At 42.6% G+C, this 144,179-nt stretch overlaps 1 protein-coding gene across 2 annotated transcripts; it reads left to right on the top strand.

The window, feature by feature from the left end:
* Positions 1 to 49,838: 49,838 nt before the first annotated feature.
* Positions 49,839 to 127,636, top strand: LOC108920562 (ephrin type-A receptor 3-like). 2 transcript variants are annotated; one of them, XM_018729407.2, is made up of 18 exons: positions 49,839 to 50,096; positions 60,194 to 60,258; positions 66,466 to 67,126; positions 91,032 to 91,187; positions 96,117 to 96,452; positions 100,476 to 100,600; positions 104,443 to 104,605; positions 104,868 to 104,970; positions 105,390 to 105,454; positions 105,711 to 105,836; positions 107,658 to 107,843; positions 110,975 to 111,036; positions 113,185 to 113,394; positions 115,664 to 115,813; positions 116,442 to 116,635; positions 121,567 to 121,725; positions 124,257 to 124,349; positions 125,760 to 125,837. In XM_018729407.2, the coding sequence occupies exons 1-17, from the start codon at positions 50,012 to 50,014 to the stop codon at positions 124,330 to 124,332; spliced, it is 2,922 nt and encodes a 973-aa protein (XP_018584923.1). In that variant the 5' UTR covers positions 49,839 to 50,011; the 3' UTR covers positions 124,333 to 124,349; positions 125,760 to 125,837. The 2 variants fall into 2 exon arrangements, with proteins under 2 accessions (XP_018584923.1, XP_018584922.1); XM_018729406.2 differs by lacking the exon at positions 124,257 to 124,349 and having other exon boundaries at positions 125,760 to 127,636.
* The last annotated feature ends 16,543 nt before the right edge of the window (positions 127,637 to 144,179 follow it).

Here is a 144,179-nt window from a genome sequence, read left to right as displayed (position 1 = left end):
GTTTATTAGGATGTTTCTAATAGCTGTTTTGGCCATATGACTTTCACAGCAGTTGTTAAAGCTGCAATTTCTGTTCTTATGTCTCCTAAGTGTTCCATCCTTGACATTGTCACTGTGTTTAGCCTAAATGTTCAATTAAAGAAATGACAAGACAATAATGGCACCTTTTTAATATCTCGTATTGGTTGATTTACGACTCTGCCTTCCTTTAATGTACCGTAGTTCCTCCATTATTAAACATCTGATTTGCATAATGTGGGGGAATAAGCCAAGAAAAATCTTGCTCATTCTCCATGAATGGTAATGTGGGTAGAGTATTTAAGACAGGTGACTTTACACCATACTAACTAACTACTGACACATTAGATGCCTCCTTTGGTTGCAAAACCAAGACAAGCTGTTGCATGGAGGTCAAGTGTGTACCTCCTGTGTGTGTGTGATTAGAGGCTTTGCCTGAGTTCACACGCAGGGAGGCTGAAAGACCAGTCCTAAGTTCATCAAGGAGAGGTCGCTGATTCCTCTCACCCATCAAATACAGGGGAAAAACTTTTCAGTGGTTATGACTTATTACCCCTATTAAGGGCTGGACTACTGAAACACACCCGTGACTTCAGCTTCAACACCGCAGCCGTGTTAAATGAATCCAGATCTATATCCTAATGCAATCTGGTGACACAGAGAGAAACTAGCAGTCCGCAAAAAAACACAAGAAGGAAGTTTTGAGTCACTAGTTTGCTGGAATGTTGTGTTTTTGGATTAATTCCAGGTTTACTGGAATATTATGTGTCTTGCGGGATGTGTGCCCAGAAGAAACTCATGCAAGCCTGTGGAGAACACAGAAAAGTCAGCGGAGATGGATTTCTGGCCCAACTGGACAGCGCAGCAGCGGAAATGTGAGCACAACCAGCCAGCTGGCACCTTGTCCCTGTTGAGATGTTGAGACGTCACGCAGAGGGCTCTCTCAGCTCCGAGTCACACTACTTCACAAGCGCTTGTCCCTGCCTTTACCTGGGAGGAAGATACATGTAAGCACTTTGCTCCAATTTGCCCCAGAACAGAGAGTCCACCAGTAGAGGAATGAGCCAGGGGCGTGATTAATCCTTTCCCCTTCCTTCTTCATTTCTCCTGCTTATTTCAGAGCTGCTGCACCTGAAGCAAAGCTTTTTTTTTCCTCCCCGGCAGCATTATGGTGAGCGAGCGAGAACGGGAGAGCCTTACAGTAAAATGTCATTATATACATGATACATCCCTGGCAAGGATGTCCCACAAGAGTGTAAGAAAAGAAATGTAGGCAGATGTCTGAGCATAACTTTGAGTACCACATTCCACAATTTTCTTGCAATTTATCACAGTTTATTTCAGAAACTTCAGCGGAAACAAACGCTAAAGAAATAAATCTGTTCATTTGTGTCATACAGACCTAAGCCATTCTTAACATTATTCTCTATGCTCTCTGCAATATTGTATCACCCAGTGCCCAAGATATAACATAAAAAGTTATTTATTTTCAAGAGACTCTTCTCAAACAAATACTCACAAATAGGAAGGTGTTCACAGAAAAAGAATGGAAGTCTCTGTTGTATATACTACAGCATATTATACAATTCTTTAGTTGGAGACTTTCACTGTTCTTCTTCCAACTGCTAACAAGCAAGAAAAACAGACTTTTTATTCTGTTTACGCAATATTGATTTAAGAGCCGCAACATCGGTATCTTTAATGTTGGTTAATAACCTGAATTAATTTGCAAATGCCTCAACAGGTACGCTTGATTGCAGTTGCTTTATTTTTTAATTTCTCAGGTGAAGAGAGTGTTTCAGAAACCCCCACCCACCCTTTTTATTTGTAACCCTGCAGTGTTTCAATAATTTTATAATAAACTACAAAAAAATGAATAGCTGCAGAGAGAAGGTTATTTGCAATTACATGCTTGGCTATCTAAGCTTGCCAGCCGGGTCAGCAAATTCCCAGAGACCATAAGATTTACATATCTGTGATTTATTTTAATAAATCTTTGTGTTAAATGCCAAAGAATTATGACAGAAAAAGGCACGTGTGTCGAGTAAGCTGTCCGTTTTGACCTGCAACCTGCAACGTGTTACTCGTCAGTTTTCTGTTACCGTACGGTTTGGATGGGCCCACATTGGCCACAGGAGTGAGGACATTTCGGAAATGTGGCCAACAACAGCTCCGGGGGCTACTCGAGTGCAGCTTCATTTCCGGGCCCATTCACTACAAGGCTCAGATTTCAATTTCTGGATCACATCTGCAAGCGATAGTGTATGTGGTAACCTCAAGGGGTTCTGGGGTGGTGTGGGGTGTGGAGGAGGCACGGCCTGGTGAGGGTCCTGCAGAGCGGCCAGTGCGTCCCTCTAAAGAACGTGTAGGGGCTGGAAGCTGGATGGGAAAAGAGTGGGCCTCTCCCATGGAGATGTGCCACACTCTTCGCCTTATGTGGATGTGGATAACACACATTTCAAAAAAGGCTGCATGACAACATTAATATTATTTTCATGAAACACATACTCCTATTGCCATTGAATATTCCTCATTAGAGGGGGGCGTGGTGGCGCAGTGGGTTGGACCAGGTCCTGCTCTCCAGTGGGTCTGGGGTTCGAGTCCCACTTGGGGTGCCTTGCGGCGGACTGGTGTCCCATCCTGGGTGTGTCCCCTCCAGCCTTATGCCCTGAGTTGCTGGGTTAGGCTCTGGTTCCCTGTGACCCCATATGGGACAAGCGGTTCTGAAAGTGTGTGTATGTATTCCTCATTAAAACTCAGGAAAATCATAATTTCAGCAACAACAAATCAATTTTTCATCCAGTGATATCCGTTTGGTATTGGCTCCAGGTGGAATTTACAATCGAGTAGTCCATATGTTATCTTTAATCTCCCCATGTAAGTATTCACTTAAAGTAGACTCATCTCTTGAAACTATAGGATCGTGTACAATTTAAAACTGCTGCAACGGCTTTGGAAAATACATATTTTCTTGCATAAAACAGAGTTACTATTTAGTAAGCCAGCATTTTTGACCGTTATGTGGTAATTTTGCTTACACAATTGGCATCTTATTCTGCGCAGTGCCATTACTCTGTGTATCACATATTTTGGAAAAGGAATACAAACCTGATGTCCCAAATCCAAAAGGGTTTTAGCTTACAGTTATTTCATTCTGCCTTTTTTCAGGTTGGATGTTATGCGTTGGACTCCTCATTTCTAATGGAGGTAGATTATTAATACAGTTTCTTATTTCACAACAAAAAAGCTAACTTCATAGACCTCCTGCTTGCTCTCTATCCCAGTGACAACCTCAGCATTTCACAGCTATTAATTTAAAAATATATTAATCACAACCTGTGGCAACTGTACTGGTTCATCAGGTGCGAGGGCTGCAACATGTCCGTGCGTCACTGCATATCGGTTCATGACTGCATGTGTTTGGTGTGGCTGCGTGCCACACAACTGAAACAGCAACATGAATGCTTGCCTTTGGAAATAAACTATAATCGTGTAAGTATTAGCCGAATTAATTAAGTCACATAAACATACAATGAGTACTCTTACACTAGCATAAATAAAACAATCTTGCAATCAAATCAAAATCGCCTAATGTGAAACATTTGTCAGTAAATGTACTCAGCATCTCTAACACCACAGCATCAGCACATTCTGCTGAGTGAAAGACATAGGCTGAGATCATGTCACGTCTTTTTATTGATATAATAAATGTCCATGAGCCAAATGATCAGAATGTGTCGATCCAGTGTATACACACTATGTTTCCTAGATAGGTTTCAGACCTCTGTGATCCTGCACTGGTTGTCAGTGAGGAATGAATAACTCAATGAATGCCTGAATGAAAAAATAACATTAAAAGAGACGCTAGGTTTAAAAATTGTTGGTACAAAATTTATGAAACATGTTGGTGTTATTGTCAGGCAGAAAATACATTGTACTTTCATATTTTAGTGAATTTTACATGACATGTGTTTTGTTTGGAAACTCATTATGTTTTCTTCATAAAGAAGCTACTGTAATTTGATTCCTTTGCAATGGTAATTCTCCAAACAGGGTGATGTTCTGGAACAAATAAAGCCCCTTGTGTGCCTCGGGGGTGGGCGCAGCATAGAAAGTTTGCCTCATACCGAAAACTGTTGATACAACAGTATAGCGGATAAAGTGGTCCAATTACTTTATGGCAAATACAGTACATCTAAAAGTATTGTAATTTTAGCGGAAAGCACAGTGCACAATTGCCTTCAGCTGTGACAGGTAAAAACGAAGATTAAGTTTTCCATTGCTACAGGCCAGCGGGGACTGTAATATTTTGTCCGTTCTTTTCCACAATTTCACATCCTTGCAAATGATCAAACAGCTCCCTTATTGGTTTTCCCATGACCGTGAGCCCCCTGACCACCTGGGCCCCTGCCCTCAGCTGTACTCCATAATGGTACAAGGAAGCACCAAATGTACCCTTGTTGAGCCATATTTGCCTCTGTGAGCCTTCAATCACGATGCAAGTTCATGCCATTCGTAAATAATTAACATCCTATACGTAGGAGTCTCTACAGACTTAGAGTTTTTCCTGCAGGGTTTTTGTGCTCTGTGTAACCTCTGCCAAAAGCATAGCCCAGTCACCAGGGACATCATTAAGATGATTGTTCCTTCATGAGTACACATAGCCTCATATTGTCTATTGATATTGCCAGCAATTTTTTTTTTTTTTTTTGCGGGTGCTATGATTTGCAAATTTGCAATTTGCTGCGTCCTTAGATCACCTGACGGCATGAACCAAAATCAGCTGGACGTGTTTGGACTTACTTCTCTCAGCAGGCTCTTGAGTACTCAGTATGGTTCCTTGTACATTAACTGCCACTCATCTCTCCATCTCTGTGCTGGAAGCTATACTCCTTTGTGGTCCTGCAAAGTCATCTGCAAGCAATTTGTCTGTGAGCACAACTCCAAAAACCTCATATCATTCTAGGTTATTTCCAGACAGTCCAGTCATTTGTTCTGCACCTTGTTAAAAAGATTACAGTCTCTTCTGCTTTTCGCTTTATTTAGCCTACTGAGAGAAGATATCATTGTTAAGCAATACAAGAAAACATTTTTCATAAGGCTTCCCCATCTGCAAGATGTGTGCATACATATACTGATTCAAAACACAATTCATTCACACATTGATTGAAGGGTAGAGTACTGCCGACAGAATGTATTCACAACTCCCAAAATGAGTATTGACAACAAGAATACATCATCAAGAACAACTTGTCCTGAGCAGGGTAGCGGCAAACCGGAACCTTACCCGGAAACACAGGGCGCAAGGCTGGAGGGGGAGGGGACACACCCTGGACGGGACGCCAGTCCATCGCAAGGCACCCAAGCAAGGCTCAAACCCCAGACCTGCCTCACAGCAGGCACTGGCAAAATCCACCGCACCGAATACATCCACAGAATAAATGTATAATTGACTTATGACATAAAACAAGTTGACACCGCAGACTAATCCTTTTTAGTTAATTGAAATGATCACTTCCCTGTGTAGCAGAGAATTGACTTACAGTTCAGTTCTATTTATTGTTTTATCGAGCATGTCCCAGCATGTTGTCTCAGCATTCTAACAGCTGATGTCTTATGAGAGAAAACAAGCCACCAGGGCCTCACTGCTTACTCACTTCTGTTTGCATTTCTTGAAGAGGATTTTTTTTGCAGCTATGTCCAAAGCATATTCTCATTGAGAAACATTATGATGCTCTGCTGAAGAACCACTTTTTATTCTTCATGTCTCTGACTTGATCCCTGGGATTCGAATTCTATTTCTAATTCTAATTCGAATTCTAAAGATTTCATTCTAAGCAATTAATACAGATCAATTATAAATCTCTCTTTCAGTGCATACGTGTCATTAAGTTGAATACTGAGCACAAGCTGCAAGGAATCAGACATCCATCTGTTCACGTTCAGTAACTGCTTATCCAGGCTAGATTAAGGTGATTCAGAATTCATCCTGGGAGTGGGAGAGAATGAAATTGGTATAAATCCTAGGAGAATGTGTCTTGGGTAAACTAGACATGGGTAACAGTATCTGTGTTTCTGAGTGTGAAATCTATAAAGTATAACATTTTGGATTTCGTAGCTTTGATTGATATGGAATTTATATCAGAAGGTTGTCTGAAAGGAAGATGGAAGTTTATTTTCCTATTTTTTTGCTTAATTCTCATAATTGCGGTATATAGACCTTGAAAACATGAAAGAAAACTTAAAAACACTTGATAGAATTTTCAGCAGGAGATTTTTGAAATAGCCAAAACAGGCAGTCTTAATCCCTGTTAAAGAAAATGTAATTTAAAAAAAAGTGTTAGGATCCGGGGGGTGCAGTGGGTTAGACCAGGGTCTTACTCTCCAGTGGATCTGGGGTTCGAGTCCCACTTGGGGTGCCTTACAACAGACTGGTGTTCTGTCCTGGGTGTGTCCCCTCCCCCTCCGGCCTTACGCCCTGTGTTGCCAGGTAGGCTCCAGTTCCCTGTATGGGACAAGCGGTTCTGAAAGTGTGTGTGTGTGTTAGGATCCTTTGATAAAGATGTGTCACACCACACACACATTTTCAGAACCGCTTGTCCCATACAGGGTCACGGGGAACCGGAGCCTACCCGGTAACACAGGGCGTAAGGCCGGAGGGGGAGAGGACACACCCAGGACAGGACGCCAGCCCGCCGCAAGGCACCCCAAGCGGGACTCGAACCCCAGACCCACCGGAGAGCAGGACTGTGGTCCAACCCACTGCGCCACCGCACCCCCCTTTGTGTCACACCATTTCTCATTATTTTGACACCAAGCATTCTCCTCAGACAGTGGCTACAACGGAAAAAAATTCTGCCTCCCTATTATCTGCAAATTATATATGGAATGGAGGCATTCTGCTTATAATAGTTAAACAAATATAGCAACATTACGAAAATGGCATGAAACTAACAAGTTATAGCTTTATCAAGTCATTTATTAGTGTAAAAAAATCTCATGCAAACAATACATGTATTCTTGGCTTTATTTTCTGAATTGGGACATCGTGACCCAATGCAACAAAGGCAGAAGAATTTTATAGCCCTATGCGGAGACACAACATTGCTGAAACCTTCTCACCAAATCTGTAATTCTGTGGAGTGCCTGGCCTGCTGTATATGTATATTCTCTGCATAAAAGAGATTACAGAGCACAATTTCTCTTGAATAGACTGCCAATTCTCAAAACTATTTCAGTAATATGCTTTGGATTTTGAGTTATCAGTTTAATGCGTACCACGTGTGCTTTTAATAATCGTGTCTAACTTATTGGGACGAGATAATACCGCAGACTGAGCGCTCATCTGCTGGCTCCCAGAAAACACACCTGTGCGTGGGCCTCATTCAAATACTTAGAAACTGCACAAAAAGAGGCTATGAGAGGCTGGGGACATGGGAGGCTTAATTGATGGACCCGAATGGGTGGGACACAGTGAGGCGGTATGATTGTCTGGGGAAGAAATATTTCCAGCTTTTCTTATGCCTGATTGTTCCCCAGCTGGACACAACCTGATGTATCACAGAATTGTTACATCTGTTAACCTTCTCCGAAAGCTTCGCTCGGTTTTCTCTGACAACGAGTTGGAATGTCCTCATACGCAGTACTTGGGAAAACCATTTGCTGGGTACTCTTTTTATTTCTCCACATAAAAATATGACAAAATTAAATTTACAGAACTAAGGAAATAGATTTAGACCAGTTGCTAAAACAGATGTAAACCGAAATCTTTGGGCATGTTATTATCCTTTAACTAAAGTCTGACAAAGCTTTCTAACGGCAGCACTGTGTCCATTTAGTCTGCTTTTTAACAACATAATATCTCCAGTTTTTTAATGAATTAGGATAGAGGAGCTCAGACTAAATTGAGAGTAGCCTCTCTAATTTGAACTTGGACTGGTTTCAGATGCTTACAGTGGTAACCTTTATAGCTGTACACCAAGGTTTCTCTCTAAGACAAGTCTTACATAGTGTAGTTTTCCAGCCATACACATATACGCTACTTATTTTTCCACTCATTTACTGACGTTTTTCTACATGTTTGTAACAATGTTTGCAATGAACATAGGCCTGCAGTAATATAACTGATTATGTGTCTTGAGTGTCTTGACTTATTCTGTGCAAACGGGTTGTGCTTATCAAAAGGTGTACAAACAACCAGAGAAAAGAAGGGCAGAGCCTGTTACTGATTTCACTTGGCATTGAAACCGCTGCTTTGGCTCTTAGGAAATGGACTTGCGAACGTTGAAGAACGGACAGCTCAGTGTTCGCGGTGAAGGTCAGCTAAGGTACATATTATTGGATGAGAAGTTGATTTATGGATACCGATTCAGTTCTGGTTTTGTCAGACCGCTAGTTTAGCATAGCATTTGCTTTGGCGCCTAACTCTAAACCGCTGTATAACGGCGCTCATAGGTTCTCATCGCTGTGACAGAATTTGGACCCAGTACACTAGATGGGAGAGAATCCACAATGATAAGGCTGGCAACAGTCCTACTGAGCACAGCGCCAGTGGAGGACAGCAAGAATTTCCTGTGGAAAACAGTGTTCGCACTGCGCAAGTGAGTCAGAAAGAGTGATGTGTAACACAGGGGCACCGTCACCCCTGGGAGGAGGTGGGTGCTTGGCATGAGGTGGGAAGACAACTTTGGTTCTGTCTCAGAGAATGTGCATGAGGAGGCAACTGTCTGAAGAATCCAAAGAACAATGCGCAGCCGTGGTCGTGGCTTGGTTTTCCACCACATTGTTTCCTGACTGGCACTGAGATGCAAATTAAAACCCAGTGACAGCTGTGGATCACACAAACGGTGTGTGGAATCACAGAGAAATATGTGAAGCCATGTTCCCCTCAAAGGAGAACTCACCAGAACATCACGTTGGTTCTCTCTGTATTTTCAGGTCATTATTTTGGAGTGATATTGGGCTGTACTGGGGGTTGTCTTTTTCAGTTCATGCTTCATTATTATAATATAATAAAATATATTTGTACTTTTCATTGTGCTACAATTCAGCCAGAACAATTAACTTGCTGGTGCTAACTAATGGTGGTCAATAATTATCCAGTAAATCCCAACTGGAAAGGGAGCACTAGAATGGTGTACACAGCACGGTACACCAGACTGGGAACATGTATCCCTTACACACATTCGAGACATTTTTCCTTTGGAGAGCTATTGTGAGTATTGCATCATGAGTCTGAGCCATCATGAGAATTCACCTCAAGTGCATTGTGATGAGCTGTGGCAAACAGGAACAGTGAAAGAACGCAGAGAACTCTGACAGCAGAGGACAGAATGCAATGTGTGTACTGCATATATTGGTATAGAATAAATAAATTCTTTAAACTACATATAAATATGGATGTTTGGTTCAGGGGGGTTGTCTTTGCAAATTTAATATTCCGTAGAAGAGACGGATACAAGGCTTTCACCTTCTTAAGAGAATAACAAAGGTGTCTGCATTTTGTGTTTCTCAATTTCCAAATTAGAGTTATTGCAGTTCTAGATACGAAAAGTTAATCTGGTGTTTTCACTGCAGTTTTTTTCTTTAAATGGCTAAACTGTATCTTCAGATTAATGTTCTCTTAGCTGTTGTTAATGTTGTGATTTGCCATGTTTTCTAAGCTTTTCCCTTCTGACCACTGGAAAAAAGAAAGAAACTACAGAAATTGTTCAACAAGATTCAAGACTTGGAGAAGCCATTACGGCTACATTTCCAGAATCTTAGTCTTGGCCATGTTCTGTCTTAACGAAATCCCCATTGGTTCTTGAAAGGGAATTCTGTATAGAACACTTATGTTCTTTCTGGCAAATCAGATTTTTTCCTACTGAAGATAACTTAACAAGTTGGTACATTATAGGTCTTATTATAAGGTTTGTGATTATTTAGGCATCATTAATACCTCTTGAGGGGGGCGAGGTGGCATTGCAGGTTTGGCTTGTGGATCTGGGGTTTGAGTCCTGCTTGGGGTCCCATGTGATGGACTGGTGTCCCGTCCTGGGTGTGTCCCCTCCCTCTCCAGCCTTGCGCCCTGTGCCACCGGGTTAGACTCCAGCTCGCCGCGACCCCGCTTGGGATAAATGGTTTCAGACTCTGTGTGTGTTGTGTGTAATACCTCTTGATAAACCTGAACAGTTTTTCATGCCATAATGACATTCAGAAGGAGTAGCTGAGAGATCTTTTTCACCTTTCTCAGTGCAGTCACGCAATATGTACTGTTGTGTTTGGGTATCAGTTCTAGTCATTGAAATTGACACATTTATATACCTTCAAAAGAAATTTTTCTGATGAGTTAAAGGTGTCTATTCTAAAGTGCTAAAGAAAAAGTGAGAGGACATTGAACAGCATGCTGGTAGTTCTTCAGTCCATCTTTTCAATACGTTCAGGTGTGGATATAAAATTATAAAAATGTGCCTGACTCTTCATACTTGAAGGTTCTCACCTTGTTCTTTCAATTTTTCTGTTCTCTATTGATGTAGAAGGAAACCTAAGCTAATGCTCCCATCGATGTCCGTCACAGTTTAAGAGCAGTGACAACACAGAGCCGCCCTGTTCTTACTGGGTGGCTGGTTCGGTGCTGGTCCAAACCCCTTGAGTGGTATAACTAGTCGAGCCTGTCAGGTTCTAAAATTCTGCTGACAAATCTATAAAATATGTGATGGGAACATAGATATCAATAGGGTGACTTTGTATCCTTCAGTTTAATTCCAGGCAATGTCTCATTTACTGATCAATGGCTGGAGGTCCCTCTAACGCTTACATTTACAATAACGTTTATTCATTTAGCAGATGCTTTTCTCCAAAGCAATGTACCTCTATCTATCTATCTATCTATCTATCTATCTATCTATCTATCTATCTATCTATCTATCTATCTATCTGTCGAGGACCAAACTCAGGACATTCAGGTAACTATTGCAATGATTGCAAACGCAATGGTTTCTTTGTCTTCTAAATTTAATCCCTGACAGATTATTGGCTTGTGGCACTGTTCATAACACATTCAGTTAAAGTGTGTATCTGGTTCAATCTGGCACTGATCCACAGTCAAATCCCAGAACATGTGTGCTGCTTATGAGTATCCAGCAAGACATAATATTCTTCATGGGCCCAACAGCACATTACTTATATTTATTCATTTAGCTGATGCTTTTGTCCAAAGGAACTCATAATTTTAAGGTTTCAGTTATTACAAGCTTACAATTATTTACCCATTTACATAGCTGGGTAATTATTATTGGCACAATTTAAGGCAAGTACTTTGCTCAAGGGTACTAGAGCCAGAGGTGGGATTTGAACTTGAAACCTTCAGATCTAAAAGTAGCAGCACTAACCACTCCACTACCAGCTGTCCCCTACTTTAACATTACTTGTACCATGAAAGTGATGTTATGGGCAAAATGATTAATTTCATTCATATATTTATTTGAAAATACTCCATATTCTTATTCTGACTGAGGAAACCCTTTCTTAGTGAGTTAATATTTTTATAGCTGTGATGTTTGAAAACCGGTAGCACAACAAATGTAACAATATTTTATGCTTTCTATGAAAAAGCTGACGCTTCCAGTTTGTATCCTCTGCATTGCACTCACTGGAGGGCCTAAAACATAGTGTGGTGTCCTGACCGAAAGGGCGTGTGAGCAAAGCCAAGTCTGTAAGTGTGGACATCTCGCCAGGACGGCCCCTCTGAAAGCCGGCTAATTAATGGGCCCATTACCTTTCAATCTAACTTTGTTCCTCTACTCATAGGGACTGAAAGAAGACTTGTCTGTCTGAAGAATTTGGCCCGAAGACTGTTATCAATGCTTCACTGGTGCTGGAGAATGGACGTTGCCGCTAGCTGGGTCACAAACAAAGGAGAGCGGTGGAGATGGCTCATATTTAATGCCTCCTCCTGGTGGACGGCTGGCCCAGGGAGGTGCTGGAAGGCCATTATCTCTCTGTCTCCAACGCCTGCATGGTGTCTGGCCCCGCTGATGAGATGCAGGCCGATATGTATGCAAGGCACAGGGGAAATTACTGCACGCTAATGACTCCAGCGGACTGGGTGCCGAGGACGATGGAGTGTGTGTGCGTGTGCGTGTGCGCGCGCGTGTGTATTTTTCCAACTCTTTTTTTCTTTTTTTTTTTACGCTAATGATGCTTTAGACACTTTTTTCATTAACACTGGACACTGTCATTTGTTTTGGATTGTTTGTTTTTTTCACTTTTTAATTTTAAGCCCTTTAAAATTTCTTCAGCTGGAGTTATGGGGTGGCTTTGGTTTAATCAAAGACTTTGCACCTCGACCTTGCACGAAGGAACACAGAGGGGGTGTGGACAGAGTGGAAAGGGGCCATTAAGAGACTAAGGAGGAATAAGAAAATATGGAGCTTTTACAGTGAAAAAAAAGCTGCTGTAAATCCATTAACTTTCTGGATTTACAGTAAACACAAACAAGCCTAAGGCTCCATATTGATTGCAGCTTCCCAGTCAGACAAGGTCATCCTTTCTTTGATTTTGACCATCCTTCCCCTGTATAATCTTTCTATTTTCCATCATCATCTCAGATGCCCCTGAGACTAGCGAGGAGCTCATTTCAGTTGGTGTTCTTAACATGTTGCTTTTTGTACCTGACCTGTATTAAAGGATAGCTAGCTTCTGGCTTAGGAGCAATGAGTCATTGTTTGTTTTTTCAGTGAATGTTACCCTTATGGTTATTCTGAATGGATCTTCCTAACACTTATTTCCCATGTGATCATGAGTTCTGAACAGCTCTGAATGGCAATGCTTCAATGAATGTAATAAGCCAAAAATATAATAATAAACAAACACAATGAAATGGAATCAAAGAAAAGCTCAATGACACAGCCTCCATCCACAAGGAGATTGTTGTATATTACTTTGAACTGGAGGGTTTTTGGATGTGCTTGAGTGGTCACATATTTATACAGCATATCTCTGAATCTCATTTGAATTTTAATACAGCCCTCAGTCTTACCTTTTCTAATCCAACTTTCTTCATTTAATGAAAGGGTCCTTTCAGAATCACACTTCTTATTGAAATCCCATATGAAAGGCTGACAGGAGGGGAGGGGGTAATTAATTTTGAGCTGCCTGAAAGGTAATTTGTTTGTGATATTTCTGTTACGAGTTGGTAATGAGAAGGGTCGGCTGCTGGAAAAAAGTAGAGCTCTGTGTTACTGGGGCCTTTGAAGGCACATGACCCTTCCTGAAATGCTCCCAGGATGGTAAACATGGCCAAGGCAGCCCTGCCATCCCATTCTGAAGTGTTGTCTGAATGCTGTTCTGCAGCACTGGCAAGTTTCACGGCGGTGCCGAATAACAAGTTTGCCCTTGTTCTGATCTTCAGCCTACTGGGGCCAAACTGAAACACTCCTGGGTCTCTTCCATTCACCCATCTCCTTCTACCTTCTCCCATTCTGCTCTGGTGATACTGAATTGTTCACTTAAACAGCATTGACTTACAGCTGATTAGCATTTACTGGGTGATAATGCACGATGAATAGCTATTCTGTTCATGTAGCCATGTTTTCTTGGGCCTGAAGATATTTTACTCAAAACATGCCATTCCATTCTCACTTTTGCCTAAGCAGCCACTTCTATCATTATTTCATTACTTTTCTAAGGCAATCACGTTCAGCTGAAACAATAAACACAGCTAAGGAACATGGAAAGTTGCTGGGTTTCTTCTAGAACAATAAGGGTAACAAAAGAAATTCAAAATGGGAATATGCTGGACATAACCTTATAAGCAAGGTGAGTGGAACATCTCAAATCTCCAAGCTGATAAAATGGGGTTTATGTTGGTGTTATTCATACAAAGTAAAGGAGGGACTGGAGAGGAAACTGGTTGTTCTGATGACATGATCTGGACTGGTGATGATGACATGAGTCCATGCCATTGGGAGACAGTGACCCTTTTACAAGAGGTTTCGGATCTAGGTTCTGCACACCTGCCCTGATGGGCTGTGTAGGGACTGTGATGCTCAGTCCTCTCATTTCCTGTCGCATCTCATTACTTGCTTCCATTGACTGTTGATCCTCGCATTCAAGTCCTCCTGAGTAACAAGAGCCAGATCGCCACCAGCAGACAGAACCATAAGACTTTAGGTTCACTCTGACCTTTAGAACTGGAACTTTTTTAATGTTTCTGCATCTGCATTAAACTATCCAGCTTAATCCCTACGCTAAAGTCAACAAGGGCTTTGCCCGCACTTTCATTTTCAGAACTTCAAAGCACATTTAGAGACTAGATCAAGACATATATATATATATATCCCTACTCTGGTTTGAATCAATAGCTATAATATTTTAATAATAAAAAATGTAAGAGTCTAGTGAACTTGCAGTTAGTAATTCTGCTTGAAAGCCAATTACTGTGTACATATAACTCAAATCAATTGTTCTGGTGAAAATGATGAAAATCAAAGTTTTATCAAAGATTACTTCAATGAGTATAATGATAAAGCGATATTATATTTACAGACCTGAGAGGAAAGTTAGCATCTTCAGATTGCTTTTTTAGAGAAGGAAGCCCAGAGAGGGTTCTGTTTGTGCCCATGTCCTTTATACCGACCCCCTCAGTCTCATTGCCACCTCATAGACTCTCTGAAGCCAGTTTTCCCTCATTCTGGATGTGAACTAAGTGGGCCTGCAGACACTCAGCAGAGCAGCCTGTGAGTTCCTGTCAGGGGTCTGTGTGGCATCTTGAGCAGCTTCTGAGGCCAGTGGAGCTTTGATAGGTTCATGGGGGTTTACTGTGGGGTCAGGAAGTGGGCTGAGCAGTTATGTTAGTGAGGGTACTTCAGGGAAGCCCATGTACAGAGATGTTTAAAAAGCAGCAGGTCGTGAAGGATGTGGAAGTGGAAGCTTTAGTTTAAGACAACTGGAGGACAGTGTGTTGGTACACATCTTGGATGGGAAGGTGGGGGGTTTGGGATGGCTGTTGTTCAGGGGCTTGAAGACTCCAAAGGCAGATACAATGCAAATGGGATTTTACACCATGTTGTCAGCCGGAGCGGAGAACCCCAAGCTGGCCAAGGCCGCAGTGGGAACTGGAGTCTCACAATGGTTGACAGTGTTTGGCCCATAAAGACCGTTACAGTACATTCAGCCAAAAGGAGCAGAGGGATGGGTTCATGGAGTTGCTCTTAACTGGCCCAAGCACTCACTTCACAAATACTAAATAACTCCCAGCACCAAAATTACTGTTATGGTGTTCACATAGTAACTATTTCTCAAATATCAACTAATTAATATTTTTAGGTAATTATACTTTTTCCCATTAGTCATTTTTGTATTTCTGTTTTCTATTCAAGCAGGATTCGCTATTTTGACTGAAAATCATTCTAAGAAACTCTACAATATCCTTTGCACAAATATTATCACAGCCTTAGTTGGCGGCCATAGATGTGGGAGAACGTTTATTTGTGCTGAAACATCCATGACCACACACTATGAGTAAATAATACATTTGCATAGTTCCCATTGCAGGGCCGGAGGGTCTTCCACGCTGAAAACATTGCTACGGCAGAAGAATGGCTGGGGTGTGTATAGGAAATTTTCAAAAGCAATAGGATACTGTACATGCGGATCAAGAGGTCAAAAAGTATAATATATAACCACTGGGGTGAATGCAAAAACAATACTTTTGCTTGATCATACCAGAAAGTGTATTGAAGTGCCTGAACAACTGTAGTATGATCCCACTCTCTTGGCTCCTCAAACTCACATTAATATGCATCTCTCTGATCACCACGCCTCCAACAGTGAAACCTGCTAGGTACTATGACCAAACATGCCTAGATTTGTTCAGATCTCTTTGATTTACATTGATCTCCTGTCTGCTCCTGTGTGCCTGTTTCATACAGCTGTCTGGCTGCAGATGATACTGCTACCTGAAAATTTGTTGAAATTGTGCTTGAATGTCACAGACCACACAAAATCCTGTTTAAGCTTACATAATAACAATATATGGTATTAGAAATGAAGAATGAATGGTGTGTTGTAGCCTGTTATAGCAAATGGCATTAACAGGAAGATTTAAATCCAGCTTCTAGCATTGCCTAAATATGGGCATAATAATAAAGTGCTGTAGGAATATCTTAATAATGTCTTCCTCAAGCTCAAGGAAGCTGCCATCCTCAGTGCCTGGTGTAATAAGTGCTTCCAACTTATTCCAGTGTAAATGCTAGCTTTCTAGAAACTTCAAGTGATCGTAAAATGTGCAAGTATGTGTTATGTACGGAAAGCTGATGTGTCGACCTAGGATTTGCCACAGATGATGTGACTGAGATTTCCAGGGTTATAGTAACTCTGCAGATGTATTCATAACTTATTATAAGCAGAAGAGGAAATCAAGAGATTTAAAGGAATGTTTGTGCATCAGGTGTGCTCAATGATATATTATACCTTGACTCATCTATTGCATACTGAAAATCTGAGAACAAAATTTTAATTAATGATAATTAATGATAGCCTTTCATAGCCTTCTGTGTAATATTTTCAAGGTACTTTTTCATGTGATCTGCAAGAACTTGTTTGTGGAAACTGTTTTGCTACTAAAATCAAAAAAATGAACTATAATTTTGAAAAAAAAAAAACACTGCTTAAAAGTAAACAGTTTTACTAGAAAACTGAAGATCTACTGCCTACTGTATTATGTCAACTTCATAATTGTCTTTGAAATGTAACTTTGCAGATAACATTTTCTATGAAACGAAGTGTCATTCTGCACAGTAAATAGTATTTTAAACTGTCTAGGTAAAATTTTCCATCGAACTGTCCGTCTATGCAGAAAATAGTATATCTTTTTTTTCCCTTAGCAACTTTCAGTGTTGAGAATAAGTTACAAGTCTGAGAATAAATTTGTCTGTTTTCAGTCGTTAAAATACAAATTTGTGCTGTTTGCATACGTAATATTCACCTATTTGCACAAATAATTGCATAAAAATGACACAAGTAAACGTGAACATATGTATAAATTTTAAATATTTTCCCCTCTTCATGACCTGCATGCATCAATATCTAAAATATATTTTTTCATTTATTTATGTATGTGTGTTTTATTAACATAGAGATAGAAAGCTAAGGGGTATCGGATTCATTTTTGCCTACAGGGACAAAAAAACCCTGTGCCGGACCTGGTTATCCAACAACTAACCACACATTTGCATAAAATAAAAATAAGAAAAAGTACTCAGAGGACATAAAAAATTTTACCGTCCTGTTGACTGTCTAAAAGCAGAAAAAACCCTTTCACCAAGTTCTTATGATTTCTTTACACTTCTTTTATTTGTAAAAAATACATGAATACCACTTGGTCTGCACGGTGTTAAATTATCATGCCGAACCCAAGATGTGAGATGCATGCTGAAGTACTGACAGATTCAATTTATCACATTATAAGCGCATCAAGCAGGCCTCATATTGAATGCATATGGCAGAGCATTTTTTTTCCCAATAATTGGGCATTAAATTGGGGTTAAATGCCTGAATGAGAGCCACCTAAACAGACTCGCCCCTGGCAAAACTGCTGCGGTCCAGAACCTGCGCTACCAAGAAGTTACGGAGTGGGCCAGCGCATAACCCGACGGTACTCTGACCAGCGCTGAATTCCCTCCCAGCGTGGCCAATTGCCTGTTGTTGCTGTAAGGGAGGCTAAACCCAATTTCAAAAGGGTCCTATTGGAAGACTGTGAAGTATCCTGAAACAGGCACATCAAGAGCAAACATTCTTTGTAGCCTTGGCTAATGGAGATACTGGTGGAGCTGGAGAATGCTGGATTTTAGAATCTTTAATGATCATCATTCGTGAGGAATAGGAGGAGACATCTGGAGAAGAATAAGTGCTGGTTGGAGGATGGGGGGGGGGGTGTAAACAATCCAGGACCTACTGCTGAAAATGTCCCCAATAATGGCTTTGTTACAAAGGAGCTGCCACCCAGCACCTCTGAATTTATGTAAATCCCCCCGCTCGAGGCAATGGATCTATGCCTTTGCGAAACATGGGCGAGGGAGACAGAGAATCTGCCCTGTCTGGGTGACTAAGCAGGACAGTTTGCAAGGCTTGGAAACCCTCTCTGGGGAGTGGAGCTGTTTTTAAACTAAAGGCAGCACCATTTCGCATGTGGCACACAAGGAGCCCAAAGACAATTTGTTTGGACAATTAAAAGCAGACTGGACTGGGGAGAAAGGAGAGGCCAGATCACATTAGATCGCCATATAAAGGGGAAGGTGACTTGGAAAAGGGAGACTGCTGTCATGTAGAGCAGGGTGTAATGTAAGTTAGCCGATAACAAGACACGGGGGGGCTTAGGGAGCCAGGTGCGGGTGATAATGAACTGCTTAATGAAAGAACGAGAAGCACCTGGTTTCCATTTCAGCCCTGTGCTCAGCTCTGGGAAATACAAAAGGGGGTATATTATATATATAGGGGATATATATATATATATATATAAAACCCCCTCCCAGTAAGTCTTGAGGTGAAGGGACTAAGGGAAAATATGGTGACTGCTCCCTAGTGAAAGGAGGTGTGAGGCTGTTATAGATTCACTAAGCTCAGATACGGTTGCCAATAGCAAAGTCCTTTGGTTTTTGTGATGTAACTGTGAGGCCAATGCACATACGCACTGTTAGTGTATGAGTTGCCGGTGGGGGTGAGGAAAGGGGCAGCCTCATTGTGCTGGGGGCACTCCAGACTCAAGGGTCTGGCCCAGGTTCACCTGCCCTCGCCTGGGTCTGGGTCTGCAAGCAGGTGGTGTCACTCAGCAAGGTCTGGTGACAAAGCAGCACGACCCTTTGCGGGGAAGCGTTGCCGGAAGCGACTTTCCTGCAGAGGCAGAGTTCTGCAAGGTTGCAGAGCAGGGAACAGGCTTCAGGAATAATAAAAATGTTTTTCATTTCCCAGTTCTACTGATTGTGTGTGAGCTAGATAGTGGTTCCCCATAAGGACACGTCCTGCTTGCCCAGTGTATTACTTGTTGCCTGGGTCACCTGCTGTAAAATAGAAATCCTCTGCTTGCCGTCCACAACACACACACACATTTTCGGAACTGCTTGTCCCATACGGGGTCGCAGGGAACCAGAGCCTACCCGGCAACACAGGGCGTAAGGCCAGAGGGGGAGGGGACACACCCAGGACGGGACGCCAGTCCATCGCAAGGCACCCCAAGCAGGACTCGAACCCCAGACCCACTGGAGAGCAGGACCTGGTGCAACTCACTGCGCCACTGTGCCCCCCCCCCCCGTCCACAACACCTGAGCACGAAAGGGATGCTGTGCAGTACTGAGACCTTAGATGGTTGATTGTTAATGAACAAAAATCTTCTTGTGTGAAATAAACATGCTGTAATCCAGGAGGGGACAGAAAGGCCAGAACTGAGGGGGTTAGCTTTATTTTGTATTAAGTCAGATAATGGAAACTTATGAATCTTGCATACAAACCCAGCTTTCTTTATTTGTCACTTTATTTTGAACATGGATTCTGAGTTAATTCTGCTGAAAAAATGAGAAGAGTACAGAAACATTCAGTCTGATAGATTGTAGGCTCCGAAATAGATGCATTTGACTGAATTTTGTAATACCGTCAACTGAATTCAGAGAAGGTATAATCCAAAATTACTGTCTGAAATCATGTATGGGTTTGTTTATATGCATTTATCAGTGCAGGGGTCATGGTGACCTGGAGCCTATCCTGGACGGTATTATGAAAATCTAATACTAATTTAATGTGCCTTCTTTTACACTGTAAATCTGTTTTAGCTTAATGCATTTTAGATGCAGGGGGCACTGTGGTGCAGCGGGTTTGGTCTGTGCCTGCTCTCAGGTGGGTCTGAGGTTCGAGTCCTGCTTGGGGTGCCTTGCGATGGACTGGCGTCCCGTCCTGGGTGTGTCCCCTCCCCCTCCATCCTTGTGCCCTTTGTTGCCGGGTTAGGCTCCGGCTCGCTGTGACCCCGCTTGGGAGCAGCGGTTTCTGTGCGTGCGTTCGTGCATTTTACATGCTTGTGGAAATAAGTTTTTGAGAAATATATGAAACAAAAAAGTGTAAAGGACTGACAAGCCCGCACGTAAAAAATTTAAATGTAATGACTTTTTTTTTTAAATACTATTTACTTTTTTTTACATCTTAGGATGGTTAAAATTTAAACTATAACCGTTTCTTTCCTCCATAACAACCAGCAACAGAAAATTCTTGTTTTAGAGGAGTTATTAATTCTGAGATCAAAGGAGGCTGCCTCCTCAGAATATTTTCCACCACAGCATCGAGCATTAATAGTGGGTTAACGAGCATTAAGTACATGTGTGTAGATCAGTGTGAAGTCTCTTCCTCTGTGTTTAATGCATTTCAAAAGAACCGGAGAGGGGGAGCAAAAAAGCATGGCTCAACTATCTATGGCCTCTGAGCGAACGAGATAATATGCGAGACAGGGTCAAAAAGGGTTATGGATACAACTGCAACTATCTCAGCGTTCTGTTCACAAGCCTGTTGAACGCTGGGGTCACCAATTCTAAAAGTTTCTCTTCGATAACCCAGAAAACAATGCCCGCCGTTTTGTAGGTCATCCCACCGAGGCGCTTGTGCGTGCCGAACAAGCCGAGGGACACGCCCCCAACCGCGGGTTCAAGATCTGGGCAAAATCCCTCCCCTTTGAGAAACGAAACGGCTGTATCCGGCAGATTAAGCTGTCACTGTGCATCTAAATCTGTTCCTAGGTTGTCATGCTACCTTTTAAAGCGCACTTTTGTGCCACGGAGGTATTCATCAGGCTCAAAAAAACACGCAAAATGAGATGTAAATCCTTCAGTTCATCTGGCAATGCGCGTTGCAGGTCGGATTCCTGCGGCCGGGCCCGACCTGCGAGCGACATCGCTCTGATACACAGAACAAATGTGGTAACAAAGTTGTTCGCATGAGGGCATTGTGAAGCTCTGGCAGGGAGGGAAATCAATGAGGGCGTGCAGACAATGGCAGCCGTTTAACCAGGCTGCAGAAATGTCCTAAGATGCGCACAAAGGAACCTGTGATCCGAAAAGAAGGAGGAACGGGGGAGGGGGGGGGGGGGGTTGGTTTGAGAGGGAAAGGAAGGGCTTGCGAGGCCTCCTCCGCGAGTCCCCGGCTCCATTATACCGCTGAAACAATCCCCACTAAGAGGTTGGATTTGCATGCGTAATGGAGTTTGTGCTCTTGTTTGTGAAAGGCTTTCGTCGGGCCCGACCCCGGGTCTCTGCCTCGCCCCCCGGGTCCCACCGCGCACCGCAACGGTATCATGGGAAAATTCTGTGACTTAGAGGAGCTCTTGGGAGGCGGATGATGCAAGTGAAAAGCTCGAGGAAGCCACAATGGCATTTAGGAGGGTAAATTACTTGGGTGAACAATGTGGCCCACTGCTGTTAATTACTGCTAACAAGCCTCTCAAGAAACCGTGGTACAACACATGGGCCGGGAATAAAAACCAAGCTTGATGGCTGAGGGCGAAATCCGCAGTACGGACTCCCTCGCCTTCACAAATTCTTGTTTTCTCGTTTTTGGAGGGTCCGTAGTTCCTGCACGGCAGGCCAGGAGGGGCTTTGAGGCTCCCGCCAAAGAAAACAAACGCGTTCAGCTCGTTCAGCTGCCAAGTTTACTGCCCTTCTTTTACCCAAGAGCAACAATGAAATACAGCATGTATAATCATACTTCGAAGATCAGCGGACTTCATGTTCATCCTTTTAAAGAAATGGAAATGTAATCGGTTATCAGTTGTGTGCAAGATCAAAGATATTAATATCTCTAAAATGGAGGAAGCTGCTGGGCTTTGAACTGCTTCCTGCCTTAGAGCCGCTCATATCACTCCTTTATTGCAGCGCACTGATAACACGCCGCGCTGACGCAGGAGTACTTCACACTGCCATGTCCTCATGATCATAGCGTGTGAGTGTCTGTTCATTTCAGTGTTTTCGGATGGAACGTATCTGAGAGAGTCTAAGTGTTTTGTGTAATAGCATGTGGTAAAGAAACTAGGAATATGACCGCTGAAAGATTCAGAGTTTAATTTCTTTCAATGGCCTTGCAGTAAATACTCTTTTTGCAACATTGCTTGTGATGGAAGAAAGACTTGCATCAAAAAAAAAAAATTAAATGCCTTCCTATTTTGCTGTAAGTCAACTTATAATGAGCCCTCTATCGTTCTTGCTCTTTTTTCTGCATATGTACATAAAAGGTCAAGGATAGCTCTATGAAGCAGATTTTATTATCTGGCAAAACAACTTGACAATGTATTTATCTTAATGACAGATCAGTTAAGACTTTGGAAATAAAATGGGGTGTTAGCTAATATTATCTTTTTTCCACTGCCATCACACTGATAAAACTAAAAATGACAGTATGTTGCTTCAGATAAGGCTTTATCATGGGGATTAACTTCTAAATGAATGCAAATTTGTGCAATAAAAAAGGCTACATAGTAAGCAAATTACAAATTAATGTCTCACTCTGTGGTGTTTATTTGGTGGGAGGTCATTTTTTTTAGCCTATACCCTAATGATGGCATTTATGCCTGAAGAAACTGTAAAACTGGAAATTGGAGTCATGTGTATTAGGTAAAATATGATTTAACAGCTGAAAGAACACATAGGTCAGTTTACCATCAAGACCACAAAACAATGAAAAATATCAGTTTTCTTCTCTTAAATAAATGACTGCTTATGGCTTTTCAGATGTCACATCTGGAAAAAAGATAAGAACACCGCTGCTCCAGCCACACTAAAAGGTCAAATAGACACCTAGATTTTATTACACTATACCTATCTATTTACTGTAATTAGACTTTACCACTAATGTTGCAGTTTTCTCACTGAGTATGCTGTATTGAAAGCCGTACAAGAACATTACTTTAAATGTTTACAGTTTACTGTGTAAATTTGCACACGCACATTGGCTGAAGCTGATCATCCCGAGTGGGGTCGCAGCGAGCCAGAACCTAATCCAGCCACGCAGGGTGCACGGCAGAACATGGAGGGGACACACCGAGGACGGGACACCAGCCCATCCCAAGGCACCCCAAGCGGGACTCGAACCCCAGACCCACCAGAGAGCAGGACCCGACCAAGCCCACTGCGTAAAATTAAAATACAGTATTTTTCATTTTTGTAATTCCTGCCTGCTGGTTAAAAATACACACACACACACACACACACACACACACACACACACACACACATTTTCTGAACCGCTTGTCCCATACAGGGTCGCAGGGAACCAGAGCCTACCCAGCAACACAGGGCGTAAGGCCAGAGGGGGAGGGGACACACCCAGGATGGGACACCAGTCCACCACAAGGCACCCCAAGTGGGACTCAAACCCCAGACCCACCAGAGAGCAGGACTGTGGTCCAATCCACTGTGCCACTGCGCCACCGCACCCCCTGGTTAAAAATATATGCACTTAATCCGTATATAAAGTGGTGCTGTACAATTAAAGCGATCTCAACAGCTTATGGAAATTTAACATACTTGCAGATTCAGAAATTTGCCATATTTTCAGATGAGAGGCTTATGTTGCAGTGAAACAGCATCTTTCCCCATTACTTGGTCATTTTACTTCCACGACAGATCTCTCTCTGGTGTCAGTCTGCTGTATTAACCTGTATATTACTCTGGAAACAATGACCACTGGTGTGTAAGTAGGTTTTGAATAGTGATGACCACACTCCTAAAACTATATAAATAGTAACCATAATGATAACAACAACTATTATTATTATTATTATTATTATTATTATTATTATTATTAATTAGCCAATGCATTTCCCATAACAACTTAATAGGTCACTGTTTTAAAGTACTTTGAATTGTTACGCATTTATACAGGTAAGGATATTTTTACTGGAGCAACTTAGTACTTGGAAGCTTTGAATGCATAGGACCTGTACAGGCTTCAGAGGTCTGTGACCCTGCAACAGTGGGAACATCTAACAGGGTAATCTCATGGAACAAATATGAGACTACTGTGATGTATTTTAATGTAAGTATGCTCAATGTATTTTTTTTCCTCTATTATTTCATGTATTTTTGAAAACACATGCCTCATTGTTATCTGATCTAAATAATGAAGCAATTAAAACATACAGTTTACATAAATACTGTGACAGTTAATCCTACAGCACGTTAAACTGATGCCATTGGTAGTTCCAAGGATACACCCAGTAATTATAGTCTATCAAAAAGCAAAATAAAGTACAATGAAAACTATTTAAATCTGACTACAGGAAGTTTAAGGAACTGAGTCTCTTGCAAAACTATCCAAGGAATAACAAGGTATGGGACACTGCCCAAAGCTCAATGTTTCTTTACACACTACAGGTCAGGGCCCAGCCCACAACCTCAACCTCTGAAATATATTCACAATATAATTTTTTCCAGAAGTCTTACTTAATTACTTTCTGTACAATGGGTCAAGAAATTATTTTCTGAATTTTTGTTTTTGGTTCTTTGGGGAAACTCACCAGTGAAAGACTTTGTATCAGGGACAGCATTTTCATGACTGGTTAATTTTGTATTTCTCATGTGATAAGTCATGGATTTCAGCACCCTCTCCTTTCCTAGGGCTAGTGAACTTTAAGAAATGCAGGTTTATTCGCAAGCAGTTTCACACACACACACACACACACACACACACACACACACACACACACACACACACACACACACACACTCTCTCTTATGTCCCTAGTGGGTTTCCTGTCCGGAGATATGCTAATTGTTGCTGAACACTGGCTCAGTGGACTTGGAATGAGTTAGCGGGTCCAAGGTGGAAAGGTTTCCTTCCTCTCAACTGTCCCACAGCAAGGCAGGCCCTCCAACTATTATTCTAACAGCTGGCTGGACTGGGTGAGTTTCTCAGGAACCCCACGCCTGGGGAGTTGAATGAGCAATCTGGGCAGAGTGACATGTGTTTCCTATTCACCAGCTCTGCTTAGCCAGTCAAAGTCCAGATTAACATAGTGAAATAAGTGGCACTATTCTCACTTTCAAGCTCAGGGTCCTGAGGTTGAGTACAAAATAGCGCTTGCAGGTTACCTAATTTGTTATTACTGAAATGTTGTTTGCTTTCTTAAGTGTGCATTGGAGTGAGGTATTTTCCAGGACCTGCAGGGTCTCTTCTAATCGGACCCTTGGTCATGTAGCTCTTGTCCCTCTGGGAGTTCTGCCAGGCCTGCAGACCTGCTGGGGAGTTGAGGTTCACCCCACTAGCCCGGGTTCCAGACCCTGCTGCTTTTACAAAACGTTAAACAGAATATATTTGTATCTACATCACAGTCGGCCTGCAAGCTGCTTCCTGCGGCCAGTTCTGACACTAAGTCTCTTGTCTCTGTGCTGAGTGTGGTGCCCTGCTCTCCTGCAGCCGTCCAGCACTCCTGTAAAGAGAGAGCCTCTGTGCAAAGGCATTCTGGATAATTAAACACACAACCTTCACATTTTTTTAGGCTAATCCTGGAAGAAAGGTTATTTTTAAGATTCAAACACCTTGCAGATTCAGAACAATGACGCCAAATTTCTGTGTTATTTATGGTGCTCAAGAAGTCTGATTCAGCATGATGATGAAAAGCCACTTTGAGTGAAAAAAATTCAACAAAGTCTCACGCAATACAAAGCTCTTTTTGTGTCCAAACACATTCTGCTTTACTGTTCACTTTGCAGTATGCGTGACGACTGGTTAAGGTTTCTCACCTGAAGTGTTACAGAGCAAGAGCAGGCACTCCGGAGGTGGCAAAGGCTCAGTGATGACGTGAACTGAATGATGCAGGGTTTTGTCCCTTGTGCATGATGTTGCAGGTGTGAGGCGCACAGCCACACAGGGGTGTGGGTTGGGCTGCACGCTCTAACTACCCCTGCCCCCTCCTGGACTCCTCATCCTGTTGCTGTGGGGCTGTTCACCCAAATGGCGGTGGAAAAAAATTTGCCTGCTTTCACATAAACAAACTTCTTTTCAGAACACTGTTTTACACAGAAATGATCCATGTGGAAATACATGTTTTCTGTGAACTGTTTGTTTTCTATTATTGAAAGAAGTCTGCTTGGGTTGGGTTGGGTTGGGTTGGCCTCAACCATCTGCTCACTCCTTGCTACTGCACTTGACACAAAGAATGGTAAAGTGTAGCAGTAGAGATATAGGACCATGAAAAACATGTGTTTATTATGAACAATCCCCCGGCATCGGTTGTTTATTTTTTGGGCAGCTGGTAGTAGTGGTAGCAGTGGTTGGAGTCACTGCCTTTGGATCCAAAGGTCACAGATTTGGTTCCCACCTCCAGCTGTAATACACCTGAGCAAGGTACTTACCCTGAATTGCTCCAGTAAAAGTACCCAGCTGTTTAAATGGGCAAATAATTGTAAGCCGCTTTGGACAAAAGTGTCAGTTAAATGAACAAATGTAAATTTTTGTGAATTCTGTCAGGAAGAGGCTACTTTCTCACCACCAGCAGACATCAGTGCTTCATTAGTCTACTGTGTTTTGCACTTGACTTGAATGTCTCCGCTTCAGCAGTGGCCATTGTCCAAGCAACATGAAGTTGAGATTTTGTTTTATTTGTGTGATTTTTTTCATTATGAGACCATTAGCAGGTGTCACGTGGTTCCTCCTAACTGTATTTTAACTTTAACTTTTTAACTTTATAACATACAACTAGATTATGCATTATTTGGGAACTGCTTGGATCCATTGGTTTATTTCAATAAATACTTTGAGATACGCTCAATGTCATGTATTTTCAGTTGAACGTGCCACAATGTGAGTTATAACACGACTACCAATGGACAGGAGAAGACTGGTTGGAACTTACGAACAGACAATGTCAAAACACAATGAAAACCACAAAAAGCCTTACAGTGGTACAATAATGTTCATATGATATAGTTAAATAATACTATGCTCAAATTTGAGAGACCAGACTGGTGGAAAAGTTTAGCTTGTCCTCAGATCAAGATGCTTTTCAGCTTAAACAAGCCTTGCGGGACTCACCTTGGCCTTTTAAGAGCCCGATTCAGAACTTGAGAGATGTGGGGATGTGAGCACTTTCAGGTTAGTGTGTCTTTTACCTTCCTTAGCTATTTATTTTTACCTGAAAGGGACTGTTTCTTATTTTGTCTCCTGAATGGGGCTTTTTGTTCTTTAGTCTGATAGACTCTGGGGCTGCCAGCTGCTTCATGGATGTGGTCTTTGCTCAACAGCATGGCATCACGGTGCGAGAGTGTCTTGTCACCTTGAGAATTAGTGCTCTTGACAGACAGCCACAGGGCACTGGGGTGGTGGAACCACAGACCGAGTCATTATACGTGCGTGTGGGACTTGTCATACGGAAGACCTCTCGATCTGTCTGATTCGGTCCCCCGATATGCCATTGATACTAGGGTTCACCTGGCTAGCGAAACATGATCCAGTTTTTTCTTGGAGCACTGGTGAGCTAGTGGCATGGAAATTGCAGTGCACTAACAAATGCTTAGCTCTGCCATTCTGGGACACCTCAGTAGAGAGCCCAGACACTGCAGTGTTGGTAACTATTCCTGCTGAGTATCAGGACCTTGCCAAAGTCTTTAGCAAGAGTAAAGCAGCAACGTTTCCCCGCACCAACTGTGGGATTGTGCAATTGAACTGTTGCTGGGCACCACTCCTCCTCGGGCAGAATCAACCACTGTCATTACCTGAAAAACAGCCCTTGCAGGAGTACATGTCCTAGGCTTTGGCCTCCGGGATCACATGGCCCTCCATTTCCCCAGCCGCAGCCGGGTTCTTCTTCATCAAAAAGAAAGACGAAGGGTTGCATCCCTGTATTGATTATTGCCGTTTAAATGCTATAAGAGTGAAGTACCCACATCCCCTGCCACTCCTTACTGCGGCGCAAGAGCAAGTTCACAGAGCTCGGGTGTTCACGAAGCTGTGCCCGCAACCTGAACCAGATCAGGGAAGGGGATGAATGGAAGACCGCCTTTAGCACCTTCCTCGGCCATTACGAGTACACCATTATGCCATTTGGTCTTTGCAAAGCACCGTCGGTGTTTCAGGCATTCACCAACCTGGTATACCTTGATGATATTCTGATCTACTTACACACCATGACCCAGCACATGCAACTCATGCGCCAAGTACTGTAGAGGCTGCTAAAGCAACATCTATATGTCAAAGGAGAGAAATGCCTGTTCCATCAGCATCAGGTGGCCTTCTTAGGCTTCATCTTGCAGGTGGATGGAGTAGCCATGGACCCAACAAAGGTCCAAGCGGTGATGGACTGGCTCCGACACACGACCGTTAAAGGCCATCAGCGTTTCTTGGGTTTTGCAAATTTTTATCGGTGATTCATACGGGGGGTTCAGCTCAGTAGCCGCCCCTCTGACGGCCCTGCTGCGGGGAAAGGGAGTACGGTTGGCCTGGACAGACAACTCACGGCAGGATTTCCAGACCCTCAAAAACAGGTTCACGACAGCCCCGATCCTGCGACATCCGGATCCCGCGCTCCCATTTGTGGTGGAAGTAGATGCCTCAGAGGTAGGAGTCGGAGAGGTTCTGTCTCAGTGACAAGGTACCCCACCAAAGCTGCACCCATGCGCCTACTTTTCCCACAAGTTAATACCTGCCGAGTGTAGCTACGATATTGGGAACCGGGAACTGTTGGCCATTAAGCTAGCCCTAGAAGAGTGGTTGGAAGGTGCTGCACATCCGTTCCTCGTGCTCATGGACCATCAGAACCTTGAATACCTGCAACAGGCGAGACGTTTAAACCCGTGCCAGGCCTGCTGGGCTCTGTTCTTTACCTGGTTTAGATTCACAGTGTCTTACAGGCCAGGAACAAATAACACCAAGGCTGATGCCTTGTCCCGCATATATGATAAAGAAATGGGCCCAGGGTTGCCCGAACTAATCATATCTGACCAGTTGGTGGTAGCCCTTGTCCGGAGGCGGTTTGACCAAGAGCTCCAGACAGCCGAAGAGGGGGACCCAGGGCCAGCTGAGACACCAACAGGTAAGGAATATGTTCCTATTGGCGTCAGACCTTCTCTCCTGCAGTGGGCTTATGATTCTCCAGCGGCCGGACACCCAGGTCACCGATGGACCCTCTTCTTCATCCAAGGACGCTATTGGTGGCTCTCCATCCAGGAGGACGTACAGGAATATGTCGAGGCCTGCGAAACGTGTTCACAAGCTCGATCTCCTACCCAGAAACCAGTTGGTCTGCTGGAACCCCTGCCAGTCCCAACGCGGCCCTGGTCCCACATCTTGATTGACTTTATGGTGGAGCTCCCCATATCACAGGGTAATACTGTGATCTTAACCATCTTTGATCAGTTCCCAAAGGCCTGTCGCTTGGTGCCGTTACCACAACTCCAGTCAGCTCTAGAAATGGCGGATGCCCTATTCCATAGTGTCTTCCGCTTCTATGGCCTCCCAGATGACATCGTGTCTGACAGAGGCCCACAGTTCATGTCCCAATTGTGGAAAACATTCTGGCACAAACTAGGGGTAACCATCAGTCTAACATCTGGGTACCATCCACAGGCCAATGAGCAAGTGGGAAGACTACATCGGGACCTGGGCAGGTTCTTGCGCAGCTACTGTGGCCATAAACAGCACCAATGGGCTCGGTTTCTGCCCTAGGCCAAATACGCCCATAATTCGATGCCTCACACCTCCACGGGTCCCACCCCGTTTCACTGTGTTATAGGTTACCAGCCTCCCCTGTTCCCTTGGCACCCAGAGAGCATCGAAGTTCCTGCCATTGATGCCTGGTACCGGACCAGGGACGAGACATGGCAGGCGGTGACAGCAAAGCACCCGCAGGTACAAGAAACAGGCCGACCGTCGCCCCGTCTCCTTCTACCCTGGCCAGTGGGTCTGGCTGTCCAGCAGGGACCTGAAGATGCGACTCCCCTCCTGCAAGCTCAGCCTAAGGTACATTGGCCCTTACAGAATCATCTGGCAGATCAACCCGGTCACGTATCAGCTGCAAATGCTACCATCTCTCTGGGTCTGTCCTTTGTTCCATGTATCCCTCCTTAAACCATACAAAGTATCCCAACTCCAGGCTCCTTGGCAGCTGGGGCCCCCACCTCCAGTACTGGTGGACGGGGCCCCAGCGTATTCAGGATGGGAGCTCCTAGACTCCCGTCACTGTCACGGCTGCATGCAGTACCTGGTGGATTGGGAGGGGTATGGCCCGGAGGAATGTTGCTGGGTTGCATCGGACATCCTCAACCAGCCTCTGATCGAATCCTTTCACAAGGACCATCTGAATCGCCCACGCCCAGGCCGAGAGGGCATCCGCGCCGGTCCAGACGGATGGCTGGAGCTGCCTGTAGAGGGAAGGGTACTGTCACGCCCACAAGCCAAGCAGCCGCACCTGATGGTAATCAAGACCAGGGATAAAGGCAGCGCTGTCCCAGCCCAAGGTTGTGGAATCTTGCAATTCCCCAGCTTGCTGATTCAGTGATTCATCCCTTACGTCCTGTTCTTAGTTTTTGCGTTCACCTGGCTTTCGACCTCTGCTTGCTTTCTTGTGTACTGAGTATTGTCTTGCCCCAGAAATGATGTTTGCACCCCTGAAGACCCATGCTTGTCCCTGACCATCGATTTTGTCTGCCTCTGTGTTTTCGGATCCGCACTTGGGTCCAGAACAAGTACCTCCTGTCTCCCGTCCCTGATTGTGACACTGCAACCACTTTCAATTATTTCATTTACATTATCAGAGCTAAATATAGCTGTATAATGCATTCAACGTGTTTCCAGCAGAATTCTAAGGGAAGTTTCATTATGCAAATGACAGGTGTATTTTTAACTCAGGTAAAATTTAATTTGCAAATTTGTAGCATTTGATTGGAAAAATGCTAGAAAAATCTCTTCTAAAACCCGGCCATGCAAAACAAATTTAGTTTATTTTAATAATGAATTATTTCCATTTTTTTTTAATTTGGTGTAATAGGTGTACTGGGCTTTTAAAGCATGTTACTTCTTATTTTCCATAAATAAATAGTTAATACATAAATAGCGGTTCCTTGGTATTAATTATCACACAACAAAACAGTTCACTAGTAAAAGGGATTATATGAAGTAATAGCAAATTCTTGCAGTTCAGTTCCTACTGGAAAGTGTGTCTTTTCGCCCTAGGAGGGAAATATAAACTGTACTGCAGATTGGCTATGTGTGATTTTACTATTTTTCTTAAATCACCATATAACTGTTTTGTATTCACACAAGAAAATGAACAGAAAATGTGATCAAACTGGAAGAAATGAAAGCATCTCCCCACCAGAGTGTATGTGGCAGGATTCCCTAAAATAATCCAGCCAGAGAACGATGCCTCAAGGCCCAGCTGCATGGAGACTGTCTGTGTTGTGTGTGATGTTACACATAAGCTCCTTGAGCTGTGAAATGCGAAGGCCAGAGAGGATTCCACACATCATGCATGGTGTCTCCATAATGACAGAAACAATATGCGAGGTACTAGGGTCCATCTGTTATCTCTCCTTATGCACAAGCAATTCATGTATGATAGTCCAAAATCCTTGTCAGGGAGAAAGAAGCATTATACCCATTACCTCACAATATTAAACTGGCGTTACACATTTTAGACATTTTCCATTCTATTTTCACCAACAGCTTATTTAGTGCAAAGCTGATGTGTCTGGGTTTATCACAGAGGCATAAGGCATGAGCTAAGGTGATAAACCCAGACACATCAGCTTTGCACTAAATAAGCTGTTGGTGAAAATATGTAGAAGATGTAGAAGAAACCTACCCAACCATAGGCTGAGCAGGATCCAAACCCAAGACCAAACTCACAGCCCAGGATATGTGAGGGACCGGTGCATTTCAGTTTGCCACAGTGCTGGCCTGCAGTTCAAAAATAAAAATGCCACGTCTTTAGCACAACATACTGCAACTTGAAATACAATTTATCACATTCAAAGCCAAAAGAAAGATCCAATTAGAAGAATAAGGGTAGGAATCACTCTTTTAACACCAAACGTACTGAACTAAAGTATGTCTTCAACATGTCTTTTTGCTCATTTTTCTTGAGCGTAAATTTAGTGTATATCAGTTCTTCACTGTGTACTTTGTCTGTAAAGATATTTCTGTGACATTATAAATAAAGATAAAAATGTCTTCCTGTTTAGATTTAAAACCTGTGTGCAATATGGGTCCTATAGTTCTGCTGTCACTGCAAGAGACCCCTCGGTGCTCCGGCTGTGAGCATGTTTGCAGTTCTCTCACGTTTGACACTTTCCCATTCCACTGGACTCAGGAGATGGAGATGTCGGAAACAGCCTAGGCCACAACAGCTGTTTCCCTAGCAACAACGCAGGTGCTACCCTACAGCAGGTGGTAGTGGAAGGGCTGGTCCTCTGACGCAAGACTGTTCTCCTCCTAACTAAAGGCAACAAGCCTCAGCAACTAAACTGGTCATCCACACTCACCCATTTATGCGTAGCCTTCAATGCACCCATATGCACGTGAAAGATGAACATACAGAAAGCCCGTCTTGTACAGAGTGTTTTTCAAAGAAGGTGCAATTTATGTGAATATCCCTGAGTTTACACCAATGGCTGTTTTTAAGTGGATTGACATGGTGGTGCAGCAGGTAGTGTCTCAGAGCACCTGGGTTGCGCAACTGGGTGTGGGTTTGAGTCTAGTGTGTGTGGAGTCTGCACGTTGTCCACATGCTTGTGCGCGTTTCCCCCTGCAGTCCAAAGACATCAGAATCTATGGCAGAACTGAATTAGCATTCAATAATGCTGTCAAGTTTCATCAAATATGTATTAATATCTTTGTTGAACTTTAATCTGACTCTGCCAATGTATTTTTGGCAATGGCTTCACTAACGAAGATACTTAACAGATTTTATACAACATATTAAATTGCACTTTATCGTGTTTTTTTTTTTTTTTTTTTTGTATTTCTGTTGTATTGCGCTGTTATGGAGACAGTTGTTTGTCTCGTGTGTTGTTTTTGTCTTGGTTGCTCTTCCAGTGGTCACCTGAGCCAGGGCGGGTGCTCAGGAGACCTCCATGGAGGAGCTGTGGATTTGAGGAGGAGAGATGATTTGGAATAATGGGGAAGGGAAACAGCACAGGATAGTTTACAGAGACATCTGAATCCACATGTCCTGCAGCACCGCAAGCAGACCTCAAATATGAATCATACTTTTTTGCTGCCTCTAGCTGTTATAAATACTGAAATATGGACCTATGCGTATTGCTCTGTGTGTCATCTAATTAATATCTGATTTAGTATCATGAACGTATGCAGTGAAAACACTTCTGACGCTGGCTTTCATTTACTACCATACGTTTTGAGCCTGTGTATTCCAAAACATAAAAAATGAGAAATCCTGCCAGTCACATAAATGACCAAAGATACAGAATATTTCAAGGCACTGGACGGCTTTCTAACCCGAATGTAGGAAATTTCCAAAGAAACACAGCAGAATTTATAGGTAAAACATAGAGATCGGAAATGAAAAAAGGCTTAATTCTGCTAGAATTGTTGGTCTGCCATAAATAATAGAACATGGAGAGAATTTGTTTACTTACCCTTGGCGAGGCTGTTTGGACGAACTGCAGTTCTCCAAGGGGTACGAGGTCACTGGAGGCAGAGCTGACCTTCATCACAGCCACAGCGGCAGGCCTGAAACAGTCAGAGCCCGAGCCCTGGTCCCCACCTGCCCTCTTTATTGTGGTCCTTCCTCTCCTCACTGCTCCAGGGGTCCCAGTGAGCCCCCGGGGGACACTGCGTCAGCCAAGCTGGCGACACAGCCGCTGTTCATGATAATGGCTCTTAGATGCTTGCCTCCCAGGGGTGCCCAGCATTAGTCCAGCATTAGTCCTGAGCCGCTACACCAGCTGCAGGTGTTGCTGGCCCAGTGCTGTGGTCGGCTGATGTCACAAGCCTGGATTATTTGCTTTGGCTCTCTGATGGTGGAGCTAGCAAAAGATAACAGTTTTTGCCCTTCTGTTTTTCTTTTAGACTCTGGGGGTTGGTTCCTTGTGCTTTCTGCTATGCTCTTATTGCACCCACATACCACACAGTGTTTTGCCCTATGAAAGCATAAGAACACTTTATTTTTCTCATTTAGATGTTTGCAAGAGTGGATTTTTTTTTTTTTTCTGTTCATTGATTGTTGCATGGATTTTTTCTTCTTTTAACTTCAGAAATGATATGCAATGACAAATTAAACAAAATGCCAGGCTCTGAAGTAAAAAAAAAAATAGAAAAAAAAAACCAGGGAAATAAAGGATGTGTTTCGGGCTATTTCCGTATGAATGTTTAGTGTGCTGATTTCAGCAAATTTCACGTGTGGTTTGCACAAACTTTCACCATCACTTTCAAAATGGGCTTTTTTTCAGTGCTCCTGCAAAGTCTCACTTTGACTTTGGTACACTTTTTTATTCATTATTTATTGCTGCTATTCATTATTCATTTGCCATTTTGCAAAGTGAAAAAGGGGGCTTTTCCAAACAAACAGGCCGGGTTGCAGCGCCACCCCTCCCCATTGCTTCAACAGTTATATTTGGAACGGAGAGGGACAGAGTGTCAACCAGAGAAGCGGGGAGTTAAGCGCGGGTTATGTGTCGACTTTGAGGATGAGGAGAAGGCAGGGAGGGGAGGGAAACAAGGGCGCAAAATGAATCACGTGTATCTGATGATGCATCCGGCAGTACTGCAGGCGAGGGCTGACTGACAGCTGGGATGGTTTTTCTTTTCCCAAAATGATTTCCTTCTTGCCTCTCTCCTCTCACACTCCTCGCTCCTCTGCCTGTGCCTCCGCCTCCTATCCCGCCGCTGTTCTCCGGCCAAACCTCACACACCCCCATCCTTAATGAATGTGGTTTAGAGCACCTGAGTGAACACTGCTGACAGGACGGAGGGCTCCAGGCCGCAGCGTCCGCTGAGTAATGTGACGCAGCACTCAATCAGGCTCACTGATGCCTTTCGACACAGACCTGAGCCCCTGGCGGGAGGCATTAACTGCCCTTCGCTCCTCATCTCCTTCCTCACCCCTCTTGCACTTCCCATAATGCCTTTCTTTCCTTTCTTCCTCTGGGTCTCTGCTGATCTTTCACTCCATGCTGATGTTACTTCTCCGGTGCACGGCCCTGGCGGCAAAGTTTCACTCAGATAATACACATTCAGCTGTGGTAAAAACAGATTTTTTTTTATATATCTGAGCGGGGAAATAATCAAAATTAAAAGAAATTTATCATGATTACGTTGAACACACATTCTAAAGCATTAGAAGATGGATAGCAAAGATGGCAGAACAAGGACATCTTTATTTTCAGTTCAGAATTCCTGCCCTCCTCCTTAGGCTTTCACAGGCATACCCATACATTTATAAAGCTTATGTATAAAAATGATATTTAACTAGCGCAGACCTCTAATTGCCTTAGTCTGGTTAACGTAGATAGAGCGGTGCTCATTTCTTCTTACAGTCACTTGCATCCAATTACGTGGTAAAACATATTAGACATGTCTGAACTTAATTTAATATAATCTGAGGCAAGTGGAACCTAAAATATGTGTTTCATTTCAGGTTGAATAACTTGCTATGGAAAACAAATGTTCCCTTCTCTGTCATGGATATTACAAGCAGAAACAAACACACGTTTGCCGTGTAGTTTTGACTGTGTCATGAAAATCCACGTTACATTTGGAGTGTGAACTACATCCATACCATGAGACTTTAAAGGGTAATTATCTCCAGCCTGGAGTGCGGATAACACAGATTTACCGCTGAAACAAAAAGCAGTGCAACAAAACCAAAAGCTTGTATGTTGTTTTTTCTAACGGATTGCTTACTTTCTTAAATCATACGCTAATTGAAACACGCCTCCGTATCCTTCCACTTCCATGATGAATTGGGAGGGAAACAGAAACTCAGCTTGTTATTGAAACATTGCTAGTGACTGTTTCACAGGCTGGCTTATGGAGTTGTTACACCTCGTGTTGCGTATCCAAAGTGTCTTCCTACGTTTAACGTACTTCTCTTTTCAAGGGTAAAACAGGGTTGCTTGCCTAATCCCCAACCGTGGTTTCTGGAACTGTTCCAACACATGGTATCACTGGAGCAGTGGAACATTCTCCCAGTTTCTCTGTCTTCACGGTGCGTGTACAGCGGATGTCCTGCTATGTGCAGTCCGCCAAAAGGGTCCGCAGCTGTGGTCGGCCATTCCCAAGCGAAGCGCTATCAGCAGTCTCTGCCTTCAAGACATGGCCAGTTCAGTACTGAACTAATTGCAAAATTAGTACGCTTGTCATTTGGGTTTTTTTAAATTAATTGATTTTTTTTAACGGAGAGCGCTAATCGGCCGAACTGAGTGGGTGAACTAATTATCTCGTCGTTGTTTTGCCAGCAGGGCTGGTAATTTACCAGCAGTTGACCACCCGTTGTTTATTGGCAAATGAAAATATGTAGCGCAGCTCACAAATGGCCATAGCTAACATCGTGGATAATGACCCTGGCTCAGAGAGTCCCAGTGCTCTTTAGTGGATTCTCTTACTGGCTTCAAGTGCAATTTACCACTTCACTGCTTCAATATGACTAACTTTTCCAATTCCTTTAGTTTGCTTTGCGCTCTTAATATAAATGCTTAACTATATATGACACACTCTAAGAAATGCTGGGTTAAATAATCTGTTCCTGGGACTTTATGTCCTTACTGGGTTGAAGGGTTGACAGTTAGGAATGGCTTATTTTTGTAAATAATTCACTGAGTAAAAATAGTGCTGTGACTTCTCTAAGCAAGTTTTGAGTGGTGAAGTAAACAAACAACAAAAAATTAAATGCACATTGACAAGAGATAAACTGGACAGATGGAAATCAATGCATGTTCTGAGCTTCACTGACCCATTACCAGGTTACTTTCAGTTTTCAGAGTGTAAACATTAAAATCGAATTTTTCTGCAGTTTATGTATACTGTCAATGAAACATATTTAAATGCTGTTTGGTTCCACAATAATTAAATTATTATGTGTATGCACAGAGCATTTTCAATGCCTAGTATCTGTTCAGTACATGTTAATGGTTTCATTACTGAGCTAATCGATAAAGAATTCGCTTCCACACCAAATATAAACATGACTTTAGCAACCGTTAAGTTGCAGATATGTGTCAGAGGAAGGCATGACATCAAAAGGTGGTAAAATGAATCTCCTCCCCTCCTCTAGCCTCCTTCACAGGTCTTTCAGAAAGTGACTTTAAAGGACAAGGACACACAGTACGGGAACTGAGGATGTTTTCTGTATCTTTGTGCTGTTTGGCATTTTATTTCCTCCTGAGACACAGCAAAAAGCTTTTTAGATCTATTTCTAGGATTTTGAAGAAGGTGTCCAAGCCCTACCCCTAACATGTGGTGTAATTTCAAAGCATAAAATGCCCTCTGTAAGGTGCTCTCGCACTCAGCACTGTAGCGTGTATGGTTTGAAAGATGCACTGATAAATATCTGTCTTCTCCAGTGGACAACAACGAATGCTTGGGTGTCAGGAGGATAAGATCGAAGCTGTTTGTTTTAATTTTGTTTGCATTTGCTCATTTATGTAAAACACTCTGCTTTTTTTTTTTTTTTTTTTTTTTGCGATCTCGGTTGATTTGTTTCATGCTGTCCAAACCAACAGCTGCAAAATATGAAATGATGGATTGAACGCTGTCGTTCAAATGTTGTATTCAGTTGAGAATTAATTAGACATGACATAACAATTTGATGCAGCATTGAGCACACATATGGGAAGTGTTTACACAGAGCGTAATTGCTATTTTACACAGGTATTTACATTTTACGATTGGCTACGTGATTTTATATGATGTGACGTTCACTTTAATGCCTTATTTTAATTTGAATACGTATGCTTCTTGTACAATGTAATTCGAGACCTTTTTGGTACATATGATCACATACCAGCATTGCTTCTAAATGTATTTATTTTTGTTTAATCTGAAGACCCTGGGCAGTTAGGGGTAATCATGGATCTGTTCTTACTTTTGCTGGAGGTGTGGTATGGTAGCATAGTGTGGCCCTAATGAATAAACACTATTAAAGATCCGGATTCAACTGTGTGTTTTTAGGTAGCCAGACCTGTCATAAAAATATATCTGCCAATCTATACACTTTGAAAGAATTTATCCTGGAGAGGATCCTCCATTTCTGACTGTTTGGTGGTCTCACTCACAAAGGGTCCAAAATTGAAATTTTGTACGTTTTCAGATTTCACCCTCACATGGTGGAATGAGCTTCTTTTTGTCCCTCAGAATAGCTGAATCCCTTTCAGTATTCAAGTATGGTCTTAAAACATTTCTGATTCAGGCTATTTCTTTCCTGATAGCTGAAAAGCTGTAAAAATCTGAACCACATCATTCAGGCCAAACTTCATTTTTGTTTCTGACTCAGTTCCACAAGCAGCTACTCCAATAATGTGTGAAAAATTATGGTAACAGATAAACAACTGTGCTTGTCTGTATGCAACACTCAGTAATGTTTGTTTACTGTTGTTGATTTGTATGTAATTCTGGAGAAAGATGTCTGCTAAATGAATAAATACAAATTTAATCTAACTCTGTGGTGGAAACAGGCTGAATGTGAATAAATGAAAAAAAGAAATTATGTAAGCAGTATAATCACTTGCTTTAATTCAACATTTAATATATGAATGGAATAAACATATGTTGTTTTATATTTTTTCACCATATTCAGTGGTTTGTTTAGGAAAATGCAGGATGCATTAAGCAGTTCTTACGCTATACTGTTTCAAATACTTTATTCATTTAGCAGAGACTTTTCCGCAAAGCAATGTACAGCTGAGAGAACGATACAAAAAAAGTGCATCACACTGACAGAAGGAGAGATCTGGATGCAGACACGTGTTTCTTAAGTGCAGTCAATAATCTGGATTTAACATATATTTAACATGCATTTAAAATACATATTCCTCCCAGTTGCATGGCATTTTAGACTTGCTTGTCTGACTTTGACGGATGTTGCAGGGCTTGTATAATGGACCCTTAAGACTCGAATGAGTGCTAAGAATATGTCAGGAACGTGGGGTAAGCACCATGATTTGAGGCTGGAAGCTGGAGTTTGGCTCTTGGCTCCTGTATCGGGGCTGACGCTGGGCTCGATGGAGGAAACCACGACATCCGTCGGCAGACTTTAAGGCGCACCAAGTCTCCCACCTCATCCATCGAGTCCTAGCTGTGGTGTCCATGTGTGCATCGTTTCCCCTCTGTGCTGTTGGCGCCCTGAGGACGAAGTTATACAGCAACCCCCCTTTTACCCACTGCTGTACACAAGAGGTCCCAGTTTGAGCGATCTGGGGACTGGCGTGGCTCGTGCCTTGGATTTGGCGCGAAGCCCAGAAATCGAGGAGGTTCCACAGCCTTGGCCACCTACCTGCTGCCCTCCGAGATCAATGAGCCGCCCTGCAAAATCTCACGGCTTTAAACAAATCCACCCTCCTCTGTCCGCTGTTTACTTAAATGAATAAAAAGTTTATTCTACAAAAAAAAGAAGATAAATACTTTCTTATATTTTGGAGTTTGAGCATTGAATTTTTTAGAATGTAACGCTAAATTATATATATCTGTATTTTATAATGTTCAAATTCAGGGGTAACTTCTTTATTACAAATGCTTTTGGCCAAACCATGAAACTTTCTTCAGTTCTCACTAAATCATTTCCTAATTAAAAGAAGTCCATCTTCTACAGCTTAATCCCTCAGCTGTCACTTTAATTAGACTTCAGAGCAAAGTTACTGACCTAAATGGGGAGGAGAAAACAATGACACCACTTATTCTACTTCTTCGTCAATGAAACTGTTTGTTTCATGGATTTTGTGAAATTATGCATAATTTGCATTATATTGCTTTTGTTTTATAATACCAAAACTTTATTATAGGGCATTAATGGAGTCATTCACAGATTCATTTGTACTGAATTAATTATTTTATCTTTTATTTTTCATAATCACATTTCACAGTACACGCTACAGCATGACATTCATTTTTTTTTTTTGCATTTAATAACTGCACAGCAAAAATTAATTTTAAAGTTAACCTCTACCAAAATACTATACATTTTCTATACAAACATATATTGTTGCCATAATACTAAACTGAGTACTTTGTTTGCCCGATGAGAAATTATTACATACAGAAAAATATTACAGAAGCTGTAAGTGTCCATCCACATCAAACAGATTAAAAAAAAGGTAATTTTCAGCACTGAATTGTATAGCTGTTTCAGTGATGTTTCTTTCCTGAATCAAGTCAAGCACACCCATTGACAGGCTAGAGTATGCTCTGGCGTGAAGTGCTTATCCACAGCTTGTTGCTTTTGTGCTCTATTTGCCTGCTATCTGGGGTCCTGGCCATTACTTCTGCTTCCACAGGTTTGTGATGAGGTCTAAGTGAGCCCATATGGCGATTAAGATAAACAATGGTGGTCTTCTCTCTGTCGAAAGGAGTGAGTTTCCATTGAACATCCCATGATGTAATGTTGATACAACAACAAATTTAAGCTCAGCAGGGAGTACTGCCCACACTACCCGGAGACAGCACAGATAGACACATACACACACACACACACACACACACACACACACACATATCCATACAGAGTTAAGATTATGATAACTTATCATCTCCCTTTTTCCATTTTTTGTGTAAATGTGCTATCATAATTATATTTAGATAATTCAGTTGTCACTCCTCTAATTTTTTGTCACATTTAATAAACATTATGTAGTAGCCCCAAATGCTCGTACGTTCAATGAATGCAGTACAAATGTTTTTGAATGTTATGACAATGTATCAAAATATAATATAATGCAGTCATTTTAAATTTATGAATCAGTCTAAAATTTGTTACATGCACATGTGATACAGTAAAAACGTGTTCTGTTGAAATGAGGGCATTTGAAGAATGTTTTTACATTAATTTCCTCTATAGTGTGCTTAAAAACTGTTTTCAGTTATTTTTAGACTTCTGTTTATTTACAACTGTCTGAGTGCTTATGAAGATGAATGGTTAATTATATTGTATTCCCCTTTCAAAAGTTAAAATAATATAATAAATTGATTTATAAAAGATTTTATTTCAGAGCAAATTCTGTAATCAAGTAAAAATAATTTAATCCAATAAAATTTGATTTCCAGATTAAAGCAGTATATAACATAAGATATGAAACTTCCTTTTCTTGACATTTAAGAGTGGCAAATGCCAAAGTTTCGCCGTGTGCATTCCTGTGGATTCTGTTCTAACTGTTTGCCAACATCCAGTAAGTCAGAGGTAATGAAAGTCTATGATTAATGAAGTGACAAGGGCTAATTTTCTAAGTTTGGCCCTCTGTGGATGCTTGGAAACTGGGTGGGTCTCTTTTTCCAAGAAACAGACTGTGACGATGTCTCTGTTCTCACAGCTCGGGTGAAAAACCCATCTCTCTGAAGCCAGTGACTGGACAGTGTCCCAGCGAGAAAGTGTGCAACAAAAGTGTTAAAAGAAATGACTAACTGCTTTAAGTGGTCTTGGGAACTGCTAGGATTTTCGGGAAAAAAAATTAGAAAGCACAAAAAATAGTTATGGGCTTAAAATTGTAATGGTAATAATGGTAACACGCATACACATTTTTAACAATGTTATTTTACACAACAATTTATGCACGTCTGTCTACAGAGAAAAATTGAAAAATTGTGTAACAAATAAACAACAACAAAAAGAAAAATAATGCTTTATATATGTCAGTCATATTTGATTGAATTTCCAAAAACCCACTACCTAGCACTGTTGCCACCAGCATGATAGCTTCAGGACAACAATAGTTTTTAGTGGCTCTGTAGTTCCATCTGAAGCAATGATATGAAATAGCAGATAGGATTGAAAATTAATAATTTCAAATGTATTAAGTAAAACAACACACTTCTGACTTTGTACTGTTTCTTCTGTTCTATGTAAAATTTAAAACTCATCTTCTATGTTCGTGCATTGTTTTTGTGCATATTATTCCAAGGCATCCCTATTATACCTAAAAATTGAAAATCTTTTGCAAAACAATTTTTGAATGAAGAGTAATTAAGAGAATGATGAAATGATCTGATGCAAAATTTAAAAAAAAGACTGAAAAATGTGGATGTCTTTTAATAAAATTGAGTTGTGAATTAGGACAGTGTTAAATGTTTATTAACATTTACCAGTTTGTGCACTATTATGATTTTCTTGCAATTTAATTTTTTTGCACGCATACAAACACAGAAATATGAAATACTATATATTAGAAGTATGAAATATTTCAATCTGAAAATAGCACCTTTCAGCCTTGTTTACCCATAGAGCCAATGCTACTCTTATCTACCATATTGCTGCATACTCTTATTATTGTCCCAGACTGGTTTAAAGAGAAGCATCCAGAGGTTTTGCATAACTTTCGTTGATCTGTCGTCAGGTTCAAGGAGGTGCTTCTTCAGGATGTAACACAACCAGTCCAACTCCATCCCTGCAAATTAAAAATGAATATCACAGATTCTAGCGTAGCAGAGCTGAGACATGAAACAATCTATTATTGATGTACCTGTACAGCAGGTCTACAGCACAGAGAACTCATAACGGAGAATGAGGAACTGACAAATCCAGTGTCACCCTCGATGGGGCTTGAGCCTGATTGCACCACGACACTGTGCCCTCACATTGCTGCCAGAGGTGCCGTTTCACACCATTTTCGGCATATTTCACCACAGATGGCAGAGATTTGCCTTCACACAAAGTTCTGCTTCTGCACAAACTGGGATGTGTAGAGACAGAGGTGTAAGAGAAGCCCTCGGTAGGGTAACTCAGGGATTTGTCAGAACCTACTGATGAATCTCACTACAGTTACATTAAAATTTTTCAGAGTACATTTCTGTGGTTGAAGTAAACTTCAAAGTAAAATAAGTATATGTGACACATAATGTTGGTGTATATTACATAATTATGAAAAGAATAAATAGTCCAAGTAAAGCCAAGGCAAAGGGTACTATCCACTGTGTGGCATTTTTTTCTTGATTAACTTTTTAAATAATACAGATAGACTTCTGAAAATGTTGCACATTCAGTGCTGTTGTTTGTTGGTGGTTATAATAATACAACAATTTTGTCAGATCCAGGCAAATATAAACAAAAAGCCACTTTGTCACCAAACAGTTGCCAGTTTACCCAGCATTTACACAAGATGAAACTTCTTCAGTTTCCTATAATGCATTTGAAAATTCTAGAAACTGAAAATTCCTTCATTAGGCATTTTTTGAAAAATTACACTTAAAACATTAACTTTCACTTTCACTAAATTCTGGTAAATGTACATTTCGGACCGCAACGAATAGGCTACCCATTTAATGAAAGAGTCTGCAAGTCTGTTTTTCCTCACTTCAAACAGTATAAAAATCAAAAAAAAAAATTATGATCCCAGGCAATATTCACTGCCTACAATAAGTGTTGCATATGGAACTTGAAAGTGTCTGTAGTGTGAAAGTCCTTCTCATCAAGGAAAGCATATGTTGTTTTCCTCTGTTTTTAGAGTTAGTAAAGATAATTCACAACCCCATCTGGTGTTTTTCAGTAACTCAGATGGCATACGTGTTCGCTTACTGATGCAGGACATTAAATTTAGCAGCGTGATCCTGACATTCGCACTTTGAGACAGGGAATCTCTTCTGGACAGACAATAACTGACGTAGCGCTGGCCCAGGGCAAGTATGCAGTTCATTACCAAGGTTCCCATTTCAGTCTGATGAGGTTAAGGACACACATTAGCTATGCATTTAAATTTTATTGCCATTTTATTGCTCTTATCACTAATCATTTGGCCTAATACCTTCCGCATACTGTAGCCCATCATAGCAGTTAAGTGATTCCATCAGGATAGTCATTGTACAGTATTTTCATTCCATCAGGGCAGTTACACTTGCAAATGACTCCAAAATAAATGATATCATACGCTCTGATATATACAACAGTTTATTTCTGTATTATGCAGTGTGTATGCATTTCTGGCACATTCCATATTTTCTGTATTTAAATGAAAGAAAATAGTCTTTATTCTACATTTTTCCAAATAATGCAAATGTATCACCATTTTTAAGATTAATCCGAAAGGGCATTTGCTTCCTCTATTGCAGAGGTCTTTAAAGATGAGTGAGCTTTTATTGTTTTAAAAGTAGAAGGTCATGATATAAAAAAATATATTCTTTATATATACAGTATATATTTTAATATATTTTTTATTATTTTATATTCATATATAAATAATATATAGAAAATATATTTATTGTTATATTGTTGTATTGTTGTATTATGTTATATATATGCTTGTATATGTATAAACAAATAAAAAAATTTAAAATACTGTACAATTACTATCTATGTTCTATGACATGTACTTCTGAGTAAAGGCAACCAAGTTTTAGTACAATAATTTAACTTCTAAATTTTATTTGTATTAATGGACATTTTTCCATGAGAGTATCTTTCACTTTCATTAGGTTTTTGAAATTGTCCATGAACTAGAAAAGTTTGAGAACCTCTGCTCTATTGTTACGGCTTGTGTAGGGCGTCTGAAACCCGACAAAGGACAGATTGCGGAGTGCATGACAGGGAAACAGACAAACAAACAAGAAAGTCTGAAGGAGGCAAAGTGGACGTGACCTCACTTACAGAGCGGCTTCTCTAAGGACCTTGAGCTCCGACATGCTTCTCATTTCCTGTCTTTAATTTGGTCTCCCTCTGCAACAATAAATCACTGCTCGTGTAAAATACATTTTGTGGTTTTAATTTACATTGTTTAGCTCATTTTAACTGTATATTTTTTCTGTTCATTTGTGTTTATTTACAACTGCAAAAGTGATTATTTACTTTGAGCTCAACTCAAGTCATTACTAGACCACATTAAACTGTGAATGCTTCTAATCATCCTTGCTTTTAGCTTGATCAAAAGGAGAAAAAAAATGCTGGCAATGCTTGAAATAGATGTGAGTAATTTCCTCTCCTAATCAATCTTCCTTTTTGTGGTAAAATAAAAATTATTGAAATACATATGTTAATTTATGGCACAAGGTGGCAGATCTCAAATAAAATGTGAAATCATAGGTTTCGAATGCCCTGCGTTATTTTTATTTATCACGTTTGAAATTAGAACATTATGCATCTTGAAAATTAAAGGGGTGAAAAGACTGAATATTTTTCATTTTTCTTTTTGTTTAATGTTTTTATCCAACGTTTCTCGGGGAAAATACATTGCTTTCCTCAGATTACATCAGTTAAGGACTTATTTAAGCATGATGCTCACACCAGGTATGAAAAGGATGGCTTTCCTTCACTACGGCGAACTACTTCATGAACTGTTTTGAAGTATTTCATAAACTATTTTCACATTGTGAACTATTTTCATGAATATTTCAGTAATCCAGCCTGTTCCTGTGGTGCAATGGCAGCTGAAGAAAGGTGGTGGTGATGTATTGACAGCCCAGGCTGCTTGGAATGACCGAGACCAAGGCAGAGCTACTGATCAACCTTGTGTGAGCTGTTCTGACTCTCCACCCTTTCCCACACAAGGCTTTTTTTAAAACTTTTTTCTATTTTTTTAAAAAGCTATGTGTTTTTTATTATTACAACAGTAATATTCAGTGCACCAAAACCACTGGGTCAACTGTAATTACAAAAATTTTGTGCATTTAACCATTTTTGTCATTTTTCCTAAGCATACTTGTGTTGAAATTTTGTGAGCACAAATCTCGTGATTTTATTGTTTTCATTTTTTTCAAATTACGAGGGAAATTTAGAAACAGTTAAAATTAATTAGCAGGTGCTATTAATATTGAAATTTGGTGTTAATTTTTAACTTTCAAATACACTTATAAGTAGAATCACTTGAAAAAATTGTCACTAGTAATTCAATTTTCACTATGTTCATGATTGCAATCAAGATGAAAACCAAAGAAAGAAGACTGAGAAAGAGGTAACTGCTTATTAATCTCACGATCCAACGGGGTTTCCAGCTTTTTTGGCCAAAGGTCACAGACGTTACCGATGAACTTATCCGGGGGCCACATGTGTGCAATCATAATGGATCTCAAATGTCTAAATTGAAAAATGATTTATGTTATTGTATTTTGTTTAGGTATAGTGTATGTTCAAGCATTTGTCTGTAACGGTATTATTGTATGAATTGATAGAATTTATTGGATGTTTAGTACATTATAATAATTTAACAAAAGTGCTTGTGGATTACATTATGTAAAGAAGTGGACCATGTGCAGCCCATCGACAGCCTGTTGGACAACCCTTCCACAGATGGAAACTCAGAATGAGATCAGCATATGAACAAAACTCCTCAATCAACTGCTGGGAATATTGTAAAACACTTTAAGGACACTGGTCAAACCGAAGATCAGCCAGGACTGGGGCTGAAGCTTTGAAAATGGAAAAATAATCAGCGCTGTCTGAGCTGTGGAGAGAGAAGTCCTGAAACTATAATGCATGAGACCACCTGTGAAGCACTGGGAAAGCGCTGCTGATGTCTGCAATTCCATAACAGCAAACAGAGCCGGCGAAATCGAAGTTATCGAGGTAATTTTTGACAAAATGTCTACACAAAGGTATTTCAGAATGAAATTTGAAGCTATCAGCAAGAACAGTGGTTGGGATGACATTTTTATTTATTTATTTTTTCAGGAAGACATTGATCTGAAAGATGTGGAATATTTGATGAGGAAATATTTTCCATGTCACAGCCATTGAGCAAGCAGTGTACTAAACCGGTCCTCACAGTCCCTGGACTTTGGTCCCATCAAGCACCTGTAGGATGAGACTGAAAGGAAATTAATAATCCATCAGTTTTCCAGCATGAGTGTACCTTTTGCACAAATGCCTGCTGAATTTGACACAGAGCAATTTGGTACCAGTTATATAGGGTGGTGGGAGGCTCCAAACCTTTTCGAGTACTTTACTGTTTCAACTGATTTCTCACTCATAACCTTTTGCCACATTATTGCCACAGATTTGTTTTGTATAATGAAAACATCTATGTCCTTCTGAATCTCACAAAAATGTTATGAGCTTACGCTCATGCTCATAAAATTTCAACAAAAATATACTGATTAAAAATATTATACATGTAATCAGAGCTATTGTAACTGCATTTGTCCCAGTATTGTTTTCACGCTCTATACTTCTGTAGTGTGTGTAACATCAAAGTAAAGCTAAGCACAGGGTACCACATTGTCACAAAAACGTAAGTATTACACATCTTTCCAGACATAAATGAAGGAGATTTATGCTTTCTTGCTGTCATTGATATTTTTGTGATGCCCAAGAAGCTTATTTCCTATTTCGAATTTTTTGTATTGTAATTAACTGTATAACTCCGCCTAGGGATTCCTTAGGGGTCCCCTGCCGGTCCCAAGCCCGGATAAAGGAGGAGGGTTGGGCATGGGGCTAGCAACCCCATCCCGTAAAAAACCCACACTGCTACAGAAACGCCAACAATCTCGGCGCCCCCTCGATGCTCTTAGCTGAGTGTCCCGCGGGGTCCGAAGCCGAATTAACTGTATACAGAGTAAACTTTTCGGCTTAAAAACACTGACAGAGTTCATTTGACCCAACTTGATTTCCACAGAGATAAATAAGACTGGTTAAGTACTGTGCAAGAGTTATTCTACAATCAACCTACGTAGAGAGGTGGCGATGCCTTGGCGGTCTTCTTTGGTGGGCTGCTTACAAAAAGGACGAAGCGCAAACTATTACAAAGTGAAATTAATGTTATATTTTCCTGTCTCAGACTGATCTCTGAAATAGATTATTATTATGTGTTTGCTTCATTGTATAACATTTGCTGTTTTGCATGTGTGGTTTTTCTTTTCTCAGTAACTACTTAGTCTTTCCTGCACCCAAGAAATATTCATGTGCAGCTTGGACACAGGGACAGTAAGTATTAGTCATAATAAGTAGTCATAATAAGAACAGATTATATGACTCTTCTCTTTGCATAAATAGCATGTTTTTACATACATTCATCTCATTCTGTTTGGAAACTCCTGAAAATGCATGATGAATGACAGAATTTTTCCTTCAGAAAGTGTATCCCCTGTAAAGATGTGGAAATGAACATCACTGAATGTCTCAGCATGTCTGCTTATTATTGTTTAGTCATCTGGCTAAGGGTTCAGCTAGTGATTACTTTGGATTGGTACCATGTTTCCACAAGCAAAGCGGGACTGAGACATGCTAATGCCTTTACATGGTCCCATGTCCCTATTAATGAACATAGCTGTCTATACACATTATACGATGCTATTGATTAAGGACATACTCTAAGAATGCCCCTGGATAAAGGTACACTTGTGCAAGTCCATTCCTTCCCTAGGTGTTCCATTTTTTGATGCAAACCTCAAAGTAAGTTCTTCGAAACCTCTTACACTTGCCAGTTTAGTAGATTATATACTTTAAATTCCAGAGTCATATATTTGCCTCCTACTATTATCCTTCCTGCAGTAACTCTGGGATTTTCTTGTGCACATAATGTTAAAAAGGTGACTCATAAACCAGTGTACAGCCAGAGCAACATGAAGGGCCCTTGTTTGCAGAAAGGTTTGCATTAAATCCTAAATAAAGATGTATAAACCATCCTCAATATAGCCCAAGTTAATCAAGAAGTGGTATTGCCTTTTTTTTGACGTTGATATTTTCTATTGCAGTAACGAAGCATAAAGCCAACATTTACCTCAAACTGAATATGAAAAGGTGCACAATACTAAAATGGGACAATATTTACTTAAATTATGGCATTATCTGTTAAACGGCCTAGAGGAGCTTAATCGGCGCTCTGTGGAGCACACACACACACACACACACACACACACACACACACACACACACACACACACACAGATGCATTCGGATCCCTATTTACACAGAAGGCAGTGACAATGTACCGAGGGGGAGCCTCACAAGCGCAGTCCCATCAATTTGTTCGTGTGAATGAAAGGATCTCTGGTAGAAGGTCGTTGAGCACATGATGTAGCAGGTTCACTCCCTTCATCTACTCAGCAAACACCAAAGTGCAAACGGAACTCAGAAGGTGACGTGAACAACAGAGAAAAAAAACAACATCGTGATTATAAATGAATGATCGAAATTGCGATTAAACTAATCAAGTAATTATATTCCATAAACGAAAATATGTAGTTAAACTGTATTTTACCAGTAATCTTGGCAAATCATAAAAAGCAAAACTGCTTCATTGGGTTTGTATAAATTATGATACGCTTAACACCTACGGTATCTACACTATTATATTTATTCACTATTCCCGCTTATATCTAACCAATTTTATACTTCATAACCTATACTTTATAGATTATTGCCAAAGTATCATTTTAAAGGTAATATTATTTTTTTTTTCTTTTTATATTTTGACATCTGGCTGAAACAACAGTCTAATAATGAAACACGTCGCAATGCTTGGCAATGGCAGTGATTTTACAGATTATTTATATAGAAAGGACGCGCACACGCGGACGCGCACACGCGAGAACAGCCGCTTTTCATCAGCACGCTCGATGCCCCTTGATTCGTCGAAAGCGGCTCATTCCTGGGAGACGACTTGACCTCCTATGAACCCGCGCGGACCCCAGGCGGTGGGCGCGTGCCCCGTAGGACCCTGCGGAAAAGGGCGGCCCCCTTTGCGTGGCAGCAGCTCTCGCACCGAAGGCGCGGGGACGACGACGACGACGACGACAGCGGCGGCGGCGGAGGAGCGCGCGCAGACTCCTCCTCGTCTCCGGTGTCAAAGTTTGACATCAGCCCGCGAGCCCCCCAGAATGGTAACTGGCGCGGCAGCCGGAGCGCGCACATCAGCGGCATGCTCGGCGGAGTTATGCGCCTCTCGCTGCCCTCTCAAGCGCTGCCATGGATCGCGAGCTCGGCGCCTTCCTGCTCACCGTCTTCTCGCTCGTGTGCCGAGGACAGCTCACCGGGTACCCGTCCAACGAAGGTAGGGCGCGACTCGGAACCGGCGCGCGTGTGCGGCGATCGCGCGCTACTTTTCCGGCGCCGGTGAGACTAGAGACCCCCCACCCCGCCCCCACCCGGGCCCGTTTGCTTCTCAGTTACGGCTCCAGTTGAGAAGAGCCGATGCTCGCGGACGAGCCACGCAGGACGGGATTTACACGCCACAAAGTGGGCTGTTGGTGATTGAACTTGTCCGCGGCGCCTCGCGCGAGCCGCTCGTACACACGGAACGGAGAGCGCGAGTCCCCGAATCGCGTCCACGGGGGGGGGGGGACACACTCACTGGAGGAGCAGGAGTGTGGACAGGAGTGGATACGTTCTTTGCACATTTCTTCAAATGACTAATTCGGTACTGGATCGTGTGTGTAGGGTATTTTTCACTGTGTACCGCGGTACTTTACCAACCAAGAGCTAAATGGCTGGCGAAGAAACGGGGGCAGCGCAGATCTGTTGTTGTTCACCCAGAAAAAAGCCAGGGACATTATTATATAACGGAGTTAACCTGGGTCCTTCTCGTCTTACAGAGGGACTCACTGTCTGTGCTTTTCCTTTCTCTCTTTTTTGATAATAATATATAAGTAACGTTATAGACAAATTAACACGCATCTCACAAGTGTCCAGTTCGTTTACTATTTGACATCACAGCTCGTCGCCGCACGAGACTTAAAATTTATTTTGAAAGTTGGACAATATGAATGTGTCTGGAGGATGATGACTGTCACACCTCGCCTCTAGTGTCTGGATTCGTCTCCATCTCCAGCAGGGATCAAAGCAAAACATCTCGATTTTAAATAGTTTGAAAGACGGACAATGCAGGAGGATTATTGTTCATTATGGGGGGGGGCAATTATTAATTCACATACAGTGCACATCTGACGGGCACACAAAAAATTGTGTTATGAGGGACAGCACAAGAGTGGAGCAGTCAGGTACTGCTGTAGGAACACTGTCTGAGGACGGATATTTTACCACATCACTAGTTGGTTTCATGTCTGATGAGTGACATTGTTGCCCGTCGCTGACGCTACAATCGCTACTATATTATAAAAAACGCGCACAGAATCCTAACGTGTACTAGTATGTACAGTAACTGCGCGAGTTCATCTTGAAATCCCGTAACATGTGAAAGGCTGATTAAAAAAAAGAAAAAAAAAAACACATTTGAGCCTTTTTTTTTAGTATAATATGACCTGTGGCAACACAAAATTCAAAGAGCATGGGGGGGGGGGAATTTAGACTCCTGGGTCTCATCTGTTATCACTTGGGCACAGATGTACGGCAGCACAAACAATAATAATAATAATAATAATAATAATAATAATAATAATAATAATCCTCCGCTTAGCCCGAACGCAGGGAATAAGTTAAAGCGATTGCGAGGAGGTTCAATTATAGGTGGAAACACGCGGTGACGATGCCCCCCCCCCATACACACACACACATATAATATATTTGGGAAAGGCTCGCAGTGCTCTCTTGGGGGTGAACAGCTGTCTTTTTGGAGAGGACCCCCAGTCCCCAGAGAAGTGTCTCTCCCCCCCCCCGGAGAACGCATCTAACGGCGGATTCCGTGGACTACGTGCAGCTTTGGTTCGAACCCATATCCAGTCGCACAGCAATACTGAACAAATACCCGTTTTTTAACTGCGTGATACACCACCGTGTTGAACTGAGCGCTGTCTTCTTATTTCTTATTGTTACGGCAGGCCGTGCTCTTGTGTGTGTGTGTGTGTCGAATAGGGAAGCGCCTAGAATGACTCCGTTCATACCATAGTAATACCGCGGTACAAGGTATCCCGCACTCTTCACCTCCTCACTCCCAGCGAACAAAATGTGATTGACGGGGAAACGTTTGTCGGACGAAATGCGCAGTATTACATTGTTTGCCCGTCATTTTAAGTTTAAATGTTATCTGGGGAATTAAGATCGTGTCTATTTGTCTGCTTTGAAATACGTTGCCGACGTACTGCGACTGTAACCTAATTAATTTCTCCGTATCATCCAATCATATGCTACATATACGGTCAGAATCGAATTTGTCATGGTGAAAAATATCGATTTCGATATATTACGTAGAAAAGCGACATTTGAACCGATTGCTGAGCTTTTCACGTGTAGTTAGTTATTTGACTATTTATTAATTCTCGCCTTCCCATACCGCTCAGTTTGTTACCTACAGGATCATGGTACAATGAAGCGGCACATTGCGCCTTGACCAGCAGGGGTCAGTATTGAGCTGCAGCTCAGACTCGGGGGGGGTGGGCGGGGGCGCAGGCCACCTTTCACAACATACAAGTGGAAAATGTGCATCACACTAACACACACTGTCTTAGAGCAATTAAATATATATATCCCAAAGATGGTGGGAATGGGAAAGAAGGAAACTATGTCCCTGGAGCTTGCTTTTGGCAAAGCAATGACGTTTTATTTACAGAAGTTGTGATATAAATAGTCTTTTACTGATAACCATTACCTTTATCTTGGCATTATATTTTGTCGAAATATTTTTACCTCGTTATATCACACTTAAACCCACACAAGCAGTGCGTCGTGTTAGTTTTTGTCAGATTAACTACTGACAAAAAATACTTTTTTTGTAATGCTCTATTGCTGAATGTTCACATGAGGTCTGTTTAGAATAAGTTTTAAATTGTTAGAAAGAAAGTAAGCAAGCAAAGAAATACATAATTGAATGTACCGACTTTAACATCTCTTCTTTTGAAATAAACCATATTAACAATATGGCCTGTATTGTAAATCCCAGTATGGAAAATACTTGAAACCATTTTATTTTTTTATTTTTTTAATTTACTGAGATAATTAGCACTGCTTATGACCTTAATTTTTCTTTACAAATTGATAAAAATATTCAGTTAATTATAAAATTTGATTGCCTAACTTACCCTGCCAGCTTAGTTATACATCATCCCTTTCCACGAAGGATTGTGGCCATGTGTGTACACCACACTTCTGATCCTCTTACTCTCACCATTTAATTTCAGCACACGCTCATTTTTTTTTTTAACTATACTGCTGTGATAAAATGCATAAACTGTTTTGCTGTTGATATCCTCTTATAAATGCACTGGAGTCAAATCCCAAGTGAGCGCTGTAGTTTTATAAGGCAGAGCTTTTAAGAAAAAGTGATTTTTGCACTAAAGTTGAAATTTTGCCAACTTTCTTTTTATCATGGTATGTTGGCTATGATTCGTCATACTTACAAAAAGTATTTTTGAAATATTTGCTGAGGATCATATGTTTTTGCTGGTAACAGTCTTGGATGTTTAATCAATGCTTCTTTTGTGGAATAATGTTAAAATTAACAATTCCAAATGTCTTACCAAATTACAGCTGTAGTGGAACCCGTGGATAATTCATATTTGTACCGACAATTTGGAGGCTCACTAACTTTATTCATATACTGTATCTGAGTAACGTGATTTTTAAGGGACAAAATTTGGAATGTCACATAAGGAATCATTTCATGCTATTATAAATTTATTTTGAGGTTTGACTGTTTGGACATTTACCTCTTGTTAAAAAATAGAGGCAGAATTTAATGCCGGAGCACAACAGAACATCTCGTTGCAGTGGTGAAAAATACAGTCTTCACAGTGGGGCCGTTGCTTAAAGACCGAGTGCGCTGTCTGAAAAGAATCTGTCTTCACAGGCTTCAGTAATGAGCTTACATTTTTTTTTTTTTTTTTTTTACTTGCAGCTGAACTCACTTTTCAAGTTTTTGTAATTCATGTCCTTAAATATGACTAAATTGCAAGAGGAACAAAACTAATAATAATAAGGCTACTTCAAATTTTTCACTGTAAATCCAGGTCTTGAGCTACAACACAATTTTATTACATTTATTACCTGACCTTTGCGGGTTCTGGAATTGGAAAAAAAAAAAACAATTTTTTTTCCCTTTTGTAAATGTTTAGGTAAGTGCATTATATTATTTATTGACCTCAAACTGCTGGGAAAAAATGAAGAAGTGCATTTGTTGAATTTTTTTTTTTCATCATCCTTGTTGTTTACTTGGTTTTGTGCAGAACAGCTCAGATTGTATTACTCAATATGCTTAATTTGTTGCCAGTTTAGCCTTTTAATGTTATGCAGATTCCATCTATAATTGCGTTTAATAGCTGGGTAACTCAGGATAATAACTAATTGCCAAGAGAAAAGATTTAGACCATGTGCAGCACCGACGAAAAGCAGATATTCATTAAAACGACACTTTTTACTTAAAGTTCCTGGAGCAAGAAAAAAGAAATTCGATCACAGTTACATATTAATGTGTGTTTATTGAGCACAGTTTGGAAAGCCTCAGGTTTCTACGTTCTCCTTTTGATTTTTTTTGCGCTTAAAAATAATAATTAAAAAAACTCACAGTAATAAAGAATGAAAATCTTTTAATCTGGGCACACTCCCTAGTAAAACTAATTTTTTAACTAATTCAGCTATTCTGTCATTTAATTATCATATGAGGATGTTATTAGTGGGCAAATGAACTTGGTCTTAATCAGTGAGATAATAATAGTAATAATAATAATAATAATAATAATAATAATAATAATATGTTGAGCTAATGCCTTTATTCAAGGCAGTGTACACTTTGAAGAGACACGGAACTTGTGGTGACTGGGGTGTGAGCCCACATGGGAGCGACCTGTGCTGCGCTCAGTGGGGGTGAGTGTGCGCTCTCCATTGGCGATGGAACAAGCGCACTCGTCTTCTCTTCTTTTGGGAGCAACGTGCTTTCTAGCTCTTGCTCTGGAAGCCATGGCAGCCTCAGTATTTCTAGCCGACGTGTCCCGCAGCATCAGGCCTCGGCTGGGAGGAGCTGTGTTACATGAGATGTGAATGATGGTATGTTTCTGGAGAGTGTGGGGTAAAAGAAATAAATGTGCTTACACATGTGCTGCTTTTAAACACAGGCCTGCATCACTTGTCAGTGCTATGGAAATGTTGAAGAATCAAGAATGTTGGCTCAGCTCAATAGTTCATGCCCTGCAGTTTAATACTTTATTGCATCTGTAGTATGTAGAATCTGTAGTAATTGTTTTGCCGACTGCACCAATATAATTTTCGTGGGGGAAAATGTCATGGTTTGGCTATATGGATTCTCAGTATTTCTCACAGTCAGCACAGCAATGAAAATTGTCCGAAAATAATGATATTCAACATATTTATAATTCATTTTGAGTATGATGTAATTTTTAAACACTGCCAACTTTAGATATTTACGTTTCTTAATTGCCTTGTTAAGTACTGGGTAGGAACACTGTGATGTGTATTGAATTTATAAATGGATTTTATGCCCTAAGGGGAATAAAGAATTTAAGGTTAGTGGTAGTTGGAAATTTTGTGTAATGCCATTTATTCTACTTCTCAAAACAAAGAATGATGCTTAAATAATGGGTGAGTGATTTTAGTTGTAATAACAATTTAATTGTTAATTATCCATATAAATAATATATCTATATAGGCCTACACAGATATCCCCTGATGGATGAGGGTAATTCAGAAATACTTTCATAGAGTGGAAATCTGTATAACAGTAAAACTATCCCCATTACTTTAAATAGAGAAAATTCTAGCATGCTCCCAGCCTCCAAAGTGCCACATCATCTTTTTGCTTTTTTCCCACCAAAAAAGACAAAAAAAAATCTGCAATCTTTAAATTTGCAATAGTAGCACTAAAGTTATGTGTGTTTTTTGATAAATATTACCGGTTTCTAGATAGACATCATAAATCATCCCTAACATGGCTTTTTGGTCATTTACGCTGTCATTTACTTTTTGTGGTGAATTTTCAACAAAGTGGCAGCACTGCTATTTGAATGTTTTCGCTTTTTAAATTAACGTTCTGTTTTTATTTATTTATTTATTTATTTCTTTATTTATTTATTTTAATTTTGCACCATGTTCATTTGGATGATACGTATTTTCAAGGTGCAGAAGGTGACCCTCCAATTGCGGACAGTGGAGATGTGAAATTCTGAGTCATTCGTGAGGTGATGCTGAAGGTGTAACTGTGAAAAGGATGCTGAGCAGGAAGAAGTCTTCATGCTAAAAAGCACACTCACACACACACACACACACACACACACACACACACACACACCACTTATCACATGATGTCCATGATAACCGTAGGTTTTCTTTCCAAGTTTGGAAATCATTTCCATATAATATAACAGGAAGATTTATTAGAAGAAATCTCTGTAAACCAAGGACCAAATGAAGAGGATCCGTAAAAGTCCGAGTACAGGTGGACAACCTGGGTAGGACTTGTATGGGAGAAATTGGATAAAAGGGTGAAAGCAAAGTGACCCATCAGTGTCCCACGTCTCTGGGAACTGCTGCAGAAGAGCCTGGAACACATGGGGGCCGATTTCCTCATGAAAAAGGTTAATTTACTGCCTTTTTGGAAAAAAAAAAAAAAAAAAAAAATGTTTCCAGTATGTGTTCTCACATTTTTGACAAGAAAAGTAAATCGCACATATATGGTACAATACTGTGCAAAAGTCTTGGGCACTTAGATGTTTCACAAAAATCTTTGTTTTAACCCTTTAGGTTACTTAATGTGAGGGAACACACCCAGGACGGGATACCAATCCATTGCAATTTACCCCAAGCAGGACTCGAACCCTACACCCTGCAGAGAGCAGGACCTGGCCAAACCCGCCGCAACTCCGCTCGGGACAAGCAATTGTTGACGATGGATGGTTACTAAGCTTTGTAGGAAGTTTATTAATTAAGAGCATTATTTTTGGAAGCATCCTCACTTTGCCGCTTTGTTCCCCAACCAAGTGCCTAAAACTTTTGCACAGTACTGTAAATAAACACAAAAGGTTGACATCTTGTATGTACATAATCTATAGAACGCTGTGGAACAAATGCTCCAGCAGACTCTCTGTGTGAGAGAGAAGATGAAGCTGCTCTCTAGGCGTCCTCAAGATTCACTCTGCTCAATATATACTCTTTTCCTGCCGAGGTAATGAGGGAGGTCTCCTTCACCCAACACTGGTTTCCTCCCTGGGAAACACAGAACTGAGTTGCATGGGCCTGTCAGACCTGGTCCAGCCTCAGCAGACCGGAACATTCCGCTAGCGGAGTCATCTTATTTTCAGTTCGTCGTACTGTCTCCGGCCAGACGCCTCGACAACTGGACTGCGGTCAGGGCTGCTTTTATCATTATGCAAACCTAGCCAATCACCCAAGAGCGCTGAAGTTTTGGTGTAACAAATGTTGCTACTAAAGTAAAAATGAATTTTGATCATTAGAAAAAATAATAAAACCTTGCTTAATAACAAAGAAACAGCTTTATTGGAGAACTCAAGATTTGCTGCCATATATTATGTAAATAAAATCAAATGATGCATCTCCACTCCATGTCTGAAATGTTCCAGCTTTTTTGGTGACATTTTTTTAATGAAACAAACTGTTGGTCTACACAGTAAATCGTATTTATTTCTTTATTTCTTTATTTATTTATTTGTGTGTTTGCTTAGTGAAACGGTAAATCTGTTTGCTCCCATAAAGAGCGTCTTGGAAACAAGTTTAATTTTCAGGCTTTTAAATGTGTGCTCTGAGCATATATAATGTTAACAGACATGCTCTCATAAAAAAATAGCATTTATAAATTCAATATAATATTCAATACAAATTTATTTTCCTTCTTCATGATCTTTATGTGTTTATCTATACCTACAAAAACATTTTTTTTGTTGTCTTTATGTATGTGTATTGTTATTAGAATAGTGGCAGAAGTCTAAGAGGTGCCAGATTGATTCTTACCTCGGGGCGCCAATAACCCCAGCCGTGGCCTTGACTGCGGTCCTCTAGGAGCACGTTACCAACGCCCTCCTTTTCTGGAGCTTGATGAAATTCCAGCTTGCTAAAATTAACCGGAAGGATGACTCCTGCCTTGCTGTATGTCATGTTTGGGTGAACTTTTCATAGACCGCTGTCTCCTTTTTACAATGATCAGCTTCTCTGGTCTCTTGCTGCTTGTGCCCAGGGATCCCTGGTCGGGTTTCTAGTTATAGACACTATACAGTGCAGACATAAAAGGCCATAAAGCTAGGTGTGAACCTTCAACGAGGAGGTTAAGTACCTGAGGTATGGCTTCGTTCACTGCTGCAGAATTTCCCTCGCTGTTAGAGCCATTTCATTTTCTCCTTTCAGATTCTCCTGTTTAACTCAATTTGAGGTAGTAGCTCATCTGCCGGAGGAATTTAAATGGAAGCCAAGGCACCTGGGAGTGAGCTGCCATTACCTGGCCTGAGCACATATCTTTATTGGACTTAATGGAAATTGGTCTGCTGTATGTGCTCTGCTGCCTGCTTTGGCCAACTTTTGGACACCGTGTAATTTTACAAACGGAGGTTCATGATAGTTTCTTATCTTTAGCTCGTGCTCCTTTCGCTATGTTTTCATGACGTGACAGTCGGGCTGTGAATTGCCGTCCTTTTCCGGTGGCCTGTTACTTACAGATTCCCAGTGCTGTTTGACTTTTTTTTCAGAGTCTTGGAGCTTTACTTCACTGTAGAAATGGGGAAAATGCTAATGCATTCCATTATTAGTAACCACCTGACTAATGCAGGGTCCCACTGATGTGGAGCCTATCCTGCAACCACAGGGTGTGAGACGAGGTACATCCTGGATAAGATACCAGCCCATCACAAGGCCATCACGGACGCATTGGCACACAGAAACACACGCTAAGAGCAAATAAGAGTCACCAATACACAGGTCTGTGGATAGTGGGGGGAAACGAGAGCACCCTGAGCAAATCCACGTGAAGATGGGTAGAACATGCAGACTGCACACAGTTAGACCAGGACTCAGACGCCTGTCCAAGCCCACAGCCTGGGAGCTGGGAGTCAGCAGCACTACAGTTGGGGAGAACACATTCGTCACACGTTTCTCTTTTTTAGGTTTCGTTTGTTGGCCTTTGTGGCAGTGATAGGTGTGGTATGGGGTGGACACCGAATGGCATGAAACACTATCAGTACATTATGCTGCAGGTACGGTAAAGTGTCTCTTGACGGTTGTTAGCTTACAATCCGTTATTTGCAGTGCATCCACAGAGGCCTGTATGTTTCTCACCTGGCATCTGCTGCACTGGCGGCTTGGAACGGGTGCCAAAGTGGGCGGTGGCTCAGGGCTGACAAGAGCCAGTCCGGGTGCTTCGTTCAACATGTTCACTTTGCCAAGCGGATGAACATGTTCTCAACAAGTCTTCACATTCAATTCCATCTTACAACCAAATTTATAACCTTTTGTATTCTCGGTAAGGACTGGACCATCGTTGCGCCTTGTACCGCGCAGTATAACGAACATTTTAGTGTGCGGGGCTTGACAGGAAAATGAATCATCTCATAAGCTACGTTATTATTCAAATGAAGTCCTTGGTTAATTTAAAATCATTAAGATGGAATCATGGAGGGGCAATTTTAATCGATAATGAGTGAGGCCTTTAAAATCAGGGATTAATCACCAGTGAAGTTCACCCTCGTGTGCTCGCTGAAGATCATCAGTCATCCAGCCCTGCGCAAAAATCAAACCTGCTCGCAATTAAGCGTCTATAAATTGGACAGACAATACAAATTAAACCGAGGGCTTTGCTCTGAAGACAGCGGAATATTTCGCTAACGAACTGCGATTTCCTTGCCGTGGAGTTGTATCATATAGGAAATATCGCGAATAAAATGGAACGGAAAATGGGCCCAGAGGTGGAGATGGAAGAACCTGGCCCCGCGCACATGGATGAGCACAGCTAACCTCCCGTTCCGGCTCCGCTGCGTTGAGGCCGAACTCTCTCGGGGCGCACGCATGTCTGAGCTGTTTCCTTGTTAGTGTTTCCTTTCCGCTTCAGCAGAGGAGAGAAGAGGCCACTCCGTGTTGCGCTTCACCGAGTCCTACCTGCCATTGTGGCCCGACTGGGGAGGAGCGCACAGCACTACGTCCCTTTTCCAATGAGCACAGGAAGTGAGGAACATCTGGCTCGTGTGTGTCTAGATGCTGATTCTTGTTTTTTTGTTTTCTTTTCTTTTTTTTTTAATCCCTTTTCCACAGTTAACCTGCTAGATTCGAAAGCGAGCCAAGGGGAACTGGGATGGATTTCCTATCCAGCGCACGGGGTGAGTTTCTCAGCGCTCTGTCACAGTACCGATGCTTGTCTCCTTGTCTTTTGCTCCTATACTGTAACTGAGAGTGAGTCGAAGAGTTCTGCATGTTTTGGATCATTGTCCTTTATTTCTTTGTTTTATTTGTTTTTTAGTTGCCGCGGGATGATTGCATACTTCCTGACCTTGTAGCTGACAGGGTAAAATGTCGGCGTGAGTAATAGAGATGATAACAAACTACTGAGATGCTCGGGATCAATCATTCTTCTGACAGAATGAGAGCATGCACAACAAAAAACACCGGAAAAAAAATCCAATATTTGCGATTTATCATTAAATCCTCGTCTGGCGTGACCCCTACGCCATTTACGTTCTCTTACCGGTGTGCACAAGAACCTCCGATAACAGCTTCTGTAATGACCCTCTCTATTTTCACAGCAATGGCTCTGGCCTTGTGGCCAGCGCTAACCCGGGGCCTAAAACTTTTATAAAATTTTATTAAGTGTTTAAATTACCTGCTGGCAGCCATTTAAAGTAATGCAATAATTTGTTCCATATATCTCCCAGACCTGGTTTCCCTTTGCTTGTGTTTACAGTTTTGGTGAGCTATAAATAAAACAGCTAGTTTCTTCAGGCAGAGTTTAATTTGAAAATATAAAATATTGTCCTTGAAAGTTTGAAATTATTATCTTTTCAGAAGACGGAAGACACAGTTGTTTGGTGCTCCGGGGAATCTATTGCAACGAGACATTTTTTCATCGTTCATGTCGGCGTTGCGAAATGCAAATAAATTTGGAGCGGTTAATTTTGCCTGGGTTCCTTTTTCTGTTCTCCATCACGGCGATGGGGTGCAGACTGTGCATCAATGCTCTTGAGATAAATTATCTGTAATTACTCAGGTCTCCCCCCGCTTTGGGCCGAGATAAGCTTTTACCCCTGGAAGCCGTGGCCTCCGGAACAGGGGACTGCATTGCTCTGTCACTGACTGATCACCCCCCACCCTTCTCCCCCTATAAGCACAAATTGCACCGGTCAAAGCAAATTAAGAGCTAAGCCTGTTGGACGCCCATTTCGCCAGCGCACCAAGATAACGGCCGGAAACGTATAAATCCGCCCCATGTGCGCGGCGCTTTAAAACGGGCATCCGCTGTTTACTGCGGCCTCTCCGAAAGGCACCGGGGCCGAGCCTGGGACACATTATCCCCCCGCAACTGGAGAATAGCCGTGTTTGGTCTGCGATTACCCGCCGTGAACCTCGGCACGCGCGGGCCTCTCCTAGCATGGAGCCGTGCGCTAATTCCGATTTCCAAGGAGAAATCCGAAGGGATGTAGATTAAGAGGTGATGGGGACTTGTCGATTAGGCTTCGGGGTTCTGTGCCAGAACTGAGCGTACAGGGCCTTTCTGCTGCTCTCTTCTTGGTTCTCCGTATCATATATGATTTAGGTCATGCAGGCTGGAGTGGAGGGTGTTTTGATTATGTTACAAACGTTTATACAAACATGTCGGGACAGCTGGTAGCGTAGTGGTTGGAGATACCGCCTTTGGATCCAAAGGTCTCAGGTTTAGCCCCCACCTCCAGCTATAGTACCTGTGAGCAAGGTACTTACACTAAGCTGCTCCAGTAACAAAATTACCCAGCTGTGCAAATGAGTAAATAATTCTAAACAGCCTAACATTGTAAGTCGCTTTGGAAAAAAGCATCAGCTAAATGAATAAATGTAAATCTAAAGAAGTTTCTATTCATTGATTAGTTGTGTCGGGTTTGCTCTGTTTAGAGAGGCCATAATCGCTTAATTGTAACCGAGTGGGGAAAAAATCTTTGACTTATTACTTTTTAATCAGCCTTTCATCTCTTAAAATAAATTGAATTTGTTGGTTTGAATTCACACTCTAACATCAATCTTTTACCAAAACACTTTAGAGTTTTTGGAAATCAGCGTTAAATGGTCCGTGCTAATTCGGTGCGTTCAGTGAGAAAGTGGTTTCGTTGCTCAGGCTTCGTTTCAAATTCGATGCATCCGCAGATCCCGTGGAAACCGCCTGATCTGGTGCGTCCAAGATGTGCTGCCTGGTGCGTTGTGCTTCGGTCCTCCAGGACAAATTAGGGCGGGGAACAGCAAATTCAATTTTTTTCCAGGAAGACAACCGGCGTACTTGATTCCGGAGAAGCAATCAACTTAAAATAACAGTTCACGCCGCTCGGTTCGGGGGTCCAGGCTGGGTAGGAATGTCATATAAATACAAGCTTGAAGGGAGGGAAAAGCTCGGCGGCGTGAAGAGAAAACCCCATTATAAGCAGGGATTAGCGTGGGGCAGACGGGGACTGAAGAACGCCGGATGGTTTCCCTCCTGCGGCTGCTGTATTAAGAAGTCATTGACTGATAGAGCGCAGTTCTGCACTCCGGCCCAGTGCGGGGAATGTGTGACGGAGAGGCAGCCGCTGGCAGACCCTGCGTTCTTTCCTGTGGTCAAAACGGAGGCAAAGTGAAGTTAACTATAGGGTGAACTCTGGCTACATATCCGCTTGTCTTTCATTTTACTCTCGCTCCTTTATCGGAGCTTTGTGTATTAGTATGCCTGCGTCGAATTCATTCACTGCTTTCCAGTTCCAGATTGAATATATTGTATTGTTAACTGTGGTATCATACAAGCTTAGTGCCATTGTTCCAAATCACTGTATTCCCTTTGTTTACTTATTCATGAAAATCAAAAATCCTTCACACTATTCACTACCCGAGAACTTTAACCTGGTTTTTCTGTTTGCCTCTCTGTGCTTATATTAAAAAATCTAATAGCACAGAGCATTATGTGGATAAAAAGATTGTTTTAATGGCTGGCATGCAGCATGGGACAAAGGAAAGTATTCAGCTTAATGTCTTCTTGTGGGTTTTTCGCAATGCTGGCAAAAGTTGGCTAATGAATTCTTGAACTGTGGAAGAAAACTGGTGTATCGAAAATGTACGTCTGCCCCATTATTATGCGAAGAATTTCCTCAGAAGGAATTATAGTCCACTGAGTTCAGATATTACAAAATCCACAGACATCCTCCCAACCCTTTTCATTACTGTGAAAGATGCTTTACCGTGGTAGTTTTGTGTCCCTTTCCTCCTCTCCTCCTCCTGACCTCTGACCTCCCATTTCAGACACACCTGTGTGAACGAGACGCATGTAAATGGCTCGTAAAGAGCCGCTGTTTCATTGTGTACCAGGCAGTGGAGGAGCTGCCTCTTACCGCCTTAACCGTAGCAAAGGGGGTTCATTGTATTGGAGGGGCTGCAATCAGAGTAGTGATGTAGGGAAGGACTTGTAACCTGAAGGCTGTCAGTTCATCATCCCTACTTTAGCACTCCTGAGCCAAGGACTTTCCCTGAACTGCGCCAGAAGAATTTCCAGCATTTTAAATGGCGACACTGATCATTTTTTTTGCAGACAAGAATCATTTACATTTACACTTACATTTATTCATTTACCAGATACTTTACTTTAAGCAATGTACAACACGGAGTAATATAAAGTGTATTTCACCGCAGACAAGGAACTTGACGCAGATGTGATTATCGAAACACAGTTTGTTTCTGCGATACCACCGTTTTTGCCAGCAGATGTTACATGAGTAGCTTTCTGTAGAATTGAGTCAGAGAATATTAAGATTTTGACAGATGGTACAATGCAAATTTATAAAGCTGTTAGATGAAGAGAGAAATATGTCTGAAATCAATATGTTTTAAGATCATGTTTTAATGCTGAAAGGGATTCAGCAGCTCTGAGGGCGAGAGAGAGCTCATTCCACAATATAGGAGGCAAAACCAAGAACGTATGGACAATTTTTTTGGTCTTTGGGGTGGACCACAAACTAGGCAGAAAAAAAAAAAAATAGAAAATACATAAGAACAACATAAAAAGAAAATATATTAGGGAGAAACATAATAGCAAAAATGTGACTTTATATTCCAATACACTTTGTTCCTGTGTGATTTAGGATTGGTTGGTTAATTCTTCTGCTGAGTTAAATTCCCGGGCTCTGTCTGGTTGCCGTTTTCCAGACCTGACAATTGTGCTAGTGCAGTGAATAAATATGGAAAAAGAACACTTTAAATGTAAAGAATGTCCATGTATGGTGCACCCTCCATGAAGATGCAGCAAATGTTTTTCCTAACTAGAGTCACTTTGCCGTGGCGTGCAAAGGATTATAATGGCATTACATATCTCTCCGAAACACAGTCACATCCCATGACTGTCCGCTAGTGCCAGGAGACCGTCTTGCTGAACGTGTTTACCAGTTGTGCTGCTTTTCCCAGTGAGCATGCACACTAATGGTGGGGGATGTGGTGGGTGTTTGGGTGGTGGGGTGTTGTGGGGTGGGGTGGATTGAAGGACCTCGCCAAACACACCCGATGTTGGCTTCAATGTTTACACATACACAGTTTTCCCTGGGCAGATTATGGATGTAAAGCGATATTTCAGAACAGGAGAGGAGAATAAAAAAACGAAAAGTCTCAGATGCAGAGGGGAGCATTCGGCCGGAGGCCTGGGAGGTGATGTTTTCCCGCTGTCTGAGCTGTCGGTGGTCGCAGTGCTCCGGAGCCTTCCTCGAAGAGAGCTCCCTTTGTTTCTGTCGCTGCGGTGCTTCCCATCAATAGTGCATCATAAATCACGCCATTCTGAGTGCTGGGAAAGAGATGGAGATCATGTTAATACGCTGGATAGTGTGCTGTGCAGGGCTTTTGGACAGAGTGGCCGCTCTGTTGGGTTTCTTTGCGCGTGATGGGTAGCGTGGGGCTGCGGAATGCTATCAGACATCTAGGTGCGGTTCTGAATAGTACGTGCAACACACTTTTCCCATGCTCGTGACCTACAAAGCATAGATCATGCGGCATTTCATTTGTTTTGGCAGCACCATTCTATGTGGCCATTCTGTGGAATCTGATAATGTGATATAGCGTAGCAGTCTGGTGTCACTCACGGTGACCACGGTTCTGGTGAAACTGAGTTGGCTGGGAGTCCTGGGAAGCTCTGCGATGACTTAGGAGGAGGATGGGAAGGAAGTGCACAGCAAAGCAGCAAATCATATTGGAATTAATAAGCTCACCTGGACTTCTTCAGGCAAAAGTAAAAATATCGATAATTTTTTTGCTTACCCTGAGAGCTCAGATGGTGAACTGATAAAAACAGGGCTTTTACCACTGCCTAGCAAATTATCTGCCCGACCTATGAAATGCAGAAAATAATGCCACCAAATCCATTATTAATTGAAGTAGTAATGGAACCTTAATTAAAGTATTGATTTTAAATTAGGGCTGCCAAGTTCTGAAATGAACTGTTAAGGATTATTGTACAGAAGAGCAATGTGATTTCTAGTGAATGAAAAATAAGTCTGAGTTAAAGATAATTTTTTTTGGGTGTTTCATTAACTCATGCCAAAGATGAAACACCAACAGCCCTTATTCCCTTAAGAACTCTTTCCTCTTCTTTTTTTCCATCTGGTAACAAGTAGCTCTCAGCCACTTAAAACAGACTCCTCCACTGAGCCAAAAGCTTGTTATAAACCGTGGGGAGCCCAGAGCCAGACTTTGGATCTGTTATCGTAATCGAAAGTGTCAGCTCTCCATCCCATCTTTGGTTTCTGTTTGCACATATCTGAGTAGAAATCGCTCTTGATTTTGGCTGCAGCGCAAGTGCGAACACCTATCTGGGCTGTACTTACCAAGCCAAGAGCTTGCATTATTTTTACAGGGCTCGGTACTTCTGTTAACTATATTCTAGATCCAGTCAGGTAATATAAAGCAAGAATGATTCGGTCTTAAAAACACAGGTATAATTTGAAACATGCCTTTATATTACAAAAATTTTCTTTTGCATTTCAATTGTGGCGGTGGTGCCATGGGTCGTGTTGTAGCCTCAGGGCTCCTCAGTTGTGCGTTTGGACGTGAGTTAGAATTCAATTCTGTCTGTGTGGAGTTTGCCTGTTTTCTGAATTTGTGACTTTAAATCGCCTATAGTGTGTTATTGTAGCGGCAGCTGAGTGTGTGATTTCTCTTTGCTACATTGCCATCCCATCCAAGGTTTATGCTGCATTGCGCCCTATGCCTTTGAGAGAAGCTCTGGACCACCATGACCCTGCCCAGGACAAACATTTATTAATGATGGATGGATGGATGTCTTGGTTGGGATGTAATGTTGGCTTTGATGTAATTTATATGAATCTCTTTTTTCTTCCAAGTGGGAGGAGATCAGCGGGGTGGACGAACACTACACGCCTATCCACACCTTCCAGGTGTGCAATATCATGGAATACAACCAGAACAACTGGCTGAGGACCTCCTGGATTCCACGCAAGTCAGCACAGAAAATATATGTGGAGCTCAAGTTTACCTTGAGAGACTGCAACAGTATCCCGCTGGTCCTGGGCACCTGCAAGGAGACATTCAACCTGCACTACCTGGAAACAGACGAGGACCAGGGGGCCTTGTTCCGGGAGCACCAGTTCTCCAAGATCGACACTATCGCGGCCGATGAGAGTTTCACACAGATGGACCTAGGAGACCGCATCCTCAAACTCAACACAGAGGTGCGGGAGGTAGGGCCCATCACCAGGAAAGGCTTCTACCTGGCCTTCCAGGACTTGGGGGCCTGTGTGGCATTGGTCTCAGTGCGCGTCTACTTTAAGAAGTGCCCCCTCATGGTGAGGAACCTGGCCATCTTCCCCGACACGGTGCCCATGGACTCCCAGTCCCTGGTGGAGGTGCAGGGCTCCTGTGTCAACAACTCAAAGGAGGAGGACCCACCCAAAATGTACTGTAGTACTGAAGGGGAGTGGCTGGTGCCCATTGGCAAGTGCCTGTGCAACACTGGCTATGAGGAGCGTGGGTACTCCTGCCAAGGTAAAGTTTCCTTGCCTTTTCTCAGTCTCCTCTGCTCTGTTTTCATACGAAAGGGCACGATATACCAAACCCTGAACATCATGCTGAGGTGTTAATAGCAGAGAGATTATAAACTCAGTTTCACAAGGTTTTGTTCCAAATGCTTCTCTTAAAAGGTTTTGGTTCACCCTGCCAAAAGGCTTTGTGACATCCTTCACACAACGCATCCAAACATACAAAATCACCAGTTACCAGTTTCATTGAATTTTACTTGTTTTATTCTTTTTTTTTAACATTTGTGATGTGTTTAGTCAGATCTTGCCGGCCATAGAAAATTAATGGGTAAAGGGCTATAATAAAGAACAAAGGGTGTCGAATGCCAGATTCAAGAGTTCACACACATAAATTCCAAAAAGAACTTAAGATAATGGCTACAAATTAAGTTAAATGAACACACCATTAGGTGATCATTTGTTTTCAAAATGTTCTATAAAAAATGTAATGGGCTATCCAATTTTGCAAGGGAACACCATGGATAGAATGTTATCTCAAGCACAGGCTTAGCAATAAATATGATTTGACAGCTACCTTGACCTGCCAAATGAGGGATGGGGATGAAAGACCACAGTTTGACTCGTTTCCTGTTCAGGGTGTACCTGGATAGATTCCGAACCACCGCGACCCGCGACAGTTATTGACAATGAATGGATGAATTAATGACTGAGTGACAGCAGTGAGGCAGCAGAAGTTTTTGTTAAATATTCCATGTGTGGGGTCTTTTAGGAGAGGGGATGCAGTCTATTGCACTTGTCCTTGCAGAGCATGTAGACATTATGTGGGCTTTGAGCTGGAGTTGAAGGCTTGTAGATGGTGGCCGTGGGTTTTTGTGAGAGGTGTTTGAGCGTCTCCAGTAAAGAGTCCTGAGGTCTGTATAGAAGCAATGCCGCACAATGGACATTGAGTGAGTGTCAGAGAGCCACGTGAGTATGAGTAAGGGGCTGCTTAATGGGACGGTTTCTTCATAATCTGTGAAGCACTGTACAATCACTGCTTTACCCTGCTACTCTGTGAGCACTAGAACCTTACACAGATCACTTTTTCACTGCAATGTTTCTTCCCCACATAATTTTCATTAAATCAATGAACAAATTCCATGGAGGGAAACTTCATTTTACACACTCCTTCAGAGTTTATATAAGATGTTAGTTACGGTGGCTGCTGCACGCCTCCAAGATTAAATAATGGAAAGAGGTTAATTTTTCACGCACATGCTTGCATAGCTAGTGGAAGACACATGGTTTCCTTGAAATCAGTTCATGTATATTTATATTTCTCTATATTCTGTATAATTCACTTTCATGAATGCTTGACAGAATTTAAACTATTTGACTCAGCATCTGCTGTCGAATTATGAATTCTGTGCAGAGAATTGATTTTGTGCCTGGATATTAACTCTGACACCAAACGAAATGACAAATGTAGTTTTTTAATCTCCTTTTCTCTTTTTGAAGATGGTATTATTCATTCTTCTAACCAGTGGCATAAAACCTTGTCATGTTTTGGGGGCACCAAAAGCATAATAGCAATAGCACTCAGTGGAGTTATATGCGATACATCCCCTATTATGCCTGTGCTTCTCAGCTTTTTGATAAAAGTAATGACATGATTTGAGGTAGGCTGATAAAGAGACTGCCACTCGACAGCAGAACGTTATACCTACTTGCGCTCGCTCTTCTCATTTCTCTCAGTACATTATTATTAGTATAACACATTCTTGTGTAAGAAAGAACTCCAGTTTGTGGCACTGATTTCAGCGTGTCCTTTATCTCATCAGAGTTATTAGTACCGCTTCCCCACTGTAAAGTGACATCGTTTTGGAGGAAAAACAAACATTTCCCGAAAATGGCTGCTTCTTGCTTCCTCGTAGAGGAAATAGACTGAGACACAAAACTTTCATTGCAACGAAGGAGCAGCAAGTAGCGTAGAAGTTACAGCTGTTGCCTTGTAGTTAGAAAGTCCTAGCTTTGGTTCTTTGCTACTGCTGTAGTACCCTTGAGAAAGCTACTTAGCCTAAGTGGCTCCAGTAAAAATTACCCAGCTGTTTAAGTGAGTAAATCATTGTAAGTTGTGTAGTGTACAAACCTAGCACTGGAAGCTGCTTTGGACAAAGGTGGCAACTAAGGAATGCTGAATAGTAATAGAGGGTGTATTGCCCATACTACCACCCTTACAAAGTCTGTGCTTTTGAGCACTTGCCAAAAGAGTGAGCTAAAACTTCCATTGCAAGAAAGAGTTGAATCATCTTTTTGGGCAGGAAAGCCTGAGCACACATTTTTACAGGCGATAATTACGCCTGTGCTAATGAAGACGAGCATTTCGCATTTTGGTGCACGCTCAGGAGGGTGTTGTGCTCCCTTGGGGTTGTTTGTTAAGATGACACAGCGGGACGTTCAGACAACGTGCATGGCCTCCCGTTTCTGAGCACCCTTCCCTGAGCGCAGCTTCTCTCAATGCCAGAAAAAATAGGTGCATAGGAGTCCTACAGAATCTTGCAGAATGTTCTCCTTAGATTGTATGGCAAATGCATTTGAAATATTAGCTTTTTTAGAATATGGTATATAACAAGTTACTTACTGTAAACATGCTCGTAATGAAGGGTTGCTGAGAATGACTAGACAAGGTAAAAAACTGGCATGGTTGGAAAGCAGCTTTCGGTGCAGTTTTAAAAGCTCAGTGTGGTATCATAGTGTCTTGCTTTTTCCACAGTTTGTCCCTGCCGAGGCACTCTACATGGCACAGTTTTGCCTTGGTGGCCTCAGTGATGACCGCATGCTGTGTGCTTCATTTTGACCCCCCCCCCCCCCACCGCCGTCAGCCCCATTCCTTCCCACACACAACGTCAAAACCCTGAAAGGTTAAAGTGTCCACTTTTGTTAGGTTCTGGTGTGTGCTCCAGGAATGCTTGTGAAGTCCCATTTATGTTGAAGCCCATGTGATGCCAGATGGTGAAATAGCAAGAACAGCCTTTCATAATGGGAAAGGCTAAAGAGTAATACTGTACTAGAGATTGATGTTCAATACTTTCACTTGTTTGTAGACTGAAAGCACACTAACTCCTGGACACTGACGTTTGCACATATTCGAAATGCGGATGCCAAATTGTCAGCTGTAGGATGAGCTACCATTAACATATTTAGATGGCAGTCTAAATGAGTCAGTTAAATAGGTTAGTTTGTACCGGCGGCACTGCTGGTGTGGCCAGGTCCTGCTCTCTGGCGGGTGTGGGGTTCGAGTCCTCCTTGGGGTGCCTTGCGATGGACTGGCATCCCGTCCTGGGTGTGTCCCATCCCCCTCCAGCCTTACGCCCTGAGTTGCCGGGTTAAGTTCCGGTTTGCCGCGACCCCACTTGGGACAAGCGGTTTCAGACCGTGTTTGTGTTAGTTTGTACTGTATCAGTTCAGGGTCAGTACAATGCTCAAAGGTACTGCAAAAGGACTGGGAATTATAACCTGCTTTCCTTGACTGCAGTGTGATGGTTTTAACCAATACAGTAACTGCTGTTACAGTATTGATCTTTTCACTGGAAATATGAGTCTTCATCTCCAACTGTGCTGTTTCACCTCCAGCTGAGCTGTTGCACCTTGGACTCGCTTTCATTAATTTCTAATTCAGGGTTCTAGTTTTCGCGGCCCAGTTCCGCTGTGCATTGGTCACAAATAGAAACTGGGTTGTGGGTTTAGGTGCCCAGCCTGCATCTCCCATGTTTGTATAATGGTTTTCAGTCTGGAAGTTTGAATTTCTCTCCAAGAACACGGCGTCCTTGATGCCTGTGCCTTCGGAAAAGGAAGTCGGCATCTTGTCAGAGGCGTGCCGTGATTCGCGCTGACAGTTCGTCTGACGTAGCTGGGCCTCGAAGCAACTGCAGCGATTGGAGTTACTTTGACCCAGTTTCTATGTGGTGCTGGATGTCGGTTCAGTAAGCCCCTCGCTGGCCTTACTACCTTTCAAAGTCGTTTCCATTCTCAGCTGGACGGCTCTTCGCCCACCGGGAACCGTTGTGTTGGCTGGCATTTAGCCTCAGTTAGGAACACAAGCCTGCTTGCGGCAGTGTGGTCTGCCTGGAGGAGAAGGACTGGTCTCCGGGTCCACCGGGCTTGCTTTCATTCAGCTACTTCTGAGAACGTCATGTCTGTTTGACTTGCGGGTGTGCTGCCATAGAGCTGTCTCGTGTCCAAAGGGTTTGAGCCAAGGTGAATGTGAGGTTACCTCTGAGGCTCATTTTCAGATGTCTCTAGCTGGACGTGAGCACTGAGCTTCGAATATCAGCCACGTGCCTTTCTTCTTCAGGGAAAGTAATTTCCTTATGTGCTAGGAATCCTTAATACAATGTTTTTGGTGCTCAATCCAGACTCACAACTCACACACTACGGCACTGGTGAAATACAGCATTTGGTGTTTCTATCAACACCTGGAAAGGGGACGCTCACAGTATTTTGCTTTGTTCTATGGTATAGGCTACAAAGTCTTGGAATTCACTTTTTCAAATTACATTAGAAAATACTGGTGGACGGCTCACACATTTCACATTTTCCTTTAATTAGCAGAACTTGCTTACCAGAAGCTTTACCATAAAGCGCTTCGCATTTGCTTTTGTACATATACATATGGCTACAAACTCTATAGATTCATATTTCCATATTGTGCATATTTGACTTACGTGGTTTCAGTTTTACCTGTACAACCTACATAATTCGTTTTTATTTTTAAAATTTATATTTAAAAAAGCCGGGGGCACAGTGGTGCAGTGGGTTGGACCGGGTCCTGCTCTCCGGTGGGTCTGGGGTTCGAGTCCCGCTTTGGGTGCCTTGCGATGGACTGGCGTCCCGTCCTGGGTGTGTCCCCTCCCCCTCCGGCCTTACGCCCTGTGTTGCCGGGTAGGCTCCGGTTCCCCGTGACCCCGTATGGGATGAGCGGTTCTGAAAATGTGTGTGTGTGTGTGTGTATATTTAAAAAAGCCGGGGGCACAGTGGTGCAGTGGGTTGGACCGGGTCCTGCTCTCCGGTGGGTCTGGGGTTCGAGTCCCGCTTTGGGTGCCTTGCGATGGACTGGCGTCCCGTCCTGGGTGTGTCCCCTCCCCCTCCGGCCTTACGCCCTGTGTTGCCGGGTAGGCTCCGGTTCCCCGCAACCCCGTATGGGACGAGCGGTTCAGAAAGTGTGTGTGTGTGTGTGTGTGTGTGTGTATTTAAAAAAAAAAAAAAAAAAAAGTAATAATTTGCAGAAAAGATATTTGACCGTTATCTGTGGTCCTGCATAGCAGATATTGGTTCACATTGGTACTTTTTATCTTTCGGTTTTATAAGTTAACACGATGTTTTTCATAAATGGGTTTGCATTTGTTCATTTAGCTGATGCTTTTCGCCAAAATAACTTGCAATTTTAGTCTACTTACAAGTATTTATCTATTTATACAGCTCAGTAATTGTACGGGACAAATTTTTTGGGTAAGGATGTTGCTCAAGGGTACTATAGCCAGATATGAGATTCAAAACTGCAACTTTTGGATTGAAAGGCAGCAGCTCTAATCACTGCACTACCAGTTGCCCACTCCTGTAAGAATTATTGTTACAATATGGTTTTGCACAAGCTAAGTCTTATGGTGTCCTATAACTAAATCTTATGGTCTCCTATATGGCGTTTATTTGTTCAACTGGTTATACATGATTTTTTAGTTATACATGCCATCTCAGTCCCACAGTCCACATGTAAGGTGACACTCCACTGTACTGTATGAGTATGAATTGTAATAGAGAGACTCCTAGAGTTACTTGAGCTATAAAACAGGGTGCAGTTTTCATTGTATCCAAAGCATCGCTGTCGGCAGTTCTGAAGTCAAGCTCTCATTCGGTTTAATCTTTTTCATTTTGCTTACCTGTGGGTCTTCCCCATGTGCATAGCTGATGCCACACAACAAACACTCAGGGGCATATTTGACTTTTAAAAAAGCAGTCATCCCGCATTCTGTGCTACAGACCTAATTGAATGAGCGAAACCCCAAAGCGGCGGCACCGATTTTGCACATAATCAACTGTTAAAACAGGGGAAAAAGTAATCAGAATAACAGTGTGTGTTCTTCGGATCAGCTTATTGAAAACACCACTCTAGCTCCCTGACCTGGTAATTAATTACTGTAATGAAAAGAAAACAAGACGGAGGCGAGACAAAAGAGGCATTCGAGGACCTTCTCGAGGCCGAGCGACAGCCTGTGTCTCCACAGTACCGGTCTCTACACGGCACCGGGACCGAATCGCTGCTCCTGCTGCTCTTGTCTCGTCTCACCTACAGTAGTGAGCAGCCCAAATGGGACGAGAGAGGGCGGGGTGGCAGGACACAAAGGGAGCCCTCTCTAAACCGTGGCTTGTGCTCTTCGCTTCAAAGACGGCCACCGCGGGCCGAGGAATGCGCCCTCCTCCCCAACCCCACTTCCAGATGCAGACGGTGCAGGGGATGTTTATTCGGGACGGACACCCGGTGGTGGGCGAGGCGCGGGGGCCCAGCGGGGGCTGTGTTCGTGATCGATGAGCATGGAGCAGGCTTGACGGCAGGGCAGGACCTCCGTGAGCACCGGACCTCCAGCGCTTGCTGGGGTGGTGTGTTGGAGGTGGGAGGGGTCCGACGTGGTAGTTACTGGGAACGCACTCGATGAAGGGCTCTTCTCAATGTTTTTCATCTTGACTGACATGTTGTTAATTAAATAGATGTTCATTATTTTAACTGGTAGGCAGCTTTACTGTTCCCATATGCCGAACGGTGCCTGTGGTTGAGGTAAGTGGTGCAGTTAGCATTTAGCGATTGTCAATTCGCTGGCACAATTTACGTCCGGGTTTTTTCGTAGCGTCAGTTTTGCGCAGCCTACTAATCCAAGTCAGGGGCCGAAATTTGTTGGTCCATTCCTGAAATTCTTCCCCAGCTACGCCCTTCTCTCGTTCGCCTCTATAAAAGTGCCCCCGGTATCGCCAGTTAAGGCGGTGTCTGCGCACAGGCAGCCGGCGAGCGCTTGACCTTGTGTCTTTGAAGTTTCTGCCGAATTCTTGTTTGTCTTCTTCACCATAATCAATGAAGTAAGCAGCAAGCCCTTAACATCTCAGCTGGGATTTGTCTGAGTGCCTCCCTGGACGGCTCTGTCGATGCAGTCAGATCATTACTGTAAACCCGAGGCAAGGAAAGGCAAGATTTATTGCCTGCTGCTGCAAAACCGTCCCGTCGTCGTTTAACTCCTTCCATCTGGGTGGGCATTCCTTTGGTACGGTCTGCCCGACAACTACTCCCCCATAGATAGACAGACAGACTGACTGACTAACGGGCATCTGTTGCAGAAACACACACATACATATTTCTATATTTTTTGTTACTTTACACTTTACATTCCTTCTTCTTAAGCGAACACAGGAACGTTGACAACAAAAAAATGAGCTGTAGCTATAAGTGACCTACGTGGTGTTTGCTCTTAATGAGGGTTAATGAGTGTAGGTACAGTATGGGGAGGCTTTGATGCTTTATCCCATGGGGGGAATACACACTTCCTCACCAGCAGGTCTGGCTGACTAGGGGAAGACTTGGGGGACTGGGGGTTGGGTGCTGGGGGTTCATGCAACAAGACTGTCTGGCACGTGTTAGTAGAAAGAAAAGAATCAGAATCAAAATGAGTTTTATTGACCAAGTATGCTGACGCACACAAGGAATTTGCTGTGGTTCTAGGTGCCTCTTGTCTTTACAAACAGCTGACACAGAATAAGAGAATAAATAGATAAATAACATCTTTACAGAGTGTACAAACACAAGAAGTATAAACAGTAGTATAAATAGTAAAATAAAGTAAATAAATAAGAATTCAATTACTAAAAGTGATCGGATATTGTTGCACTGACAGGAGTCCTATAGGGGAGTGTTAACTCTTCATGATAGTGATGGCCTGTGGGAAAAAACTGTTCTTGTATCTGGTCGTTCTGGCGGACAGTGCACTGGAATCTCTGCCGGGGGGGGGGAGTGTAAAGAGTTTGTGCCCGGGGTGTGTGGGATCACTTATTAAATCTGGCCTGTTCAAGTCACCCTGACACCTTACTATACCAAATAAATGGAGTTTCTGCTGCATACACTTGAGTAAACTCTATACATTTGTACATCACCATGCTACTAGGCCATGTGACAATGACACTTGTATGATCAAGAGTAATTGGGCCTTTGGTTAAAAGGAACAGCCTAAAATGGTATTTACTGGGTGTAAATTGAGGCAAGTAAATATTTATTTTTGAAGGTACTGTCAGTGAAATGTCAGATGTACAGAAAGCACGCTGGGTGTTGTTCACAAACAGACCTTGTACACGGGGCTAAGTGTACATCTGTAAACCTTTCACGATGGCGGTGGTTTTCAATCTTGCTGGACGTGTTTGTTTGCGCTATCAAGACAGATAATTTCTCAAAACCGCACCTTGTCAAACTGAATCAGTGCCTGCTGGTATTTTGTGATGGAAATAACACTGGTTGCTGAAGCCTTGCCGGATGCTAAATGGAGAGCCGAAGAACATTGATCTTTTGAGAGCGCAGAGCACATGGAAGAGCCAACGTGTTGCAAACCTGCCGCACTGCTTAGAGATTCATTAACCTTAGAGCCGCACCGTTGGCAAGGGCGAGTCCCATTCCCTGACACTACAGTGTTGTCAGGTGCCCTCTGATTCGGAGCAAAAGTCACCGTTGACAAGTGAAAAATGTCACCGGCCAGATGAATCCTGGGGAAAGGAGTCACTTACTCAGCCTAGTGTTATGATGAGCTACACCAGCTGGCAATGCAAGCTGGGTCGCTGACCACGAGAGGCTAACTCTTGAAGGAGAGTAGGTCAGGTATGGGTGGCAATGCATCATCTCAACCGACGCCCACATTTCTGCACCTCCATCTTATTAAATCTGGCCTGTTCTCCAGAGCTGCTGATCCCAGCCTTCCAGCAGCCACTTCCCCCTGAATGCCAAGCATAACAGTGAATAGTCCAGGTTATTAGTGCGTGAAGAATGGCTGCCCTGTGAGTAATGCTGCAGCCCTCACTTGGCAAGGGAAACACGCACCCGCTTTGAGAAGGACTCTTTCCCCACGGTCCTTTTGGACAGAAGACACCTCCTGGTGCAATCTCACAGAGCCCTTGTATTCTGATCCCAAGCTCAGATTATATCTCATAACCAGTGCTTATGGAGACACCCAACATGGAAGCTCAACAGGGTTGTGATTTGCCTGGCGCTCACAGAGAATGCCAGTGGAGCCACCTTTAAAGGTTGAGGGAGTCCTCTGAGGAGAGCAGTGACCTTTACAGGACGCTGCTGTTTGGGGGATCTGGTCTTAAAACCAGTGTGGCACTGGGCTATGGATGCAAAAGCATGGAGGGAAGCTGTTTTCACAAAAGCTACATCGAAGCACTGAAGCATTGCATTTCCATTTTTATTGAAATTTTTTTAATGGATTCTTTTACCCTATATGGTTTGACATACAACATTGTATAATTATGAATAGCATATATTTAGCATACATGTAGACAGCTACTTCAGTGGTGTTTACCAGCAAAATGATGGTATTAAAAAAAGAATGACCCTTTGATGATCGTGTGCTTGTTTCTAAAGCTTTTTGTCTATTGTTAATACACTTGTGTATACTGTGGGTTTTACTTTGTACTTTGCTCTGGAGAAAAGTGTCTGCTGAAGGAATAAATGCAAATGTAAATATTGGTATCTGCATAAAGCCAAATAACACAAACAGGTTTGTTATGTATGGTGTACGTGGTAAACTAAGGGCAGTTTTACTTGACAGAGGACGTCCTAGGGTATTCAACTTTACAAATACGTGAAGTCTACAAATATGCTATGCAGTTAAAAGTCTCTGTAGTTAGCGTATTTTGCCTTGAGAACCTGAGATAATTATGCATTTATTTATTTATTAATTTAATTAATATTTCTCACCTAAAAATTGTGTGTTTCATTGTGACCTGCATTTGATTGAACTTCAAGTCTGTGCTGAGGGCATTTTCACAGGGTTGGTGGGTCAGCTGCACATCAGTAGCGCTTTCAGGAGAACACTGTAGCATCACATCAATTTACAGGTAATATACAGAAAAATTACAACTGTATTAATTTAATTTCTGTGTAAGGGCACATTTCGGTGATGTACAGTAAGAAGTAACATACTTTGTTGAATTTTTAACATTTTTTTATGAAGACAAATCAGGCAAAGAGCTACTTTGATGCATGCGGTACAAGTACAGGTACAAGTGTGACACAAAGAATATTTGTTGTTGCATTCAGGGGTTACTCTGGCAGACAGCAGTGTGACGCTGTTGTTTCCTGTCAAAAAAGTCATTTGTTCTCTGTTTTTACAGCTGAAACTCTGCTGCCTTAATGCCAGATGTTTACCATGAGCTGGATTGATGATATAACAAGAAAAACAGCTTCAGGAACATTCTACCACTTCATGGGTAGCTCCAGCCACCGTTTTCATGCTTTAAAGCCATATTGGAATGTATACATATATCATTTTCCGTTCTTTTCAGTTCTTTATAAGCTAATTTTTCTCCAATCTTCAAGTACTGGAATTTATCTTATCATCACATAAAACACATTAAATGCAGCGTAATGCCAGATAGCTTCAACGCTAGTGTATTGGACAGTGTGATTTGTCCCTCTTCATCAGGCTAGTTTTTACAGTACATTGGAACCATGTGTCTATCAGCATTAATATAGTCTTTACTCTTGTTTCTGTAGCCTGTGATATAGAAGTCACTTGTGTTCCCTGACATTTTAATTGGAGGGTTTGTTACGGAGTGCTTGGCATTCATAATGAGGGCACTGCCATTAATACTTTGATTTACATTTAAATGGATATCAGAAGGTTACTCTAAATGCCAATGTCGTGTGCCACAGATTGTTTTCAGATAACTGTCATATTTAGAGGTACTTCAAAGCTGGGGTATAGTGGGCATAGTTAGTGACTAAATTGGCTTGAGTTGATAGGAGGATGTCATGAAAAGACAAAATATGACCATAATTACATCTCAGTACATTAGCCATGGTTTCATGTACATGTTGTACCACATTTTGGTCCTGTTCAGTTCATCATAAATTGTACAATTCTCATTTGTGCTTTTGTACTGATTGCGGTATTATAAGTAACACAAAACAAAAGAGAAAAAAAGAAACTAAATGCTTGGCACCAACCAAAGGTGTGCTAAAATGCTTAATTAAAGCTGGAGAGTCTTTATTTTCTACAGTTTAAGTTTTCAAATGGGTCCCGTCTTTTTCAGATGACTGACAGGGTTGCTGCTCTTAGTGAAGGATGGGAAATCCTGAAGCATCTATGATACTTGTACATTGTTGTTCAAGGCTTTAAGGACAAAGCATAAATCCTAATTGCCTGCTGAAGTGCTTGACAGATCAATGCTAATTACAGAAACACACAGTGCTCACTTGCAGAAAATTGTCTCTGCGTATGGGACAAGCGGTTCAGAAAATGTGTGTGTGTGTGTTTCAAGGCAAATTGGCATCTTTATTACCCATCATTTTAATTGAAGTAATTATGAGTACCGCCGTGCAGGACGCTTTGGACTAATCTAGAACAATGGGAAGTGCAGAACTGCTCTGCAGGGTATAACAGTAGATTTTAATAAATAGATCTTGAATAACAGAGTTCTGAAGTATTGCAGAAGTTAATATTTTAATTTTCTTCTGTTATTGCTTGTATGTTTTCATTAACACTTGCTCATTTGTAGCTTTAGGCAGTGAGTTGGGATAAGATGCAGGGATGTGCTTCCTTAGGATTCTTGTGCATTTTTATACATAATTTACATTTACATTTATTCATTTAGAAGACGCTTTTCACCAAAGCGATGTACATCTCATAGAAAATACAATGTGTGCGTTACATTAACAGAAAGAGACTTAGATGCAGACGCGTGATTATTAAGTGCAGTTAGTTTGTTTCTTTCCACCATATGAACCAATGTACATCACACAAGTTGCTGCATAAAACTTTAACAGAATATCGATGATTCCTGATCACCTTCCTAGTAATTTTTTTTTTTTTTTTTGGAGATACATATAAACGTTTACGTTACATTACAGGAGTAGCTGTGTAAAGGATTTATCCGGGCATGATCTGAAAGTTAGATGTGAAAATATGTAAAGCAAAGGGCCGGTTTGAGCAACCAATGAAAAGCACTGTCACCTGTGCCAAGGAGCTGAAGAAGTGGCCGAGGCTTTCAGGTCCACTGGTGAGAGTCGTTCTGTAAGTTTAAGAAATGAGACCCATTGCACCAGTTCAGTGTTTGCTTTGCCTGTGTTCATCTTTTTTAGCATGCATCTCAGCTAACACCTGGATTAGCGGTAGGATCGGTGTACAGGATCCTGTGGGGAGAGATTCCTCCCTTCCATGGATATCTGCGGCACTCTATATACGTCAGGAGCCCAGGCTGCTGTCTCCTCTCTGCGGGCCTGTGGGACCACTTCGGGTCTGTGTGTCCTGTGTTTTGTTTTTGTGGTTAAGAGATTAGGAAGTGCTGGCATTGGAAAGTGTAGAGAATCCCAGTTAAAGCAATGTTTGAATTTTTGGTCATCTATCACAGCTATCCTCCATAATGCTCCCACTTCAGGATCACACATTTTCAAGCTTAATGCATACTGGAACTGCTAATTTACCTATTTTATTTAGCCAACACTTTTCTTCAAGGAAATGTACTGGGTGTCATGGGGGGCCGAGAGAACTGGGATGGCAGGACCCAAGTGCGGAGTCGTTCATCTGGATTCAGGGGATCAGGCAAGTTCTCGGTGTCGGGGACAGGCGGATGGTCGATCGATCGGCGGTCGGGGTCAGAGCAGGGATCCATGGGCGAGGTCAGGATACGAAGCAAAGAGTCGGTCGATTGGCGATCGGTGTTGAAACGAAGATCCATGGACGTGGTCGGGAGACAAAGCAAAGGGGCGAATACCGCGGGATGAGAACTGAGAACAAGGGTTGCGTGTGAACTGGACGTCACGAAGGAGGACGGTTGTCTCTGATGAGATTCCGCAAAGGTATGGGAGCTGAGGAGGGTCTTTTAAAGGGTGAGCAGTTAGTCAGGTGCTGTTGGCTGAGTTGTGGGTGTGGACGTGACACAGTAATAAACTACCTGCAATTATTTGCCTATTTATACAGTTTTGTAATTTTTGCTGGAGGAATTCAGGGTTAGCACCTTGCTCATGGGTACTACAACAGGGAGAGGGACTCAAACCTGTGACCTCCTGGTTCAAACGCAGCATCTGTAACCCCTACGCTACCTCCTGCCCTAAATCCAAAGAGAACTGGGATATTAAGAACATTAGAACTCATGTCCATTTCTGTAATCTGTAAAGTATGTTCCATGTGATGGCTAGCTCTAAATGTAATCATTTTTTTTCCATTGTCCTGCAATTAAAATTCTTGACTTATAAACAAATTAGGGCAAAAAGATCTGTTTTGGGGTCATACAGCAGTCTCTGTCAAAAAACTAAACAACTCATTGTACAACTTATCCATGCTTTGCTAGAAGAGCTGAACCCACAATTTAACAGCTGACTCTAGAAATATGTTCTTTCAAAGACCAGGATCTGGATTTACGCATGATTTTCCAGAGCTTGAAGCCTTTACATCTGGACGAACATTTGACGTCAACATTCACGGCTGTGATCACGCTCTGCTCATGCTCCATTCTTAATTTTGTTGTTTTAGAGAGAATATGTGTCGTGCCATTACCTGGTAACGGGAAAATTAAGCTTGGAGTGTGTTTTGTAATTAGGGAGAGCATGGACCTGTGTAACATACAAGGCCAGGTGTACTAATTCATCATGACAGGGTGAGCAACACACTTTTGGTTTGAGAAACTAAAGGTTCAGCACTTTTGTTTGTGAGCAGCTCAGCCATGATTAAACACACTGTTGAAAAAGCAATTGGTGGGCCTGGCTAATGGCAGCGTAAGTCAGTACTTGTCTTTTTTGAGCATCCTGTAAAAAATATGGTGAATAGTAACAGTTTGTCCCTAGAAGGTCCCGCTTCGTGAAAATATATCTCTTGTTCTGTAGTTACACTCCATTGATTGCTATTATGACAGACTGGCTACTTGCACAAAGTCCATTGAGCACAAGAGGACAGGCAGGGTGCTTTGGCTTCAGTGACAGTTGGGTTGTCGTGCGGTGGGAAGGCTTAGGGATTTCTCGGAAGTGATGGAAACTACTACCAGCAATGTGGTGTTGGGCGGTTGAAGTAGAAGACCCTGACTGCTTGTCTGCTGTCCTCATTCAGTGCAGACCAATTGATGTGTCCTGTCCTGATGAGGCAAGTTGTGGAGTTCATCGATCGGGTGCTGGGAGTGGGCCCGCTGGGGGAATCGCTTTTCACAGGCCAGCGTGCTTTAATCCTCCTTCAGATGTGTTAAGAGATTCATCAACGCAGCAAATACTGAGCCATAACCTATAGAGAGCAACTGGGACTTTGCAGCACTTAAACTTGCACATGCTAATGAAAATGATAGGAATTCACTGGGATGGCCATCGATAGCACATAGCTACCGCTAACAGCTCTATAGAGTGGCAAACGCATGGTTCGAAATGCCAGCTCCAGGATGCTGTATTGGCACAAAACGAATTTACAGAGTGCAGTTTGGCTGAAGCAATCTTCGTATTCTGTTATGACTCGTCCACTGTGGCATGGAATTACCCAGCCGGAATTTAAAATATTTCACGGGGCAACGTGGCAGTTTGGATTTAATGAGTTTGATCTCTTCCCGGGGCCTGTTTGTACAGGAATCGCAGGCACACGGGGAAAAGTAGAGGTTCCGCCTAATTATGAGCATTTGGAATCGGACATTATTCCCCAGCAGTGTGGCGTTCTGCTAAGGTCTGCAAACTTTTACCCATTATTCTGTATTGAATGTGATACATTCTCCTGCAGCGTCTGCACTTCTCTGAGTGCTCCAGGGCCCCCAGGACACAGAGAGGGAGTTTAGCTTGGACAGGGACTGATGTACTTCTGGGGTAATGTGCGGATGGAGGCAAAGAAGAGGGATTCCCTCCGCGGGAGGCAGGGTCAGCCTGCTGGAGGATGGTTTTGACAGTGGCAGGTTGCGAGTAGAGAGGCGTAGGACAGTGAAGCCAGGCGGAACGGGGAGGAGGACGGGAGAAGGTGAGCCATCGATCCGGGTGAGCAGCTCGTCACCAGCTGACCTTTCAGCTGAGTTATTGTCCCACTGACTGGCATAACAACTGTGATAATTGTTCTGGACCTTGGCACCAGATGGGGGTAGTAGACTGTGTAAAATGTCAGGCTTTCCTCCTCCACACCCGCCATTCATACCCCGCTTAGTAGGTTGTGAGTTTGGAGGTGTAGTGGGAAAAATATACTCATCTCTCCAATCCCAGAGAATCTTAATCATGATGATGGATCACTGAAACTTGAAGACCCAGTGCTATTTGTCATAGCATTCATTACCCAAAGGTCTATTTCACAGTACACACTATATATATATATACACACACGGGATATATGTATTTTATTTTCAGGAAGGATTCAATTCAGAAAGGCAGTGTTCTCATATTATCTTTAATTTCTATTTTATTCTTTGCTCCTTGTCTCTGCTGATAGATGCATGGTGTTGGCCACCCACTGAAACAAATGTGCGTGTGTATGTGGTTCGGGTGGGTATTAACACTGAGCTGCAGTCAGGAAGTAGGAACTTGTCTCCCATGGCACAGAAGTTGCAAAGTCCTCTCGGTTCACAGCCAACCCAGGAAGATCTCTGCACAGCGGTTTAGCAAGTCCGCTACCACATCATTAACTGGAGGAGTGTGCTGTTCAGTCCCGGGAGCAGAAACACTCTCTTCCAGTACACCAGATCAAAGTTCACTCTTAGTCTGCACAGTGAAAATCCAAAGTGATGTAGGAGCAGAACTGTAAGGAATTATGAATTCCCTTGGTCTACGGTGTCTTCGAAGCTCATTAAAAAGGTGCCATATCACACTGTGTGGTGTCAGCCTGTTAAGAGTGTAATTAAATTTGTGCATTGGATATGGCCACTGTTTGGCCCCTGTGGGTGTAAACATGGCTCCAGGCGGTGGTACGGGTGAGGGCCTCTGGAAAAGGAAGGCATGGTTGTTGCACCAATTCCACGTGACCCCTTAAAATGCACTTGGGAAGAACATTTCCTCCACAATCTCTGGACACAGAGAGCCTCTTCAAAATCAAACAGACCGACAGAGGGCCAAGGGATGCTGTGTACACACAGATCCACACACCTGCAGACAGGGTTGTACACACATACGGTCTATGCACATGTGCAGTGGAACATTTACATTTATTCGTTTTGCAGATGCTTTTCTCCAAAGTGATATACATCTCAGAAAGCAAGAATATGTTACACCAACGCACAGAGAGATCCAGATGCAGGCACATGATTCTTGAGTAGAGTCAGCTTGTATAAACCAGCACACATTACACTAGTAGCTCACACACACACATTGACTGAAACCGCTTATCCCAAGCTGGGTTGCGGCAAGCTGGAGCCTAACCTGGGAACACAGGGCACAAGGCTGGAGGGGGAGGGGACACACCCAGGGCGGGACGCCAGTCCGTCGCAAGGCACCCCAAGCGGGACTCAAATCCCAGACCCCCCGGAGAGCAGGACCCGATCAAACCTGCTGTGCCACCACACCCACCCCCCCCCCCCACACTAGTAGCTGCATTTCTGAAAAAAATAAAGATAACATGATACATGTTTACTGAGCACACGAGACATCAGAGGAGAAGTGAGGCCAAAGGAAAGGCATTTTGAGACCGTTCTTGAGTGTTGAGAGAGATTCAGCACTTCTGAATGAGAGAAGGAGGCCATTCCACCACATCAGAGCCAGAACCAAAAACCTTTGTTCTTTTGGTTTTGGACCTGTTGTACGTGGGACCACCAAGCAAGCATAGGACCGTAGCAATCTGTCTGAAGCATAGTGAGTGGGACTGGGGACCAGATCCATTGATGGTCTCACAGGCCATAACCGGAGTCAGCAAATGCACACAAGTTGGCGTATGAACAGTCACACTCAAATGCAAATTTGAAAAAAGGTAAACAGATCCATGCAAACGAACTGAATATTCCCACATAAGAAGCAGACCACAGCACGAAATGTGCATTCACAGAAGAACACTCACAAAACAGCACATACGCAGACAAAAAACACATACACAGAAATGTGCGTGGTTCCCAATGATTTACACTTCAGGAATGTCAAGAATTTTGAGAAACTGCTGGAAAACTGCAAGTTTGTCTGCAAAAAAAGACATGCACGATCGGCCTGCTGGATTTTATTCTTATCGCCGTTGTCCCCAAAGAGCACATATGGCAAAGCTCTCCATCGCCACCAGCAGACCTCTTCTCACACGCCGATACAATGCGAGATAGTCACGTATTCACAGGCGGTTGGGTCCATCTGTCCGCTGTTTGCGGAGAGTACGGTTATCGTGACGGAGCATAGGACGAAGGCGGGCATCTGCCTCAATAGCCAGAGGCAGCACGCTCGAACCGGGATTGTTTCATTACTGGTGCCTCTGCCCTGTCCCTTTGTGGAAATAACATCCCCGTTATCAGTCACGCCCTGACACTGAGCGCACATTAAAGCAGACCAGTGCAGTCCCAGCACCCCTTGGCTGACCCCTGCTTCCTTTGTCCGTGTGATAGATTTATCGGCAGGGCTGGAGTCCGTGTGGTCCGCCAGGTCCCTGGAAGCGGACAGCGAGGAGCCTGTAAAGCTGCCGCAGGGGGGGTTAGGTGACGGCCAGAGCAGCTGTCTTTGCTCCCCCCCAGCCTGAGCCCTGTGCATCCCTGACCGGCGGCACAATAGTGTCCACGTTCCCAGACAGCTGATTATTATGCTAATATGCTTGCTTGGTTCACAGCTATTCTTCCATTTTCTTTTTTTGCAGTGTGATTTTGCCATTATGTTTGTTTGGGAGGTTTCTGGGTAAGGTTGGGTTAAAAAGTTTGCCTGGGAAGGGGTCGAGGGGGAGTGCAAGCCAGCAATTCCTTCATTATAACAGTCAAGCTGTAGTTTCTGCTGCTCTTCAGAGGCTCTGTGAAAGTGACCGGAGTGTGCTGTGCTACAGGACCGTGGGGTTTCACCTGCGCCTTGCCTCCTCCATCCAATAACTCACTCAAAGTTTGACCCTGAGCCACTCCCGCATCCCTTGGGGCGCAGCTCTACGAAGTTAGCACCAATTAAGAAACTCTGTACATTTTGCCTTTGACCTGTGAAAGGCTGAATAAATTCTGTTTGTTCTTGGGCTCATATTGGAAAGTGAATAAATTTGCCGGGGGGTCCTCAGTCAGGTGGGTCCCTCGCTGAACTTACTGGGGGTTCTGTGTCCATGTGGACCAAACCCCCCTATCAGAACCAGTCTACCACCGGGGGATGAACACTTCCAGCATAACACAAAAAGTGCACCTAGTGTAATGTTACCGGCACACTGTGGGACTCATCCAAAGTGTCCGTGTTAAAGAGCCAAACAGCAACGGAGCATCGCAGCCTTTTTTAATGGCTGCAGGTGGTGCTGTGGTTAATGAAACTGATGCCTGCTGTTGTAGTACCTTTTTGGGAGTTCATAACTAAAAACTGATCTGGGAAAATACCCGGCTGTATAAAAAGGTGAAGTTGCAAATTATCTCAGGCGACTGCTGAAAACCTGTTAATGCCTTAAGGTTTACAAAGGTGTTTATTTGATTTATTTGTTACATTTCCTGACAATTTGTTTACGCATGAAGAGACATCCGCAGTTTTTATCATGCACTTTAATTTATTATCATTATTCTGAGATGTGAGGGGGGTGCGGTGGCGCAGTGGGTTGAACCACCGTCCTACTCTCCGGTGGGTCTGGGGTTCGAGTCCCGCTTGGGGTGCCTTGCGACGGACTGGCGTCCCGTCCTGGGTGTGTCCCCTCCCCCTTCGGCCTTACGCCTTGTGTTGCCGGGTAGGCTCCGGTTCCCCGTGACCCCGTATGGGACAAGCGGTTCTGAAAATGTGTGTGTGTATTCTGAGATGTCAGCACATGCTTTAACTGTTCTGCAAGAAGTATTTACTTGAAAAATGTAGTGTAATGTTTTGTATTACTGCGTTTTTTTCTCCCTATTAATTGAAACATTTACACAGATACTATCTTCCTTTCAGAGCATGCTAACGTGTGTTTCACCAAAGTGCACACGCACCTTGCATTTTGTTTGAGGTTCCTTCTGCAGATACATTCAACATTTAAACATAAGCAGAGGGAAGGCAAATAAATGCAGCAGCAACAAATCTGTGATTAGGGTCTCATTGTTCTGTCAGTGATCAATGTTTGCGTTGCTCCCTGGAAGCTGGTGACACTCGAGTGGGTTTCGCTCATCTGAAAAGCCTCAGCGAGGTCCTTCAGGTTTGGATCTGTGCTCTGAGAAATGGCTCTCCAGCACTGAAAAGCCCAATTAAGCTATCTGATTGGATGCACATTTGAATATCAAAGGGTCCATTTCAGGAGCAGGAAGATGTCAGCACAGTAGTTGCATTGTGCGCGGCACGAAGGAAGGAAAAGTAGGTTCGGCAGTGTAAGCGAACCCTGGGTTTTTAGATTCTCTTGCGGAAAGGCTGAAACTAATCCCGCTGGAGCTCTGGGCTCGGGAACATAAAAGTCCACTTGACCTTGTAAGATGGAAGGTTAAGAGAGGTAAAGAACCAGGAAGTCGTTTGTTTTTCTTAACCGTGCTTTCAGCTTCGCTCAGTTTTCTTATGGCACTCTTGCAGCCAACCGCACGGGGCGGACTGGCCTATAGTCAACATATACCAGGCGGTTTCTGGTTTATGTGAACATGACAAGCAAAAATATAACATCAAAATTTGTATTGAATCAGGACTCCATTTCTTTTCAGCTCTGCTTCCTCTTTCCTACTTCCTGCTTCCTTCTTCCTGTTTCCTCCCTACTACTTCCCGTTCTGTTTACAGAGGGAGACTTGTAACAATTCTGTAATACAAAATTCCACAAGGTAACACAGTGGTAAGAGCTGATGCCTTTGGACTTCGTGGTCATCTGTTTGAATCTCACCTCTTGCTCTGTGGCCTGTGAGCGAGGTACGAACTGCTCCAGTCAAAATTACCCAACTGTATAAATGGGTAAAATCATTATAGTGAACTTAACATTGTATGTTGCTTTGGAGAAAAGTGTCGCCTGGACGAACAAATGTAAATGTCTTCCTCTTCCAGTTTCCTGTCTGCTTAGAGGAGATTTGGCTCTGAACTACAAGGAATAGACTTCTATGAGTGACTGTATGTGCTTCTCACTTTGTACTGAAGGGAAGATTCAAGACATGGCACTTCTCTCCCTTGAGTTACCAGACACTTAATGGCTGGCCTGTCATCAGAGCCTACGCTCTGAATGCAGGCGCTCTGCTGGAGGTTTCCAAGCTCCAGAACAAACACATAAAGGAGATGCCATCGCACCTCCTAGCTCTCCTCTCTAAGCTGTGAGCTCATAGGTGCCTTCTGTATTCGCTGAAACACGGAGAAGCCTCTTGAGAGTGCCTCGAAATGTCTCCAGCTTGTTCTGCACATTTTCAATGTGTGTATTTGTTTGTCCCTGCGTGCTTTGAATTACTTGTTTTAGAAGTTGTTTACATTTTTCCTATTTATTTGCTTAGCTGGCCAGTTTCTGACCGTCTTTGTGATCTTGGAAATTCTTTCTGTTGCTCTCAGTTCCTTCTCGGACTGCAACAGCTACGAGCAGCGAGGGCATTGTTGGCCATTTCTGTTCGTTAGAAGACCCTGCAGTCATGTCCGAAGCCAAATGGAGCATCTGTTTCAAATAAAGGCATTCTCATGTCGAAAGAACAAAAACTTCTGCTGACACTTGAGAAACTGTATCACCTCATTTACATTTGTGCTGCATATTCTACAGAAAGCATTGTTAAAAGATCCATATCTTTCACGCTGAGTGCTTTTCATTTGGTTTTCACCGTAAATTCTTCAGTTAAAACCAAATCTTCCACATTTAGGAGGACTTTGGACAAGGGCTGTGTGTGCGAGAGAGACTCAGATGCACTGTAGGTACAGTGACTGAGGTTTTCAGATACGTGTCTTGCTGTTGCAAACTGAGATACCGCAGCTGGAGTTCATACAATGTCAGCACAGCTTTGGTCCAGTGCAGTAGATGTCCTGCTCTTCATCTGACAAGAGTTGTGTTTCAGAGTTCAGCAAGTTTAATGAAAATTTCAAAGTTCTTCAAGGTATTCCTCATGTTTGAAATAGAGAGCAATGTATAGTAGGCAAAACATCTTAATTAAGCCACCCAGTGGCTTATTTGAAACTGTAAGCTGTCTTCTGGATAAAGAAATGGAAAAAAAAAAAAACATATTCTAAAAGAGGCTTATTAATAAACTGCATTTTCTCATATATGGATTTACATTCATTTATTTAGGTAATGCATTTCTCCAAAGAAACTTTCAAAATTAATCTATTTTAAATTTTTTGCCTATTTATACAGCTGGGTCATTTTTACCAGAGGAGTTGAGGATACATATCTTGCTCAAGGGTACTACAACAGCAGTTGGGATTCAAATCTGGGTCCTTCGAGTGCAAGGTAGCAGCATTTACCACTATGACTCCTGCTGCCAAATGTGAAGCCATTTGGAATATAACATTGGCTGTGCAGCATATGTGTGTGTACTTCTTTAGTGCCATATAGGTTGGGCATTAATGCGTGAACTGCTCTCTGTTCTCCAGGGAATAAAACCATTTCATTATAATATAGACTTTAAAAAAGGGAACTAGTTGTTGGTTCACAATTAGTGTAATTGGGACCTCTATATTGAATTTATTACATTCTTGTACCTCTTATACTACAGCAAGTGGAAAAAAAAATGACACAAGTCATCCATTCACATGCACAGTTTTCTCATTGTTGTGACATTTTGACAGTGATTTATCCTGGACTTTTTGCCTTATTCAGGAAGGATTCTATGCTGTCAGTATTACTAGGTGATGTTACACAGTGATATATTTTGGAATTTGCTAACATGCAACAGCAGTAAGTGGGATGTCTGTCATGTAACTAAATAACAATAAAATAAATATTTCACCTAGCTAAAGGAAACAAGGCCAATGACCTTATCACATTCCCATTTGAAGTGTCGGTCATTCGTCAGAAATTCGACAGCAGTTTGTAGAACATCCCTCTGAGTCACTCACTGATCATGTACGAAGTGAGATCACAGCCTGTTCTTAAACAAATGGTGTGTGGTGGGAGGCTGGGAGAGATATCATCCCAGCTTGCTGACCTTGGAGCCAGGAGTGTCACACACTCCATCCACTCCTAAAAGGAAGAGTGCTTCCTCCCCAACACCTCCTTTTTGGAACAGGGAACAATAAATCCAGTCACACTCAAGAGAGCTGGACAGTGCTTGACAGGGGTCACCTGGACAGCATATGAAGTACACTCTGATGAGGAGGCAAGCTTCTGGTTTCTATCACTGGTTGATTATCAGCAAGGATCAATTGCTCACAGCTTATTAAAGCCAGTGCAGTTATGACACAGACTCTATGTTTCGAGAGAGCTTATTTAATTTAATTGGTGTGGCTTTATATCATGTTACTAGTTAGCCTTTTACAATTTAGTCTGAGATGAATACTAAAAACCCGATAGTGCAGTTAAAGCATTTTGAGGGAGTTAAATATATTCCATTTCTTAACTGATAGTTTCAGTTTTTTACTTGCGTAGCATTTTATTGGTTTAGAACAACAGGCAGGTACAACGTAGGAAAGCTTAGAACGATGGCAGTAGAACAAATGCAAGTGCATTTCAGCAAAACCATCTGTATTTTTGTTTTCTTGAAAGAGAAGGACTTATTGGAAGCTCCATCAGCTGTGTCATTATTTCTGTCTGACTGGTGTTGGTGGTTTTGCCTGGGAAACATTTCGTTATATTCAGTATCCTATGGCATAAAATAATAAGGCCAGCTGGTGTTTGTCAGCCGTATGCAGTGGCTATGGTAACCCCTACAGACCGAAGGCTGACGTGAAGCTGAATCCCCTTGTATTGCTTAGACTCTATTGCGTGCATTCATTCTCGAAATCCTCTCAGCGCTGAAGGCCTTGTCAGGTAATCAAGAGAGCGCTGTGCTTCTTCTAACGTGACCATTGAAACCACTATGACATTTATGGATCTGTTGGAGTCTAATTGCTGTATTGCTGCTTCGCCTGCTATTGCTGGCCCTGCCGCCTTCTCCGTGATGGTCTCAAAATACAATTATTTTCCCTTAGTCTAAACATCAGTTGGTGACTTTAATGGCTGTGGGAAATGTGCTTGCTGACTTAACCACGAAGGTTTCCATCATGCATCAGGGGTATTGGTAATGTAATAAGACTACAAGAGTGGAAGAGCTGAATGGAGATTTTGTGGACCCCTGCTGATATCCCTGTAGATATCTTTCTCCTCAGAATTATACAGTTCATTCCCAGGAGAAGAGATGTCAGAGTATATTTTAAGTCTAGCTAGTGTGTTTAAATTTTAAGGGGTGTATTTGCATAATTGTATACTTTTAAATGCATCTTGGGAGAAAAAAAAATATACACACCACTGTAAGTTTGTCACTAATCCCTGTGAAAAAATTCAGTACGGCTTTTGTGGTCCTTTTAGGAGGAACATCTTTTTACCCCTCAATTTATGATATGGGCAGAGTTCTTGGTTTCTGACCGTCTGCCTTGTAAAGTTGCTCTTTATTTTTGTCTACCGCGGAGCTCCAACGATGCAACATGTCTGTTGTGTGGCTGCCCCAGACGACTGTGATTCCCCAGTGCTTGTTGCTAAGTGCTGCATCCCCTTGTCTTGCAGCCTGTCGACCTGGATTCTACAAGTCCTCCTCTGGGAGCATGAAGTGCTCCAAGTGTCCCCCAAACAGCCACACCTACCAGGAGGGGTCCGTCCGCTGCACCTGTGACAACAACTACTTCCGCTCGGAGGGAGATCCTGCGTCCATGGCTTGCACTCGTAGGTCTCCATCATGTCATCTTCATCTCTTGTCCACAATCACTACCATACGCACCCCTCAGGGTTTGCAGGAGATATGTACTGTGCCCTATGTTTAATTGTTTTCTTGATGCTGAAGTGTTGCATTTATGTAACACTATAGCAAAAAAATTATAACAAATATCACTGGGGAACTGTTTTGCTAGGATATGGAACCTGACTAACTCTACTTTTCTTATAGTGCTAGAATGGTTCATATTTTCATTTGATTATTTGAAAATGGATGACCAGGTTAAAAAAAAACAAACCAAATATTTAAGAAAAATGTATTTTGTTCTTTCCAACTCTTGGTGAGCTCATCTTGAAGTGATAGTTATAATGTGTTCCTGTAATTTAAAAATGGCAGAACTTCTGATCTGCTTCAACCCAGTTTCAAGGGCTGTGCAAAATAATGGTCTGTTTGTTTACTTGGTTTGCCGTTTTGACCTACGGTTCTTTTAAGACTATGGCTTTGACCTTAACCCACTCTACTTGGTGAAAAATACATGTGGAAGGCAGATGCTAGAGCTGTAAAGCAATAGCCGAAAACCTTGTCTGTAAATCACTGTGTAGTGATCACCGTTAGGTCACTTAACACTAAACTCTTGAAAAATTGTATAATCTGAGGAAAAATTTAGTATGATTTAATCTACAGGACATGCAGTATAGGCAGCATAATGAAGGAAAATCTTTTTCTTATTAATTCAAATAACAGTAAATGTATATTTAGCTTACAGACACAATTGGGATGGGAGTCTGTTTGTAAGACAATTTGATCATAAATCCAAAGTCAAACATCAGTAAAAGGTTAATAGACTAATAATAGACATCTCAGATTATTCACAGTTAAAGCTCTGTAAAAACCTTGGATGTTTTTATAACTGACAATGTATACCTTTTAAAACTTTTTATTTAAACATATTTATTATCTGTAAGATAAATTACTGAAGATAAGAGTACTTTCCACAAACTATTTTTAATCCCTATTGTTAACTGATTCATCCAATAAACAATTTCAACGTGTCATTTTGTTACTTCAACTCATTTATCATGTTGTTATTGAACAGCCAGTGCAAGTTCAATGCAACCACTTTAGAAATTAGTTGAAATAAGGTGGTTCAGCACATCTATTCTGGTTGGTTGAACATGACTGCTCGCTGTCGGCTGGGTGTTTAAACACCCGTCGTAGTTTCCCCACTACACACAGATATTTTATACAGTAGATGGGAAGAAAATGCAATTTAAATAAATAAACTTGAAAAAATGTTCTGCGTCTTTAGCACGTTGTAACTTGACATGCGGAGTCAGCGTACTGTAGTAGCACTACGCTGTACCTCCGTTTATTACTTAACTTTTACCTTACTTCACTTAAGCTAAAAATCTTTTCGTAGATTACAGTTGTTATAATTGATTCTGCCCACTAATACCCTAAACTCTTATTAATCATACAACTGTTCCTACCACAAAGAGAATCATAATTAAGAGAAAAACAGCAGACCCTAAGGTAAAACTGTCACTTAATGCTTCTTTATCATCGCTGTGTACCACAGAGATACTACCTAGGATATCCTCTGAGAAATCACAGAATTACTGCATCTGCTGGAAGCAGCATTAAAAGCAGCTGTTTGACTGAATAATGATTTGAGATGCCGCTTGAAGCCTTCGAGCTGAAGCTTTGACGCTTATCTAGACGTCTTTTCACAAGATAAGCTGATTGCTCCCTTGGCTCCCATGGACAGAATGCACGTAAGCAAGATGCAAATGTATGTTTTAATTGGCAGAGGTGCTGGGAATGTCAGTGTGACCAAACAAGGTAAATACAGAAAAAAGAAGTTATTCTCAGGGTTTATGTGGCAGATGGCATCTGCTCTCTTAAAAAGATAAAGATAAACACTAAACATTTTGCACCAGCAGGCATACTTTTGACATATTTCCTTGTGTTCCAGGCTTCACTCGTAGTTCATGACTCAAAACCAGGGTGGTGAGAAGAAAAAAGGTTGACAAGCACCACGTGTGTCGATTTTTCAAAGCTCTTGCTGTTTAGATTTAGTGTTTCCTAGCACTGTGTGATTATGAGTTGTGCGGATGTTGCCACGGCTCCGGTGCTGTGAGTCATTGGTCGCTCCCACAATTCCACGGCTGCTTGACACAGAAGGTCTGCTTTAGTCCTGGCCACATACCTCAGTCGTTCGTACCCCGGCTTACAGCTAAGCTGCTCCCTGCAGTCTGCGAGCTTCTGTTCAGTCACACGTGTAAAGCTGACATCAAGAGGCTGTAAGCACTCGGCCTTCCGTTTTTCATTCACTCTCTATTGATAGTTGCTTGTCCAGTGCTGGATCCCTGAGGTCCAGAGCCCATCCTCGAGTCTTAAGGCACTAGGCCAGGCAGAGTAAACACTGAACAGGATGCCAGTCCATCACAGGGTAGTCTCACACACACACACACACAATCTAGCTCATTTAGAGTCACCAGTTCACCTGAATCATGTTTTTGGACTGTGAGAGGAACCAGAGCAGAGGTCTGAAGAAGAAGGTCATGCAAACTCCACCTAGACAGAGCGGGGAAGTACCCCACACCTGATCACTTACTGAGGAGCTACCTGGTGCCCAACCATGCCACCGTTTTGTCCTTAAACCATTAATACATGATAATAATAGGGATCATTGCCACAGCAGGTGTGTATGTTGTATGCAAGCTAGTGCAGTCAATTCTATAAATGAAGCTAGAACAGTCTTTTACCAATGACTGAAGTTGCAGGCTCGGTCCAGCTGTTGCCGTCAGGTTGCAGTGATATGAAACTAATTTACGCTGTGTGGTTAATCAGCCTGGCCACGCACAGGCACAGAGACGTGCAGTGCCACTGAAACGGCAGCGAGACCCCCAGGCAGTGTGTGGGATGCGTAGTGTCACACCCCCCTCTCCCTTACACAACCCCAGGAGCAATGGGAAGGAGAAAGGGAGACGGCTCTTGGGAGCAGCCTCTAATGCCTTCTACACATGAGCTGTAGCGTAACGCAGGACATGACTTACAACTTCGCTATTCCGTTAAGCCAGAGGAAACTGGGAGTCCATAATGGAATTATGAAATACTGCCATACTTTTCTTGGCTACGTAGGGGCTTGTGTGGGGTGCAAGGCTAAACTGTGTGCCAGTAGTGTTCTGGTGCTTGTCTTTCTGTCATGATTGGAGTACAGTCTCACCAGGTACTTGACAGGAAGGATTCCTGTAATGGGGCATGAGGGATGTGTAAATTTAAATCAAATAAACCCGCAAGTTTCATTTTCTGACAATGTAGCTATGTCCCATGTCACTTTCTCACCATGTGTCCTTCTTAGGTCAAGCCTGGTATGTTCTTTTTGGCTCCGTCTTCCTGGTGTTGTACCCAGAGGGCTGGTACAGTTTTTCTGGAAATATTCAGGAATTATCTTTAATTGTAAAAACATTTTATGTGTATGTGTTAAGCCAGTTCTAAGGCACATGATTAATTGGCGTCCCGCTTCGGTGTGCAATCCTGTGTGGTGCGGTTGCTTCTCGAGGCCACAGTGGTGGGACAGCATGGTGAGCACCTCACGGTTAGAGGAGATTTACCTGTCAGTGCGTCTTGTGATGCTTGTTTCACATTCCTCAGTAATGAGGACAAACTGGAGAAAAAATGCGACCAGCATGGGAGAGAACCTGGGCCTCTGTGGAGGGATTCATGTATAATGTATGAAGGCAGGTGTACACAGTTTGGTTGGATAGAAATGAAGTGCCATGTAAGTTTTGTATTGCCACGCAACATCTTGTTTTATTGCATCAAGTTCAAGCCCCTTGATCCTGCTCTCCCTTCAGAGGCTAAAGGACAAATTCCCCGCAGGTGATGTATCGGAGAAAATTTGATATAATCTCTTTTCGGTCACAGAGGGGAAACTAAAGCCGCTTAAAGAAATGTCGAAATTAAGCCCTGATTGTTCGAGTCAAGTGCGGGAGAGGAGCTAAGGACTTGGATCTGTCAAACAGAAATCTTTACGAACTTCGGATCAAAGCAAAGAGGAATCCAACAAGCAAAGTCCCTGCAAACCACTGTTTTCCTGTATTGTTTTACCATCGGCATTGACTGCACTTGTTGGTCTTGCGGCACTGAGTTATGAGTTACAAGTCCACTTGTAAGTTAGCATGCAAGCTTTGGAGTGCTGGATTTTTTAATGATAATTCTATAGTTTGATTGCATGAATCTTGTTTTATTAGCACATGCTTTTGCTGAAAGAGTGGTTTCATTCATTTATTTTATGCATAAATTCAGGTTAAGTGTCAGTCAGAAGGTACAACTGCAGAGCTCTCATCTGAACCAGAAATCTTCAACGTACTAGTTCTGTGTTTCGGTCCATTAATCCCTGCAGAGAAATTGAAGGTACAATTATACATGATAGAATATTAAATAAACTAAAAATAGTAAAGAAATGGCAAAATGGCCAAAATAAACTGCAAAATCAACATTTACAAGTTACAATTATGCTGGGCAATTACGAAATTTGAATTATTTGACTGGAAGTATGGAGGTGGACGGCTGTTGATCATAAGGGTTTCTGTGTACGCCATGTCTGAATAATGTGGTGACTAGAAGAGCTCATGGTGATTATTCCATGGAGGGGATGTGAGCCATTGTGGACACTAACTCACTACCCATCTTAGCCTCTACCACTACATCCTCTGAGTTGGGGGTCATTAGATTACATTAGATGAGAACTGTGTTGGTCCCAAAGAAAACTGCACATTCTGTCTTCTTAAGCCAATATTCTCTTCTCGGATTGCTGTAATGGTGCCAAAATGTGCACATGGGACCTCTACTTTTTTGTGGTGTTGTGGCATTGACTGTCATGGTCTTGACCCTTCTGAAGAATATTTTTTTATTCACCGTTCCCTTGTCTGCAGGGCCACCCTCAGCTCCCCGGAATGTCATCTCTGTCATCAATGAGACTTCAGTCATACTGGACTGGAGTTGGCCATCTGACACGGGTGGCAGGAAGGATGTGACCTTCAGCGTGGTGTGCAAACGTTGCGGGCTGGGCCGACCGCCATGTGAGCCGTGCCGGGGGTCCGTGCGCTTCCTTCCCCGGCCCACGGGTCTTAGCAACACTACAGTCACCGTGACTGATCTGCTGGCACACACCAACTACACTTTCGAGATCGAGGCACTCAACGGGGTGTCCGCCCTTGCACCCTCTCACCGCCAATTTGCCGCAGTCACCATAACAACCAACCAAGCAGGTGAGCCCCCCCATGTTCTTTCACTACAGGGTTCAGCGGTGCCCTTTACTGGTTTTCTGCATCACTTGGCAGCACACAGCATCCCAGGCTCTCCCTGACATTTCTGCGTTGCATTACTTATGCAGACTTATGCAGAAGTGCCTCGAGCCTTTAAAGTCAGCTCACCAGTATGAGAATTTAATTTCAGCGTCATTCCTTATTTTGGACAGCATGTACAGTTTATTAAATGGCACCTAAATTTGAAACACATTTAGAACGTAGGAAAATTCACAGAAAATTGTTTTAAAATCTCCACTGCAACAGTTGCTTTATGTATGCTGATATGCTCTAATGTGGCTTTTATAGAAACATACCATGAAATGTCACAATGAAGCGTTTTTAAACATTAACGTTTATAGTTAGACTTGTAGAGGATGAGAGAGTACTGGAACCAAGAATAGCCCACCCCTCACATACGGTGTTTTTTACTTTTCTCTATAGAGGAACCTTAAATGTATGGTTTCGGAGTAGTGGTACTTCAATACAAATCGGATTTGTAAGGCTTTTCACTTCTTTTATGTGTGACTGAGAAGTGTATAAAGTGCAAAGAAGTTGGCAGTTTTGCAGGTTGTGACTCTTGTTGAACAGGCTGGACTCTTTCATTGCTCACAGTTTGAGACTTTATTTTCTTAACTTATAGCAGGATATTTTCAAGAAATACAAATTCCACCAGTGGGTATCTTTTATTATTGTTAAGTCATTAACCGTTCCATCAAACACAAACATACACACCTGTTAAAATGCATTCAGAAGGCAGACCTGTAATCGCAAATACATTTGTTTCAAACAGAGCAGTATAAATTTTTTATAAAAAATAGTTCAGAAAAGTTTTTTTATCCTTTCGTGATTTTGGCTTGACATACCTTAACTACTGTAACACATTGCTTTGTTTGAGGATATAGATCAGTAGGTGATGTCTCTCTGGGGTTTCAGTGAAGCTTCTGACATTTCGGATCCATGGCCATCTGCTACCAATCGGGATTGGGTTTCATCTCTTTTTGTTCTTCGGTGGGGTGCTGCGTACCGTCAGTCCTGTACTGTCTTTTAAGCATGATGGGGTGATGGATCTAGAAGGTGATTTAGCGCAGGGTCTTCAAAGGGCTCAGTGAGGTACAGGAGTTATGAATGCCATGAAGAGTAAGCAAAGGAGCAGATCACAGGGGCAAGATTTATAGTTCTCCTCCTTCCCTTCACTAAAGACAACGACTTCACCTTTTAATCATCCCCAGTCCCGTTCTGTACTTTGCTGCATGGGTTATACTTTGCCAAACGACTGTATGCTCACAATATCAAGAAAAAAACGTGTTTTTACGATATAAAAATACTAGTGACAGCTAGGCTTTGAAACAAGCCCAACACTGGCCCTGACTTTCTGCTTCGAATATTTCAAATTGTGTAGTGACACGCTAAAGTCCTGGAAACAGCTCTCAGTTGCCACAAGGTTCAGTAGGAATTTAATGCAGTATCCACCCAGAAGGCTTCACATCACTCACCGTGTGTTATATTTTACATCCCCTCGGTCCACCCTGTGCTTTCGTTCCTCTTCCAATTCCAGACATTTTTACAGTCGACTGTGTAAGCTGTGGTCCGTAATATGGACTATTGTGCATTTCCGTGCTGGATTTGTGGGATTTTAAATTACGGAGCTTTAAGCTCCGGGAAGCACGGGTGGTAGATATGCTGTTAACGACATTCACACAGCTTGTAGATTTGTGTGTTCTAGAGAGAGAGGGGAACGGGAGCGCAGGTAAGGCTTCAAACCGGTGCTCTAATACGTGAGCAGATTTTGTAGCAAAGACACAAATGTCTAGCAGCACACTTACATTGAAAGCCACTTTTTACTTCTGTCTTGACATGTCTTGGCAGTGTTCAGGTCTGAAGCTCACTGGAAAAAAAATTATTATTTCATGGTCTTGTCAGGGAGTTGCTGTCAGATAACTTTGGAGTTTCACAGCACAGTACACATACACAGGGACACAGGGTGCTTGAACCCTAAATGTGAATTTCATTAACGGGCTTTATGGATCTCTGGAGAGTTTGACCAAGGATGCTCCTTTTGTACTCCCTCCGGTCTGGGCCAGTAACTCAGTTATGTTTACGATGTTGTAGGATGTGAGCAAATGGGGTGGAGGTGTGGACCTGGGGTATGTATGCTTCCTTGACCTAAAGCTGCGGTTCTCCTCCAGGCTGAGTCCCAGTGAGACCATTTGGGGTGAACTTTACCTCCACCCCTTGTTTCTCCTTTTCAGACACCTGCCCTTCGCTAGTCAGGATCAAGATCTGAATGGAGTCAGTTAGCGCCCCTGATGAGTGCAAATGACCTTGTAAACAATAAGAAATCATGAAGTAGACCTACTATAGCAACCTGTTGTAAAGAGAGCTCTGGAACCTGAAGGAATGGAGAAAAAGCTCAGCACTGAGAACACTAAAACAGTGTTATGCCATTGCTGCCTGTCTGTCCCTTGTGTGTCGTGGGGTGGGTGAGGATGACACTCTTTCTGATCTGATGTGAGAGGGTCGCTTTCTACTGTCAAAGCCAAACATATACCCCAAAACAACAGCATGCTGAGCATCACATTATCTGTTGCAGCACAAATCACAGAGTTTACTGTATATTTCATGATTCAGTGTGTGAGAATGTGTGTATGTGCATGTGCTGGATCTAAGGACAGCCTCCAAAAAAACTCCAAAAACCTCAGGATGGTGTTAAATGATTTTGTTCTGAGTTCTCTGGCTGACTGCTGTTATTTATTGTTATTATTTTTACCGTTATTTATTGTTATTAGCATTACTCATTGTCATCATTATTGTTTGTTTTGTGCAGTATTATCTATTGTTTTTGTTCATAGTCTGTGGAGCAGCATTCAAGAAGAATTTCATGATACTTGTACACGGTACTTGTACCTATGACAGTAAACTTGAAACTAAATGATTTTACAGTGCACTGCACTCTTTAAGTTCCTTCTGCACACGTTACCGGTTAAGGAGTCATCAATACATCTGCGTCTTAACTATACTTTTTCTTTTCATCAGACAGTATTAATGTTTGTGTTTTAAGATTTGTAAATCATAGCTGCTATTAAACAGAAAAATGATGAAAACTTACCAATGCCACCCTGACAGACTGTGGAGTTAGAGTTAGAAACAGATTTGGTCCATCTGACGTTGTTAAAAATTACAGAAGAAAACACTCTTAAACAGTATAATCAGACATATCAAAGAACAACAGAGTTCTTTCCTGTGGTCTAATAAGATTAAAATGCAGGCCAGCTGATGCCTTTTTGGCTTCAGTACTGCCATGCAATTATGGACATGTAACATAAAAAGAAAAGTGAGTAAGTCAAAGCCAAAAGAAAGCAGAGAAGTAGGAAATCTTGACTCTATGACTCTATTTATGACATCATATTGGGACCATATGGGGTTACATAGTAAAGCAACAACCGATCCTCTCCAGCAACCTTACCTCTAGGAATATTACATTTGCTTTTAATTAATTACCCATCACTGTTATCCAGTGTGACTCTTAAGACTGTCAGTTTCACACTAGCATTTAATGTAAATGAATTTACTTGTGTATCTCAGATCAGCACCCAGACTCTGAGACACTCCTCAGATTTCATTAAGCATCCATCTGGGTGTAATCCAGTTAATTGAAGTCATGTGGTCTCATCTTATAGGACCTGGAATGAAGCAGAGGCCCTCTATAATATCAGTACAGGTCCTCCATAATTCAGATACAGGTTCTCTGGATTACTCATATATGTCTTCTGTAGTCCTGTCTCATTCTTGCTCTCTTTCTTTACATCTTTTTTACTTGGTTGTTCCAGAGCAGAAAACCCAACCACTCATAATGATTACAGTTCGCATTGTTATAGTTAATGTAATTGCAGTGTAACTTCCAGTGAACATTTACCGCATAGAGCAATGCGGGCATGAAAGTAGGGATGAAGACTTCCCTTCCTCTTTAATCTTCTGTTCCTGCAGCTCCATCTCCTGTTACAGTCATCAGGAAGGACAAGACATCCCGAAACAGTGTCTCCTTGTCCTGGCTGGAGCCGGAGAGGCCAAATGGCATCATCCTGGACTATGAGGTCAAGTACTACGAGAAGGTGAGGCCACACTAATAATAGTAAATTGTAACCTAAAGTATTAACTCTAAAAGCATTAGAGTTTAGATTCACATTATAGTGCATTGAGAAATATTTCATACTATTACGTAAATTTTTAGTGAACACTTAGAATGATTCACGTTTTATTTATCCAGGTGAAAGTTAGATATGTGCTTTTAGGAGTTTTTATGTTTTTTTTTATTTCTTTTATTGAAACATTTACATTATGTGCTGGAATTCTATTGAAAGATCAAGTTTTGAGAAGCATGTCTACATAACGCTGAGATTAAAGAGGACATAGATCCCATAGTAGATGTGATCCCCAGATCTGCTGTGCATGTATCTGCGAAGCTCTGGGTGGGGTATAAGGCCAGCTTTAATGAATTAAAGGTTTATTGTGCACAGTAAATGTGTCTTCGAGGTCTCAGTGTGGAAATTAGCACAGCACAAATTATAGCCATTGTGTATGGCACAGGATGAACTACTGGTGGCATGTGATACCGAAAATTAGCCGTGGAGGCATTTTTAAACACTACAAGAGAAATGGTCCTTCAGAGAATTCGTTTTTTCCTCTGTGCTGTGTTTTATGAGCTTGTTCAGAAGAGCCGAAAGATCCTCTTCCCTCAGCTGAATAGCCCCGCGAATCTCCAAAGGCTTACGCTAAGCCCAGATTCACTAACATTATTGCTCAGTCTGCTGGCAAAAATGAGTGCTGGCAAGGCCTATTGAACCACCATCCCCTGCACTGAGGACCTTTATCAGCCCTCTTTGAGAGCAATCAGTTGGACTCAAATTCCCACCCTGTGGGAGATGCCAAGGGTCGGCCGTAATCTCCTTAAAACCGCTCATTATTTGCAAGCAAAAGGCACGCCAGTTTGGGCTTCAGGTACAACACAGAGCTCTCAGGTCTACTGTGGTGATCCCTGGCTGAGAATACAGGGCCTTTGATTATTCTAACGGTAATGATGGACAAATGCACATTCTGTGTGTATGTATCACAGACAGATACCAGATACCTTGAATTCAGTGTGGTTTCTGCTTTTCCATTTTTCCGTCATTTTTGCAGAATTCTTAATTGAAAAAGACACAGAATCTCACTGACTGTATATATAGAGGATGGGCAAAATATTGGAAATATCCCAAGTAGGTAGAATTTTAATGTAAATAAATCAAAAAGATCAAGTCAGAGACACAGATTAGCCATATTAATTTGAGTTACTTGAAGTTACTAATATGTTAGCTGTAACCAAAGTCTGACAAGTGGCACTTTAATATGTAAATTTTTCAAACGTTTTTTTAAACACCTACACAATTTAAGAAGGCTAAATACTCAGTGCCCCAACTATAGGTGTATGGGTCACATAGAAGCAAAATGTATTTATTACAGAAAGGAGAACAGTGAAGAAGATCATAAAACAATATGCCAAGCAAAGAAAAACTGCGTTTGAAAATAGGAAGAGTGGAGACAAGCCAAAGCTGACAAACAGGGACAGATATATAATTAAGAAGACAGTTTACTTTACAGTTTTGATGTCTCATCAAAATCTATATATTGTGTTATTTTCATGAATTGCAATTCATAGTAGGAACTGGCTCTCATTTGAAAACCACTTGTGTCTAAGGTCAATGTCTGTGTAAGTGATGAACTTGCAGTAGTAAGCAAATAACATAGATCCAGTAAAAGTGAAAACAATCAGTATGGTCTGATGAGTCATCTTCTACTGTTTTTCTTAGATGCAGATGGGTTTATGTTTGAGGATGCCAAAGGATGTGTTCCGCCCACATTTTCTGTTGCCAGCTGTTAAACACATTGGAGAATCTTCAACGATACGGCCCTGCTGTCTCATGAGAGTCATTGGCACAGATGATTTTTCTGCAATGTTGTATAACAGCCAAACAGAATTAAGCCATTTTACGCAAACAGGTGCATCCTGTGCTTTCCGTCTTTCAATAAGGCCTCGATACATAATCATAAATGGATTCAAACGCTCCTTCATGAACATGAAGATGAAGCTGAATGTCTGCCAAGGCCACCTCAACTGCCGGATCTTAGCATCGTAACACTTAGCATCATAATTTTGCATATTTATGCGCACATTTAGTCATGTCATTTAGACTTGGTAAGAACCCCAGACTTGAGCTCAACTGAGGCTGTCCTCAGACTGGAAACACTCCACTGTTTACAGGGTTGCACTGATGCACTTCTTAAATGTTTTGTCCTAGAATACAGATGTGGCTGCTGTATTGGCAGTCATGACGCATCTGCTGAAACCGGGCACACGTTTCGAGGTTACACACCACAGATCAGTGTGTATCGCCAATACGCTACCTGCTGCGTTTAACTGTAATTTGACTGCGGTCGCTGATAAAAGGCAAGGCACTGCCCTGGAGGAATGCAATCTTAACGGCGACTGCTTTGCCCCATTGTGGTACAAGAAAAAAAACCTTTAAAGTCAATGAAGCCGTTCTCTTCATGAGGAAAACAGTGTAATAACTTCAAGGCTTAGCAGTGGTTTTTCCTTAATGACTATTACTTTTCTTAATGGAAATAAACACCAAGAGGAATGTCTGTGATTCATTTTCTGCAGCATTCATCCTAAAAGCAACAAGAAACCTTTGACATATTCTTCGATAGTATTTATTTATACTATAGCTTGATGAAAGAAAGGGTAGTCGAAAAGCAATGTGTTTTTTCAGTCTCATTCTGCTAGGGAACACAATGAAGTACTCTGTAAAATGGTTCCTGTCAGTCTTTGCATGTAGCCAAAAAGATTAATTTATTCTAGAGTTATGCCAGTTAATATCTGTAAATAGTCTGATGTTGCACTGAATGGACATTTATAATGAATACATACAGTGTTGCCTACAAGAAGGTTATTAAAAGTTATTTTTCCAGTGTATTTGTCCTTAAAAATTCTGACATTTCCAACGAGGTTGGGTGGGTTTTACTGTGAATGGACTTTATATAGAAAAAGATGATACATACACATTTATGTACTTTTTTAAACTCATATTCATTAGAAACTTTAGTAAGGATTAAAATTAAACGAGTCTTGGATTACAAACCTGATTAATTGTGTCTGTCCTGAAATGTGATTTATTAGACACCATGTAACTGTATATACATTTTCTCATTGGGAAATAATGTGAAATATATTCACAAATGAGTTATCCTCCAGACATGAAACATAAACTTTGCTTTGCTTTTGGTACTTTTTCAAAAGCCATTTCCAAATCTGATTTTCTTTTTAATAATTTCAGCATAATGTGCAACGATGATAGTTTCACTCAGTAAGCTTTGCAGAAAGTTCAGAGAATCAATGAGGTGCAAATGTATTTCTCTTTATTGCTGAAACTGAGATGTTGAACTGCTTCCAACAGCAGGATTTCAAATGCACGGGGCTATTATCATATATGAGAGCGGCAGATGAGAGACCTTACATTTAACAAGGTCTTTGCTTTGTAAGTCTCCCACGTTACTACAAGACACCCCCACTTTATTTCTGCTGTCCTTTTTTTTACGCTGTTAAATCACATATGGAGACAGTATCTTTGAACACGCAGATGGTCTATAAATCCTTCACTGATTCACTGCTAAAGAGGTTGAGGGCACTTCTGAAATCGTTGGAAAAGCGATATGAGTAAAGGTGGCCGTTTATCATGAAGAGCCACCAGGGTGTCCAGACACAGACAAGTTGTGTGTTTACAGCATGGCAGGGATGAGTGTACAGGTCAATCTGCGGTCCCAGTGTCCAGTGCATCTGAGGAAGGAACTGACAACCATGCTTCAAAAGTTTAACACTGTTCTCCTTCCTATCCTCATGTTTGATGGGGATCTGAAGCAGGAGCAAGAGACGAGCTATACCATCCTGAGGTCCAAGGGCACCAACGTGACCCTCAGTGGGCTGAAACCTGACACCAGCTACCTGCTGCAGATACGGGCACGTACAGCCGCGGGGTACGGGACCAGCAGCAGGAAATTTGAGTTTGAAACCAGCCCCGACTGTAAGTGCCTCATTCCCCTCCTTATGTATTTTAAATCCATGATTATTTTTTGCAGAATTCGGAGAACCATATCATTCTGATTTTCCACAACTCCACAGTCGTTACGCGGAGAAAATGAGAAGGACTTTTAAAAGTACTTTTAAAGGGGGATTTTTGAAAATGGCTTTTGAATGCGAAATGAATTCCCTCACATTTGCTAGAAGTTTCTGAGAGCAGCGGCTTGCTGATGCCCCCACATCTCCGGCCTCCTCTTTCTGTACAGCCTTCTCCATCTCCAGCGAGAACAGCCAGGTGATGCTCATTGCCGTCTGCTCCGCTGTGGGCATCATCTTCCTCACGGTGGTGGTCTACATCCTCGTCAGCAGGTCAGCATATCTGCACTTGAGCTTTGAGTGGAGGGACTCGGTCTCTCCGCCCTCCTGATGCGCGATTGTGCTCTAGGGTTAAGGCCTCGGCTTTCTGGATGCCAACACAGATCCCTTGCTTACTCAGCTGCTAAAGGCTGTGCTGTTGTAGTTGTTGGCCTGTTTAAAATTGCCACCATGGGTGACTGGCTCCTCACATAAAGAGCTTGGACTTGCCATGTTTGGAGCCGTAAAGGACTGTAAATCCCAGGCTTATTTAAAGGGGCACAAGCAATGCTCTTCTCATAACATCTCAGCACATCCCAACAGCTCTTCTAGCTCATGCAGCTGAAAGTTTTCACTCAGACCTCTTGCGTTTCACATGTATTTGTATTGATGTCTAGTCTTCTGTGATTGATAAAAACCACTGTCACCCGTAGGTTTTGCGGCCAAAGCAAATCGAAACATCCTGGTGAAAAGAGACTGAACTTTGGCAACGGTCACTGTAAGAATATCTTCATCCTGTTTATTTGGCTCTGCTGTGTTTGTTTGTAACGTCTCTGTTCCGATAACTTATTTGGTTATTTAAACACTGGCTTTTTTAACGTAGAAAATCAGATCTGTTCTTAGCTAAAGACTACATTTACTCATATGAGTGAAAATAATGAGAGAAATGTGCAGTTGCTGCTTTTCTTAGTTGTATGTCTAACATGAATTGTGCTTTAACTTTAGGTATTGAGATTTTTTCAATTACCTTTTAGTGAGACTTCCAGGTGTCAGGACTTACGTGGATCCGCACACTTACGAAGACCCGAGTCAGGCCGTCCATGAATTTGCCAGAGAATTGGATGCCTCTGGTATAGCTATTGACAAGGTGGTTGGTGCAGGTAGGAGGCAGTACCATTTACATTTTCAAAACCAAACACATCACAGATCCAAAAATACACTTTTCTACAAGCAACTTACAGTGTTAGATTTCTATATTAAGCTGCTTACAATGATTGCCCCGTTTACCTAGGTAATTTTTTACTAAAGCAGTCCAGGGTACATACTGTACTTAAGGGTATTGCAGCAGGAGTGGGAACTTGAAATCAGGGCGACTGTCACAATTTCCTAGCATTTTAATCAAGAGTGGTAGAAAATACCCTGGAATACATGACTCCAGTAAGCAATGCACTGAAAGAAATGATTTTGTGCACATTTTAGAAGTTGCTGTAATCCTTTAGTACATGTATAGGGTTCTATAACCCGAAAGTATGCATTTTTGTTTTTCCCCTACTGTTTTATTTCAGCTGCTGTTTTTAAGTTGCCTGTTTTCTGGTACAAGGGGGGTGCGGTGGCACGGCAGGTTTGGCCAGTGCCCATTGTGTGGCGGGTCTGTGGTTTGAGCCCTCCTTGGGGTGCCTTGCAGCAGACTGGCATCCCGTCTAGGGTGTGTCCCCTCCCCTTTGTCCCTGTGCCCTGTGTTGTCGGGTTGGGCTCCGGCTCGTCGCGACCCCACTCGGTGCAAGTGGTTGTAGACGTTGGTTAGTTGGTTGGTTGTTTTGGGTATATATTGTGCCTTAATAAAAATTCCCACGTAACATACAACTCTAATTAAAAAATATGTAAAGAGAAAGTTACACAGAGTTCCCTTTAAATGTCTGATGTTTCAGAAACTTCTTTAAGTTCTTCCAATGTAGGCCATAGCGAAAACTAGAGCAGACCAGGCAGTGGTTATGTGATCAGACTCACACTGCACAGGATTGTGACATGAGGGTCAGATGTAAGATGAGTTTCAGTTGTTCCCCGAGTTTTTGTAAAAAGGCTGCAAACTCAATGCAGTCAGTTTTTGTCCGTTTTTGTAGAATATAATTGTGAGCATTTTACTTGTTCCTTAAATCCAGCAGGATAAATAATTGCACAAAAATCCCTGCAGCCCAGATAGGATCCCGGCCTTTATATAATTGCTCTGACATCATCTCCAGTCTCTCTTCTCCTGCCCAAGCTTGTGTCACCATGTATTGCACTGAAATGTATTCTTCAATGGCTGCCTTTGAAGTGGCCTCACTCACACATTGACACCAAGAATACCACTGAGAACACATTGTTCTCCACTGTCAGCTCTTACATATTCGGGGTGAAGGACACCAGTTACCATAATAACTTATCATTTTTTCCTCCTAGTTGAGAAGTAAAGGGACAAGGGAGCGAGGGGGTCAATCTCACGCCCAATTAATGTTTCATAACCAATTTCGGTATGCCTGACTGGCAAGAAGAGTCCACTGTAACATAAAGATACGTAAACCTTTTCTAATAAATACAGTACTAACAAATCGTGACAGCAAAAGACCAATGGTCTTTTAGAAAAATTTACCACACTATTTCAAAGTAAAGTGAAAAAGACAAGCCCTGGGCAGATATAATTAAGGTTTAAAAGATTATGCATGTTAATAATTGACTTCACGTCACTGAACTGAGTTCATTGCTGCTGAAAATCTTTCTCATAAAGACTGACCAGACCAGTATTACTCTCTCTGTTTAATGGATTACCATCCCCGTGTGAAACATGCGGCCGACATTGTGGCACTACTTCGGTTTGTTGAGAATAGAATCAGATACAGATGTGCTTTGAATGATTTGTGCTGTTCCAGAACCAAATTCTGCAGGTGCCGAGACCCCTCTGTCCCTGACAGCTGAAAATACCCCGATGTGTCCTACCTGTGCAGGTGAGTTTGGAGAAGTGTGCAGCGGGCGCCTGAAGCTGCCCTCAAAGAAGGAGATCTGCGTGGCGATCAAGACCCTCAAGGTGGGCTACACCGAGGAGCAGAGGCGGGACTTCCTGAGCGAGGCGAGCATCATGGGACAGTTTGACCATCCCAACATCATCCGACTGGAAGGGGTAGTCACTCGAAGTAAGCACTTTTCCCACCAGTTCTGCATGTCCACAAAGGCGCAACTGCCTGATGTTTGTGATTATTTTACTTTTCGGGCCACTTCGTGCGTGTGTGCGCACTTGCCTAAATAGTCTTGACACTTTAATGTAAAGGCGTTTGACATTATGTGTATTGGTGTTTGTGAATCAGCGTGAGGGAGAACATACTTTGAACAGTGAGTCATTGTATTCCGTCCATACGCAAACTGCCAAATGTGCTTTGTTTCTGCCAAGTCTTCTTCAGCTGTACGCTGTTATTTTCCTCTTCTTTGCACAGTGTCAGGACTGTGAGAAAATCACATTTATCAAGGTGTTATATTAAGTTAAAAATGCCCAGCACAGGGTAGTGAAGTAATACTCAGTGATTTAAGGCAGAGTGTTGGTAGTTATGCTATGTGTTTTTTATTCTAAGAAACTGCTGGTTCCTTGAAATATTGCTTTCGCTGTAATAGCAGACCAATTTTCAAGGGGAACGAACTTGTACGCACATCATAAATTTCACAAGATCGGTCAAAGAAATCCGGATTGCACCTTGAGTCTGTGGTGCTTTTCCCTCTGTAAAATTTAAAAGGTCCCGTTTTGACAGAAAACATTTTGTTTGTCTGCATTTGCGTGTGCGTGCGGCACAGTGGGGCAAAATAGCATCGCAGTCCTGGAAAAACTGCCTTTAGGCTAAAACCGTCCCTTTTCCTTTTCTTATATCAACTGTATGTGAACATAGAGATATGTAATCATTTCAAATAGTGAACGGTTTATTTTTTCTTTAAAGTAAGCATTAGCAAGACACGTTGCTTGTGTATGAAGTGCTGCAGCGCCTGCTTTCCGCACAGCCCGAGAAGAGGACGCATGTAATGTTTGCTGAACAGTGACGTGTAAAGAGTTTTTTCTTCATTAAGGAACACTCCCAGGTTCTTTCCCACAAAAACATTTCCTACTTTCTGGCGAAGAGTAACGAGTACAAAATGCTTCGTTGCATCCAACAGCCTTTTGCAACATTCATTTTACACGAGAAATGCCATGTTTGTGGCTTTCGCTGTTAAAACTGGATTATTATGCGTTAAAACAAAGTTTATGGGCAGTCTGGTAGTGGAGTTAAGTGCCGTCTTCACGAAACGTCTGCTTCTCTCTGCCTTGTCTGTTTCAAGTGTCACATTTGATTATTTGTTTATCGTTCTCTAAGAGGGGCTTGAATTTTAGTGAAATGTTTTTCTTCGTTTAGCTTTGTTTTTTCTTTAAGGTTAGTCAGTCTTATGTTCACTAGAACGGGGTCGAAAATATGCATTTTATGTTTTTAGTATGGGATCATGTTTGTCTAATAAATCCTTTGCTGCTCCCATTATTAAGCTTTGAACTGTAAATAATGTGAAATCTAATTGCAAATGACTTCAGCTGGGGTCTGCATCTGGGACACAGCAGCGGAGCGGGCGATGGCACTCTGCATAGTGTGACGGCAAGCAGCTCCCAGGAGTGCCTTTTTGGATGTGGGAGGGGTGGGGGGGCTGGAAGAACCCCATATAATGTGTGACAAAGCACCTGGGGGGGGACTTGGAGACAGGGGCGGGGTCATGGTTAGGACATGCCAAGCACACGTTATGGAAAGCACCTCCCAAGGGTGGGGCTTATGCGTGTGGGGAGGGGCTGGGCTGACATTGGGTGATTCATGGACTGGGCCGATGTTAAGTCTCGATAATCCAGAGATTTTAACACCTCATTTAGCCTGCTGCTCTTGGCCGTGCTTTCGGCTGGATTTCTTGGGAGGTACAAATGTTGTTTCTGCGGAGCTTGCGTCGCTCCGCTGCTGATTATGGGCTGGGGGGTACAGGATCAAAGGTTCAGGGGGAAGCAGGATGGTTTTTTTCTTAATAAATCTGTTAGTGTACTCTCGGAGATATGATTGATCAAAGCTCGTGTGAAAGTGCGTCTGTCATTCTTCTCGTGATTATTGTCTGCACTAACATTATTATTTCGTTGACCTAAGTGAGAACGTTCACTTGAGCTGCATGCCTGCCGAGCCTTAGGGGATGTGGTGTGTGGGAAGCTTTCTGGCTAATTACTCAGGACAACAGCGCATCTAAATTGGTCAGAGTGACTTCGGGAAAATTCCTTTTTCTCAGTGCCAAGCATCAGCAGAGATTGGAAGAAGGTACTTTTCGGGGGAGATAACATATAATTTGTGCATTGCAGTGGTGGTGGAATAAACTGTCAGGGTATGACAGCTGACCTTGAAGCTCTCCCCAGCTCAAGCGCACCTTCTTCCCATCCTGAAGGAAGGAATTTTCCCGAAGCAGGGGCCGGGGCGACAGCTGACCTGCTTTTGTCGTCGGAGCCGTTATCCGAGGAGCGCGTCGATGTGCCGAACGTGTTGAGATGTGTTGCGAAAGCAGGGGTCCAGCCAGCGCAGGGCCTCAAACCTATCCCATCGGCTCCACAACCCGTTAAATGCAGCTGCTAAACTTAGACTCTTTCCTAAGAGCCATATGTATCCAGAGAGAAAGCTATAAATCGTGCGCAAGTAAAACACTGTCATTTTAAATGGGCGCGTGTACATTCAGTCCGACAGTTAGCGCGTCGTAACAATGCAGTGTGTTTATTCCACTCTTTCAAAGTTTATCACCATTGGCATTATGAAAATGGTTTATACTTTTAAAGCATACTAGGGTGAGACAAGTAAATAAGCAGAAGAAACTTGAAATATGGCCTTGTTCTAATTGTCACGCTTCTCTCGCTGATGTCTTAAGACAATTCAATTTGTTCACGGCACAGCGCAGATCTGACGCATGAGTCCAGAATTAAGGACTTACTTTTTATAGTTTTTAGCTGTCAGCAAGTATAGATTACCGCCACCCACCAACTACTTATTAAATGCCGAATATATGGCTGCCGTTAGTAGCAATTAACAAAAGTGGTTCTTTAGAACGTGTAGCACTTTGAATGTAATACTAAAAATATTTGTAGATTATACTGTATGTATTTACTGGTTTCACTTGCTTCATGAAGTGACTCCAACTGTTCATAGTTGCTGTGGAATTTAACAGTTGGTTGAGAGCACGTATTCCCAAATGATAATTCCTTCAAGGCTGTAAATGTCTCCCTTATGTTTCTCACCTCTAGGTAAACCCGTCATGATTGTTACAGAATACATGGAGAATGGCTCCCTGGACAGCTTCCTGCGGGTGAGTGTACAGTGCTGGACTCCGGCTTGGCCTCGGCAGCGTGTGTCTACTGAAGCAGCACGGGAAGGTCTCGCTTTAAAGCTCAGCTTGAGCAGACCACCTGACCCTGATGTGGCTAAGGGTTCAGCTGCCCAAATGCAGTTACCTAGATTATTTAAGATCTTCCCGTGGTGGAAATGCTTCTCTTTGAGCCAGAGAAGCACCTTTCTTGTTCTTTTCCTCCCGCTGGTCATACAGTATTTATCAGACGTCGCTGCAAAACATTGATCCATCCATTGCAGGGCATCATCATCAGGACATGTGATCAGAGGCTACACTGGAAACATAAGGAGTGAAGCAGGGAACACCCTTGATGGGATGTTAGTCCATCGCAAGGCAATCACTCACTCGTTCACTCACACACTGCAGGCTATTTAGAGTCACAAGTTCACCTGAAACACATCTCATTGGACTGTGGGAGGAAACCAGAGCACCCAGAGGAAACCCACGGGAAAACATTAGGAGGGAAAAAAGCACTGAAATCTATGCATATGTCATATAGTAGGTCCTGTGATGTGCTAATTACTGCAGAGGCTGAATGCTAAATGGAAAGCTCTGGGCAAATGCTATTATATGAATATTCTCAGTCTCACTAAGAGCTAAACCTGTAAAAGCTAAGCATCACCAAGGTTGGCACCCTATTCACTGACTTTGCTGTGTGAGTTCAACTGAACTGAGTACGTTCTGTCCTTCAAAAAAACTCCTTTTCACCCCATAAAATGCAGTAAAAATAAACAAGGCAAGGCATGCCTTCTGGCCTGTGGGTTTTCATAACCATGTGAAAGCACTGATACTGTAAATACAACAATAAATGAAGCAAAGCCATGAGAGCAGAATAAGTACCATATAATAAAATGTACCAGTATATTCTGAAAAATATGAAATACAGAAAATTCAGACACAGAAAATCACTGAATGCTTCGACCTTTTTTTTATCTTATCTTGTCTGTGATTAATTTCTCTTATTGTTCTGAAACCATTGAACTATACAGCCTATTACTCAGTATTCAAAAACAGCTCTCAGACATGCTAGTATAAATGATGGTTGAAAAAATGAAGAAATCCATTGCATAAATAATCTCTGTGGTTGTTAAGGATATCCTTTGTTTAATCGCTCTGTGGTCGTATTTATTTTTATTTAAAACTACCTCAAGAATTTCTGTATTTTTTTCACATTTTTGAATTTGACTAAAATTGATGTCAGATTACATTCTGAATAGACTATATGTGTAGCCAACTATCTTGGACTTTGGTAATTTTTAATTTTAAGTTATTTTTCTAGTGAATGATTCTAATCAAAGTGATTTACATTTGTAGTGTCCTTGTTTTTTCATTTTTATGCTACAGATATTTAGAGCTTATACTATATGTATTCAATAATTTTATATATTTATTTACTTTATAGTGATTCCCAGCATTTGGAGCTTGTAGTGCATGTATTTGATAATTACGTACTTTACACACACATCATCTGAAGTCACTTATCCCATGCGGGGTCGCGAGGAGCCGGAGCCTAACCCAGCAGCACAGGGCGCAAGGCTGGAAGGGGAGGGGACACACCCAAGATGAGACACCAGTGCATTGCAAGACACCCCAAGCAGGACTCAAACCCCAGACCTACCAGAGAGCAGGACCCGGTCAAACCCACTGCGCCACCACACCACCCTCAGTTCATATACTTTAATATAGTGTATTTACATACTTTACAGTGACTCTCAGTATTCCTTACGTGCTATATGTTCAGGGAGTTAAACATTAAAATCGCTGATATTTAGGTTTAGCTTAACATAATTGTTGCTGGCATGTTGGTGCAGTGCGTAGTAATGGGGCCTGAGCTCCGGGGGTCTAGGTTCATACCTGGCCCTCGATTCGAGTCTCTGGACCGCTGTGACAAGGCAGTGAACAAGAAGTTACTGTTAATTTATTAATGAAAAACTGCAAAATTCACAAAACTGCATTTTTTCTGTGTCTAGTGTCTTACCAAGAAATTACTGCAGGCAGAAAAAGGAAAGAGACTTGTCGAGGTGACTGTTCAAAAGCTAAACTTACAGACTGAATGTCATCCAAAGATCTGTTTGTCCTTCACTGCCGATCCGTCCTGTGTGACAGAAGCACGACGCTCAGTTCACGGTGATCCAGCTGGTGGGCATGCTGCGTGGCATCGCCTCGGGCATGAAGTACCTGTCAGACATGGGCTACGTGCATCGAGACCTGGCCGCCCGCAACATCCTGGTCAACAGCAACCTGGTGTGCAAGGTGTCCGACTTCGGGCTGTCGAGGGTCCTGGAGGACGACCCCGAGGCTGCCTACACCACCAGGGTGAGTTAAAAGGACTTCGGGCTCACCTGAGCTCCTACAAACAAACACCGAACTCATCTCCCAAGCTGTCACGCGCATCTCAGTGAAGCTGCGTGCTGTTCTAAATTTACTTCACACGTATGAAGCATGTCAGTGAGCTCCACAGGAGTGACGGTGGTCAGATATCATGACGCAGATGTGTGTGATTACATTTCGACCGTCACTCTCCCCTTTGCTGTGCCGCAAACACGGTACTCTTCTGAAATACGTCCTGTCCTCTTCCACCGGTTCATGCCGCTCTCAATATTCAGCCCTTGAAGAAAGAAACGAATGAAAAGCAGGCCGAGATGCCGCCGAACTGTTTCAGTGTCGGTGAGGAGCTGCCGAAAATGTACGACGAAAGGAAAAAGTTGAAATTAAACGAAGAAGGAAAATAGAAAGAGGACATAACTGATTTTATAAGGAAATTGTTCAAAGTGAGTGAGGAATTTTCTCAAAGTGCTTTGAGTCGCCATGGCCATCGCTCCACTTGGAATGGAAGATCAATCCCTTATGATTTTTCATTAAGCCACGCTCGATATTGTAAAAGCACACGAGCCATAACTGGTTCCTCTCTGCATCCTCCTTGACAACTAGCATGAAGGTGCTTTTTTGAAGTTGGGTTTGGAGCCACGGCTTTCAGTCCCGAAGCTGCCAGCTTGCCTCCCACTTCCAGCTCTGTCCACCGTGAAACCGTCAGGTCCGAGCGGTGTGGATGTCAGATTGCCCCGTAATGAGCACTAATCTTCCTGCTCAGAGGGCCCACTGTGTTTGTCTAAGCTCACAGCGGAGGGCAGCACCCAAGCACGTTTATTTTTCGAGGGCCCTGCATTCAGAGAGAGCAGGCCTGGAGTTTGAGTTGGCCGCCCAGACGGTTGGCTTTGGCTTTCCTCCTTCCCCTGAAGGATGACGACTGAGCGCAGGACTACAGAGGCCACACCAGATGCAATGTAAATACAGCAGTCTTCCAGAGGGACAGTATGGCAAGGATGGAGCCCTTGCTACAACACCAGCAGTGTTGCCATGTTCAGCATGCTTTAGCCTTTCCTCTCTCGTCCTTCACTATTTTCTTTACTGGTCACACTTCTGCATCTTTGTCTTTCTCTGGACTTTTTTACTCTCTCTCTCACTCACACACACACACACACACACACACACTGACTGACTGAAACCACTTGTCCCAAGCGGGGTCACAGCAACCTGGAGCCTAACCCAGAAACACAGGGTGCAAGGCTGGATGCCAGTCCATCGCAAGACACCCCAAGTAGGACTCAAACCCCAGACCCACCAGAGCACAGGCCAATCCCGCTGCGCCACCCCACCCCCTCTTTTTACTGTACATGTTAATCTAAACCTAGCTATAATTATACAATTATAATTATCTAGCAGGGTGGAAGGATTATATTTCACAGTTGGCCTGGGAACGGCTGGGGATCCCCCAGGTTGAGCTGGAGGAAGTTGCGGGGGACAGGGGCGGCTGGGCCTCTCTGCTCTCCCTGCTGCCACCGCGACCCTTTTAGGACAAGCGGGATAGAAGATGGATGGATGGATGGATGGATGGATAGAAGGGTGACATGGGACACAGCATAGTGCCGGTGTCTTGCAGCTCTTGAACTGTGGATTTCGAAGTCGTTTTAAATCTGGCTCCATCTGTGGAGTTTGCATCTTCTACCAGCACATTGGGTTTCTCTTTCTACTAGTAGTTTCTAAATAAATTGAAAAAAAAGAGAAGATTTTTGCCTCTTTTAGTAATTTAAAACTAAAACAAATCCAATTTCCCTAGATTTTGTATTAATTTACATCAAAATATATCCTGGGAAATGTTTACATTGCTAAAAGAGGCAAAAATCCTTTTTCCATATATTTACAAGCTGCTACTAGAAGGAGAAGCCTTGTTCTAAATTATGTAACAAAACGGCTTAATAAACTGAAATAATAAATTATATTGATACAAACACTTTATCTTGCTTTTCCGGGTTGCCCATCTCGGAGAACTCCTGCAGCATCCACTGTGTCTCAGGCACTCTGTGTGAAACAGCATCTCGGAGCTCCATTCAAGACCATAATTGTAAACAAGATGAGAATCAATATGACATCTTCGCAGGCCTCCCAGGAAGGTGTCGGTTATATTCTTTGACAGAATAAATCATTAGATATGTAGCTCTCGCAGGGGGACACGGCGGAGCGTGCGAAACATGAATCAGCTGGAGCAGCTAATGGAGGATTTGCCCTTGCTGCTGTCGTTCCACAGGGAGGAAAAATCCCAATCAGGTGGACCGCGCCGGAGGCCATCGCCTACCGCAAGTTTACTTCGGCCAGCGATGTGTGGAGCTACGGCATCGTGCTCTGGGAAGTGATGTCCTACGGGGAGAGGCCCTACTGGGAGATGTCTAATCAGGATGTGAGTATTTGGCTGTAACCGTGCAGCTGTGCGCTGTGGCACACGGGAACTGGGGAGAGGCGACGGGCGAGGGCTGCTCCGCTGTTGCTCCGCTCTGCTCCTCGTGAACACATAAACAGGCAAACAAGTAAACAAAAACCACTGCAGCACTTCTGTCCGCGCCTGCATGAAAATCGATCAGTCGAGTCGAGTTCCCTGGAAAAATCTGCTCCGTTGCGCGAATCTCAGCCGGCGCTTTCTGCGTTTCGGCAGGAATCCGCAGCAGTCGCTGCGTGACGCAGACATTATGAGGTCATTCTTTAAGGCGAGAGTTTATTTGAGTTTATTTAGACTGTATTAGCAGGTCACTGGTAAAACAGTGTTGAAAAGCTAAATAAATAAGACATATGGTTATTTATTATGAGTTATGTATTTCCAGGTTCCCTTAAACAGACAAAGAAATTGAATTTTTGGCTTCCAATCAAATTTCCTCTCAGGCTTGTGCAGAAAGGAAGATATATGGTCATAAGTTATGTGGCATAACACTTTTATGCTTTTCTGCGTGAAGTCCATTCATATTAATTTATTAGTTTCAGCTGTGCTTATGGAGGCAGAGAGGCATTTAGGGCTCGTCTGTTGTCGGGTGCAGGTGATCAAGGCGGTGGACGAGGGATACCGTCTGCCCCCTCCAATGGACTGCCCAGCCGCCCTGTACCAGCTCATGCTCGATTCCTGGCAGAAGGAGCGCAACAACCGACCCAAGTTCACCGACATCGTCAGCTTCCTGGACAAGCTGATCCGGAACCCGGGGAGCCTGAAGGTGATCGCCAACACCGCCTCCAGGTGGGTCGCTGCCCGGCTTAGATCACAGGAGACCATTTCCGCTTGTCCGTTCCCCGAAACCAGTGCCTTTCTTGATGCTCAGCCCGCCCACGCAAGTCAGGAGGGGACAAGCCCTGGCTCGCTCTGTTCCCAAACTACGACATCACATCCTGCTTAATGGTGGCCAGATTGTCTCTTTCAGCATTAAGAAGAGGAAATGGTTTATGGTTCACTGAAACGGTCTTTTTATCACTCACTCTTTCCTTAAACAGCTGGCCTCCATTAATTAACTTCCACTACAGCAGCGGCCTATAAAGCATCTCCTTGTTTAAATAATACTTTTGTGAGGCTGAAAGTTTTTTTTTTTTCCTTTTTTTCTTTGAAATTTGCTGGTGTTGGACAGTTGACATTGTCAAAAAGAGCTGGGTGTTTGAGGACCTGAAGGTCTTCCGTCTCTGGGTGTGTTTGCAGACTGAAGTGTTCATTACAGCCATTCCTTTATCTGCGGGGATTATTACAAATGCACATGTGTAGCCTGACCCAGTACTCATGCTCTACTGTGAGTTATCCTCACTTTTCCAAGTAACCCTGAATTCATAGTGGCTCAGCACTGGGTTGGGTACTGTACAGGACAGATGCTGTTTGGAACTGTGTAAGCAGATGGATGAGTAACCCATTGGAAGTAGTGTATCTAGCGGTGTAAGTCACCTTGGATTAATAATGTGTGGGCTGATAACACTACATAGTGTTCACTGGAAGCGGCTTTGGAGGAAAGCATCTGCTAAATGAATAAAAGTAAACTTATATGTAAAATGTATATTTGGAATATTATCCGTAAGAAAATGTACATGAAGTACTGGAAGAAACTGAAAGAAGTGTATAAAGAAACACACACACAGAGTTTCTGAAGCGCTTGTCCCATACAGCGTTGCAGGGAACCAGAGCCTACCCGGCAGCACAGGGCATAAGGCCAGAGGGGGAGGGGACACACCCAGGACAGGATGCTAGTCCGTCGCAAGGCACCCCAAGCGGGACTCGAACCCCAGACCCACTAGAGAGCAGGACCCGGTCCAACCCACTGCACCACTGCGCCCTCTTATAAAGAAACATTGAAGTATAAATAAAAAGGGGAACCAGAATAAAATATAAGGAATTAAAATAATTGTCTACATTTCAATCAAGAGATTTGATAAGATGAAGGCCCATGAAGACTCTACATTTTTGAGTGTATACTTTAGTGTTCCAGCTTGCAACTAGCAGTAAATACTGCATTTATTAAAGGAAATGAGAGAATTGACTGCTTTTTCTCTAAAATTCTTCGCTAGTTAGTTACTGTGAGGAAAAGTTTTGTTTTTTTCAAATAGCTGCTGCAAACACATGAATTTTTGTACATCTTTACATGAAAATATGTAGATATGTGTAAAAATATACTGTATATATACTAGCCTAGCAAATGAAGTCTACAGACTATACGGCTATATTCCGGAACATCATTTTTTCCCTCCTTTCTCTTGGAAAGTAGCATTAATGTCTGAGTTATTTTCCCTTGTGATTTTTCTAACAATGTGCATATATTTTCCAAGCAAACTACCAATTACAGAACTAAGCACAAAATCACACATTTGTGAGAGCATTTTTATGCTTTCACAGAACAAAAACAGAACTGGCCATAAAACTGAATAGGAAATTGATGCAAATTTGCATAAGAATACAAGTAACACATAATAAAACGTGAATTCCGATTCAAACCCCTTGTGGATTACTGCATAATGTAAATAAAGTAAAACATGGTTCCATAGGTGCACAACATTTTGATAAATAGGCGCTGATTGCTTCCCTCTTTAGAAATGTATTTACACAAAGATAAAGATATTTATAAACATTTGCCTGAATTGCTGTAAAGGTATGTGAAGTGTCTACAGTGTGCAGTTCCAGTGAGTCTCCGGAACTGGAGCGTACCTTCTGGGCTTTACGCGGGGCGAGTGGTCGATGGCCTGAAGCGTCAAAAGACTCCAGGAGCGTCTGCCGCAGCTCTTCGAGCTGTTTGTTTGTGGCAGTGTGTGCTAACATAGCACATGCGTCCTGCACAGAGAGGCTGGCATTTAAACCCTCCCTAAGCCCCACGTGAGAGGCTAGGTGACTCAAGAACCGATGCACGTTGTGAGAAATGTGGGCATCCCTTTGATGGAACCCATGTGTAATGGTCCTTCTCTTCTTCATGACATATTCCCTCAGAGGGTGCTGGATGAAGGCATCAGGACTTCTGTGGAAGTGTGACACCATGGCAGTATGGATACTGGGGTGGTAGGATCATCTCACACACACACACACACACACACACACACACACACACACACTGTCTGAACCGCTTGTCCCATACGGGGTTGCGGGGAGCCAGAGCCTAACCTGACAACACAGGGCATAAGGCCGGAAGGGGGAGGGGACACACCCAGGACGGGATGCCAGTCCGTCGCAAGGCACCCTAAGTGGGATTCAAACCCCAGACCCACCGGAGAGCAGGATCCAGTCCAATCCACTGCGCCACCGCGCCCCCCTTTAGAATCATCTCATATGTCTAAGACAGGAAATACAAGATATGGGCTGACATGCAGTAACCTGGCTGTTATATATGGATATTGAAGTCAAGACAAAGAAGCCAAACACATGCATATGTAACAAAGAGAAAAGCAGTGGGTAGCTGATTGCGCAGTGGACCGAGCTGCTGCCTTCACGTCTGAAGGTCGCAGGCTCAAATACCCCGTTCTTCCGTGGTACCCTTGAACAAGGTACTTTGCCTGCTCCACAAAAAAATTACCCAGCTGTATAAATGTGTTAGTAAATATAGGTAGTTTAACATTGTTATTTGCCTTGCTAGCTAAGTGAATAAATTTAAAATGAGTGAGAGAGACTGAAGAAAAGTGGAGGGCTGACGAACGTTTAACGCAGAAGATGGAACAGAAAAAAACATCAGCAGCAGATCACTGTAGGTTCCAAAATCATGCTGTCTCAGATGTATCTTTATTGACTGTGTACTGTATACATACAGGGGGGGCACAGTGGTTCAGCCGGTTTGGTTGGGTCCCGCTCTCTGGCGAGTCTGGGGTTCGAGTCCTGCTTGGGGTGCCTTGTGATGGATTGACATCCCATCCAGGTTGTGTCCCCTCCCCCTTCGTGCTTGCGCCCCATGTTGCCGGGTTAGGCTCCGTTTCACCGCGGCTCAGACGGCGTGCGTATGCGTCTGTGTGTGTGTGTGTGTGTGTGTGTGTGTGTGTGTGTGTGTGAATACAGGAAAGAAGCAGAGTCCACAGATGCATCCCTGTCAGATTTTCTCCGTCCTGTTCTGGTTTTGATCGAGTTTTTGGGTTCTGCTCCATGAATCAGACTCAAAGTCGCTCGCGTGTAATATGAGCAGAAACGGTCACACACCCCTTATTGTTCCAGGCCCTCTGTGGGGTCCTACAGTGGGGAAGCAGCTCATCTTTGAGATACAGCACAAAGGGAATAAGGCAGATTATACTGGATTGAGAACTGAACCATTTCATGGTTCTGTTTATTTTGCTGGACTTGCTGCGTTTACTACAGCCAAAACAAGTACGGACCGAGTGCAACAGAAACAATACTGCATGCTGTACGGTGTTCGCAAGACACCGCTGCGAGACATCCACGGATTCTCATTATGATCCAGTTTATTTCTGTCTCTCGGTGGAACTGCTTATTTTAAGAAATCCACTTGTTATCAGAGAAATTATACTGCTTGGAACATTACCATCCGTGTTAGGGATTCATACGGCTGCATTCCAAAGTTTGCCGTCCTTTATATGAAATCTGTATAAATAAAGGTATGTATATAAAAAAGGTAGAGCTGAATGAAAAATAAATTGTGAGAAGTGTACTGATTTGTGGCACTCAGGTTTTCCTGCTTTTCTGTGTCTGTATTTTAAGATGGACAAGTTCTACAGGAGAAGGGGGTCAGAGCTGTAGGCAGAGACTCAGACTTCCGGACTCTCACTCCAGGCAATGGGGTCTAGAGGTTCACTCCTTGCGGGCAGAAGGGACTTCAGTAGGAGAGTCTTGGTAACGGTGTGTGTTAGTTGTAACCGAGGAAGGTTACCAGCCGCGCTAGTGTCTGTGTGGTGGGTACAGTGCGTCGTTCGATCCGTGTGTGGGTGTGTGTGCGTGCGCACGTGTCACATAAATGTATGACCCAGCAAATATTTACCATGTATTCTACTGTCATGTTATGTTTCTCATCTGTCCAGGTTTGCCACTTTGTGTAAGAGTGCCTTCTAAATAGATCACTTTGAATATTCTGCATTTGTTCTGCTATTTTTTTCTTTGGACAAAACTACACACTTTACTGAGCAGTGAGTTCAGTTACATGCAGTCTGTGACAAAGAGTGTACGTCTTCTTCTCCGTAATCTAAGGGAAAAAGTGCGTAATATTGGGAGAGCAGTTGAAAGTAACGGCCCTTAGGAAAGTGATCGCAAACCAAACATCCCGAGGAGGACCGGTCGGCTGCCGGGGCCCGTTCACGGTGACGGAGGGGAGAAAAGAAATGCTCTGCACGCAGTCCCTCAAGGTGTTTCTCTGAGCAGACCTGGGGGGGGCCAGTTGGCAGATCGCCCTCTGGGCCGTCGTGTTTTCTCTCGACAGCACACTTTCACAGTAATAACACGCCCGTGCCTGATGGGAAACGCACACTTGCGTTCTGACTGCTCAGAGTGGTGTTCCTCTGGCGAACACGCAGCTGGTCTGGGTGGGCCTGTGTGCCGGGGGGCCGGGGGGGCCGGGGGGGCCGGCGGACCGGGGACCGGGGCCTGCAGTCCCGCAGTGACAGATTTATTCCACAGGCCCAGTGATGCTCCATCAAGACGGGTGTTCTGGGACTATGTCTCACATCCCCCACCCTTAAGCTAACCCCTGCCGTCTCCCTCCGCACTGCCTCCTACAGGCCGTCAAACCTCCTGCTGGAGCGCAGCGGAACATCGGACGTTACCACTTTTCGGTCGATGGGGGGTTGGCTGGACAGCGTGCGGACCCTGCCGTGCCGGGACGCCTTCGGCGGGGTGGGCTACAGCTCCTGCGACACTCTGCCCAAGACCTCCGCCGAGTAAGAGACCCCCATTTTTAACACTACTTCGCATATTCAACATAAACCGAAATATACAGTGAGACAGACAAGAATAATCCTCTTCACAAGTTTGCTATCAGTTAGCATGTTTATATGGGTGCAATTTATACAAAAAAAGGTCAAAATGTTTTCATTAGCCTTAATATATATTATTTTGTTTAAATTATATATAAAAAATGCTATGCTGTAATGGCTATATACAGTTATTTTGCTTGCTATTAGGCCGTGGCTTTTGAAAAAATATGATACTCAATGCAATACTTACTTTTGTACATAATTGTCTAGAGAAAAAGAGATGCATTTACACACACTGTCTCAAACTATTTGTCCCGAGCGCGGTCACAGCAAACCAGAGCCTAACCTGGCAACACAGGGTGTAAGGCTGGAGGGGACACACCCAGGATGGGACACCAGTCCATTGCAAGGCACCCCAAGCAGGGCTTGAACCCCAGACCTGCCACACAGCAGGTGGTGGCCAAGCCTCATGCACCACCACACCCCTCTCAAGATGTGTTTAATACATTTTTAAAGTTGGTAGTGTTTGAATACCTTTTATTTGTTCTGTGTGCATGAAACCCTTTTTCCTAGGCTCTTTCCCTGGTTCATGTCAGTTTGTCCCTGCATTCCTCTTCAGCAACGTTACTTTCTCAGACATTTAAAGTCAAAAACAGCCTGTGATCCAGAAGAAAAATAAATGGCTCAAATGTGTTTATGTGGGCCTGATATTGTGGCTTTAACACTAATTTGAAGAGGTCAAATGAGACACAAATAAGCAAGGTACGGTTTTCCAGAGAATGTTTTCCATCCTAAAGAAGCCCACATTCTCTTCCACTACCCTGAAAAATTAAACATGTTTACAAATCTTCCTACGTCGACTTATACGGGCAGTCTGTTAAATGTGGGAGTGGAGTTTTGATTTAAAGCAGTAATGACTTTATTGTAGCCATACTTATTTCTGTTCATACTCCAGCAAGAGCAAAAAAAAAAATAAGAGCTGCAGCACTGACAGAACCAACTGGCTGGAAATGAGGTTAGCAAATTGAATCCGGCAGCTCCTGTAGTTAAGGAACCCAGCCGACTCCAACAAACTTCAAATAATAATCCCCCAAACCTTCTCCCATCCCACTGAAGGGGGCTTATGGGAAATACCGAGTTGTGGCATGCCAGAGGGTAGCTCTTAGTGCACATCCCAGGGGGACCTCTGTTCCACTTAAGTGATAAGATATTTGACAATTTATTGTAAATAATTAGACATTTCTTATCAAGAGGATCAAAGCCTTTTTTCTGGGGCAGCTTTTGAGTATTGCTTGAAAAACTGGACTAAATGCAAAGCAGTGAGACGTTAACATAACCCTGCAATGGCTTTTCAATCCCTAGTGGGACAAATGCTACCAATAAACTGTGCGATTCTTACTGTGTGATGCTCTTACACATGCTAATGTGTTTATCTGCCTAGCGTTGACAGCTGTGTAAATCGTTGCATAATTGTTGTTGTACGAACCCAACCTTGTAAGTAACCTTGGATAACGGCAGATAATAATTGAAGATGATTAGCCATGATAGTCATATCTCACATCATAAGGAATACTAATATATGCTTGGTATGAAGTGATGTCTTTACATTTGTTGTAGTTTAAACTAGAATGCACACAGTGTCTGTGTCACGTCCACGCTCACAACACAAGCAACAACACCTGACTCCGCAATAGCTCATGAGTAATCGCTCACCCTACAAAGACCCTCTTCAGCTCTCGTACCGTTGCGGAATCTCGTTTGGGACAACCGCCCTTCCTCGTGTTACTACACTCTTGCTCTGTCCACGATCTCCGGTTTTTTGACTCCTTGCTTTGTTCTCCGACTACGTCCATGAATCCTCGTTCCTGTCCTGTTCGCCGATCGACCGACCCTGGTTTTGAGACCTTGCCTCTTCCCTCAACGTCTAACGAACAACGCCGCGCTTGGGTTCAGCCGTCTCGGCTCCCTGTGTTCCGCGTGACGGTCTAAAGCTGCTTGTCCCAAGCAGGATCGTGGCGAACCGGAGCCTAACCCAGCAATGCAGGGCGTAAGGCCGGAGGGGCAGGGGACACACCCAGGACAGGACTCCAGTCCACCACATTGCACCCCCACCCCAGACTCACCAGAGAGCAGGACGCAGTAAAACCTACTACACCACTGTACCCCCTGGAGTAAATTAGAATACCTATCATAAAAATAGTTTTACTGAACTTTGTGTGCCTATGTTTTTCCTGGCTGCCTGTTTACAAGCAGAGTACATAGCGATGTCACAGCAGACAGGAATTCGGGTAAATTAGTCTCTGGCATGAAATGCGACTGTCCACCTGTGATCCTCAGCGCTTCTTGGAACGGTGTGTTTTAGTTAGAAGTCACAAAAGGAGCACAGGGCGTCTGTTCAGTGTGACGCCCCTTCTTTATTATATATCAAACTTCTTATCCACAAGCCAGTGGGGGTCCCGTGTCACTGTCATTCTAAAGGTGTACTTTGTCCATAGAATCTGCCTGACCGAGGTAAGGCCTGCAGCCACGTGCCCTGAATGGGAGCCATCCATGGGAATTACGACACTTTAACCCCAAAAGGCTGGACGGTGGGTTTGACCACTGCTTATTATGCGCTGACTGCCTGCACTCACGAGCGCCAGGCGATGGCCGAAAGAGACCCAGCGCACAGCACCAGTCACCCCGACTGAGCTCGCTTGAGCTGTGCCTGTCCTAACCTGGGATTGCTTATACTAATACGCTTTGACAATGTCTTCGTGCACCCAGGGATCAAGCTGTCTTTAAAGTTCTCCACATGTCATTCCTGATGCCGCGGTGTATAACTGCGTAGATCCTAGTAATTTACTAACTTTTTTTCATACTAATTCCAACATTTGAAGATGTGAAGGGAAATTCATATAGTGGATCTTTTGGACAAAGTTTCCTGAGTGTAACGCTGCTCTCAGTAGCGCATGGGGTTAATGCATCTGGTAAGTTTGGAGTGAAGAATAAATGATCACATCCTTTGTTGCATGGAACTAATCTGATTAAACATTTATTGTTGTTGTTGTCGTTGTTTTTTTTTTTTTTTTTAATAAAGGGGTCCTTTGTTAAGCAGTTTTGTTCCACCGTCTAGCGTCCATATGGTTGTGCAGCTGCATATAAGACCTGATTGTTGCTCCAGTCAGGTACAGTACATCACGCTGTTATGTAAACCAAAGGTGTTTCTCGATGCACCGGAGGACCTCACAATCACAGTAGAGCCAGGGAATGCAAGAAAAAAATGTTCACATTTGCCAAATTATTTTTTTTTTTTCTGTAGAAAGCAAGGCTTTCTATCTGTTCTGGTAACTTTTTAATGAAGCATGCAATACATTGCAAAATGAGAAGAACACTTATGAACGGTCCTGCAGATGAATGCCATCGGAATTTTTACGGATTAGCTCACAGGAAAGGCCAGCATTCAATTTCACATCTTTCCTGATGCTCATGAATGCTTTTGTTGTATGTTTAACATTAGCAATAAAAGCTGTAATACTGTAGAACAGCTTATAGTCCCTGCTTCATTAGATTAGTACTACAGCCAAAGTAAACCTGTGCACCATTGTCATCTGAATATATGGGTTGAAACACAGAGGTGTTAACCATTAGTGTATTTATAACAGCCCACATTACACCTAACATCCATTCCTCTGTTTCACACATATGATGGGTTGGAAAGAAACACACTGATCAGAACTGTACTTTTATGCAATATCTATGTGATTGCTCTCTGTTTAGATTCCATAGTAACACTTTGACCTTTAGCGTGTTATCCAAAAAAGTGTTTCAGCGTCAGGGTGGTTAACCTGACCACTGCAATGCTCTGCACTGAGTCCAGAAATTATATTTGGAATATTTAGCGCATAACTGGCACTGGATGCACCTGCACCACCATGGATCAGAGGTGGAGCAATGCTGCGAGAGAGCCGTACAGCACACTCCTCTTCATGATGACACTTTCCCTCTCCGTTTTGCAGGGAATTCAAAAAAGTTGGCGTGACGATCGCAGGACCTCAGAAGATTGTGAGCAGCATCAGGACGCTTGAAGCACACGCCAAGAATGGCCCCGTTCCCGTGTAGGCCCACGAGAATCTGGTGCCGCTTTTGCTGAAATGGACAGAAATGCAGTACTTAATGAGAGGGGGAGGTAGAAGATGAAACGTAGTGATGCTAGTGTGGAGCACGGCTTCCCCGGAGAGCGTCCTCTTACCCGAGACTTGCGACAGTGAATGCATGACCCTCGACAACCCCTCTCCAATCCCCCAGAAAAGGAGGTCCCTTGCAATGCATTAACAGGAAGAGAATGGTTTCTGCATGGCACCAGTGACCCTGGCAGCGGGGCCTGTGTCTCGCAGTTACACGACTGTGTCCGCGGCGCATTCCAGGAGAGCGGCTAACAGGAAACCATAAATGTCAAGAGCAAAGCCAGACGTGTCCGAGCGGTAACCACCAAAAGCTCTTAAGAGACGTTGAGGGAGTGCTTAACTCCTTTCCGAAATGCAGACTAAAAAGAACGGCTCCCCCCCGGCGCAGGCAGCACCTGGACCCCAAGATAAATTAACTTTCGCTAGCACGTTCAGTCACCAGTTCCTCCCCTCCGGAGAGGAGACTGGCTTTCTGTCAGGACAGATCGGCCTTCCGTCTTCGCCGCTCCACGTGGCCATTTGATGCTGCGTGTGCCTGGTGTGGGCTCTGAGAAAGCTGGGCCGCTGGAACCCAAAAAGCCATTTGAAACTCGAGATCCGGCGAGGTGAAGGACTCGTCACCTGTGGTCTCTGATAAACATGCATTCTTAGGATCGAGACGGTGGTTTTTGTCTTCGTTCGCTCATGTTTGTATATATGTGACACGGTCACTGACATCATCATGCCAATGCGTGTGTGTATGTGTGTGCGTGGGAAAGGTGCAGGGCTTTCAAAGGTGCCATTTATGAAGTCCACCATTTCTTTCAGGGATTAGTTGCCACTTTTGTGATTTTCTTCAGAATAAACTCACAGCTATTCGTCTAGATAGGAGGGACATGCACACATTTTTGTCAACACCTTGTTCAGAAACTGCATCTTACCCATTTGTTTATGTCCGTGTTCTTTGCGTATATTACACCTGGATCAAGTTCATAGGTAACTGAGGAACTCCAGAGATGCTCATATTTCATGGCTCACAGAAGCAATTGAAATTTTGTTTATTGATTTTGGACATGGCTCAGTTTCCATTCAGCACAAATGACTCAGTAAACATTGCAGTGTTTGGCTTTGGTTGTAATTCATCAGAATTGCTGCTCTGATTGCTCAGATCTCTAGATTAACTTAGCCCAAGGAGCACCTTGCTTATTACCAGGGGACATTTTATGTGAAGAGCAGACGTACGTTAAGCAAATGCTGCTTATTGCTTCTTGGCATTGAATTGCGGGGCTGAAGTCTGTCTACTGCCTGATAGCTGCAAAATGCTGAGGAAGCTGGAATCAAGCCTGGTGTTCCACATCTAGAAAGAGGAACCCAGCTGGAAGGTGTCCCTCCAGGACCAGTGCTGGGGATGCATTGGACCGCCTTCTGTGAGCCAGAGGGGCCCTTTAAGAGCAGATGGAGGTGGACTGATGTCTTATTCTCGACAACGCCTTTCCATATTTCAGGACCTCTGTTTATAATCAGGATCAGCTCATTTGGTTCCCAGCTGCCTAAACCATTGTCTTGTTTTGTAAAGTCTTGCTTTTTTTAAAAAAATGAAATGAATAAAATGCTTATTTAAAGCTAAAATTCATCTCACTTGATCTATGTCACTAAAAAAGAAAAAAAAACGAAACAGTTCTGCAAGACGTAGGTAGCCATTTTCATTTTCATGTTTTCGTGTCATCTTTATGTTCTGCCTTCAGATTATTTTTAACAGTGTTGGTGTCAATTCATTTTTTTTCATTTTCATGTGCTTGACAACTATGAAATATTTAAATAAACTGACAAGAATGGAAATGGGCACAGAATAAATCCACATTTCATTGAAACCAGTTACTGACACGTGATTTGCTGACAGCAGAAAGTGAGATTTCATTTAAAGATTCTCCTCATTTGGATCAGTCTTGGCATTCCTGTTCTTCATCCTGGCGGAAGAAAAACGTTGTAAGAGAAGATCACACAAACTTACTCAGACCCTGTGGTCCGTTTCATCCCGAGCGTTCGACTGCTCGAAGTGTCAAGAAGCAATGGTAGAGACGCTGCCATTGTGGTCAAGGTGGTAGAGATTGAACAACAACGGTGTCAGTGCACTTTCCCTGGTCCCTATAGCATAGATGTTTGAGTGCCTATTGAAGAAAAACATCAGCCTGAAGTTTTTGCAGTTTATGCTCTGTTATAGTGTAATCATTAATTCTGCCTCTTTCAGCTTGCTGGTTGAAAGATGCTGCTTCTCACAAAATTAGCATGTAGACATGAACATGTCGTTGTAATAACAGCATCGGTAAGTTAGCGATGACTTCTGTACTCATCGCTCTATTAATGTATGTGTGAAACAAAAAGACAATGTTTGTGTAAAAAATTAAAAATGAAAACATATTTATTGTTAACATACAGCGGACAATTGAATGTTTAATTTGTATCAAGTTATGACATGATGATTACGTGGCAGTAGTAGAAATATTTTGTATTTACATGGATTTTTCAAAGACGAATACTGTCAGCCTCCCCTTCCAAAACCATTTTTCTTTTAAATTTTTCCGTATGCGTGTGTGTTTGTATAGCTGTGCGTGTGCAAATGTAGATGGCTGTGTACTAATGTAAAATGATTAATAGTGGAAACATTTATATTTTTTATAATAAACATAATGAAATATTTTTAAAGAATGAATGCTGACAAAGTTGTTCAGTGTTTGATTTCTTATACATAGTTCTGTATAAAATTATTTGGCCCAGAAATAACATTTTACTTTAACATACCAGTGTAAAAGTGTTTTTTCTTACATTTCAAATTTTACAGTGTGCAGTATTTAGTAGTTTCATGTAATGTTTCTACGGGGGTGTGGTGGCACGACGGGTTCAGCTGGTGCCTGCTGTGTGGTGTGGTGGGTCTGGGGTTCGAGTCCTGCTTGAGGTGCCCTGCGACAGCCTGGCCCTCCATCCTGGGTGTGTCCCCTCAGCTTTGCACCCAGTGTTGCTAGGTTAGGCTCCGGTTCACTGCAACCCCACTCGGGACAAGCTGTTGTAGACGATGGGTGGAAATTCAAGGAGGGTAATGTCTTCTCGTACTTGGCTATGGTTTTTAGAGTTGTCTATTGCTGTGGACCATGTTTTGCAGTGTAGTTTATAAGGTTTTTCAAGTACAAGTATAGCCTCTCCAAGACACGCCTCAGCCCTGAAGAGTTGAGGAAAACCAGATATGTGATTTCAGGGGTGCTGTGCGATTATAGACAGAGAAAGGGGCCTGGACATTTTCCCCTGAGGATATTGCTCAAATTTACTCTGAAGCCCTTGGAGAGCCCACAGGCTACCGTAAGCCACACTGCAAACCAGTGTCTATATATATCATAAACCTATGGGACAAGTATCTTGGCTGAGACTGCACGTCACCACTGCACAAACAAAATATGCTCCATAGGAACCAGCATACGGATATAAACATGAATTTTCACACTTCTATTAACTGCTTGTCAGGCTGCATTATCATTCTCTGTCCTGCTGGTATCAAAGCTGGAGAGAATGCTCCTCTTTGGGGACTGCTTGAGTTGAGGCTATGGGAGAGCTAAGCAAATAGTTGACCTTGCTGAATTGAATAAATGATTAAGATCCCTAAAGTTCTTGTCTTAATAACACAGTTGACCCTTGATATACTGTTTTCCTACAATAAAGTAAACTAGAGAAAAGAAAATGTTAAGAAAATACATTTGCAGTACTGTACTGTATTTATCGATACCGTAAGTTTACGTTGTCTGTCTGTCTGTCAGTAAGTACCTACATCAATATTGTATTATATGATACAAAACACAGTAGATGTAATAGGTATTACACACACACACACACACACACACACACACACATTTTCAGAACCACTTGTCCCAGACAGGGTCGTGGGGAACCAGAGCCTAACCCGGCAACTCAGGGCGTGAGGCTGGAGGGGGAAGGGACACACCCAGAACGGGATGCCAGTCCGTCGCAAGGCACCCCAGGTAGGACTCAAACCCCAGACCCACCAGAGAGCAGGACTATGGTCCAACCCACGGTGCCACCGCACCCCTCAATAGGTATTACATGTATATTTTATGGTAGTAAATGATGAAATACACTAGTATCTACATACATTTTATGCATTCATGACACACCTAACTTTTTCTTAATTTTTTTGATATTTCTAGGCTATGCGGTTCGTCTGCGAGTTTTTTCAAATTGTCACAAATCTTCAAAATAGTTTTTTAGTATGTTTATTGAAAAAAACCAACTTATTAGTGGACCGGCGCAGTTCAAACCCGTGTTGCTCAAGGGTCAACTGTATAGTATACTGCAGTATGACTTTTCATGATCTGCTTTGTTCCTTTGCACAGACTGTTCAACTTTGTCCACCTTGCATTACTTCAGACAGCTGTCCTCATGTGTGAGATTTCTTGCGACATGTTCTGGAGGACTTTCACATAGAACTTGCCAAATAAATAAACACCAAAGATGAAGGGCTTAATCAAGTGTCAACTGGTCATGGAAAACAAAGTAAACGAATCCTTGAAAATAAAGCATAAATTTATTAACTCAGCTGCGGGCAATGAGATGGAGAGGGGGCTCAGAGATGCCGCCAAACACCTTCTGACACTCAAACAAGGTTTCCAAGTGTTTACAGCTGTAGCAGTAGATGACACAACCATGCAAAGATACAGTATACGTTTCTGTTGCTGCACTTTCAAAACCATGTACTGCAGATGTAACATCCTGAACAGGTCAAAGGTCTGTTTTAAATTTAGTGGTCATTTGTTAACTATTTCATAGCCATCATTTTCTTTGTATGTATATTTTTTACTCTGGATACATTTTGGTTTAAATTAGGTTTTAATGAAAAGGAGAAAATGTGGTGGCGCAGTGGGTTGGACTGGGTCCTGCTCTTTGGTGGGTCTGGGGTTCGAGTCCTGCTTGGGGTGCCTTGTGATGGACTGGCGTCCCCTCCTGGGTGTGTCCCCTCCTCCTCCGGCCTTACACTCTGTGTTGCCAGGTAGGCTCCGGTTTCCTGTGACCCTGTATAGGACAAGTGGTTCAGAAAGTGTGTGTGTGTGTGTGTGTGTGTGTGAAAAGGAGAAATGTTGATGAAACGCCTCCCTTTGCAGAGGTGCTCTTGAAAAAGAAAACCATCAAAAATGGTGTTCCCTGTTTCAGTTGTTGAATTCATCTGGGAATGTGATGTTTGCTTATTTGTAACACTGTCAGATGGATTGCACAGACTGAAGAGGACATTTTAGTGAAGGGCATCATTCTGACAGCCACTTGTCTTCCATGTCAACTGCCAGACCCTTGGGACTGCACCTCTGCACCATTCCACTGCAAAGACGTGATGCTCTGCCATGCCAAGCTAGGAAGGATGAAGCCCAAGCAGTCCACCAAGTCGCACCGCTCATCGCTCTCCCGGCAAACTGGGAGCAGCTCAGCGTTCGCTCTCATTTAGCCACACCTCCCAAAGTGGAAACAAACGGTGTGTGTGTGCCAGGTGGTGAACACTGCCATCTCAATGCTTCATCCACCCTACAGGGGAATGAAAGACATGACTTACTGCTACCTACCTCTTCCTTTTCACATAAGACATCATGATCATCACTTTCTAAGACATAATCAAAATAAATAATTCATCGGTGGAATAAATGTTTGTAAGAGAGAACATCAAGTTCAGTATTCATTCCAGTCGAACCCAAAAAGTCATTTGACACTTGAGATCCAGCGAGGTGAAGGAATCGTCACCTGTGGTCGCTGATAAACACGGATTCTTAGGATTGAGGCAGTGGTTTTTATCGTTGTTCATTTTATCATTATTATAAATATGTGTTACAGTTACTGACATCATTGTGCCGGTGTGGGTGTTTGTGTGTGTGTGTGTGTGTGTGTGTATATGGGGAAGGTGCAGGGCTTTCAAAGGTGTCATTTATAAAGTTCATTTCTTTTTGCAGTTCCTTTAGAATAAACTTAAAGCTATTTCTGTAGATCAAAGAACATGTATGAATTTTTTATTCATTAAAAAAAATGTATGGGGGTGCGGTGGCGCAGTGGGTTGGACCACGGTCCTGCTTTCCGGTGGGTCTGGGGTTCGAGTCCTGCTTGGGGTGCCTTGCGACGGACTGGCGTCCCGTCCTGGGTGTGTCCCCTCCCCCTCCGGCCTTACGCCCTGTGTTACCGGGTAGGCTCCGGTTCCCCGTGACCCCGTATGGGACAAGCGGTTCTGAAAATGTGTGTGTGTGTGTGTGTAAAAAAAATGTAAAATTTAAAATCTTTTAAATATAAAACATAAAAAATAATACACACACACACACATTTTCCGAACCGCTTGTCCCATACAGGGTCACGGGGAACCGGAGCCAACCCGGTAACACAGGGCGTAAGGTATACATTCAAATTCGTATTTGATTATGGTGTATGAGTGACAGAGAGAGTTCCACTGATGTATGGATGAGTGACCCATAGTAAGTAGTGTATCCAGCAGTGTAAGTCACTGCGGTGAATGAGGTGTGTGGGCTGATAACACTGCATAGAGTTCATTGGAAGGTGCTTTGGAGAAAAGCTTCTGCTAAATAAATAAATGCAAATGTCAATATAAATGTATTTTAGTGACTAACCCTGTTATCTTGAAAACAAAGTGTTTCTTAATCAGAAACCTCTCTTTCTTTGCTTGTACAATAGTCCTCCAGGCAGCTTCCCAACAGCCTTGCAATGAGGCTACCTTTACATTTACACTGATGGACGCCCAGGAAGAGTTTCTCCAAGTTGAACATACAAGAGCACATCGACTGCGTGGTAACCAGGAAAGGAAAGCGTAGCTTTCCAAGCAGATTGCAGGCAACAGCCTGCGACTCAGGGTAGCTCAGCTACACTCGTCTGTGGAGGAACTGCTTGGCTTTGTGGTTCCACGCATTCTCATTATCGAGAACCCAACGCCAAATCACAGCAGTGCATCACTCTCAGGATATTTAAAAGTGGCAGATGTGGCGCTGACAAGCAATTTTTTCTGCTTCATGTGTTCAACTTTGTTTTTCGTCAGAGTTTTTCTTTGAGGCAGAGGTGCAAATGGTTGTGACAACAATGTCTGTCACTGGCACAACCACCAGTTTCACACCAATGGCTGATTTTAGGGAAAAGATGAGTGAGGTCAAAGTCTTATCCCTGCATGATCTCATGGTTGTAGTCAAAGTGCCCCTTTTTTGTCCATTGGATGGCTGTACAATGACATCAGCACCCATGAGGCTTTGGGGAGGAGATCCCACAAAACCCACTCTCTGTTGCACAACTGGTCTATATCAAAGAATAACCTCTCATCCACAATGTTTAAAGATATATTTTACATTTTGCTGTCCTAGATCAGAAACATATGACTGAACTCTGTGATGACGTCTGTGATATCCCATTTGACTTTGACTCCTTTGACAGCCCTTTGGATGCAATGCCTGCGTGGGACATTTGGTTCCCTTCCCTTTGCTGACTACCGTTGCTATTACGACTTTTCACAGCTATAGCCATCCACTCAACATGACCTATGAGGGTGCCATTTTTGCAATTCTGCATTTAACATCTATGCAATGCCCACATTGAAAAAAAAAAAAACTGTACATACTGAGAGGTCCTCCCTCCAACCCCATGACCAGTCAAGAAAAAACCAGTATAACTCCTCCACAGGCTTGTGTTTGTCATTACAGAGAACAGGGACCTTGTGTCTTTGAATTGCTTTAGTCTATTTTTCTTTTTCACTATTTCTGCTACTGGTGACTCCCAGACTTTGGATGTTCCCGTCAGCATCCAGAGACTCAGTGAAATGTCTGAGAACATCTTGGTGCTCTTCTGCGCGGTATGCAATAGCGATGATGATTTTGAACCACAGATTAACTAAAAGAAGATGGCAGCAGGGCCACTGGACAGACCAAGGTCTGGAGAACATCTGGAAGCCAGGGGGGAGAGGCCGTCGTCTTCCCCACAGGCCGCACCGGACAGCAAACAAAGACGCCACAGAGCAGCCTGGAAGTGGCATGCTGGGATGGGAGCCCAGAAGAGGGGAACCGTTAAGCAGTCATACAGGAGGTTGGGGGAAGCTGCCATAAGTCACTTATTAAACAGCTTGGGACCATGTGCTGGCCCCAAATCTACACACAGAGCGATTCCGGCATTCCCACAAGCTGTGAGTCAATCGGAGGATTTTGCTGTGTTTGTTTTTGAAGATACGTTTTACTGGGGGCCAATGGCACACATTTCAGTTCTGAAAGAACAGTAGGTCAGTACTACTCAGTGGCTCATTTTTCTTCTTTCTCACCAACTCCTCTAAGTTCTCATCTTCTACAGACTGGACCAGTATTTTCCAGGATTTTCTTTTTTAAAGAAAAGTCCTGCAATCAAAATATTATACTTTCAACTCACTGTCAGGTTCTCAGCCACTATATTCAGCATATTCTGACCCCTTTGTGGCACTATTTCCCTCACAAAGCCCATAAGACATGATACAATGTAAAATGTGGAATCCATACATATTGAGGCTGAAGGTCTTTTGCACCAAAGTACAGATATTTATTCATCTGTTTGCTCGACATTTCCAGTCGTTCGTTGTTTGTATTCTGACAGGCTCTCCTTTAGACATGCTGGTGATTGTCAAACACTGTTAGTAGCCTCCAGATTATTGTCTGCTTTAAAGGCAAAACGTGACCAACGGATTTTTATGAGTGAGTTCTGGTGTTCAGTCCATATAAACTTTATTTCCAGATGGAACAAAAATAAATCCTTTGATTTTTTGGTTAGTCATATAGTTTTAACCTTTTTCCTGTCTTTAGGATTCGTTCTTTATTTCTGTTACCCTTTTCAGACTATTTTACACTGTTTAAAGAAATTTAAACCATTTTTTCACAAGTGGCTTTAATGCACACAAGAATGTCATTGTGAGCCAGCACAGCTATTTTATTTACTGTACAGGTCCATCAGTGTAATTGAATTTTAGGACTCGTCACAGAATAGCTTCATCATGACTGTTATTGTTATTTCCCACACATCTCCACTGCTGGCCAGCTGAACAAATGACCAGCATAAATGAACACATTTGTCACCGTGTCACTGTGTTGTGGAATCCTCGTTTTAATGATTGTTTCGCTGGTCTGTTTTCATACATCAAGTTTTTCAATGAGCTCTGTATCCATATCAGCTTCTCCTCTTCTTCGACTCACAAAATCGTTTTCTTTAATTGCTGACATTTGCTTATTTACTTTTGGCTGCCTGAAGGCAGAGCTGCTCACAGATGAGCCAGAATTGTGTCTATGCACAAAGTAAAGTGGTGAGGGCTTTGTAGACTTGGAGTAGTTCCCCATACATGAACACCACAGAGACGTCAAGCACCCTTCCTTCTTGATGACTTTGGAATGTCTTTCTGCTGCTCCGCTCACGCAAACAAGGCAAATGGTTGGCTATGGATCACAGTGGATGGTTCCAGCACTAATTGTTTCCTGGTCTGCTACCACCGCTGCCACTGGAAATGTTCACACAATGGTTCACTTTGTCTGGACGGCTTGAGTGCCATTCGCTCGAGGTTTGGTTTCAAGCGAACCTTTTGTTTTTAACTTCTCTGTCTCTCTTTCTCTCTACAAGGCTCATCTAGCGGTCGTTGTCTTTACCGCCTTTGGTCTTGTTTAGTTGCTACTTCTTTCTGGCAGGTTTCTGCACATAGACCTGCTTAATGTTCAGAGCTTTGTTAGAAATATTTTTATTTTGTTTGACAGCAGCCATCCAATTATTTGGTCTTGATCTGCAAAGTCAAAGCCACCACTTTTTTGCAGGTCCTGGTTGGAGAATCCTGGCATCTCTTCTTGGAATGTCAGTGCTTTCAGTACCGGATGGAATAAAACTTACTGTATTTTTCCCTTTTTGCCATGTTTCTTTTTCTGCTATGCATAGAAAGGAAGCTGTGATGCATAGCTGCAATTTTCCAGAATATAATTACATGTGCAATTAGCTTTTGGGTTGTTGTGGACTGTTCTCGTACGTGCAAATGAGCCTGTGTTGCAGCAAGGAACATGATAAATCGCATGCCTCTAAATATGACTTGACATTCAATCTCTTAGGTCTCGTGTAGCATTTGCTGAAATATCGCCATCAAAAAGTCAAAGGGATAACAGTCCTCAGTGTCTTCTGGAGCCACAGACCACCCCTGGTCTGAGACAGTCTGTGTAGCTTACGTCATATGTAAGGATGCTGACATGAAGCCCTTTATACTGTTCTACCAGTGCGGCAACTCCCAGGGAGCCAGCTGGCTCTTGACAGCACACTGATGCCAGCCACATGGAGCAGCTGCGTCACATGGGCTCACCTGAGAGTGTCAGGGGCTTCCTGACAGCACCGTGCCTCAATAACGAGAGGTATGGCACCAGGCTGGAGATGTTAATTCGTTAGAAAAGATTGCAGAGGGAGCGGCTGAGTCGGGTAGGAGAGCACCAGCCATATAGTGTTGTCCTCCCAACGATGGACCGAGCACACCGACATTTTTAATTAACTCATTATGCAGCAACAAATCCAAAAAAACAAGATTAGAAAGAAATCCGAGTAGTATAATATAACATCGTGACGTCCTAGTTCACTCTTATAGTCAAACTTACTGGTTCTATTTAAAGACAATCCAGTGATAAACACTGACAGTTTATCCTGAACTATTTGTACTGAACTTCATAGTATTAATTTTAATCAGGCTCATTTCTTTGTTTTATATTTTATATTATGGGAGAAGGGCGGAAGAGTGAATTAACATTGATATCAGTGTGACAGAGTCAGATGATTATGGAGCATACGCTGCATATGCTGTGAGTGTCTGCACTGCATGGAGTGTATCAAGCACGCTTTTCAATGAAAAACAAAAAAAATTTAGTATGTAATTTGTGAAGTTTCTGTATAAACGGGAGGGACCACTAGGCAATAAAGGTCATTCCATCTTTAAACTGTGTGGTGAAGTCAGAGGTGAGTACACTGGAAGGTTTTTTGAGCGTTCCCAGGCTTCACATTCTGTATTATGTTATCCCCACCTATGAATAAGAATAAACTTTAGCCTGCTGTGTAACTATTTGCAGACATAGAAGGATATTTGTTAAGTTTCCAGTAAATTCTGGAAATGAAAACTTGATGCTGGCATAGTCATGCGGACTAGTGTTTCCCTTTCATTTATAAACCATCAAAATGCAGATGGCTTTTCAATCTGCACAGGACTGGTTTTGATGAAGACACACTTTAGTTTTTCCAAACTAGCTTCTAACACATACCTGAAAAGATTTCTTTCTTTTTTACTAGGACTGGGGGAAAATTGGGCCAAGTCAATAAATGGGAGAGCCAAGTAATATTTATTGATGAAAGTTCACAATATGTTTATAGTGTGTTATACAAAATACCAGCCTCTAAAAAATAACCATCACTCTACTTATGTGAACTAATTTTGTTGTAAAATAATAGTATTAAAAATAGTTCAGCTACACAGACTGTACATTATGAAGACATTATTAGAATTGATGACAAAGGGCAGAATGTTGTATTGTTTTACTTTCTCCTCATCCTTTAAATTTGTTGTGGGTCAGATTTTCCCTGTAAACTGAGTTAAGTGACTGAAAAAATAGCAACAGCTTGTTTTCAGCTGTATTCTGCTTTTTCATGATGGTCATACATGAAATTTGTGCCATTAACAATTACATTGGTGCCTAAATGGAAGATCCCTGATTTGTCATGTGTTTGCCATCAACCTTGCCACTGAAACTGTTTCCTTTTCTCCAGGATTGAATCTAGGAAAAATAAATTATAGTTCAGACACAATACTTTGATATCAGCGCAATGCAGAAATTCTAAACATCATGGCTGTGGTGCCACGTTGTTCTCGAGCCCTAACCAAATTCCCACGTTTCCTTCACATTAACAGATACAGCAATGCTGCACTGGTGATGGGAAAGGCATGTATAAACAGTATTTGTCATTGTGGTCTATGTTACCATGGTCCAACATAAACTGCATGACTTCACAACAGCCTTTTATGATGAGGGATGCTATTGATGTGTTGCACTGGAAATTCTCCACTGTCGTCGGATGAAAGGACTGGAGTTTTGTGGTGGTGTTGGCGTTGATTTAAGATACGTTTTATCTATGTCACAAATTAGTCGAGAACCATCGGCATTCCGTTACAAATGGTGAAATGTGCTGACAAAGATTTGTCATTTCCTTACGCATATGAAGGAAAATCTATTCAAGAAAACTCTTTCCTGTAGTTGTTGCTGGGATTTATTGTTTGTTTAACCATTAAATCACTATAGTTTTTCATTGGTCTTTATATTTACTTTTATATTATTTTTCTTTCCCTATAAAAATGCTCTACTGGTCTATGTTAAATATGGATTATCTAATGATTTGGAATAGATGAAGTGTGCCAATAATCTAAATATGTGACATTGTTACTGCGTAATAAAATAACATTAAAGCAGCACTAAGTAGTATCCTGTTTAATACTTGAAACATACATAGAAATAACTTCTGCATTTATTAAAGCAATATTTCAAGCAATCTTTAGACCGTAGATTAAGAAAGTCAGCATGTGTTCATGCTGATAAAAATCTAGAGTAACAAATTCCTTGTTACGTACAAAGTAGAAATGCTCAACATTTTAAATGTCTCTACTACTTACAAAAGGAATAGAAACATAACTTAAGTTATATTTAAAAGGTATTTCTTTAAGAAATGAACTTCCATAGTGCTTTATTTAGTATCCCGAATGAACACAGGTGTTTTAGATACATGCTCAGATTTCCATTGTTTGGCACACAGTAAATTTCTGTAAACACATGAATTGGAGACCCAACAAAGTCGGCTGTGGAAAGAAGGAAAAGCTGGCCTGGTTTTACACTGGTGACGGGAAAAGCAGGTTCATGCCACATTTGCCTGCAATCTGTTCCTCATAAGGCACATAAACTAAGAATTGGTTAATAATGTGGGGGATCTATAATCAAGTAATGTAATTTCCTGTCCATCTGCAAATGATAGGTCAATTTTTTTATTTTTTTTTTTTCATTATCTGCTTGGATGTTTTGCTTCCCATGTGGAGATCCTGCCATATACATGCACATACTCTACTGTTATAAAATTTTAAATCCATCCATTTCTGACCACACACATACAAACCTGGCAACACAGGGCATAAGGCTGGAGGGGGAGGGGACACAGCTAGGACAGGATGCCAGTCTGTCGCAAGGCACCCCAAGCAGGACTTGAACTCCAGACCCACCAGAGAGCAGGATCCAGCCAAACCTGCTGCACCACCAGGCCCCTCTCCCCATTTATGACCAGATAATGGAAATTCGCATATGGGTTATTAACAGTTAGGGGTGTGAAACATGGGTTTTCTGCAAAATAATGAAACTAAAAACTTCTCATTCCGCTGTTTCAAAATGGTGAAACATACAACAGTGTAACAGTGTCCATGTATTATGCTTGATGTGTATGTGGCTGGAAATCCTTCTTTTGAATGTGCTTGGGAAAAAGATCTTTGGTGATGTTTTATCACTGGACTTCATTATGTGAAACAGGCAATGACTTGATGGTACATTTCTACAGGGAGAGCATGGACTAGGTACATGTACAGTCTATTTTCAGTATGCTTTCATTGCCCTTGTCTGATCTACTCACCGGCCCCCACGTATGCAGGAAGTGCTGAGGAAACGCTTTGTAAAAGGCAGAATAACATATGGTAGCTCAAGGGATGCTGCTAGAAGCCCAGTGAATTTGTCCGTTGGAGAATTTATCAAAAAAGCACTCTGTTCCTCAGACTTTTCAATGCCTTGAAAGGCTTCCTCAGAGCTACAGTGCCCTGGCGTCTGCAGCGACACTGATCTTGGACGGTGACAGGCCCCCAGCTCCAGGACACAAATTGGTTTAATTGGGCAGAAGTCAAGTGGTGACACTGGGTCAGTGCAGCCAGGATCACTTGGGCGTCCCATACTGTGTGTAAACAAGAGGAAAGGCCCACTCGACAGGAGGTCAAGCTGGGCTCCACCATTCTCCCCCCACAGCGAGGGACCCCCATGCCCAAGGTCCATTTGCCTTGATGGATTCATAAATGGATTGGGGCCGACATCGAGATCCAGCTCATTACCACCATGGCATTTGGTGGCCATCCTCCGTCTCCCTTGGCCTCTCTGTGGTTGAGCGCTGACGTGGAGAGATCAGAGCCAAGTAAACAGCGTGTAATGGGCTCGCATGCTACGAAGGCACACAGAACTTGGTAATTTGGTAAATGGCTTCCATTAGCAGCCATACTTGATCCCATCTTCCTGTGCTTAATTTGCTGCTAAGGCAGACTCTTGGGCCGTAATCACACAACTTTACCCCAGGAAAAGCTGGAGCTGGGAGAATTATAGGGGAGGAAACTCAAAGTGGGTGGCATATTATGCCAGACTGAAAAATCCACACTGGATTTCACTTAGTCATGCCTGTAGTGATGGATATTAGTCCTTATGGTGTTTGACTTGGTGTGCATTTCAGAGAAGTTCGGACAGGTGTTTATTTACCACTGTCCCCTAAGTCAACCAAAATGTTTACCAGATGAGATAAAGCAAAGGATGACCATCAACCTAAAGCAACAGAGAATCATGAAGAAGGAGAAGAACTATCATTATTTAGCCACTTCCATGTTGGCACTGAAGGTTAAATTCGACAGCAAAGGGAAATGATACCCTAGAAGTGCTCTGCTTGACACACTCCCCAAAAAAAAAAAAAACAACTACTTATCTTATGAGCTGTATTTCTGCAGACGATGCATATTTTATGACAAACTCATAGGCATATTGACTCTTTCATCTCAGGATATAGGCAAGGAGCTAAGACCACACTCTGTGAAGAGATGTGGATCTATGCATATTTGCACAGCTACAGTCGTAATTACAAGCTTTCCACCAAACAAACGTACCAGTCCATTAAGTTTGGTGACTTCCTTCAGGGAGCTGTCTCCTGAAATACCTCACTATATACCTCTCTTCCGTGAATGACCCTCCTGTAGATTCTTTGCATGCATCTATATAGAAATGAGGTGTATTTGATTTATGGCAAATGGATGTGGAGTAAATGATTTCCAAAGACTCGAACAGCATTCACCTGGAAAGTATTCATTCATTCTGTGTTTTTCTTGAAACAGGCCTTTCATTGAAGGAAGGATTCCCAAACAGATGAAATGGGAAGAAAGAGCTGTAAGCATCCAGGGTTCACGTCTCAGTACAATCCAGATATACATTTTCCTTTCCGTACCCTCGCTTTGGCAGCATATCCCATAGTCTTCAGTATAATGTGACAAACTGACTGAAAGGCTATCGCTGATAGAGCGCTTATCCTGTGGAATGATCCCTTCAACCAGATGTCACATTCTGCATACATTTCTGACACCATCACAGGGCTTAACTTGAATTCCTTTAGGTTAAATGGCTTTCAGTAAATACCCAGCTATCTAACTTACTAAAAATGTTAAGGTCATATAATTTGCTTAACATAAAAGCAATAGGTTAAGCTACTGCATGTCCATTAAACGATAAAATTAGAAACAGAATGAGCAATTTTCAACCCTGGATGATTTTTCTCAAAAAAAAAAAAAAAAGTAACAAATAAAAAGTAAGGGAAATCATAGATGTGGATAATTATTACACACACACATTTTCTGAACCACTTGTCCCATATGCGGTCGCGGGGAACCGGAGCCTACCCGGCAACACAGGGCATAAGGCCGGAGGGGGAGGGGACACACCCAGGATGGGATGCCAGTCCGCCGCAAGGCACCCCAAACGGGACTCGAACCCCAGACCCACCAGAGAGCAGGACCCAGACCAACCCACTGCGCCACCGCGCCCCCCTAGGGAAAATTATTATCTCACTATAATAAAATGACACATGTATTTCAACAGATGTTCTTTTGCATCAAAAATAAACAAAATATTGTCTTTCTGCCCAACATTCTTGCACTGTTTGACCAACTGTACAACAATTTAAAGAAATAGGGCAGGAAAATTTTCAAAGGATTTCCTTTAGTGGTGAATTCTTCTCTTTTATTTGAATATTTGCACATTAAAAATCTAGGTCACACTTCTCACATTGCATGCAAATGTGATATGTGAGTATATTTCTGCCCTGAGCATACTGAAAATAACATTACTTCCACAAAGCCTATCTATTAAGCAACAACAGCCTACATAACTGATGGTGAAAGCAAAACTCTACTATTTATACAGTAAAATATAATTTAAAAAAATACGCAATATGTGTATTATATTTATGGTGCAGTAAGTCTTGGTAACAGTTTTGACAATGCTGACATTACACTTACTTCATTACCAGAAAATGATTTTATGATTTCAGATGCATACTCCAACTAAATGAACTCAAAGTTATTCCATTTCCTATTCTACTATACATTGTTAATTATTATTTTTTCAGTTCATGTCTGTGTAGCATGGTTGGTTATTGACAGACTGAACTGTTAAATTAACATCATCCTGAAATAATGACAAATTAAAAGGTGCTTATTTTACCACAGTCCAATGAACTTAACTTCAACAGGTATTTACAAAAGAGCATATTACTGTGCTTACAATACACGTTTAGGTATGATAAGTATGAATTTAATAATGAAAGAGAGGGTTACTTAAATCTACAACGGACGACTTCTGAACTGACATTCTGACATCCTTGAAATTTGTATTTTTAATGCATACTTTATTTTGAAAATATATTTTTTGGAAAATACTGTTGGAAACAAGGTTTTCGAACACCTCACTTTTCAGTGTTTTGAAAGTGAGTAGCCGGGCTGTCTTCGGAGCGATGTCAGTTGACAGCAGCGTCAATCTGTGTCTCCTTCAACAATAACAGTACATTCAAAGGCAAGTTCAAAGAGATGTCCGTGTTATAAATTAGGTGAAATCCAAAAAGGATGAGAGCACTTGCAGGGGTGGACTCTCAGCTGGGTCTGCCCGACTGTATGGGCTGTAAATCTGTCAGCAGGCAGCTTTTCTGAGATGCTGACAATGAAGCACTGAATACGGAGGGGGGGCATCGCTTGGCGGGTCACAGGTTAACTCCCCTGGGACTGAACACAGGGGCCCATGAGAAAAGTGATGGATGGAAGGACAAGCTTGTGAAAAGAGGCCTGGGATGAGTCATGGCATCATAGGATGCAGAAGTGCCCATCCACACTTACTCTGCACTAGGCTGTGAAAACCTCTTCATTGTGCTTTTACCTATAAAAAGAGGTGGCAACATCATGTGGGTATTAAAAGCCTAATGTACACAACACATCACTGGAGTACACTTACACTTTTACTTTGAATACAAAGATGCTTATTTTGCTATGTACATAATACAAAAGCATATGGTCCCAGGTATATATTTTTTATTATTTTACAGCTTTTAAAATTTTATGATACAAAGTTATTGCAGGTTCTAAAAGAAATGCATCAAAAGCAAAAGTGATACATAAAAAAGTCCTCATTTGCTTCGTCGATTAATGCCAAGAAATTTAAAAACTGGCAATGTCTCACTTTCAGGAACTGGTCCTGACCTACAGCAGTTTTAGAGCATCACTGTATAATGTTCTGCATCCTGTCGAACGGGTTTGCTTTTCATGGACATTCTGCATTGCTTCTAGCGAGCTGTGCTCCAACTTTCCCCACGTTCCATATATTGAATGTCGATATATGGGTTACATATGAATGCTATGGAGTGTGATTTGCATATTTATGCTAAACATACACATTTTCTGACAGCATTTCAAAATGTCTGAAAAAGAATATTCAAAGCTTTCAAACATATAATTGTGGTTAGGCTTGGGCAGGCTTTTGAAATTCCTTTTTTTCCCTCTGTATGTCCTTTCCTACACAAATAAGCTCCTGAATGCAAGTATTTCCATGCATTATTTATATTTACTGTATATCCTTACAAAAGTCTCGCGTATACCTTGAAGAAGCAAAGGTGCAAAACAAAAAAGTAAAAAAGTTAATTTGGCCAGAATTTATTGCGTGAACTCTGGTCATATTTGGAAATAGCACAGATAAAGGTAACTTTCAGGTGCCGCTGACGGGGACTTCAGGTGTTCAAGGTAAGTGAAAATAGCTTTGTCTGCCATTGGGTTCAGACGTTACTCAGGTGAGAAGAGATTCAGTGGACAGCCTATTGGATGTATGCATATATAGATATGTGCATTGTACATGTATT

Source organism: Scleropages formosus, chromosome 14 (assembly GCF_900964775.1).
Source record: "Scleropages formosus chromosome 14, fSclFor1.1, whole genome shotgun sequence".
Lineage (NCBI taxonomy): Eukaryota > Metazoa > Chordata > Actinopteri > Osteoglossiformes > Osteoglossidae > Scleropages > Scleropages formosus.
The sequence above is the reverse complement of the archived record's forward strand: the minus strand, read 5'-3'. Positions and strand labels throughout refer to the sequence as shown.

What these genes read in the sequence shown, in the direction of transcription:
- LOC108920562 (XM_018729406.2), top strand. Translation starts at nt 50,012, where the DNA reads ATGGATCGCGAGCTCGGCGCCTTCCTGCTCACCGTCTTCTCGCTCGTG. An exon ending in GAACTTTGGCAACGGTCACT is followed by an intron (nt 105,455 to 105,710) that starts GTAAGAATATCT and finishes ATTACCTTTTAG; the next exon opens with TGAGACTTCCAGGTGTCAGG. An exon ending in CTGCCCAAGACCTCCGCCGA is followed by an intron (nt 121,726 to 125,759) that starts GTAAGAGACCCC and finishes TCCGTTTTGCAG; the next exon opens with GGAATTCAAAAAAGTTGGCG.